This window comes from Salarias fasciatus, chromosome 12 (genome assembly GCF_902148845.1).
Source record: "Salarias fasciatus chromosome 12, fSalaFa1.1, whole genome shotgun sequence".
Classification (NCBI taxonomy): Eukaryota; Metazoa; Chordata; class Actinopteri; order Blenniiformes; family Blenniidae; genus Salarias; species Salarias fasciatus.
The window spans coordinates 11890243-12034421 of NC_043756.1; the positions used below are offsets into that span (position 1 = coordinate 11890243).

At 42.8% G+C, this 144179-nt stretch overlaps 4 protein-coding genes across 4 annotated transcripts; 2 read left to right on the forward strand and 2 right to left on the reverse strand.

Annotated features, from left to right (window-relative positions):
• The first annotated feature begins 26482 nt into the window (after positions 1-26482).
• On the forward strand, positions 26483-34005 carry hapln1a (hyaluronan and proteoglycan link protein 1a). Its single transcript, XM_030105440.1, has 4 exons — positions 26483-26769; positions 31395-31727; positions 31876-32178; positions 32278-34005. The coding sequence occupies exons 1-4, from the start codon at positions 26679-26681 to the stop codon at positions 32565-32567; spliced, it is 1017 nt and encodes a 338-aa protein (XP_029961300.1). The 5' UTR covers positions 26483-26678; the 3' UTR covers positions 32568-34005.
• Positions 34006-37674: 3669 nt separating this feature from the next.
• LOC115397725 (versican core protein-like) lies at positions 37675-96545 on the reverse strand. Its single transcript, XM_030104169.1, has 12 exons — positions 96542-96545; positions 96040-96423; positions 94993-95167; positions 94749-94876; positions 93328-93621; positions 44304-44417; positions 44056-44169; positions 42458-42616; positions 42159-42241; positions 39813-39957; positions 39533-39715; positions 37675-39444 (listed from the first exon to the last, which is right to left on the reverse strand). Exons 1-12 carry the CDS (start codon positions 96543-96545, stop codon positions 39287-39289), a joined length of 1941 nt encoding a protein of 646 aa, XP_029960029.1. The 3' UTR covers positions 37675-39286.
• Positions 96546-106206: 9661 nt separating this feature from the next.
• LOC115398198 (DNA repair protein XRCC4-like) lies at positions 106207-126672 on the reverse strand. Its single transcript, XM_030104869.1, has 8 exons — positions 126583-126672; positions 122235-122395; positions 121266-121444; positions 112714-112880; positions 112115-112279; positions 111577-111668; positions 108876-109009; positions 106207-107529 (listed from the first exon to the last, which is right to left on the reverse strand). Exons 2-7 carry the CDS (start codon positions 122371-122373, stop codon positions 108885-108887), a joined length of 867 nt encoding a protein of 288 aa, XP_029960729.1. The 5' UTR covers positions 122374-122395; positions 126583-126672; the 3' UTR covers positions 106207-107529; positions 108876-108884.
• Positions 126673-126729: 57 nt separating this feature from the next.
• On the forward strand, positions 126730-131314 carry tmem167a (transmembrane protein 167A). The gene is made up of 4 exons (XM_030105697.1): positions 126730-126810; positions 127949-128058; positions 129820-129854; positions 130640-131314. Exons 1-4 carry the CDS (start codon positions 126808-126810, stop codon positions 130708-130710), a joined length of 219 nt encoding a protein of 72 aa, XP_029961557.1. The 5' UTR covers positions 126730-126807; the 3' UTR covers positions 130711-131314.
• The last annotated feature ends 12865 nt before the right edge of the window (positions 131315-144179 follow it).

The window sequence follows — 144179 nt, forward strand, 5'->3', positions numbered from 1 at the left end:
AATGCATTTTCCTTTGCTTTAGAGAAAAACAAGTTCAATTCACCTGTCAAAAAAAAAAAAAAAGGCATAACCATAAGATAATCCTGATGAGAAATGAGCAACTCAAAAAATAAGTTGCTTCTCACTGTGGTGTCAGACTTACGTTGTGTATTCTGTCATCTCATGCTCCAACATTTGAATATTCTATCTGTAGAAAGAAGCTGAAGACCCAAGCAAACAGGTTAAAACAAGAGATGCATCCTTTACAGACTGTTTTTAAGCTGACGTGCTGGATGCACTTTCGGTCTGCGTTTGCCCGGAGAGTTCATTTCACCTTCTGAAGCTGTTTTACAGAAAACTCCAGACTTCTGTAATCCACGAAACTTCTCCAAAACCGGACCTATCATCAGGTACACACACATCAGGTACACACATGGGAAATCAAGTGCCACCATTCATTCTGCAGCTTCCTTCCTCCATTTGAAAAATGTGTGGAGGAGCCTCTCAGCAGTGTGAAATTACTCCCCTGGGTGGGCAGAGAAAAGGCAGTCAGCCACAGAATGTCACCTGGATTCCACTCAGTGTCCCCTCATTTGTCATGACTCTCCTGCACAGCAGAGACACAAGTTAAAGAAATGTCTCAGTTTTTTTGTTTTGTTTTTTTATTGTGGTGTGCTATAAACTGTTGTTGCCAACGCTGTTTTTGTTTCCACGGTGAGAAGTAAACTTGCAGCCTTGGAGCGTCTCTATCGCTCGTACTTCCACTCACAGTTCAGCAGTTCCAATCGACTTGAACATTTAGTTTTACATAACTTATACTGGCATGTTGTTCTGGTTAATCAAAGCAAATACCTGTTTATGGTTGCTTGGAGCTTCTTTGAAATTAGTGGAGGTAGTTTTTAACTGATTTTTTTTTAAAGTTACTTGATAAAGTATCAAATGCCTTTTTTTAATGCGTCAATGCAGAGGGAGTTGATTTATTAAAAAGGATAAACAGAAACCTCCTACAACTTTGGTAATTGAGACTGTATTACTGAATACTAAATAATTGTCAATCACAGTAATCAGTTAGTGCCCAGAGTAGTCATAAATTAAAGCGGAACTAACTATTATTGTAGTCTTATATCAGATTAAGACTAAATATAATTCAGCAATGGATTGCTGCAAAAGCCAAAGGAAGAGAGAAAGTGCGGTCGGCAGCAGGCTGTGTCTGATTGGTATGAATGTCACATTGTGCCTCAGGAGTGTGAAGGAAAGTCATTACATCCACAGAGGAAGTAGGGGAGGTTCTCTTTTTGAACTCTATGCATTTGTTTTGAAGTTTGCCTCCAATTATCATGACTGACTCATTTCCTCGGGGTAACATTTGGTATTTAATGTGAACATGTCACACACACACCCCCAAAGCCGGGGCTCATTTGTTGTACACTGCACTCCACTGTTTTGTTTTGTTTAGATCAATTTTTCAGAAAAAATACAGCTGCAGATGACGCTTTCACCTTTACATGTCCATAGTTCTTAGAAAACAGATTTACAGTCTCGAGAATCTTTTTCTCACTTCCGGACGCGGTGACTAAACTCGCATGCCATTTCTGCATGACAGGGTGTTACTCTTCACTCGAGTCCTCTCATCACTAATAAACTGCACCGCTTGTCTTCTGCCTTGAGCTGGGCGAGCAGCTGAATCCACAACAGTCTTTATGGGCTGAGCTTGCGTCATTGCTGCCGCTCACACGTTGCTCCGTGCATGCACTGTGTGTGTGTTGAAATGGTCGGACAAGTTTGGTTTTTACAGTAGAAAGAAAGAAAGATGAAGAAAAACAACCTATGTTTGCAGGTATGCATGTTCACAGCTGAAAAATATTTCAGGTTTCTATTCAGTAGCTTCATTTTTATTTCAGCTTTTTTGTCATCTCCCTTTTTTTTCTTTTTTTTTTTTTTTTTTTAATGATTTACTAGTCATTTGAGAATAGTCCGTGCAGCCTGTCTGTGCAGACATGGAGCCTTGCCGGGTTTTCTGTGGGTGTTTGGCTGGCTGTCGCTTCAGCGATCCATCTTGTCTCTTCATCCAGCTGCTGAGTTGCCACGAGCTATGAGAGGGAATTTGCTCAAGGAAGTGGGATTTGAGGCAGAATCTGACAAAAATATTCCATATGTATAATTTATTATATGCAACATGTAATGGCTATACGGTTATTTTTTGCAGTCATAACATTTTTTAAAAAAAAAAACTTGGAAAGGTTTTACAGTACATTATGGGTAGTTATGTTCAGAATGTGCATGATGTGGCTATGTACCATATGTAGAGTAAAGTTCAACATGTGCAGAGAGGTCTGTGCATTTGTCTTGGATGAAAGATGAGAACAGCGTTGTTAAAGCCCTTTTGCAGATCTTCACACTAAAATGTAAGGTTAATTTGGTGGTCAAAGCATGCAAATCCAAAAGGTACTTTAGCACTTGAAAGTGTGCAGGAAAACACTTTAGTCTTAAATAATGATGGACGCAGTCCCCAGTGACAGGAACGGCACATTACAAAGGAGGATTGATAAAAATAGCCCAGTGTTCCTCTCCTGTTTAACAGAGAAAAAGTAAGGTAGTCTTAACAAGTTGGTAATCAACAAATGCATCGTCATTTATGTTTTTATGCCTTTCAAGTCAAAACTGCACAAAAAGAGGGTATTTGAAGTTTTAGGTTTGCTACTCAGATGCTGTAAAAATGTCAGTACTGCAGTTTATTACCATGCAAAGGAAATAAAACTATCTAGTCTTTATGTCCCAGGATTATGTTTTATTCTTATGGATCCTCACATTCATTCCCGGGTATGCTTCACTTCTTATTCTACTTTATTACTATTCACCCAAAAACTCCAGTGGAGGAAAGCAATCAGCAATACATTAAAACAGGAGTTACACTGTTGGCATAATTGCAGGAGATATCAGCAAAAGAAAACCTTGCGACGGAGCACAGCTGCATGCATATAACTGCCAGTTCTCCTGTATGATGCTCATGTTCTGCTGGGGTATGCAATGCATCACACATGACAGCATATACTCTGGGACCACTGACCAGGAACATTATGTGCTGAACATTTCATTATTCTTCATTTGTCATGATTTCTCATTGTGTGGAGGGTCAGTAAGTTGACTCGTTGCGCTTCTGCTTTACATTTCATCACGTAACGTCATCTTGGTGATGTGCTCAACAAATTAAAGGTATCATGTCAGGGTGTGAGGACACCCTGTGGGTCATTATGCACAATGTCAGTGTATTGACACCCATCATTACTACTGTATCACATGGACATTTGAGCTACCAGAATGGATTAATGGCTTAGAGGCAATCCTCTTTGGGAGCCGTTGTGAAAATGTTTTAAAGGGGAATTGATGAACAGTGTTTGGTGCTGTGACCTGTCTGCTCAAAATTACACAGGACTTTAGAAATCTACAGCATATACATCAGTGGCACAAAATACATAATTTATGAAAAAAATCCCTCACAGAGACACTGTGATCTGAATGAAAAAAGCCAGAGAGAGGTTAGCTGAAGAAATTACAGTACAGCACGTTTGGAGCAGGTTAACATCCAGAAACCCAGTAAACATTATGTCATGGCAGCTTTTGTCAAAAACAATGTGATTTAAGCTGGTTCTAGTAAAAATTCTGAAATGATACTATTAATCAAGAAACTATTCATAAATACCTTTAACTTTATTCATTCAAGTTTTTTTTTTAGATTCCCCATTATGACAGTATTTTATTCATCTCCTGCTCTCAGACAGATGATGGAAACAGCTCAAGCATTTATCACCAGTTTCTCAACTGTCCGTAAATATGGCGTGTATGTCCCTGAGTGTGCATAAAATGTGTTTTGAAGTAGTGCTAATTTAGTTACAAAGAGCTCTGTTTTCATTTGCCTGGAATTTTGAAGCGTCCCAACATTTAAAAGGCTCTTTAATCGTTACGTCTGTGCTCAGGTGGGAGTCGCACTTCGGCAATGCCCAGTGTCAAGATACAGCCGAAGTGAAGAGGACATTGTGAGTGAAAGCACAGGGTGGTGTCTGCATTTTGCAGAAAGGCGCTGCCCTTTGAGCTGCATCACATGGCAACCATTTTGCAAGTTTGTGTGATTCACTTGCGAATTAGCCCCTTTAAACCACACACACTCAAAAAGACCCGCCCTCTTCCACTTTGTGCACCTTGAGTAGAGAAACTACTCTTGATGGAAGAACTTTAGTATCTGTATACCCAACAGCAGATCGTTCAGAGACTTGATGCCCGCTGGTGTTTCAGTGGCAAACACACTCTTCACCACAGGACCTGAAAAGGTCCTCCGTTTGCATTGTATCCACAGAGAAAGATAAAGCACTGCAGGGTGAACTCAGAAGTTATCATATCGAGTTTTCATATCTGCGTTCAGTCTCCAGTAAGTTGTGGATTAAGCAGTGGATTGATGGCTGCGTCCTTATTTTAGACACTTGGACCCAGTTATCGATCGACTGCTCAGAACTTTGCTAAAGTCCAACTCAACTAACTTGCCTTTCTGCCTACTTGCCTTCCCATACTGCCAGAAGCATGTGCAACCTTAAAGAGTGTTAACAGTGTGACAAAGTCAAGCTTGCTTTAAGTGAAAAAAAGGTTGCGACTGTCGGGTTCCTGCTTTTCCCTCAGGACGTTCAGTACATGCACGCTGCTCTGATGGTTCTCGTGTGACTCGGCTGATGGACTTTCCAGCTCTGCTACAGTTTTACTGCTTTCAGTACAGCTCATACATCCAAACTGCAGCACTTACACTGTAGACTACCAAATAAACCATGTGGGATCTGGACGAACACCAGCATCACGCTGATGGAGGACCTAATGCTTGCTAGTATCAGTACTGAGATTATAGTTAAGCCATTTCCACAGTTTTAGGCTGTTTGTGATGCGATAAAATTCTATTAGTGTTTTGTTTTGTTTTTGTGTCTTACATCCTATTTAATACAAATGTCAGAAAGCAGACTGTCAGGTAGGATTTATTGGCAACAATGTTATAGATTTTTTACAATTCTAAAATTTTTGTTGTTGCGTACTCAATAAAGCAGACTACAGAAGAATTCTTGTGAGTTTCACCTCAGGGTACCTTCCACACTCCTACACACGGAAAGGGAGGATGATGGAAAGAAATGTTCACTTGGTTGCAGTCTAGAAGCTCAACGCTTGATGCCAGCATAACACTTCACATTGGTCCTTCAAGGGAAAAAAATCTTTATTCACAGTTTTGTAACTTTCTTAGCTTTATTGTAAGCTCCGGCGAAATCCTCTCACATGAGTCAGTCAGTGGCCATACTTGATAATTCCCCCTGTGGACATTTTTTGGTTGTATAAGTTCACCACAGGACATGTCAATCTGTGATAAAATCCATAAGTCAATTCAGAGAACCAGTAGAAAATAAGATTTTATCTTTAGTCTGCCGGACTGTTTCTGTTGGAAACACCTTTTTCCTGGCAACCATCATCAACCGTATTCAGGGGCAAATAAATTTCAGTTATTTGTTCAGTCTGTATTTGGTTATGGAAATCTGACGTTCAGAGGGTTTTATTAATATTTTCGCCGTACTCGTGGATTTACAATTTCAGACATCATGAGTGACTTCAGATAAGTATTCAAGAGTCACTTCATATTTCTAGGAAAGCTTCATAAAGCTTTATTGCCTGGCATACAAATGATTGGGACATCGCTCGCTCTGTCAGAGCGAGAGAGAGAGAGAGAGAGAGAGAGAGAGTGAGACAGAGAATCAGACAACATGCTGCTATTACTACCAAATCAAACTGATATTCAAAGGTATCAGTGAACATCAATGACAGCATGATGACGGTTCTCCATGTAGTCATTTGCTGAGGACATCCTTTTACCGAGCAACCTAGTTAGCTCGGCTAAATGTTGTACATCTAGCAAGTATTCACAGTGGTTGTCTTAAATCATCCTGCCATTGTGTTTCAGAGAGACAGCGAGCTTTATTTGTACTCCGGCTGACTGTCTGATCTGTCAAGATCATCCTTTCCTTCCGAACCTTCGACGTTTGATTCACAATGTGGGTTTAATGTGGCTCCCTGCATGCTTTGCACATTCTTCTCATACTGCCCGAGGTTATTGCTCTTCTTTTGTCCAATTGTCCTCAGACATGAAGGTTATTTGAAATGGAAAATTAGCAGGAAGGTTCGCGTCTGAGTTCAAACGATTTTTTATGCATGTGCCTCTTCCCGTAAGCGAGGAGAAGCTCCAGCATCCTGTGACCCTGCACAGGATGAATGGGCTCAGATGATAGATCATATATTTATTATTTTTCTTGTACCTTATCAAGAAAAATCTTGAATTCTTTAATGTTTTATATCATGGAAGAAGGTTAAATGAGAAATACTTGGCAACCAGTCCAAGGTCTGGTATTCAGTAAATTCTGCAACAGTCTGCCTTTAATAAAAAATCCTGTAGCGCACTGTCTGCAGGCTGTCATTAAATGAGCATTACGTGGGCCAGCTCCTTGAAGATGAATGAATCACTAAAACCAAGAGCTCTCATCAGTTTAAACATTCAGTGTCTCCGTTGTGCAGAGTTGAGTCAAAATTTTAATTTTGTTGCAAGTCTAACATGCTGTTGGTGCATGACTAATGTGAGTGTGAGATACCCAGAATGACAGGAATTTCCTTGTCGAGAAATCCCACCACTCCCTGTCTAGTTATGCTTTCCGGCATGGGTCTCAGCAGCAAGTAAGCTCAAACAGAAGTCTCCAGAGGGACCGAATACGCACTGAGCAACCACAATTATAGTCAGCTACAGCAACAATACTTAGCCAGTCTGTCATCAATTTGCATTGCTTCCTCGCAGTGCATAGTTACCTTAGTGACTAAACAGAGAGCCAATGAGATGCCAATTGCAATTTATTTGCAAAACAGTGCGGAGATTAAACTCACTGAAGATTCTGTGTGCTTTGTGTAAAGGCATTAATTGTTCCAGAGCGCTGGTTTGCATTTCCACACCCGGCGGAGCGGTAAGCCCCCCGCAGCAGTGTCAGTTATAATCTTACATGTCCTTTTTTACAGCTTCTGAAGCCTAAAGAACGCATATGGGACCCCTGGAAAAAAATAAGTGCTACCAAATGTTTTTTCCTTAGTTTTTGTAACAATGGGTCAGTGTTGGGCTGAATCACTTGCAGGAGTGCAGCAGTGGTTGTTCCGAAAAGCTTTGGTTCAAGCCAACAAATCCAAAAGCTAAAAAGACCTCTACATCAGCAATTTGCTGCGATCAATGTACTTCTGAGACAAGTGGAAACACATGCAGAGAGAGGATATAATTTACTTCTCGGTCCATACGTTTTATTTTGTTCCATGATTGATACCGTTTCAGATCCGTAAACGGCTGAAACAAACCTAAAATCTTCAGACAATCGCGTCACTCTGGTTTATGCTTATATGTTCAGTCGCCAGCTTTAAGATTATTCTTAATGTAGTTTTTATATCAGATGTAAGAGGAGCCCGGTTCAGTCCCGGGTTGCAGAAGATGGCAGGACTACTTGGTTATGTAATCCCACTGAGGCCTGCCGAGATATACTGTTACTAAAAGCAAAGCCGGGCCTCCCTCGTGGTGGAGCAGCTCACGCTGAGAATGATTCAGAAGAAACTGACACAGTTATGACCCGACTCTGCTGAATCAGCTTATTCTGCTGATCGAGCACCATGGTCCAAGTTCTACTCCCCCCCGCTGTGTAGACATGTTTCCGTTCCCAGAGGGCATTACACAAGAAATCAATCAAAATCTCCACGTGTTCAGTGTATAGACGTTTATTTAAGCCAAGTTGAAGCACAATTTCTGTACATTTGTGGGAGGTATTATAATAACGGGGAAATAGTTTCAGATCAGAGATCTGCCAGCATTGTCAGCATTTCCACTGAGGGTCTATGGAGGGAAAACTTATACATTTCTTTATCCGGCTCCCGTTGCTTCATACTGCAGAGTAACAAATGCATGGATCTCACTGGCATACTTTATACAATATTACAAAAAAAATGTCTTGTGGTCAACCTACAGCAAAATGAAATAAGCAGAAAACCTTAGGGAAATAAAGCATGTGTTTTTTTCAATCATGCTCTCAGACAATTTAAATCTCATCAACTCAACAATGCCATTTTGTTAACATGTAACAATGGCTAAGAAAATGATTGTAATTGCAGCTATGAACTTACTAATATCTTCCATAATCATGCTGAATTCCATGTTCAGGCAAACCAATTGCATTTTCAGTTTGCATGTGTTTTGGGGATGGCTCACTAAGGTTCCATTTGCATGAAAAAGTTTCAAGTGAAACCACTTCACTCATGTGTTTTCTGTTTGAGAAAATCAAACTGAGTTTGAACAGCAGTGTTTAGAAACTGATGTCCATTAAAAAACAGCAGAAACAGCTGAGTACCTTAAAAGTCTCTGGATGTGCAGGGGACTGTTTTGGTTGACACATCTCTGTAACATTGCATGGTTTTCGTCCTGGTCGTGGAACACTGGACCAAGCTCTGTACCCTCCACAGGGTGCTCGAGGGCTCGTGGGAGTTCGCACAACCAGTCCACATGTGTTTTGAGGATTTGGAGAAGGCGTTCGATCACGTCTCTCCTGGTGTCTTGTGGTGGGGGGGCTTTGGGAGTCAGAGTCCAGGTCTCTTGTTAAGGGCCATCCGGTTTCTGTATGACTGAAGTCGGAGTTTGATCCTGAATTGTGGGAGCAGTCAGACCTGTTCCCTGTGCACACTGGACTCCTGCAGGGCTGCACTTTGTCCGAGTTCTGTTCGTCATTTTATGGACTGAATTTCAAGGCGCAGCCAGGGGCCAGAGGGGTCCAGTTTGGGGACCATAGGATTCATCTCTGCTGTTTGCAGATGATGCTGTCCTGTTTCTTCATCGAACCCCAAACCTACAGCATGCACTGGGGCCGCTTGCAGCCGAGTGTGAAATAATGGGGATGAGGTTCAGCACCTCCAAATTCAAGGCCATGGTCCTCGACCAGAAGAAGGTGGTCTGCCAGGTCGGCAGAGAGACCTTGCCCCAAGTGGAGGAGTTCAAGTATCTATGTCTCTCGGCTGGCCTGGGAACGCCTCGGGATCCTCCCGGAAGAGCTGGAGGAAGAGTCTGGAAACAGGGAACTCTGGGCATCCCTACCAGACTGCTGCCCCTGCGACACAGTCCCGGAAAACTGGTTGAAATGAATGATGGATGGATAAAAACCAGCAGAACATTGACAACTTTCTTTATTATTATTTTCATGTAGGGCGTCGTTTCTGTTTCGTAATGAAATCATTCACACATGCACGAAGTGAAACATTCACAATGGTGAGAACACTAACATGAAGAAGTGGTTGCTTCATGGGTCCCTCTCACCTAGGAGAATGTGTAAGTTGGAGTCATTGCCACTCTGGAGCCCTCCATTGTTGTTATTGTTCATCTATTTTTTGCATGTGCAGAAGAAACTTTTTACAGGACATGGTATGCAAGTGCAGAAAAAAAGTAGTTTTCTGTGTTTCAAAAGTAGCATTTTTTTTCCTGTTACACAGAGACGGAGTTGGACTGTTTTTGAAAGTTCCACTTCAAGAGCCATCTTCAAAAAGTTGTGCTTTTAGGAGCCCTGAGCATCTCTGGTATAGACATCTAAATTTCTCCATGAGTGACATCATGTGCAAACGATGAGCATTTAAATAAAAGTTTTTCATGCTTGAGAAAGATATATATGGTAACATATATGTTAATAATCTGCTGGAAATTGTATCACTTCCAAGTCGGTTTTCTGCAGTCACCATGGAGTGATCAATCGAGTGCTCTGCAGAACTTGAGGTACGACACAGATAATATCTTATGATAAAGTCACCAAACAAAATGGCGGTGAGCCAGGTGAGGAAATGACTCTCCCTACAACAACAGCAGCGTTGTCTTTAATGGCCGAGCTGGTTTTTTCCACTTTTTAGTCAATGGTAAAACATAGTTCATAACGAAAGAATATGAGCTGATTTTCAGAGGGAGTAAATACATACACACTTAACATTAATTTACTAGCAAATACTTCTGACAGTATTAAGAGGATATCTCGATATTCCATATTTATGAAGACAAACACTACATTCCAGTGACATTCCAGTATCTATTACTATTTACATTTGTGCTTCATGAATATGCCCGCTTTTAAACCTGGACATTTGTTTGCTGAGAGCATTTCAACAGAACTAATGTATCTTGAATGAGGCCTGTTTTTACCTGATAAACGGTCACTGGTATTTTCACTGTTTTCCACATTGCCTCAGATGATGTTTTTTTTTTTTTTTTTTTTTTTTCACAAACACTTCTGGAGCTGCAAATATTAAGTGTTAACATAAACAGGACAGATGACAATTCCAGGTTTTGATATCTCAACACTTCCTGTTTTTCTAAGATGCTTCTGCATACAGCACCAATAATGTGCTTAACATTCAGCCTGCAAAGATTTTCCACAACTATGTGCCTTTTATCATGTACTGATGGGAAAGGCTAGAGGAAAAGATTGGAAACAGATTGATGTTCGGTAGCCAATGAGTTTTATTTCCAGCAGGGAATATAGCATGCACGTGGTCCAGTTCAGGGAATTATGCTCTGTAAAGTGCAGACCCCCCTGAGAGGAGAATAATTATATAAACGTGACAGGTTTTTTGGGTTTTTTTTTTTTTTTTTGCTTTCTTTCTGGGGCCACTCTTCATCATCACACAAGAAGGATATCTTAATGAATTCCTTGAAGTAACTTCATCCTATAGCTAGCCAACTCTTTAACCACGCTTCATTATACAAGTGAGACAAAAGTTTGTTAATATGACCTCTGTGACCGCAAAACCGACCTCCTCCCATCAGCCTCTACACAAACCGTATGGCCTCACAGTGGTACTTTGAGGTCAACTAAAGAGCTTTTGCATACAGTAAACACCAGCAGCACTTCTCAAAGACTTCACTGTTCCTCACTTAGTTAAAAAAAAAAAAAAAGAAGAAGAAACAACCTGGTTTGGCTAAATGGGGCTTGAATCTCTGCTGTATTCAAATGTGTTTTCCCCAGGAAACACCGTGTGGAGAAGGTAAGCTGTATTGCAAGAAATTAAATATGCTTATAGCTGTGAATTGCTGTCTACTATGAGACTGTGGTTAGTTAGGATTTCTTTTCTTTTAAATTGAATTTTGTGCTGGAGAAATTTTTTAAATTATAAAGGAGGCTTTAGGATCCATTTATACGAAAACGGCAAACTCGTTCAGAGTGACAGACGGCAGAGCTTATTGAGTTGGTTTCCAAAATGCAACCTTTGAAAATGTTCCATCTCTGTGAAAACGGACTTTATTGAAATGTTGATACCGAACGACAAATTCATCAGGACATTTGAAGGATCGAGGTGCTGTTTGTTTGGTCACCCTGGATTTAACAGTCATTTCTCCCAAAAGTTTACATCTACGCATCATCATCTCTGGCTCACATCTGGAGACACTTCTTTTCTTCCTTTACATACAGGATATTGAGTGGACAAAAAAAAGATGAGGAAGACAGTTTAACGGCAGCTGTATGTTTATAGGTCCTGTTCTCTGTGGCTTACGTGAGTGGTTGTGTTACATAAGCAGAGCACATCATTTTCACATTTCTGGCATTTTGGAGTGAACGGCGATCACTTTCACAATGTTGGCATCCATAGGCTAAATGATAAAACTGCTTGTATTTTCAATCAATCATTGATCTGCTTCAGTCCAGACAGAAGCAGGAAATACGACTCAGGCTCTTCAACCTATAGTCCTTAAAGGAATAGTCCGAAGATTTTGGACCCATGCCCTTTCCCTATCATTGACTAAAGTAAGACAAGCTCATAAATACCTTTTTTTGTGTCTGTAGGTCCAGTGGCTGGATCCCAGCTGGTAGCATCGTAGTTAGCTTAGCTCAATTGCTGAGGTGAATAGGAGTCAGAACCGGACTGACGAAAGTGGACAAAATACCTCCTTACAGTGGTCCAGGGGACGTTGTATTAGCACGTGAAGTAAAGCCGAATGGTTATAAGCATTTTTAAAAGCGTGTTTCTTTTAATTCGTTAAATAGCGTTTTGATACACACAGATCTGCACAAGCATAGTGCTCTGCGGAAGGATATACGGCTCACAGCTGATGAGTCTATGGCTTCTACTGCTGTGCCAGTATATCCTTCCACGGAGCACTGCACATGCGCAGGTCTGTGTGTATCAAAATGCTATTTTAACGGATTGAAAGAAAACACATCTTTTAAAATGTTTAAAACCATTCGGATTTACTTCACGTGCTATACGCCATCCCCTGGACCACTGGAAGGAGGATTTTGTCCACTTTGTCAGTCCGGCTCTGACTCCTATTCACCTCCAGCAATTGAGCTAAGGTAACTACGATGCTAACAGCTGGGATCTAGCACTGGACCTACAGACACAAAAAAGGTATTATGAGCTTATCTCACTTTGTCAATGATAGGGAAAGGGCGTGGGTCCAAAATCTTTGGAGTATTCTTTAAGTGGAAATCTACTGATGACTTTGTGTTTCTCTGTGAATTTGCTGAGCTTTTATCCATGTTGTGAATGACTAAAGTTGATCAAGCAGTGCTTTTATCCTCAGAGATCGTGGATAACCTCAGCAGAAACAAAATGCAGGAGTAAGTCAACAAAATTTAGATATTCACTTACAGAATCTCTCCTTGAAAGACATTATTGGAAACGCTTGAACAAACATTCATTCTCGAGAGTTGTCATTGAAATGTTTCCATTGGAGTTATGTTCAACAAGTTCAACCTAAAGAAAGCCCAGGATCTCAGCATCACATGCATTAATCACAGGAAGTTTATTTCTTCAATAATAGTTTATTGTATTTCTGCTAAGGCACATATTCCATCTTGGTTCAGCTAATGGTTTGTACTTAATATTCTATTTTGTCTATGTTTCCTCCTTTTGCCGTGTTCCTCCAACCATTGTTCCTCTTTTCCCTCCAGAGTAAAGGACATGTGGAAGCTATTCCGTGTTGCTGTGTGGAGCTCAGAAGAGGGACGCTACGAGAAGCAGCTGCACATCATTGTTAAAATGGCAGCGCTGTCAGCCAAGCTGATTCAGAATAAAGATACACTGGCAGAAGTTGTGAAATGGTTTCAAGGGCAGAACAAGGCTGCATTAAAGTTAGTCAACTCTCGTGCTTTAATTTTTACGTGACCTGTGGGACACCGAGTCACATTTGCATTAATGATATGATTTTCTGTCGTGATGTTCATCAAATGGGAAAGGGAGGAGTAACACGAAGGGGAAATAGTGTGTGAGGAGAATGAAAGGAAATGCACATGAATAGGATGCGACACAGCCCGGCCGTAAAAGAGAACCGAGCTCACAGCAAACCAGCGTTGGAGAGCCGCACTTCAAATTTGCACTTTCCATGTGATTACTGAACAACTTCTCCATCAGGATTGTGCTTTGTAATCCACAAATCTTTACAAAAAAGTCCCCTTGCCTGTCAGAATAAGCACACATGAAACTTGGCCCAGAGGCAGTAACCTGCAGTTTCAAAGTAGACAAGAGTTGAATTCCAATGAAAGGTCATATTATTCATTTAAAGCATTTTATACAGAGAAAAAGGTACATCGTGCAGTGGACCGTCCCCCTGCTGTAGATCAGCAGAGGACAGATAAATGCAGCCCATTTAAAAGTCACCATTAAGGCCACATGTTGCCTCAGCTCATGTCCAGGGGGACCTCAGAGGAAAGTAGGAGCAGCTGGGCACTGTACTCCAACACCGTTCCTGAACCCACCGGGGATCCGTGGTGGCCTTCCTGTATACCAGTGTTTAAGAAATATAGGGTGGTCCTGAAGCCTCGATCCCCACAGTTCAACCTTGTTCCCAGGACTGCTTAAACACACTTAAAGCGTTGTTTATATTTCCGTTCAGGCAGGATGGAAGGTTTACACATACACGCAAAAACACCGAGGAAATTTATGGGACAGTACAAAAACAACAAGAAAACTTTCGTTTCCAAAACCTGTTTAGTCACTGGTCTGGGTGGGAGATGGATGGGCGGGGTGTGTATGAAACCCTGGCGGGACCGCAATGATTATTCCTCATGAACATTAATACTTGACAACGCTTACAGACACTTTACGGCGTTTTATCTCGTGCAACATACGTCAAAGGTTTGATGAATCATTGACCTTTAAACATTTAACTTAACCCCTGAGTGTGATCACAGCCAGCTGGGTTTGACAGGCAGCTACAACAAGCGAGAGTTTACCTCCCCAGCAACATCGCAATTAAAACAGGAGAAATTAGTTGGTGCTCTTACCAAACAACAGTCTTTGATTTTGGGACTTACTTTTGCTTGTCATTATCCAGTTTATTTTTTTTTTCTTTTTGTTTTGTGTGACTCATGATTCAATCACTGCACTTTATGTTTCATTCTAGTTTACCCCTGCAAGAACAAAGCAGCACAGAGCATGTGAGCAGTTTGAGATGCATGCAAATCAAAGTGTGTCTCAAAAAGACGGAGAGAGGCTGACAATTACTCCTGCAGCGCTCGGGGATTAAGAGTTTTACAAGCACCCTTCTGGCCAGGATTATTTACTGTCAAACAGGGGTCTGCTGTGCAGGAAAGAGAAGGGAAGAGAAGAAGATGGAACAAATTCATTCCTCTTCCACTTCTTCTCCCTTTTCACACGGCTTCTCCCCTTACACAAAGGGCCTTTGTGAGCGGAGGTGGCGAGGGGCAGGGTGGGGGTAGCAGGCGAGCCAGGGTGAAGTTAAGGTAGCTGCAGTGCGAGGCACAGCACATTGGGACTAACATGTAATCCATCAATAAAGGCGTTGAAGAGGCACCATTGGCTCAGTTAAGCTGTGGCTTGGAGACAGTGGCTTTTTAAAAGCTTTAAATGCTCTTTTTTATTTTATAAGGGAAGTACAAAAACACGAATTAACAATACAACTATTTTATTTATCTCTTGTTGAATGTTTCTAAAGGAGAAAAGATAGTTCACTTCGACTTTCGACCACTAATTCAAAACATGAGTACATTTGGGAGTGGACCATTAATAACTCATCATAACTTTATTCTACAATATAGCTTAACTCAGCACTCACATAATATAATAACAAAAAAAAAAATCCAACTTCATCGTGAAGCGTATAATCATATTCTAAATCATGACTTTTGCAGATGTATGCCACACGTGTGTGAAAGCCTCCAATACATTAACATATCGTATTGTACTCGCTGTTCTGGCTTCACTGTGAGCCTCTCACCAGAGCACGAACATTGTCTCTGCATAGACGTCTGTGGTTTTATCCTTCTTACCACCCCGAAAACAAACCTACTGACTCTGTATTCTGCAAAGTCATCTTCCTCCAGTGTTTCCATCATAAGCACCCATATAGAAGACACAAAGATTCTGGTTTGTGCAACTTGTGAGAAATGCGTTGAATAATCCATCCACATGCAGGAAGATTATCAAGTGTGCATCATATGTGAATGGAGAGAAGTCTGCTGTCAGTCTCCCTGCCATCTAAACCTACAGCAACTTCACTAGAAAATGGTCCAGGATGGCATCAAGCTATCCCAACTTAACCTTCATTCAATAGAAATGTTTTAAGTCCAATCTTAGAAAAAAGTAGAGACTGTGCCAGCCTCCCCCTTCCGTTCTACTTTTAGAAAACCCAGGAACCTCCAGTAAGCAGCACTGACTGGAGTTACATGGCACTAACAGCTCTTCAAGATATGATCAGGTCTGGCTGTAAAAGAGTAGGTTAAAAGAACTAATTTTAAATTCAAATTCTGAATTCAAGCTGGCGAAGAGAATTCATAGAAGCTAATTAGTGACCCCAAATTGCCCCTGGTGTGAATGAGTGTGTGTGATTGTTTGTGTGTTGGCCCTGTGACACACTGGCAAACTGTCCAGAGTGTACCCTGGGATTGGCTCCAGCACCACTTTTAAAAGGATAAGCAGATTAGAAGATGAATGAATGAATGAATAAGTGAATCTATGTGGAAATTGTCGTTGCATCAAAGCATTTTGCCAACCTGGTCAGTAATTTCACTGCGTATGAGAAAAAGATTTCAGAGGAATAGTTTCTCAAAGTAGAATTGTAAGTCATTGCCTTTTTATTTACTTTTCACACGTTAAACTTCTTTGGACGGAGTTTACATGAATGCTCATAAATCCAATTACACATTAATATTACCGTCATTTATTGACATTTACAGACGTTTCAAACATTTTTTCATCTTTCTTTGAATGTGGCTCCCACCTGCAGATGTTTAATATTATTTCACCAGCTGATATCACCTCATTGAAACACATTCGATTCGGCCAATTCTTTTTACAGTTTGTTGATCAAAGTATTTGCTTGCTGCAAGAATGCCTGATGGTTTGTGTATTTCGACAATTAGTTTGTTCCAAACGTTTTTACACAAGTGTGAGAATGATTTTTATTTTAAATTTTCTTTTAATTACTAGGCATTGCATTTGGCTCATTTAATTTATTTTAATGTTACATGAAAGTGTTGTTATGAAGTAAATTCTGGTCCTCTTTAAACTCCAACTAAGGGCCAAATCGTACAGTTTATCATGAGAGTGTTTTTCCCTCTGAGGCTGATGTTTCCTTGTATTTTTTCCTCTGGGAAATCTTTACATTGAGCCATTAGCTTCCCAGAAGTCTTCACCTTCAGCCTCAAACAACATGTGGCATCAATAACTTTACTATACTACTGGCTTGGGAGAGATTTAGGCTATTTTGCTGGAAGTCCGACTTGCCTGCCCGACTGTGCTGCATCGAGATTTGTGCAAAGATAAAGATTTACCTGATTAAATGCTAGTTTTCACTATGTGTTGACGCCTCAAGTTGATGGGGTTAAAATATATATCTATATATTTTTGAGATTTTAGGCGCTGCCTTTTCTGACATTCGACTTTTAATTCTCATCCTCCACATCGAGTTTGGACACAGCATCTGTTTCCAATCAAGAAATGGATGGTGAAACACCACTTCCCTCCCCAATTGGAACAGATGCTACAAAGGTCCACGCTGTACCGATTTAATCACTTTCACAAAGAAGTGTGATTGAAGCCGCCCGGTTTCCAGATAAACACCATAAACAGAGATCCGATTGAAGCTGATTGCGCCCATTTTCATTCGCTAAGCCAGGTGGCCAACTGACCGCACTGGTGTGTCCTTGGCTGGAGCTCCAGCTTGGGAGTCAGCCAGTCTTGTGGATTCTGTGACTTTTTATGACTCCTTAAATCAATCATGAATAAAACGCACATGTGGCTGTAGTGCTTCTGGGTTATTCATCAAATCACTCAGGGTGCAATATTTTGCTGTGAGTCCACCCAAACTGCTTCTCAATACCTCGGATTTGAATGTCTCAATTGTGATTTGACGCTAAGTCTTTCCTCTCAGCGAAAACAGTTTTGAGTCACACTTTGGCATTCGCACTTCCTCGTGGCTCAACACGGCATTTTTGACATTTATTGCATCTCTTTTTTTCTTAAATTCTACTTTAAATCTGTTTAACTGGAGTAAACCTGGTGAGAACAATATCAAAGTGATTTAAGGAAAACTGAGTTTGGAAGCTGAATTTTCTACAGGAAAACCCAGTGTTTTTCATTCAGAATCCCACGATGAAGCAGTCTCCTTTTATAATGCAGGAGATTTTTACTCTACCTTCTGACAATTTAATAGTTTCAGCATATAGTTCAGGGAGGGTTCAAGGTACATGAGTAATATAGAGGTGAGTAGCCTCCAACACCCAGTAAAGAGAGGGAAAACCCAGTAATCATTAAAGTGATGACACATATAGGTCACAGCTATACTGGTAACTTTTTTTATTTTCTTTTTTTCCCAGAAAAAAAAAAACAAAAAAAAACTAAAGACAGATTGCTTTCCCATAAATGATTACTACTGAACACACTCATTTCCCTGGGCAACTGTAAGTTCCCTTATGGTGCCAATGTGGTCTGTGAATGCCTCCCAGAAAATCTAAGGAGAAATCTTCGCTTTGACAAACGTACAGTAATTACATGCAGGTTTCCATGACGCCCCTGTGTTTATCCTCACCCAGCTCCATCAGTGTGGAACTTTACAGCTTTCCCATTCAAAATATTTAAAGGGACTTTTAAAGGACCATAGTAAGGGTTTTGATATTACAGCCTGTTTATTGCATCTGAATTTAAAACATTGCATACTCGTGTTTTTGCGACCTCTCTGGTGCTCATTGGGGTCCATTACAGTAGGAAAATGTACAGTGAAACTCTTTACTTACAAAGTCATATATCAGTCATTTTCATTTCTAATGAAGCTGTGATGGTTGTTGTAAAGAAATAACACAAGAAAGTTCCAACTCCTGGCAGAACAACAACAGAAAAAACATATTTTGGTGTATTTATAACAGTTTATAGACAGTTTTTAAATATCTTATGAAGAAAGTATTTGTCATTGCTATATGAGTTCAGATGATTTTCAGAGTTTATTAGAAGATCATTCATTACATTACTCATGAAATCAAGGTAGTAATGTCTCAGTAACGTCTGCCGTTGTTTGTAGACGTGAGGCATTGTGGTCCGCATGGATGTATGTCTTTTGGTGTTTTGTTCAGTTGAGCTGTCATCAGTGTGGGCTTGTCTCATGACTGATGACTTGTGGCTTTCAGGATATTTTAGGCAAGTTATTTTGAACAGAATGATATAATCTGGATGTTTGCAGCTCCCGAAGAAAACTATTGAAATGCAACATAAAAAATGGTGAACTTCCTGAACCTGGAAGTGTAACCGTCTGTCGGTAAACTTGCTTGTCATAAGCAAAAGTGTTAGAGTTTCATAAATGTGCGATGTGTTGTTCACACCACTGGTCATGTACATTGTAAAAGAGGTGCGAAGGAGGTGAGAAAGAGGTGGTTTCAGTCTGCTGAACAGATGAACGTCTGGATGAGTTTTTAAGGCAAGACAGCTTCATCTGTACAGCGAATATTGGTGACGATAAAATTCAAAGTGCTTTACATTGATGGATGTATATTTTGCAAGGTGAATGAAAACAAAGTGAATAAGACAAATTTATTAGAATAAAACAGGAAGAATTAAAGGTAGTTAAAAAAGAAAAAACATTAAAATCAAAGAGTTAAACATACAATACAACTTAGAACAAACTGTTGTGCTGAAAATGTAGCAGCAAACAGAAATGCGGTCAGCCTTGTTTAAAAGGAGCCACACTCGGAGCCCTCCTGCAGTTTGATGCCTAAAAACTTTAGTGCATGCCACATGAACGCAGCTTCTGCAGTTTTTGTTTTAACTCGATTGAAACAATCAGTGGGGTCGATCCAGATGACCCCAGAGGTCTTAAAATAACAGAGGTCTGAGATGTATTTCAACCTAAACCATTCAGGGCTTTGTAGACCCGTAGTGATGTTATGAAGTCTGTGACAGAAGCCAGTGTAAAGACCTGAGAGCTGGACTGATATGCTCCACATTCTTCATGTTGTGGGAACTGGGGCATTTGAACCGTTGAATCAGCTGCAGCTGAGACCACCCTTTGCTGTATTCTATAAACTACTATATTAACATCACAGACTGAAGAAGGACCCTTTAATCTCCCAGTTTCACTCCAAAAATCTCTACCTCAGGATTTAATCTGAAGAAACTTGTTCAATACTCTTAATCAGTGCTTGTATTGTATCATATTCTCCTGGTGAAAGAGTGAAGTAAATCTCTGTGTCATGATAACAGACTCTGTCATGGCCTAAAATCTGAGCCAGCATTAGTGTGCACATGGTAAACAAAGATGAGCCCAGGACAGTGCCGTGAAGAGATCAACGTGCATTTTTATTCAGTCCTGACATGAAATTATTGGTTTACACAAGATTGACCGTATGATCAGATGTAAACTGGTCTTGTGCGTTAGTAGACATGCCCACCCAGTGTTCCAGTTATACTCTACATAAAAAATCTGCACCTGTCCATTGGTTCAAGTGGTTGAGGGGTCCCAAAAAATCTTTGGGTATGTGCTAAACCATATTGCAGTTACTGTTCTTTATAGGTGAATTTGTGAATAAAGGCTGAATGAAAACACCGTGAACGTTTGAATGCTATAATACTGCAGCGTATTGTGATAATGATATGATTTGGTATACATAAAAACTTTTGAGGTTTTTCCTGGTGCTTTTGTGCCTGACATAATGTTGCAGCACTTGGGTGAATTACAATCCTTTTTTAACAAATACATTTTTCTGTTAAAAATGTACCTGATTCGCAATGCATTTATTGTGTGAGCTTCCTGTTTGGCTCAGTCCTGTAAGTGTAACAACCTGTGTCTGTGAACATTGTGAATATCCATGTAGAAACAGACTGTCCAGGGCGACCATGGATCAGAGTTCTAAAGCCATGCCAACGTCATTTAGGCCTCTTTAAATGTGAAGAAGGCCTGTTGAATTCACTTTGGAATCCACCATTTTTTACTGTTGTTGATCTATTTGCAGATTAACGTGCAGAAAAATCATTGACTGCAACCATAGCGCACAAGTGTCATTCCGTGTTTCTAAAAGCTCTCATTTTCCCTGCTCAGATGTACCCATATCAAAGAGGTTGCTGTGCAAGCGGTAATGACATTTATTTATTTATTTATTTTGCATTGGACAATCTACCTACAAACAAGGCTGTCTGGACTTTGTTCTGCTGGTGGTAACATGTAAACCAGTGCTAACTTGTTGATCTTTGGTTGGTGCGGGCACCCAGTAGGTATAAAAGCCAGATGTGTCACAGGCAGAAGAGCTTCAAGCGCCCACATCACGGAGAGGACATGGGATTTTCTTTGGCCACAGAAACACCAAACACCACAAAATGACAATGCTCTGTGACTGAATGTTTTTGAAATAAAATCTTGATTATTATACTTGCACTACATACGTCTTCTGATTCTGTGCCAATTTTCAGATTGTCCCCTTTTTCCCAGTCACTTCAAATGGCGGCGACAATGGGCCTGTAATCAAATCCACTTGTTTGGCGGCAGCAGGATAACCTCCCGTCTCCATGTATTACACAGTGAATCACTGCTCTCAAGCCAAGCTTTTATGGACTGGAAGTGAATCCTCAAAGGTAAATATGAAACAGAAAATCAAAAAGTAGCTTCACACCAACTATACTGCTTCTCTTGCTTTGAGCAGCAGCAGTGCGAAATAGGCATCATTTGAGCTTTGTGAAATAAACAAACATCAATGGATAAAGAACTCCTTTCTTCAGTGGCACTGGTATCATGTGCACAGAATCCAAAAACAAGGTGAGGACAAAGGTAAGGAAAGGGTGGCCGCTTGAAAGATGTACAATGCGTGAGTAAAAAGTTTAAATAGCCTGATGTTCCGTCTCCAGATGTTGCTCGCCATGTTATGGCAACCCAGACTCGATTAGCTCACCTCAAACACGGTTCACATGAGCACCAGGAGCGACTTCCAGTCATACCTCACCCTGCACTCAGGACCATGGGCCATTTGTTTTGCAAGGTATGACTCACGTTTTTACGCTGCTCTTAGTCACGTCCTAAAGAGCTGCGTCCAGCGTGAATTCTCTTTCACTTACAGTTTGTCTGCGTTGGTGTGTGCCAACAGTTTGGATCACAGGTTAGCGACACACACGCTCACATTTGAAGTTTTTACAACAGATGACGTGTTAAGAAAACTTCTTTTATCAAAGAAATGAAACTAATTAATTTCTCAGCCCATTTCTGCAGCTCCATAGATGTTCCATTTTCTAATGTTTTTTTTTTTTTTTTTTTTTTTTTTTTTTTTTACCGTGTTATGTGTTTTCTATATCGTCGTCCATATTGATACGATGAAATTATTTTATCGGCTCACTTGGAAGGACATAGCTGCATTTTCTGACTATAAAATCCAACTGCCAATATCCAAGCACCCAATGGTGAACGGCCACCAGTGACTGCATGATTTAATGTTGCGAGTTGACATAAGTGGCGTGATTGCTCAGATTGTGTTGCGAGAGCAGTTCTCCCACAGTCCTTTGCAGCTGCAGCTAATGTGAGGCCTCACACCCACGTGCCCCCCAGTGAGAGCTTGGCAGCTAAATGCAGAAACAAGGCCAGCCATCAGATGGAGACGGGAAAACAAGTGAATAGAAAATGAAGCAGAAACAAATGTCTGTTTGTGACAGCACGATGCGAACACGCAAACAATTTCCCCAGGATGCAAAACCATTTGAGATGTTCTGTAAGAGATATATTCATACATACCAGAGTATTTGTGTTTTGTATTGATGTAGCTGACACTTCGGTGGGTCTGGAGGCAGATATAATACGGAGACTGTGAGGTATAAACCTTAATGATTTCAAATGGAGAGTTGATTCAGCATTGAAGAGCATTAACAGCACATAGATCTTTTTTTTTTGACTAATTTGTTTTTTTCCCCTAATGAAGCCTGCTGCTGTGTTGCAGGTCAGATTCATGATCTTTTCTGCAGAGTTTTCTTTTTTTTTTCAGTGTAATTAACATTAATCTGAACCTAGACTGTAGTGTTTGGACTTGAAAGGGTGAAATAAATATAATCACTGAGTTGTGAAAAGTGATTCTTTACTGAATCTGTACTCTGATTTCTTTGGAGCATATTTACACACACAAGGTTAATTTGAGGTTGATGCAATTTTCCTGTTCATTTCACATTAGAGGTTGAATGTGATGTTAATACTGTGGGTTAAGGCATTTATTAACTCTGAAATATGTAAGCATCTAAGTGCAAAGCTATTTCTTTTTAATCTAAGTTAAAGTAAATTACAATTAAAAAGGTTATTCAAGTTACTTGATAAATGCCATATGCCAATATATCCTGTATATACCAAAAGAAAAAATCCAACAAAGCTGCAAATGTGTAAGTAAACTTATCTGTAGCCAAATAATTGGTAATAACCAGGTGTCTAATGAGATGCTGCAGACAAATTTGATAAACAGGCAGCCACAGTATTACAGACATTTGTGCATCTGTGAAAGCAGCAATTTGCCACCAGACATCCATCCTACATCAAATCAAATGAATGCCAAATGAAATTCAAGTAGCTTTTAATCATTCTATCCTCGCTTGGCTCTGAGGACTCATTTGAACCTCGTGGGTTACTTAACGGCGTCATCGCGTTTTTGTATGTTTTTGCACCGAAGCCAACTAATGAATGACATATCCCTGCATCCAGGCGCAGTTCTGCTGTGGGCCGGCCTCCACCAGCTTGGCCACTCTTGTATACAGATGGTTGCATGCAACAGCTGGAGAAACCGAGTGAAGGCCGCCGTGTGTGGCTGGAGCCCCCTTCTAATCAAGATCTGTTGACAGAAACCATCCATTACAAGACGCACAATGAAAAATACTGTTTCTGTTCCTCCCTGATCTTCCTTGATATGAAAGCGATGAGACTATGACACACCAGCTGTGTGGCGTCAAAGCAGCTCTGCTCGCGTATGTATCCATTCAGCACATTTGCTTTTCTCGTCCCACCCAGGTCTTTTAAAGTCCCAGCCCTTCTCTCTTCATTGTTTCTTTTCCAACAGCGAAGCTGTGCATCATCCCCACGTCACCTCTGGAAATGTTTCCAATCCTAATCACGTGTGGTACTGGTACAGATAATTACAACCACATGTTTGGCCGTGGTTTATGTGCACGTTTTACACGGGGTAGCCCGTTCTTGTTCATCTTCGACTTCATCCTATTCAGCGTTCTGGGACGGTTTACATAAGAAACTCCCAAGGGTCCTGACGGTCATCTTTTGGACGCTACACACCCCTCTGCTCTCTGATGCTTTTAGTGGCTTGAAACCATGGAGCTGCTATATGTTAACAAGGATTTTCTGAGGCCTGGCCAAAGGCTGGGAACGGAGCCTGCAGAGAGCCAGCTGTGAATGTGCTCATGGCCCTGAGACTTGATCTGACACAGCAGAGCCATGTAGAAGTCCCCGGCCAGGGCTCTAAATCCTCCCAGCGCTCAAATGAGCGCACACATACAGATGTAGATGTACATGTGAGAGCTTATGGGTCTGTCTGGGAGCAGCAGCAACATCACCTTTTTTCAAAGATATTTCTTGTCTCTGTCATGTTATATTTGACTAATGGCAACATTTTACAGTGCTGATTTCGAAATTAAACAGTTGTTTGGATTGAAAAGTGAAATAAATACAGAAAGAAGCGTTTATGACTGGACTTTGAGTTTCAGAGTCGGAGTTTGTCAACAGGTGTACTTCTGGGCAAATCATTAAATATGAACTTCTCCACTGCATAAATCTGCTGCAGTCCCATGATTCCTGTCAACGAGCCGGACGTGCAGATGTAAGCTGTGGTGCCTCCAGAGTAGAACATAAAAACAAGGCGGAGAAAAATACATCCATCTCTCCATCTTCCGATGTCTTTCTCAAATCTGTACCCGATCAGCTTCAACTGGGACTTTCTGTTCCGCCGATGATGAACAAGATGACATTTTATTATTCAATAATCATTCCTTCCCTGTGCAGTTGTACAGTATGCTTCTCTTCATGTGTCTGGCGATTACAGCAATTATGTAACTGCTCTTCTCACAGTTTCTTCAGAACGATTACACAGGAGTTTTGTGTTGAGCTAAAAGTCCCAGAGAGGCTGCGTTCCATACAGCTTCTCTAAATCCAGAGTCAAATCGTTGTTCTTACATGTACTGCCAAGCTCTTTCAAATGCAATCATGCTGACTAACCATGTTTCATAACAGCTACATGCTGATGGATCTTTAAAGAGTGTAGGGCTGAGTTACACTTCCTATTGATCTAACTGTATCCTGTATACATGCTCCCAGTTGTCCTGCTAAACATTCACCTTTTAATTCTTTTGTCAGGCCGGTCTGAGGGAGAAAGCTGTAACATTAGCCAGTTGAGTTTGCTCACACATGTTTTCCAGACTATTGTGTGCCTCTAAATGACTGGTCGCTGGGAGGAAGGGAAATGCTCACTTAAACAGTTATCTCTCCATCAGCGGTAAAGTCGCTGCAGCCTGCGCTGGCTTTGATATCCTCAGAGTGGCCTACATAACCTGGTAGGTGAAATAGGTGATTGCAGCTCCAGTCTGGAGCTCACAGCATGAAAACCGTTGCAGTGCCGCCGCATTGGGTTCATGTATGATTATAATTTCATCCAGTGTTCAGTGCCTGTGGCGATCTTATGTAACAGCACCTTATATGGGCCCCTGCTTTTTTTTTTGCCCCTAACTTGGATTGGAGGATCCAAATAAACCCGGACCTATAGATGACTGGAATATACAACAAAGGATTGCCTTGGACAGTCTGCTGTCATCTCTGCATGGCTGAAGGATTGACAGCTGGGGAAGAAAAAAAGAAAGGAAGAGGCGGAAAATGAAAACAGTTTGGATTGTCCCAGCTGTAATAACTCCAGTGATGGAGCGGTCCAGAGGAGCATCTGCCACATGTTGCTCGATTCCCAGCCTTGCCATCTTTCAAACATGATCGAAACGCCTGAGAAAACATTTTGGAGGGACCACACAGGTCCTCTCTGCTCCTCGCTGGTTGCAAATTCATGTTTTACTCGCCTCGGGCTTCTCGGCTTCGCCTCTCTGAACCTCCATTTCTTCCACAGCAGCATCAGAGGAGACCGAGGGAAGCATGCTCACACATTTTACAGCTGTGGGGAGGGTGGGGAGTCGCTGACTCGGGCTCTTACTTCCTTAATTACAGCTGTATATACCAAAAGAAGAATACATGCTACGGGGGGACAATAAAAGGAAAGAGAAGAGAACATCATGACTTTAAAACGGGAAGAAGCTCAAGACAAAAGAATGACTCTGAGGCAAATGTTTGGTGTGGATCACATTTTTACAACCTTTTTACATTTAATGGAATTACATCAAGTCCAAGTTTATTAGGTTTTCACAACTGTCTGTTTTCATCCAAATTAATTTGTAAAGCGCAGTGTACTTTCAAACAGTTCATTTACTTCAGGACGGTTTATTGAAGCATTCAGTTAATTTGAGCTTAAAGAAGAGAGAATCAAGTAAAAGCAGAATGTTTTAGGGCTGATGGTGTTGAAACACATCTCAGCTGTAAGTCATGTAATAGTAAAGATGGAAAGGAGTGCTTCTATTTTATTATCTAGGTTTTTATTTGTTTTTCACTATCAGCAATGAAGATTAAGATTTTTTTTTAAATTAATGATGTAATACCTTTTTTTCACTATAATAATATTGCATTTTACACATCATTAATAGTTTTTCACTTTTATCCATTTCGCCTTTCCCTTTGAATAATCATTTGCAAGTTTAACATGGTAGAGTTTGCTCATCCCCTTCTCCCAAAGGAGAGGAGGGATTTTTCATAATTCAAAGTGGCAAAGGGGTGCCGGTATAGAGCTATGCATGGTGATGGGCTGATGGGAGGAGGAGTGGTCTAAGCCATGCTTGGTTACAATAAAAGGCACTTGTCTGGACCTCTGAGGAGCCCAAACTTTCCAGTAGCACCACAGGCGGCTGCTACTCAAAGACAAACAGAAAGGGGGACAGCCAGCAAAATAAGAATAAAAGATAACTGTTCAGCTTACTTTAGCTATTTACCACCTAGATAGTTTAGTGCATTTGATTTTATTATTAAGTTATATATATTTCCTTTGAAAAGGGCCCTTTGAGTAAAAAAAAAGAGAGAAAAAATGGTGAGTCTGCTTTGCATTACAATAATCGCCCTGACACTGGCAGGCAGTTCCTACAGTCAAGTAACGCCCCCTCCAATGCAAGTTTCAGGTAAGACTGATCTCATATATAATTTCTTTCTGTATTTAAATATGTTGGTCAATGTTTGTGTTTGTTAATATCTCTTCAATGAATGGATTTGTATCAATGTGCATGTGAAGAGAAGAGCAGGAGGATGAGCTGTGATGGAGACCTGAGTGAAGCTGCACCACAGCACATGCTCGCGCAACAACAGGGTCATTGTAGCAGCGGGTAAAAGACTCGTCTCTGGGGTAACACACACAGGCACAGTGTGGCTCACCAGCAGCTCATTGACTTGCTGCATGCAGAGCACCACAGCATGGATTGGCCGGTAAATAAATGACCCTGTCATTGACAGAGGCGCTCTGAATGATGACCACACTACTAAAACCACTGGCCGGGCTCTTAAAATGGGTCACAAGTGACTTAGTGGCTGTCCCGTTTTTTTTAGAGGCAAATTTGTATTACAATGCGTTAACAGCCAGGAATTTCTCACTGTTTTATCCAATCTTTTTTTCCCTTTGCAATAATGCTTTCTGTCACTTCCTGCTGCAGACAGAGTGTGAAAACCTAGAAATATTGCTCATTGGAAAGGACATGGACTCCATCATGACACTGTTATAATTTGAAATTCACACCTGCCTGCAGGATGGCACGGTGAGATGGTTGAGTTGCTGCAACTCTGAGCCGAAGAATACTTGCTATAGTGGTGTCATAAAACAAAAGAGGGGAGTCCAAGAAGCTCTCATGTTATATGCATTGAGTGATATTTAATATGCTTTCAGCAGCCCTCCAAGCTGACTCAGTAGATTTCTAATTAGGGATGTCTGAGCTCCCTTTCTTCCAGCAGCAGAGGGATTGGCTCATCCACTGGGAGAGGTCCTGCTTTCTGGAAGGAGATTGTGCGGTTTTATCCAAACATTGACATCTCTGCCACAGACCGGTGAAGTCAGCGGTGTGAGAGCGCATGTGTCCGCATACTTCAGTGTTTATAAATGACCTCACTGTCTGCTTTATATAAAAGCTTTTTTCTCAGCTCCGGTCAGTTCAGTCATTGTTTCATATAGCGTATCATATTTATCATATGACCAGCGCGTTCTCTGTGTGGGCTTTGGGCGTCGCCTGTCCTTCTACCTACTGACTCACTCTGGCGCTGGAAGCTTGAGGAAATTGGCCATGGTAGCAGGCAGCCTGACAACAGCGAAGTTAAGATTAATGACCCACGGCCAAACGTATAGAGCCCCATGCTGAACAGAAGCCAAATGACTCTGTCTTTCCCTGTGAGGTAATAGTCTGTTAAGTGTAATGCTTACTGTGGTTGTTAGTTACTGAGGCTTGGCCCGCTTGCCAAGGCTGGGTGGGAAAAGGGGGCCTGGCTGGAAATGGACTGAGGCTCCGGGGCAGAGCGGCAAATGTGTTTAGGCTGGGAGACGAGACGCTGATGGAGACATGCCTGCTGCAATTGCATTCATGTGACGAAGCCTGAATTTTAACAACTATTTTACTGTATACCCTTGTGCTCACTCCCATGCACACACTCCCACATGCAAATCACATGCACGCTTTCAAGCTGGTTCTGCAGGGCGAAATGCAGGAAGGAGCTTATTGGGATTAGTGTGTAGGAGTTGGCCGGCTGTGTTTGTCCCAGCTGTGCTTGTTAAGTCTTCCTCCATATTGACACAAGTGGGCCATAAGCAAAGGAGAACAAAGCTGTGGGATGCTTTGGCTCCTCATCCTGCGCATCACTCCTCAGTCAGAGGGCGTGGCACTTGGTGCGTGCTCCAACATAAACATGCAGACTACCGATAAGAGATTTCCAGTTTCTGCCTGGAAGAGAGGATTTAGCCCAATGAATTTAGGAATTCAATTACTTAAAGAATAAATTAGGCTTCAAAGTGTTACAGCCTAATTAGACTCTTGTATTTTGAAAATATCTGTTGCACTGAGCAGACCTGGATTGCTGCAGTGTTGTTGTTAATTTACTGTTTGATGCTGCAAAGAAGCAGATGGTTCCAATCATTTGCAAATACAACCTTTTACAGAGTGAGAGAGAATTGTGCTTGGTAATAAAATGGCAGTAGGCCCTGGCTGCAGCTGCCAAGCTTTTTTTTTATTGTCATACACACATGTTCATTTAGTTCTTTGGTGTGTTTTCATTCCCAGCCACACTCTTGTCAACATTTTCAAATGGGAACCATTCAGTATTATTTGTCCTCCCATATTTCTGCTGAATGTGACAATTTGGCCCCATCTCTCACCTCAGAGGATCACATGTGTTTCGAGGTGTGTCAAAGGAAAGAAAGGCTTCCTTTTCTTCCTGAAAAAAAAAAAAAAAAAAGTTCACAAAACAGGCTGTTGCTTTATGAGTGCTGTGTGCCCCTCATGGCCGGGGCCACATTCTCCTGTGGGACATGTGCCTGCCGGTAACTGCAGGAGCAGGAAAGAGTGTGGAATTACTTACAACATGCCTGTCTGACTGTCTGCTGCTGCCGCTGTCTCTCAAGTCATTCTCTTCAAGGCCGCAGCAGACCATATACACCTGAGAGACAGAGATCTTTTGATTTAACCCTGCATGGTATTGTGTTAGTTTGTGCACAGTAAATTATTCTAAGCTCTTGTCACACATTGACACCGGAGCTGTGGCGTTTAATCAATCCCCTGCTTTCGTTTCACATTTCAGGATTACAGCCCACATATACAGAGCCTAGTGCTCATTTTTGTGCAGAACTTTATTTTCTTTTTTTAAAAAAAGGCTTTACAATCATCTCCTCAGTAAAATATATAAATGAGGAATTTTTTAGATGTTAGTGTTACCTTTGCCAGTGAGTCATTCAGGTTTCAGTCCCGCTTCATGGCAGCTGCAACACTTGCATCGAATTTACGAGGCGTGGAGAAGCTGTGAGTCACTTCTCAGTGACAAAATAAGCAAAGGGGATTCTTGTCCAGTCTGCGTTTAAGCTCCACCGATTATGGAAAGACATTAATAATTAGCCGCGGCTAGAGGGTGTTTCCCGGCGAATAAAACAGCTGGCGGCGAGCCGGTCACTTGAGTCAAACGTGAGTGACGTTGCTGGGTGTGGCGTCTTGCTGTTATGAGTTGCACAGCCTTACTGAAGAAGTGAAAAAGTTAAGTATGGAGTAGCATAAGGTGGGACTGAAGGGTAGATTAAGCCAGTTAGCAGTGCTTCGGCTAATTAAATTCTTGTGCAGGAGCAGTCAATACTAATGATCTGTGTGCCCGTGAAAGAGGTCCACCCACACAAACATGTACGCGCACGTGCACACGCTTATCGTGGTTGGACTGGAGGCTTGGAACAGTTTAGGTAATGGTTTGATTAGAAGTGAATTTGCTGTCACTCCTCTTTGCGTGCATGTGTGCGTGTGTGTGTGCGCGCGTGTCTTGTTAGAAAGATATGGGGTGATCACTGCAGAAGGCAGCCAGCCAGTAGCTCTTTTATTTCCTGTCTCATTCATGTGGGAATCGTTTGTCGAGGCCTATGACACAGTATTCCAGTAATGGCTCCAGTGTGCCTGCTCCGAGCGAGGCGCCTCAGCAAAAATGCGGCGTGCGCTGTCAGAAATCAGAGACGGACCGGTTTACACACAGATCATCTATACTGAGTAAGTGGGAAGAACATAAATAAAACGCAGAGCAGCTCAAAGGTTTTTTTTAGGGGAATACCAGACGCTCAGGGGACTCTCAAGCCCTAAACTTGGATTCGACCAGCTGATTTATTTCATTCAATCGTTTCCAGATTAAATAGTGTGTTGTGTGCACTGCCTCTCCACTCATCAAGGCTTGTTGAGGTTGGGGTGTTGGGAGAGGAGGGTGGGGCGCATGAGAGAGTTGGCTATAGAGCGGGGTCAGAGGTCCTGTACATCTATTCATCTGGTGCCTATTATTGCCTGGAAATGGCAGCCCCTTGCAGGGTGGGGTCTTCTTAACCAAGCAAGTCCTGTGGGGTCTTAACATAGAGGTCATGGAAATGATGAGAACCCGCGGTGAGAAGCTGAAACCTGCGGTTTTCAGCTGTCGAGTAGACAAGGAGTGCAAATACAAAAAAGCAAAAAACCCAGCATTTTTTTTTTTTTACTTTGTTTTCTGCTCCTTTTTTTCTCTGTTATTCCTTCGGTGCCTTAGTTATTAAATAAAATCAGATGCAGTGGATGAAAGAAAAAGTATTCCAAGGAACCAAGGGTTTATGAGTGGCTGGACTGGCAGCAGCAGGAAAAATGATTGGCGACTGGCTGGTGCCCAGTACTATATTTAATTAACCAAACAGTATTTTTTCTTTATGTAAGGAAATTCTCATGCATTATGTTGCATATACATATATAGCGTATGAGCTTAATATATACATTATGCACAAGCCAAAACATGACAAAAAGTGCAAAATGTCAAAGCTGATAAAGGTGTGGGGGACTTGGCAAGAGATCATCTGAGTCTTTTCTCCTTTTATAGTGTTTCTCCAATGGTTTTGCTGCAGCAGTTGGATGCCAAGCACAAAATACAGCAAGCAGTCCTGGATTCTTTAGTTAGTGTATAAAAGCAGATCTGTGTTATATAAGCACCGTAAAATGTTCCAAGTGTAAGTACCATAAGCGACAAAGCTGCAACGTTAGACTCATGTCATGTTTTTCTTTTTCTTTTTCAGTCCATGTCTTTGCTGAACCGGGTGCCAACGTCACCCTGCCCTGCAGGCTGCCACACTCCGATGGCATCGCTTTGGGCGTCCGGGTGAAATGGACCAAAGTGGCGGACGATGAAGACCTGAATGAAGATGTGCTGGTTTCAATGGGATTCCACAAGAAGACCTACGGAAGCTTTGAAAATCGGGTCTTTATGGAGAACGATGAGACCGAAGATGGCTCCATCCTCATCACTGATGTTTCTGAAAACGATAGCGGAAAATACCGCTGCGAGATTGTGAATGGAGTCGAAGACACGATTCAAGAAATCACCTTGGAAGTACAAAGTGCCAACAAAGGTAGCTCCTTTATTTCTTTATTTTGAATCAGAGTTTTGCAGAACTTGGCACTTCCCACAAATCCCTTTAATTTGATAACTGTCTCTACAGGAATTGGATCAGGTCTAAACAGATGTTTTTTAAATTTAATCTTGTCTGTTTCATCCAGGGGTTGTATTCCCGTACTCTCCCAGTACGGGCCGCTACAGACTGAACTACGATGAGGCCGTGCAGGCCTGCCAGGACCAGGGTTCCGTGGTCGCCACCTTCGATCAGCTCTTTGAGGCCTGGAAGGGGGGTCTGGACTGGTGCAATGCCGGGTGGCTCAATGATAGCACAGTGCAGTACCCCATCACCAAACCCCGGGAGCCCTGCGGTGGCACCAGCAGTGGACCCGGTGTGAGGACCTACGGACGCAGAGACAGGCAGAGAGGCAGCTACGACGTCTTCTGCTACACTGCTGAACTCAAGGGTGAGATTTTAAGATTCCTTCAAGTCGTGTTGAGCTCACTTGACGAATCTACCGCGAAGCTTTTATCCTGATCACCTGTCTGGTATTCTGCTCCGTCAGGACGTGTGTACTGGCTGGTCCAGCCTCTCAGCCTGACCTTCGACGAGGCCGTTCAGGCGTGTTTGGATGACGGTGCGGAGATCGCCAAGGTCGGCCAGATGTACGCTGCCTGGAAGCTCAACGGCTACGACCGCTGCGATGCCGGCTGGTTGGCCGACGGAAGCGTCCGCTACCCCATCACCAGGCCCCGCAAGAACTGCAGCCCCACGGAAGCCGCAGTGCGCTTCATCGGATTCCCGGACAAGCAGCAGAAATCTTACGGCGTCTACTGTTACAAAGCTGACCAGTGAGCGAGTAGATAGAAACCGTGAAGCCATAACCACCAAAGAGCATCAACAACGACCAGTAATAGCAACAATGAAGCAGATAAGCTTTGGATCTTACCTAGCATGAACTCAAAACTCTCCTAAAGCTGTGATAACGCTAAAACAAATACTGCACATCTTACACCCTTAAGCAATAAATGGCAAAATGTTTTGTAACCATTAAGTTTTCCTCCCGCTGTGCATTCTTTGATTTTACGTAGGCTGCTGGGTAAAGGGCAACAGTGTTATGTTAAGTTTGACCGATGTGACAGAGACAAGAACTTAATGGTCAACATCTAAGTTTGTTTTGTCTTCCACTAAATGAATAAATGTGTGAAGTTCAAGATTTAGAGCAATTCTGCTCATGTGCAGATGATATGTGCTGCTTTAAAATGTTTCTACAACAGAACAATGTGAGATTTTATTTTATCAAGTACGACATCAGTGACAGAAAATGATTACAGCATTACCACCACCGTCGAGCTATGCATTTCTACATGTTATCCTGCAGTAAGTCTTCAATTGGATCCTTCTCTAAGCAGAGTCGAATCTCTTTTTTGACCTCTGAAACTGCAGAAAGGTTCTTTAAATGCACGAGCTGTGATCAAATTAAGTGCCAAGAAAATTATTGTTAATGTTTTAGTCTGTGACCTTTTCTGCATCAAAAGCTCTTATTAGATTTACTCTCAATTACATTCTGAGAGACATTTTTACTATTATAACCTTAAAAGATGCTTTTTTTTTTTTTTTTTTTTTTTTTTTTTTACTATTGTAACAAAATATTTTTATTTTTTAATGATGGTTCAATGATATATTGTAATGTTTGCTGCATCCTTCAAAAATAAAAAGAGCATATTCTGCCCTATGCATGCAGTCCAACAAAAACTGGTTCATACCAGCAGGATCACAGTGAAGGAGTCCAGATATTCTCCTTAGCATGGGTAGAAAAAACTTACTGATTCTCTGACAGTTTTCTCAATTCCCTAAGAAAATAATCACAACACAACAATCTCACTCAACATTTTTTTTTTTTCTGTTTTGTTGGGTTTTGTTGACCTGGTTCATGCCGATGACCACTTTCACTCAGAAACAGATTAATTCTATATCATTTAATAGTAGCTGGACTGTGACTGCATGACCTGGCGAGCACATAGTTTAAAACTTTATGATTTTCAAGATTTTGCTTTTTTTTTCTGTTAACTGTATCTAACCCTGGGCACTGATGTGGTACTTACTGCAGAATACATGTGATAATACAGTGACGCATTACTCGTAAAAGCAAAACCTTTTTCAAAATTTGCCTTTCAAACTTGTGTATTTTCACACACTTGTGCATGAAAAAAGATGGAGGTATTTTTGTATCTTATCGTCATGTACCTTTAAAAAAAAGCAGTTTGGAATAAAGAACAAAACTTTAAAATCAGTCTTTTGTGTGAAAGTGTTCCTTTCTTTCTTTTTTCATCAGCATTCAATTTCCGCTGATGCAGGATCACTGTGCATCGTGAGGCGATCGGGAAGTTTAAACACAGATTTAGACAGCATTGTTGAAGCTGCCAAAGCAGGGGCCACGTATCTGGCGTAAACCCATGTCTGTAAGAGGACTTAGGATTACGCTCTTCATTTTTCATTCATTGCCAGGCTGCCAGCCCACCACTAAGTTAGACAAAGAGAACAGCATCACAACCTTTGAGAGGCTTGTGGGAATCCATGGGAATGGGGTCAGTTTTAGGTGGATACAGCTGGCGAATCCCACACAAATGTGAACGTATGCAATGGTTAAAAAAAAAAAAAAAAAAGGTCCAGACACAGCAGTTCAAAGAAACAAAAGATAAGAAGACAATTCCCCAGTCATGTGTAGAAAACAAGTGTACTCATTTATTTCAATAACCCTAGAGGTGAGACACTATTCAATAGGTTGTGTTATAGGCAGAAAATACTCGCAACATGCAACATGGCGTTTTGGTTGAGAGATAATGCTTAACATTTCAAGTGAAAAGACATTATTTTTGCATTTTTGTTTCAGAAAAGTTTTGCATTTACACTGCAATTTTTTGTAAATAACATCCTTTGATGTAAAAATGGCAGAAACTCTGAAAACAATGCTGCTATGCCAGGCCACAAGTTGGCGCTGTTGTTTGTTTTTGTAATGAAACCACACATAAACACACACACATGCACTGGGAACAATAACACTTTAAACATTTTAAATGGCGAGTACAGCGACGTTCATATGGACAGATGACAAAGTTGGATTATTATTACAGGTGATAAAGCTACCAGGCCCCAGGAGAATATGGACTCATGTGACTCTGGAGGCCGACGCTGGTATTGTCCATCTACTCATGCAGATGAAATACTAACTAAGACTGTGGTTCACAGAATTTCTAAGTGCAGCCAGGGGCCGGATGGGGTTCGGTTTGGGGACCACAGGATTTCATTTTTGCTTTTTGCAGATGATGGTGTCTTGTTGGCTCCATCGAACCTGGACCTACAGCATGCACTCGGGTGGTTTACAGCCAAGTGTGAAACGGCGAGGATGAGGATCAGCACCTCCAAATCCGAGGCCATGGTCCTCACAATGGCGGTCTGTCCTCTTCAGGTCGGTGGAGAGACTCTGGCTCAAGTGGAGGAGTTTAAGTATCTTGGGGTCTTGTTCACGAGTGGGGGACGGATGGATTGACAGGCGGATCGGTGCAGCGTCTGCAGTGATGCGGTCGCTGTATTGGTTCGTTGTGGTAAATAAGGAGCTGAGCCAGAAGGCGAAGCTCTCGATTTACTGGTCAATCTACATCCCCACCCTCACCTATGGTCATGAGCTTTGGGTCATGACCAAAAGAACAAGCCGGCCTGAATTTATGTCTATTTTTAGGATATTATTTTATTTTTGACTGAACTATATGTGTCAAGAGGAGGTATACTTTGAATACATTGAAATCTAACAATACTTTGAGTATCGTTTATTGATCTCGAGGCCTGGATCTGTGTTTGGTGAGTATCTTGTCTCTGTTTTACCCCTCATTTTACTGCAGGAGAAGCTCCTCATAAATCCTGAAATAACTCAGTCCTCCTGACAGCATTGTGGAAAATGTCTGAGTAAAAATTAACATGAGTCTGTATCCACAGCACCTGTGCTGCATCCGGCCTGATACCAATGCCCTGGTATCTTCATAAGAGCTGTCTGAATGCTGATGTATCTCAGCTGTTCCCTCGCTACTTCCTCTCGTTGTCATTCGTTTATATATGTTTCTTACGAGAAACAGGTGCTATGTCAAGTTCTGCATGACTGCTGAAATCTGCACGGCCCTTGCTGGAAGTATGTGCAGTGGATTTCTGTGGTTTCAGTTGAAAATATACCACACATTAATAATGAACGATAACATTAAAAAGAACAATACTCTATGTGAGCACAGGAGAAGTAACTACGTATAATAATAAAATAAAGATTGCAACAGGCTGGTTTATATGCTTTCACTGGCTCATATTAAATGCTTACTAGATAATGACAGACACTTTGAATGGGATTACACAGAGTCTTGTTGACCCCAAAATGCCAGTAGGAGCCAAGGTGCACTTCCTTTTTAAAACAAACCTAGAAATCCTGTAAAATCCCAGTGAGACTCGAACCAAAGGGGTCCAGGTTTTTCCACTGATCTGCCGTGAGACATCTGCACTTCATGAGGAAAGATTGCAGGTTTCCGACTCTTGCGGGGGCAAACAGGAGCAGCCTTTAATCACAAGCCAAGTCCTCTCTAATGACAGAGTGGGCAGTCGCGGTGAAAACCACAGAAACTTACACAATGATTACCGCTTGATGCCATTACCCAGGTAATGGTACTTCATACCGATTACGCAGTGTCAGTGTGAACTTTGAGTGACTGCTGCATGAGGAGCTACTCTGGGAATAGTACTGAAGGGTAATGTGCTGAAAAGGTTTGCATTTTTACACCGGGGGAATGCATCTGCTTCATTTATGCACACTCCATGTACACACAGGTGATGTGTGGCATTGAAGAGAAGCACCCCCAAGTCATGCAATTTACTGAGGAGATACAGTATAGAGCTGCATACTTATGCAAGTCCACAGTTATGTAGCATTAGTTCTAGTTAATCCAGTTTTTGCTCCATATGTTTGCTGCAATTCACACCACTTCCTATCTGTCTCCCCTGAATGTGTCTTGTTAGGCATGTCTGATTTTTTTTTTTTTTTTTTAGGGGTTTGGTGTACGTGCAAGTCATTGCAATACTTTGACATTGGCATGATGCTCTCCAGGGGGCGATTCTCACAAAGTGTTAATCCTTCACATTATGTTCCGCCTCTCTGAGTTTTGTGGGCGCTATACGGAAGGAAATAAACCAGCACACTTAGTTTTATGACTCAGTCTAACAGCACTGCCTGGTGGTGAAATCCCCTCACTGCTTAAATCACATCAAATTTGCATCAACATAAGACGAACAATAATTCTCAGTAATCTTTATATAATTCTTATTTGGGACCTGAAGGATTTTTTTTCCAAACATACAGTATATATTGAAAAAAATAAGAGAGACATTTCAACCCTCTCATATCCTCATGTCTTTGAAGTCTGAGAGGAAACCACAACATCTGGCACGAATTGACATAAACAGAGGAGAACTTGGCCAACCCTCAAACACTGAAGACATACAAGAGAAACTGTGTCAGTATATAATAATCATTTATTTCATTTTCTTTGGTGATTTGGTGAAACAAAGCAGAAAATTATTTCAGTCTATTTCTAGAAAATTCACAAACATCCCAGACATTCACATTGTAAAATTAAAAAAGAAAAAAAAAGAAAAAAAAAACTGTTATAAATATAAAATGGTATTATGTGCACAGTAAGGCTAAAACATATACAAACATTCACAGGCAGACATCATATTTCTCTATGAAAGAAATGCCAGAGAAACACAAACCCATCCACATGCTTTGATATTGTGTTAAAAAAAAACATTATTGCAGATTATTGCTGATGTGACTGTCTGTCTTCTTTTATTTCTCCCACCGTTGGCACTAAATATCCAAAAAGATGTGTAAATTGGCCATATTGCTCAGTGACTTCTATGTGATGTAATGTGTGTGTGTGTGTGTGTGTGTTTGTGTGTGTGTGTGTGTGTGTGTGTGTGTGTGTGTGTGTGTGTGTGTGGTGTGTGTGTGTGTTACGCACTGCTGGGCCAAGTGACAGCATCATGTTTCACATGCCTGTATGAAACAAGATCAAGAGCAGCGTGAAAATAAATTATACGCATCTGTGCCTCAACAGCTGTTCAGTTCAAGTTTTTTTCTGAGTGTTTCACAAAATACATTCTCTCAATGGCTGTTTTGAACTGACCACCACAACAGAAAAGTTCAGTAAGGAAAGGCATTTGTTCATACATGAAGCCAAAGATCGAGAAAAAGAGGTGAGAGCGAGACTCCTCGGTGTGTCATTAAAACCCAGCATTACAGATTTTGTAAACATGCTGTCACGTCTAACTGTGAAAGAAGCACTGAAAATACCAGAGCAGAAAATACAGACGGCTCGAGCCACACTTTCCTTCTTTCACTTTACAAAAGCTGATGGACATCCATTTCCATCAGTGGATAAATGCTTTGTCGATAAGTACTTAGAGAGCAACTTTTCATATTAAATTGTAGCATACAAAAATATCAATAACATTTTAAAGATCCCCTCTCCAGAAATCTCTCTATAAACATCATAATTGACACCGAGTACATCCATTGGAGGCGGGAAAGAATGAAAGGTGGTGATTTGGTAGTTTGAAAGCTGCCAGCACAAAGAAGGTATTCAACTGATTACTGAGCAATTTGCAGAATTAGGGGATTTGCTGATCTGTAATCCAAACAACTACTGCTGGAAGAACTGTGAAATCATGTCTCTGAGTGTGATTTGTGCTTCTGTTGACAGGGATTGAAGACTGGAGAGATATGTTTAACAAAGGTTTATGCCTCTGTTCAAAGTACAGTAAGGTACAATCTGTAAACTACAAAATGGCAAGATTACCTGTTTGTGTTCTGTCAAACCAAACTGAGATCAGAGACTAAACATGGTTAAAAAGAAGAAAGAGAGAAGATTGTTGTCATTTTACTCAATTTGGAAACTTAAAATTGTAAAAAAAAAATCTAGAATTTTATATATTCTATGACTGTCAGTACCTCAAAGACAAATAAAATAGGAGGAGATCAGATGAGGTCACGTGCCGGATAAAGGGTTGATGCACACTTTACACCAAATGACAAAATATTTAGGGAATTCCTTTCTAAAACATATAATCACTATATTTCACAACCGCTTTCACTTTATGAATGAGGAACACTGATTTCAAAAAGCACAGTCGGTGTAGAAAGGCATTAGAAAACAGTCATGAACACACGATTTGATAAAATGATAAAGTAAAAAGCTTTTGCAGTCTGAAAAATAAGAATGCTTTTGCTTTTCCAGTTTTATTGTTAAACAAAAATCAAAATAAAAAAATAAAGAAAAGATACCTCATGATGAGGATGGTCATGCATCAACATGTCATCTGCAAGGCACTTCATCAGATTCCACTGTCATCCAAAATGTAAGAACAACTGCAGGTTGTCCTCTTGTGATGTATTTTTAGTGAGCTTTTCCTCCTTATTCCACAGAAGTATTAATGCATCTGCGCTCGTGTCAGTAAAACTCTGCCGTATCGTTTGTCGATCACTGTCTTCTCCGCCTGTGTTCAGTCCTGTCTCTCCTTCCCCGATAACGCTGATGCTGAAAACGGAAGGCCTCGTCTGGCCATTTTCTGAAGTTGTTGATGCTGTAGAGACTATTGTGTTGATGCTTTCTGAAAAAAGTCCTCTGATAACTCGAAGCTGTCAGCAGAAAGAAAACAAAGATCAATCATGGCGAGCGACACAAAGAGTGGATGTTACACCTGAGAGCTTCACTCGCTGGACTTACGATTCATGCAGCTGATTTTCGGTACGTCCCATCGTCCGTCCCCACGGCAACGGATAGTTGGGATGTGCCGCTGAATGAAGCCCGTGCGGCACTGATATCTCACCAGGGAGTTGATCTCATACCTCTCACGCTTCACACCGAAGGTGCGGGCGTTTTCCACCAACGGAGGTTGATTGCAGGCCACTGAGGAACGGAAGAGACGAAACACCCAAATAAGAAATGCTTTGTTTTTTCACAGAATAAAGAGAGGAGAAATTGTGTGTGTTTTGTTTCTTTGTACCTGTGCCCTTCTTGCAGGTGTAGGTGAGGTGGTAGTTGCAGGGAACATCATTCCACTGGCCGTCCTCATGCCATATCATCACAACACAATCCTCACCAGAGGAAAAGAAACTGTCGGGCTGGTTTGGCCTCCAGTTTTCATATTGCTAAAAGTAGAGCAGAAGAAAAGGGGTAAGTTGTGAAGATGGTTTCTGCATTTTTAGAGGGATTTTCCTTTAACTGTTAATGCAATTTATTAAACTTGCCAACAATGTGAAATTCTATCCTCAAAGTTACTACATGGAGAACATTCTGTCTACTTACATTTTTGCTTCCCTAATAAGGCAGAAATGTATACCGTAGTTTATAGTGTAGCGTGCAAAGGCATGCACGAAAAAGAAAGATGAGGAATTGTCTATAAATCATTTTATGTGTCTCTTCCAAGTTAAGATTGAATCAGTCTCTGATGAGAGCTCAATCAGACAGTCTGTGCAAAAGTAAAACAGACGAGAACTGATGAGGCAGTGACTTCCTGGATGTTTTTTTTTTCTCCTTTCCATTCACACATTTTTATTTTTATTTTAAGGTGTGATGCTCCTACCTTCTCTTCTAGCTTAAATGAATATTACGTTTACTAATACGTTTATTAATATTGAGGTAGTAATGGAGCATTTTTCTTCAAACTTTTAAATTACTTTTTGAGGGATTTTTTTTTTTTAATTATGACATATTCCATGTAATACAATTTTTTTCTTTTTTTTCTTTTTCTTTTTTAAACCTCTTTAAGGGCATTTCGATAGTGTCCATGACGTGCCTGACAGAAACAGAGGGAGAAAACGCTTGAGAAAATAGTTTCATTGCTGTAGTTTTGCAGTATGTCCACTAGAGGGAGTAATAGCATCTTGCCAAGAGTAAACATCAACTCATATTAACTGCACCTTGGCAGACCTTGTAAAAAGAAGGGTAATGTACAGTTTCACATATAGTTAGAATTAGAACCAATGTTGCACATTTAGTGATTTAAGGACTAAATTGGTTTTGTGATCATTCAATCTGTAAATCTGTAATTACATTTTGCCTAATTGTGCACATGATACATTTGTACACGTGTGTATGCACTTACTTATTTGCAGTGTACACACAGCTGAAATGCTGTGGGGTATTTGGGTTTGAGCTGATGCTACCTGCCGCCTGTCAACACATTCTAGGTTCAAACAGTTTCTTCAAAGCTGTGCCCCCCCCCCCCCACCCCACCCCACCCCACCCCACCCCCACTCCTCCAGTCGTGCCCCACGGCTGAGCTCCTCTGTCATTATGGTTAACAAACATACACCAGCTTCCTGCTCTGCTCACTCCGCTTAACAAATGGCTGACCCATCAAATGCTCTGCAGGCCTGCATCCTCTTCAGAATAATCAAACAAACTTTGATCACCCACCTAAACACACATCCAAAGACATTACAACTCATGTATTTCTGCGCAATCCTGCTAATATATTTTTTTAAAAAATCATCCCACTTCTTCAAATTTTAATAGGTCTCAGCTGTTTAAAGGTAGTCTTATTTATTATATTGAAATCCCCTGGAGATGACCACCCACTCAGACCCCCTGGTCAGTTATTTTTTCTTCTTCTGCAGCTGAACACAGGTGCTGTCCATCTGTGTGGCTGCCTGTTTGGTGGCCCTGCCCCCGGGTGGCTGCTCGCCGCCTGCTGCCTGCTGCCAGGCTCTCCTCATGAGTGTGGGGGATAAACGGTGACCATACCTGTCTCCGGCTGCAAACTCTCCCCTTCCCCACTGCGTCACTGACACCCTCGTCACCTCCCCCCAATCTCTCAACTGAGCCAGGGTCCCACAGGAGGCCTGTGCTTATCTTTAATCCCCCAGGCCATCTTTATGTGTAATCCCTCTCTCACTTCCCAGAGAATCACCTTTGAAGTGAGGACGTCCTTCCATACGACACGGAAGCACTTTGGAATTAACCGCTTGTCTGTCAAGTGTGAAGCATCCTCAGCGCCTCTCCTGCATACACGTACCTCTATGCTGTTTCATCAACACAGCCTTTCCGTGCAGTATGGACTTTTCCCATATTGTTTTATACACTTTGGATTGTTGCTGCAGCTATAGGTTTCCAGTGGTGAGTCACAGTGTCTTCTACATCCTGTTATTAATTACCAGCGCCGTCACCAGGGTGTAGCGATATGAGGCCGAGGTGGGTACGTCATGAGAAAAAGTCATCACGCTTCCTTTAAAACAACAGCTCTCCCGAGATGACTGAATCTGTTTCCTACATCGCTTCCAAATATTTACACTCTCCTCTGTGCCATGTTAGTTGAGACAAAAATATGTGAGAAAGCAAGCGATCTTACCATAGTGCTGCCATCAGTCCAGCGGAAGTCACTGTCAAACATCTTATCATTCAGGCCGATCCACTGGTAGTCCTGTCCAAGACCTGCCATGCAGGGCAGAACGGTGCAGATAAAGGTTTGCAATATGACCTTTTAAGGACAATTCAGCCAAACAACGTTCAAGACAAACAGAGTGACATCAGTGGCCTGTTGAAGCTTTTCCTGACTTCATTGTGTGATTTTAATGTGGCTTTTTCAGATAACCACTTCAGGCTTATCATGTGCAATAAATTTCTTAGGACTAGCAAAGTTCAACTCACGGTTGACAAAGAGCTGCTCCTCGTGGGACAAGATGCTGGTGAGATGAGCTCCTTGAATGCGACACTCTCTCTCCGCTGTGTCCCAGTTTCTCCTCTGGGGGAAGTACTTGTAGCAGTGACCCTGGAACTTATGCCAGCCGTATTCACAAATTTCTGTATCTGATGGAAAATACAGAGAGATTTCAGTAAACACACATGTGAAGCACAAAAGCAACATGAAAATCTTTAATTATTTAATTTTGATTTCACCTAATAAAAATCCAAACTTGATCTTTAGTTGACATTCAGGCAACAGTCTGTCTCATCACCTTAACATATCTGGGCATCATCTGATCTAATGAATCTGCTGTACTGCTCGCACATATTCATCTCTGTTGTTCAAGTAAGATAAAAAAAATAATCAATGTGATGGATTGGTTTCCAGCAAGAACAAAAACAGTTTGACCTCAATAGTGAGTCAAAGGTTTGAATAACAGCTAAAGCAGGTGATACTTCACTCAGAATTTTAATAAAAACAAGTACTAGATTAAAATGACAAATTATAAACTAATATGTTAACTGTATAAAACTTGAGAAAGGACATTTTTTAGGGGGAGCCAGAAAAACAGAAACTTTTAAAATCTAGTCCAGCAATGTAGTCTGCTGTATTTGTGTTTTAGGTCAACTTGTCCCACCCTGCCATGCCTAAGTTCATGCTCAGATTCTTGAGGTTGTTCTCAGATATGCTCTCTCTCTCTCTCTCTCTCTCTCGTCTCCTCTCTCTCTCCTCTCTCTCTCTCTCTCTCTCTCTCTCCTCTCTCTCTCTCTCCTCTCTCTCTCTCTCTCTCCTCTCGTTTGGAAAAACCAGCTCAGATAGCAGCTGTGTCTGAGCACACATGATGGGTGGAATTCCCTGATGAGTGATCAGACAAAATTTAGGGTGTAGACACTGGTCAACAAAAATCAGCTAAAGATGTATGAATCCCTGGTTTAGTAAGACTGTGAAATCAATAACTTAGGAATAAATCCTTCCATATTATAAAAAAATTATATGTAAATACTCTTTAAATTTCAGAAGTAACTCAAGTAATGCAATTTATTATCTTTGCAAGTCTTTCCTAGAGGGAAATATCCATAAGTCCCATGAGGTCTGGCACACCGGCGGTGACCCCGGCTTGAAATGAAAGCAGTAATGTGGAAAATAAAGAGAGGAGACGATGTACCAGCTGCCTTTGTGTCTGAAGCTTGTGGAAACTCTAAAGGAGCTCAAGGGAGTTTGAATTATCCTGAGCACTATCAGACATGATGGACCTTCAGGCAGCACTAAAAAAGAAACTGTTCAAAGTAATTGCAGTGATGAGATGGGGTAGTGTTTATGACTCAGCTAATTCCTGTGAGAAACCTGAGACAATGCTCAGCTACACACAGACAGACTGGCTGAACCTCTGTCACATCATGTCACTGCAAATTTCAAAAATGTATCACGTCTTTGAATGAATTTGAATGAATAAGTCTTTGTGTTTTACTCCCAGGGGCTGGAGTTAGTGATTACATTCGACACCTAAATGAATCACATAAAAGAACAATTATGTTAAATATCATTAGCATATCATGAATACCTTCTTCACAATACAGCCCGGAGTAACTTGGGAGGCAAACACATTTGAAGGAGGCCAGCCCATCGACACATGTACCACCGTTGCGGCAAGGGTTTGACTGGCACTCGTCAATATCTTCAGAGAAAACAGAGAGAATCAACAACAGGGAATACAGCAACTTCTAATCATTGTTATATTAAGGAGTGTTCATAGAAATTTTTGAATTCTTCTAGTTTGTAAATTAGGGGACTGAGAGTATAGAGAAATACCTGTTTCACATCGGTGCCCTGTATAACCTGGAGCACAGTTACACGAATAGACGCTCCCACTCTTGTAGCAAGAACCTCCATTCTGACAAATGTTTTCTGTACATGAATGCAGTCCTTTAAAGAAAGAAGAATAAAGGGTAAATAGAAATGTTTATCATGCCGAAAAATTGAATTTAAATCAAAGATAGTGAAAGAAACTCACCAGGAATTTCCACAGTCTCGCCAACAACAGTGTGTCCCAGTTCACCACTTGGATTTGGTACGGTGGTCGTAGCCTCATTGACTGGTGGGTGTCCTTCGATGAGTGAAGACTGTACCGTTGAGTCAATGTCCAGTTTGTCATCATATTCAGGTAAAGATGACGGTGGGGTGGTTGCGGATGCAACTGAAGCTAGCTGGCTTTGCACATCAGCTGATGACTTTGTTGTGGATTTAAACGGCGTTTGAGTTTGATAAGAGACATCCGTATCGATTTTTACCTTGTTTCCAGAGGTGGTACCAATCCCAACAACCTCTCCTTCTGAAGTTGCTGTAGCATTCTCCTTGAATACAGTTTGGATTTCATCAAGGGACAAAGGGTGTTGAGCTGTACTGTCAGTCTTCGTAGTCAACTCTCTAGATGCCACGTCAGAGCTGACAGATGCGCTTTCATAACTGACAGCTTCAGCTTGAACTCTTGTGCTGGGGACAGCAGGTGATTTAGTTGTGGCGGGCAGAACCACGGCGACACTGCCCTCGTCATCGTCAGGAATGCTCGTGGTGATCATGCTCTCATCTGAGCTGCTGCTGCTCTCTGAATCCCTCTCAGAACTACTGGATGATTGTGCACTGATGGGAGTTGATGCAATGACAGTGATAGCTGCTGCTACTGCTGGCGAGCTGGTTACTTTTTCTCCTGAAATACTCACAGAGCTGCTCACTGGGTCAAGAGGTGAGCTCTCTGATGTTTGAGAAACAGCAAGTGTTGTAGTAATGAGTACTCCGTCTTCTCTTGCTGTTGTTTGTTCCCTGTTATAAGGAATGGATTCAACTCGGTTGGGATCTGATGAATCATAATCTGGTGTTGGATAATCTTGGTCTTTGTCTACATAGTCAGCTGAGGAAGGAGTTATTTGAACATCTGAATGGATGTTTATGTTTTTTTCTGTTGAGACAAAGATCTCTCCACTTCCTGAGGAGGATTTCTTTGTATTACTTGAATATTCAGTAGCTGTTGAGGTTTCAAATGACACTAAATGTTTTGCAACTGTCGTTTCAAACTCTGCAGGTACTCTCTCTGTAACAGTACTCATGTCTGCTGATGTCAATATAGGATAAGTAGATGTTTCATGGAGATCGCTGCCTTTGTCTGAGCCATGTAGAGCATCAGTTGAAACCTCTTTGGTTGTAGGTGGTTGGCTTGATGTGACATGTGATGTGACAATTGCTGCACTCTGGGGAGTCACATCACTGGGATTAAGCTTATTTCTTGTCTCCTCGCCAAACGAGACTGGGGTGGTTGTGGCCAGATTAATTTTCTCTGAAGAGATGTCAGCATGGGGTTGGTGTGTGAATGTGATCTCAGACCTTGCTTGTTGAAAGGTCACCTCAGTTTGTGTTGCATTTGGTTCTTGCACAGCAGTAGTAACAAACTGAACCATGACATTGGGTTTTGATGTGTTCTGCAGAGGGGACACTGTTGATGTAAAAGTCAACTCATTTTTGGATGGAGAGGTGGGTTCCTCTGTGCTGAAATGCGTGGATACAGAGGTGGGTACAGTCTTTTCACTCTCAGATGCCTCTGTTTCAGATGATGCAGCTGTGCTGTCAGTGATCTCATTCCCAGACCTCTCTACATATGGGATGTGAGATGTAGACATTCCTCTTATGGTTTGAGAAGGCAAATGGGAGTAAGAAGATGGAATCTCAGTTTTATTTTCCATGGCGTGTTCTACAAATTCATCTTCTGGTTTGTTCTCAACAGGAAAAGCTAAACTGGGTGTTGTTGAATCAAAGATTTCTTCAGAGGTTGAAATTATTGGAAGGGTAGTTGTGGGTATGGCTTTAGGTGACATTGTGTCTTTCTTTTCTTCACTGGATGTCTCTATTGGAGAAATGCTGACACCTGGTGATGACTGTGAAATTGCAAATGAATATTCAGAAAATGTTGACATTGACGAGTCAATGCCCGATGCATGAGTAGTTATTTCTGTAGTTCCTGAACCCTCTGGTTCTTCTGTCACCTCCATCTTTTGTGTCATTGTAATTGCTGTGGCACCTCCAGCTTCCTCTGTCCGGACAGTTGGGTAAAATGCAGAGGAAGGAACTATAGAAATAGTGTCTACATCAATGATAGTGTCATCTTTGGCGATTTGGCCAGGAGTTGAACTGCCTTCAGTCAGTCTTTCCGTAACTGCAGAGAACAAATCATCTTCATCTTTGGCATCCTCTGTGAATATGAGAGATGTGCTGGTTGATGGCTTAGATGCATGCAGGACCATGGTTGGTGTGTGTTCAGTAAGGTTAGTCTTGCTTTGGCTGCTGCTTGGAGTAATAATCACAACTTGTTGATCTGTGACACTGTGATAAACTATGCTGGGAATGGGGGTGGGCGATGCTGTGAAGTCATTTGGTTTAGATTCACTGCTGGAGCTTAGTGAGGTGAATTCCACAATTGTATGATCGCTAAAGGGAGATTCAGTGGAATGGACTGAAACACTTCTATTTGAAGGCTGTGTTATGTGCTCAGTCACAGTAGTTTGATCTTTCACACCACTTGAAACAGAGTGCTCTGCTGCTTCAGAAAAGATTGGGGTTTCTGTATGTGAAGTTATTCCAGCCTCCTGTGATGATGAGAGAACACCAGTAGTTGGTGTCATTGAAACAAAGGTTTGTGTTTCCCCTGCTGCTTCTCCGAATGTGAAGCTCTCCTTCACGGATGATTTTTCATATAGCGTTGTTGTTGTTTTAGGTTTTTCTGTGCTGAAGAGAGAAGAGGCAACACTCTTTGTGGTGTCAGAGGATGCACGTTCAGAAATTGAAGCTGAACTTGTTGGTGTCTTTGTGGTGTGTGCTGAATATAATGTAGCATTAAATTCAGGAAGCACATCAGTGGTTTGCTCACTGGAAGAAACCCCTGAGTATGTTGGGATTGTACTATCTGTGGGAGTGGTAATATTTGAAGATGGTTCCGATGATTTTGTGGAGAAAGGGTCCGCGTCATCAGGTAAGGGTTGTTCACTAATATCATTACTTGAAGTGAAGATGGGGGAACCAGTAGGTGACACCGAACTCCCCTGAACTGTTGATGCATCTGTTTGAGAAGACATTGCCGCTTGACTCTCAGTGCTGTATAGAGAAGAAGCTGTGGAGCCAGTAGGTTTGGGTAAATCCGTACCAACAGTAGATTGGATTTGCTTTGAAAGTGATACAGTTGGGGTTATTGGTACAAATGTAGTTGAACCACTGATGTCATCACCTGAAGTCTCATCTTCAACTCCAGAGCCATCTGTGAATGCCCCACTGCCTTGTTCATGATGGTCGAGCTCAGTGCGGGTCTTCTGAGATTGGGTTGATGACAACAACACTTTTGGAAACTGTGTACTGAATTGAGTTGATATTGCAGCATCAAATGTGACAGAAGCACTCTGACTTTCATCTATTTCAGTCTCATCGGTTGTCACAATAAATTCATGCCGCTGACTTGTGGTAGTTTCAATGGATGCCTCTGCACCAGATCCATCTGGAGATGACTCCAAATCATCCTCGTCAGGCAAACCACCAGAGCTTTCTGCATCAATGTCGGTAGAGGTTTCCATTGAAGTAAACACAGTAACACTAGGTAATACCATAGGTTGAGAAGTTTTAAGCGTACTGGAACTTACTGTGGTGGTCGTCATTTTCACTGAGGAATATGCTGTCCCCGTTTGTGTTTCTTGATGAGTATCATCCGTGGATACAGATATGTTATCCCCTGAATATTCTGCTCCAGTGAAGTCATCACTTTCTGAATCAGACACAGATGATACTGTTATCTCAGATGTGGTTTCAACAGTAGATTGTTGTGCCATGAACTCAGCTGGGGTTGATGATTCAAGACCAAGCTGTGTTATGGTGTGATCCAAAGCTTTCAAGCTTTCACTTCCTGGTGTGACTTTGACTTGAGATTGAGTGGAAATGGTAGTTGATAATGATTTGAACTCATCTGTACTAAAAAATGATGTTACCATTGTAACTTCAGATTTTGAAAGCTCAGTTCTTTGAGTTTCGGATGTTGGTTTCCATGTGCTGATCGTTTCAGAACGAGTAATTCCTGCACTTGAAATGGTTTCTCGAGACGTAACAAATGTTTGAAGAGTTGCAGTGGCCTTTGGTGATGTTGTGTGTGTCTCTGTCGTCATCATAGAGGAAACAGAACTATTGGCATTCACTGAGTCCAATTTTTCATTAAATGATGAAATAGAGGCTGTTGTACCAGGATTGCCAGTGGATTGTTGCAAAGGAGGTGAGGATTCAGTAAGCGGGAAATCGGTGCCAAAGCTGTAGTCAACCTCTTCAAATAGTTCGACAGAGGGTGTGACACTTGAATTATTTCTGTTGTCAAATGAGGAAGAACTCAAAACCGAACTTGTAGTGAACGAGTCCAACAACTGGGCCCCAGAGCCTTCTGGATTCATGGAAAAGGGTAAAACTGAAGATTGTTCAGTTTCATCAGTTATAGGAGGAACTGGGCTCTTGCTGGTCAGGTCTGTGCTGACACTGTCCAGAATTGGCACAACTGTTGGTTTCTTTGTGCGAAACAGTGATGAACCTGTAGGCGCTGATTTGGGGCTGCTGGAGATCTCAGATGGCACTTTGGCTGAGCTTTGATCATCGATTGCAGAGGAAGCAGAACTTAGTGCTGTTGTCCAAGAATCCTGTTCTAATTGACTGGTCGTAAAGGTTTCTTGTGTCTCAGAAGATACAGTTGGTAGTTTTTCGGTACTGAAATGAGATGGAGTTGGTGAAACACCTGTGTTGAAGACAGGAGCTGATTCAGATTTCTGAGAAGCTATAGTCGAAGCACTTTCTGTATTCAACAGACCAGAAACAGTGGTAGAAGTTGTGCTTGTATCGTTCTTCAGAAAGATTGTCGAATCTCCAGAACTCTCAGCATCAATAGAACTGAGGAAGGATGAAGTTTCACCTCGAGTGGTTGAGATTGAAGGAAGGGACTCAACTAAGGTAGAGTCAGTACTAATGCCATCATCATCAATATCAAGAACTGTGGAAGATATAATAGATGTGTTAACAGGAGAAACTGTTGATGAACTTGTCAATGCCTCATCTGTGATTGGAGAAATGGATGGTTCTTCACTGAGTGATGGTAGTTTTGTCTCATCTGTTGGAGCAGTTTCTGTTGTTTCACTTGTAAAAGTTGCCAATGCTTCAGTGGTGAATACCAATGAGGTTGTAAAAGTGTCAGATGAGCTTGGGAAGGATTTATCTGAGGTCGTTTCACCTGAACCATCTTCATCTATGCTGGTGATAACTGATGATTGTTGTGTCTCGTCAGTTACAGGAGAAACTGAGCTCTTGCCGGTCTGGTCTGTGCCCACACTGTCCTTGTCTAGCAACGGCACAGCTGTGGGTTTCTTTGTGCTAAACAGCGATGAACCTGTAGGAGATGCTTTGGGGCTGCTGGACATTTCAGATGGCAGTTTGGCTGAGCTTTGTTCATCTGTTGCCGGGGAAGCAGAACCTTGTTCTGGTGTCCAAGAATCCAATTTTGGTCGACTGGTCGTAATTGTTTCAGGTGAGGCTGTTGGTAGTTTTTCGATGCTGAAAAGAGATGATGATGTCGTCACACCTGCTGTTAACGTAGCAGCTGATTCAGATGACTGAGAAACTGATGCCAAAATCCTTTCTGTACTCAATAGACTAGAAAGCGTTGTTGATGTGGTAGATGTATCTTTGCTGAGAAAGCTTGCCCCATCTCCAGAACTCTCAGCATCAATAGCACTGAGGAAAGATGAAGTTTCACCTTGAGTGGTTGAGACACTGGTAGAAGGAAGGGACTCAACTAAGGTAGAGTCAGTACTAATGCCATCATCATCAATATCGAGAACGGTGGATGATATAATAGATGTGCTAACAGGAGAAACTCTTGATGAACTTGTCAATGCCTCATCTGTGATTGGAGAAATGGATGGTTCTTCACTGAGTGATGGTAGTTTTGTCTCATCTGTTGCAGCAGTTTCTGTTGTTTCACTATTAAAAGTTTCCAATGCTTCAGTGGTGAATACGAATGAGGTTGTAAAAGTGTCAGATGAGCTTGGGAAGGATTTATCTGAGGTCGTTTCACCTGAACCATCTTCATGTATGCTGGTGATAACTGATGATTGTTGTGTCTCATCAGTCACAGGAGAAACTGAGCTCTTGCCGGTCTGGTCTGTGCCCACACTGTCCTTGTCTAGCAACGGCACAGCTGTGGGTTTCTTTGTGCTAAACAGCGATGAACCTGTAGGAGATGCTTTGGGGCTGCTGGACATTTCAGATGGCAGTTTGGCTGAGCTTTGTTCATCTGTTGCAGGGGAAGCAGAACCTTGTTCTGGTGTCCAAGAATCCAATTTTGGTCGACTGGTCGTAATTGTTTCAGGTGAGGCTGTTGGTAGTTTTTCGGTGCTGAAAAGAGATGTTGATGTCGTCACACCTGCTGTTAACGTAGCAGCTGATTCAGACGCCTGAGAAACTGATGCCAAAATCCTTTCTGTACTCAATAGACTAGAAAGCGTTGTTGATGTGGTAGATGTATCTTTGCTGAGAAAGCTTGCCCCATCTCCAGAACTCTCAGCATCAATAGCACTGAGGAAAGATGAAGTTTCACCTCGAGTGGTTGAGACACTGATAGAAGGAAGGGACTCAACTAAGGTAGAGTCAGTACTAATGCCATCATCATCAATATCGAGAACGGTGGATGATATAATAGATGTGCTAACAGGAGAAACTCTTGATGAACTTGTCAATGCCTCATCTGTGATTGGAGAAATGGATGGTTCTTCACTGAGTGATGGTAGTTTTGTCTCATCTGTTGCAGCAGTTTCTGTTGTTTCACTTGTAAAAGTTGCCAATGCTTCAGTGGTGAATACCAATGAGGATGTAAAAGTGTCAGATGAGCTTGGGAAGGATTTATCTGAGGTCGTTTCACCTGAACCCTCTTCATCTATGCTGGTGATAACTGACGATTGATCTGTCTCGTCAGTTACAGGAGAAACTGAGCTCTTGCCGGTCTGGTCTGTGCCCACACTGTCCATGTCTAGCAAAGGCACAGCTGTGGGTTTCTTTGTGCTAAACAGTGATGAACCTGTAGGAGATGCTTTGGGGCTGCTGGACATTTCAGATGGCACTTTGACTGAGCTTTGTTCGTCTGTTGCCGAGGAAGCAGAACTTTGTTCTGGTGTCCAAGAATCCAGTTTTGGTTTGCTGGTCGTAATTGTTTCAGGTGAGGCTGTGGGTAGTTTTTCGGTGCTGAAAAGAGATACCGATTCTGTCACTCCTGCTTGTAATGTAGCAGCTGATTCAGACGTCTGAGAAACTATTGCTGAAGTCATTTCTGAACTCAACAGAGTGGAAGGGGTGGTTGATGGGGCACTTGAATCGTAGCTGAAAAAACTAGTCCCATCTCCAGAACTCTCAGCATCAATAGTACTGAGAAATGATGATGCTTTACTTGTCGCAGTTGGCCCACTGATAGAGGAAGTAGACTCCACTGCTGTAGTTTCACTACGAATGGAATCATCAATGTCAAGTACTGTGGTCGATGAAAATGTTGTGTCGCTTGGAGTTACGATTGGTGGGCTTGTTAAAGTCTCATTTTTCATTGAAGATATTTCTTGAATGAGTGATGTTGTTGTCTCATCTGTTGCAGCAATATCTGTTGTTCCAGTTGTAAGAGACGTCAATGCTTCAGTGGAGAATACAGGTGAGGATGGAAAACTGTCTGCTCGGCTTGAGAAGAACATATCTGTTGGTTTTTCAGCTGAACCCTCATCATCTATGGGTGTGATAACCGACGATTGTTCTGTCTCGTCAGTTACAGGAGAAACTGAGCTCTTGTCGGTCTGGTCTGTGCCCACACTGTCCTTGTCTAGCAACGGCACAGCTGTTGGTTTCTTTGTGCTAAACAGTGATGAACCTGTAGGAGATGCTTTGGGACTGCTGGACATTTCAGATGGCACTTTGGCTGAGCTTTGATCATCGATTGCAGAGGAAGCAGAACTTTGTGCTGTTGTCCATGAATCCTGATCTGATTTACTGGTTGTAACTGTTTCATGCGTTTCAGGTGAGGCTGTTGGTAGTTTTTCAGTACTGAAAAGAGATGTTGATGCCGTCACACCTGCTGTTAACGTCGCAGCTGATTCAGACGTCTGAGAAACTATTGCTGAAGTCATTTCTGTACTCAGTATACGAGAAAGAGTGGTTGACGTGGTAGCTGCAGCTTTGCTGAAAAAGCCAGTCCCATCTCCAGAACTCTCAGCATCAACAGTACTGATGAGTGATGATGTTTCACCTCTCGTGGGTGATGCACTGATAGAGGGAAAGGACTCTGCTACGGTAGAGGCCCTACTAATTCCATCATCATCAACGTCAAGAGCTTTGGATGGTATGACAGATGTGTTGACAGGTGAAACTGTTGATGAACTTGTCGATGTCTCACCTGTGATTGGATATATTGATTTCTGTTCACTGAGTGATGATATTTCTGTCTCATCTGTTGGAGCAGTTTCTGTTGTTCCATCTGTAAAAGTTGTCGATGTTTCTGTGGAGAATACAGATGAGGATAGAAAGATGTCAGACGAGCTTGGGAAGGATTTATCTGTGGCCGTTTCACCTGAACCCTCTTCATCTACGCCTGTGGTAACTGAAGATTGTTGTGTCTCGTCAGTCACAGGAGAAACTGAGCTCTTGTCGGTCTGGTCTGTGCCCACACTGTCCTTGTCTAGCAACGGCACAGCTGTGGGTTTCCTTGTGCTAAACAGTGATGAACCTGTAGGAGATGCTTTGGGGCTGCTGGACATTTCAGATGGCAGTTTGGCTGAGCTTTGTTCATCTGTTGCAGGGGAAGCAGAACCTTGTTCTGGTGTCCAAGAATCCAATTTTGGTCGACTGGTCGTAATTGTTTCAGGTGAGGCTGTTGGTAGTTTTTCGGTGCTGAAAAGAGATGTTGATGTCGTCACACCTGCTGTTAACGTAGCAGCTGATTCAGACGTCTGAGAAACTGATGCCAAAATCCTTTCTGTACTCAATAGACTAGAAAGCGTTGTTGATGTGGTAGATGTATCTTTGCTGAGAAAGCTTGCCCCATCTCCAGAACTCTCAGCATCAATAGCACTGAGGAAAGATGAAGTTTCACCTCGAGTAGTTGAGACACTGATAGAAGGAAGGGACTCAACTAAGGTAGAGTCAGTACTAATGCCATCATCATCAATATCGAGAACGGTGGATGATATAATAGATGTGCTAACAGGAGAAACTCTTGATGAACTTGTCAATGCCTCATCTGTGATTGGAGATATGGATGGTTCTTCACTGAGTGATGGTAGTTTTGTCTCATCTGTTGCAGCAGTTTCTGTTGTTTCACTTGTAAAAGTTGCCAATGCTTCAGTGGTGAATACCAATGAGGATGTAAAAGTGTCAGATGAGCTTGGGAAGGATTTATCTGAGGTCGTTTCACCTGAACCCTCTTCATCTATGCTGGTGATAACTGACGACTGTTCTGTCTCATCAGTTACAGGAGAAACTGAGCTCTTGCCGGTCTGGTCTGTGCCCACACTGTCCATGTCTAGCAACGGCACAGCTGTGGGTTTCTTTGTGCTAAACAGTGATGAACCTGTAGGAGATGCTTTGGGGCTGCTGGACATTTCAGATGGCACTTTGACTGAGCTTTGTTCGTCTGTTGCCGAGGAAGCAGAACTTTGTTCTGGTGTCCAAGAATCCAGTTTTGGTTTGTTGGTCGTAACTGTTTCAGGTGAGGCTGTGGGTAGTTTTTCGGTGCTGAAAAGAGATACCGATTCTGTCACTCCTGCTTGTAATGTAGCAGCTGATTCAGACGTCTGAGAAACTATTGCTGAAGTCATTTCTGAACTCAACAGAGTGGAAGGGGTGGTTGATGGGGCACTTGAATCGTAGCTGAAAAAACTAGTCCCATCTCCAGAACTCTCAGCATCAATAGTACTGAGAAATGATGATGCTTCACTTGTCGCAGTTGGCCCACTGATAGAGGAAGTAGACTCCACTGCTGTAGTTTCACTACGAATGGAATCATCAATGTCAAGTACTGTGGTCGATGAAAATGTTGTGTCGCTTGGAGTTACGATTGGTGGGCTTGTTAAAGTCTCATTTTTCATTGAAGATATTTCTTGAATGAGTGATGTTGTTGTCTCATCTGTTGCAGCAATATCTGTTGTTCCAGTTGTAAGAGACGTCAATGCTTCAGTGGAGAATACAGGTGAGGATGGAAAACTGTCTGCTCGGCTTGAGAAGAACATATCTGTTGGTTTTTCAGCTGAACCCTCATCATCTATGGGTGTGATAACCGACGATTGTTCTGTCTCGTCAGTTACAGGAGAAACTGAGCTCTTGTCGGTCTGGTCTGTGCCCACACTGTCCTTGTCTAGCAACGGCACAGCTGTTGGTTTCTTTGTGCTAAACAGTGATGAACCTGTAGGAGATGCTTTGGGACTGCTGGACATTTCAGATGGCACTTTGGCTGAGCTTTGATCATCGATTGCAGAGGAAGCAGAACTTTGTGCTGTTGTCCATGAATCCTGATCTGATTTACTGGTTGTAACTGTTTCATGCGTTTCAGGTGAGGCTGTTGGTAGTTTTTCAGTACTGAAAAGAGATGTTGATGCCGTCACACCTGCTGTTAACGTCGCAGCTGATTCAGACGTCTGAGAAACTATTGCTGAAGTCATTTCTGTACTCAGTATACGAGAAAGAGTGGTTGACGTGGTAGCTGCAGCTTTGCTGAAAAAGCCAGTCCCATCTCCAGAACTCTCAGCATCAACAGTACTGATGAGTGATGATGTTTCACCTCTCGTGGGTGATGCACTGATAGAGGGAAAGGACTCTGCTACGGTAGAGGCCCTACTAATTCCATCATCATCAACGTCAAGAGCTTTGGATGGTATGACAGATGTGTTGACAGGTGAAACTGTTGATGAACTTGTCGATGTCTCACCTGTGATTGGATATATTGATTTCTGTTCACTGAGTGATGATATTTCTGTCTCATCTGTTGGAGCAGTTTCTGTTGTTCCATCTGTAAAAGTTGTCGATGTTTCTGTGGAGAATACAGATGAGGATAGAAAGATGTCAGACGAGCTTGGGAAGGATTTATCTGTGGCCGTTTCACCTGAACCCTCTTCATCTACGCCTGTGGTAACTGAAGATTGTTGTGTCTCGTCAGTCACAGGAGAAACTGAGCTCTTGTCGGTCTGGTCTGTGCCCACACTGTCCTTGTCTAGCAACGGCACAGCTGTGGGTTTCCTTGTGCTAAACAGTGATGAACCTGTAGGAGATGCTTTGGGGCTGCTGGACATTTCAGATGGCAGTTTGGCTGAGCTTTGTTCATCTGTTGCAGGGGAAGCAGAACCTTGTTCTGGTGTCCAAGAATCCAATTTTGGTCGACTGGTCGTAATTGTTTCAGGTGAGGCTGTTGGTAGTTTTTCGGTGCTGAAAAGAGATGTTGATGTCGTCACACCTGCTGTTAACGTAGCAGCTGATTCAGACGTCTGAGAAACTGATGCCAAAATCCTTTCTGTACTCAATAGACTAGAAAGCGTTGTTGATGTGGTAGATGTATCTTTGCTGAGAAAGCTTGCCCCATCTCCAGAACTCTCAGCATCAATAGCACTGAGGAAAGATGAAGTTTCACCTCGAGTGGTTGAGACACTGATAGAAGGAAGGGACTCAACTAAGGTAGAGTCAGTACTAATGCCATCATCATCAATATCGAGAACGGTGGATGATATAATAGATGTGCTAACAGGAGAAACTCTTGATGAACTTGTCAATGCCTCATCTGTGATTGGAGATATGGATGGTTCTTCACTGAGTGATGGTAGTTTTGTCTCATCTGTCGGAGCAGTTTCTGTTGTTTCACTTGTAAAAGTTGCCAATGCTTCAGTGGTGAATACCAATGAGGATGTAAAAGTGTCAGATGAGCTTGGGAAGGATTTATCTGAGGTCGTTTCACCTGAACCCTCTTCATCTATGCTGGTGATAACTGACGACTGTTCTGTCTCATCAGTTACAGGAGAAACTGAGCTCTTGCCGGTCTGGTCTGTGCCCACACTGTCCATGTCTAGCAACGGCACAGCTGTTGGTTTCTTTGTGCTAAACAGTGATGAACCTGTAGGAGATGCTTTGGGGCTGCTGGACATTTCAGATGGCACTTTGACTGAGCTTTGTTCGTCTGTTGCCGAGGAAGCAGAACTTTGTTCTGGTGTCCAAGAATCCAGTTTTGGTTTGCTGGTCGTAACTGTTTCAGGTGAGGCTGTGGGTAGTTTTTCGGTGCTGAAAAGAGATACCGATTCTGTCACTCCTGCTTGTAATGTAGCAGCTGATTCAGACGTCTGAGAAACTATTGCTGAAGTCATTTCTGAACTCAACAGAGTGGAAGGGGTGGTTGATGGGGCACTTGAATCGTAGCTGAAAAAACTAGTCCCATCTCCAGAACTCTCAGCATCAATAGTACTGAGAAATGATGATGCTTCACTTGTCGCAGTTGGCCCACTGATAGAGGAAGTAGACTCCACTGCTGTAGTTTCACTACGAATGGAATCATCAATGTCAAGTACTGTGGTCGATGAAAATGTTGTGTCGCTTGGAGTTACGATTGGTGGGCTTGTTAAAGTCTCATTTTTCAGTGAAGATATTTCTTGAATGAGTGATGTTGTTGTCTCATCTGTTGCAGCAATATCTGTTGTTCCAGTTGTAAGAGACGTCAATGCTTCAGTGGAGAATACAGGTGAGGATGGAAAACTGTCTGCTCGGCTTGAGAAGAACATATCTGTTGGTTTTTCAGCTGAACCCTCATCATCTATGGGTGTGATAACCGACGATTGTTCTGTCTCGTCAGTTACAGGAGAAACTGAGCTCTTGTCGGTCTGGTCTGTGCCCACACTGTCCTTGTCTAGCAACGGCACAGCTGTTGGTTTCTTTGTGCTAAACAGTGATGAACCTGTAGGAGATGCTTTGGGACTGCTGGACATTTCAGATGGCACTTTGGCTGAGCTTTGATCATCGATTGCAGAGGAAGCAGAACTTTGTGCTGTTGTCCATGAATCCTGATCTGATTTACTGGTTGTAACTGTTTCATGCGTTTCAGGTGAGGCTGTTGGTAGTTTTTCAGTACTGAAAAGAGATGTTGATGCCGTCACACCTGCTGTTAACGTCGCAGCTGATTCAGACGTCTGAGAAACTATTGCTGAAGTCATTTCTGTACTCAGTATACGAGAAAGAGTGGTTGACGTGGTAGCTGCAGCTTTGCTGAAAAAGCCAGTCCCATCTCCAGAACTCTCAGCATCAACAGTACTGATGAGTGATGATGTTTCACCTCTCGTGGGTGATGCACTGATAGAGGGAAAGGACTCTGCTACGGTAGAGGCCCTACTAATTCCATCATCATCAACGTCAAGAGCTTTGGATGGTATGACAGATGTGTTGACAGGTGAAACTGTTGATGAACTTGTCGATGTCTCACCTGTGATTGGATATATTGATTTCTGTTCACTGAGTGATGATATTTCTGTCTCATCTGTTGGAGCAGTTTCTGTTGTTCCATCTGTAAAAGTTGTCGATGTTTCTGTGGAGAATACAGATGAGGATAGAAAGATGTCAGACGAGCTTGGGAAGGATTTATCTGTGGCCGTTTCACCTGAACCCTCTTCATCTACGCCTGTGGTAACTGAAGATTGTTGTGTCTCGTCAGTCACAGGAGAAACTGAGCTCTTGTCGGTCTGGTCTGTGCCCACACTGTCCTTGTCTAGCAACGGCACAGCTGTGGGTTTCCTTGTGCTAAACAGTGATGAACCTGTAGGAGATGCTTTGGGGCTGCTGGACATTTCAGATGGCAGTTTGGCTGAGCTTTGTTCATCTGTTGCAGGGGAAGCAGAACCTTGTTCTGGTGTCCAAGAATCCAATTTTGGTCGACTGGTCGTAATTGTTTCAGGTGAGGCTGTTGGTAGTTTTTCGGTGCTGAAAAGAGATGTTGATGTCGTCACACCTGCTGTTAACGTAGCAGCTGATTCAGACGTCTGAGAAACTGATGCCAAAATCCTTTCTGTACTCAATAGACTAGAAAGCGTTGTTGATGTGGTAGATGTATCTTTGCTGAGAAAGCTTGCCCCATCTCCAGAACTCTCAGCATCAATAGCACTGAGGAAAGATGAAGTTTCACCTCGAGTGGTTGAGACACTGGTAGAAGGAAGGGACTCAACTAAGGTAGAGTCAGTACTAATGCCATCATCATCAATATCGAGAACGGTGGATGATATAATAGATGTGCTAACAGGAGAAACTCTTGATGAACTTGTCAATGCCTCATCTGTGATTGGAGATATGGATGGTTCTTCACTGAGTGATGGTAGTTTTGTCTCATCTGTCGGAGCAGTTTCTGTTGTTTCACTTGTAAAAGTTGCCAATGCTTCAGTGGTGAATACCAATGAGGATGTAAAAGTGTCAGATGAGCTTGGGAAGGATTTATCTGAGGTCGTTTCACCTGAACCCTCTTCATCTATGCTGGTGATAACTGACGATTGTTCTGTCTCATCAGTTACAGGAGAAACTGAGCTCTTGCCGGTCTGGTCTGTGCCCACACTGTCCTTGTCTAGCAACGGCACAGCTGTGGGTTTCTTTGTGCTAAACAGTGATGAACCTGTAGGAGATGCTTTGGGGCTGCTGGACATTTCAGATGGCACTTTGACTGAGCTTTGTTCGTCTGTTGCCGAGGAAGCAGAACTTTGTTCTGGTGTCCAAGAATCCAGTTTTGGTTTGCTGGTCGTAACTGTTTCAGGTGAGGCTGTGGGTAGTTTTTCGGTGCTGAAAAGAGATACCGATTCTGTCACTCCTGCTTGTAATGTAGCAGCTGATTCAGACGTCTGAGAAACTATTGCTGAAGTCATTTCTGAACTCAACAGAGTGGAAGGGGTGGTTGATGGGGCACTTGAATCGTAGCTGAAAAAACTAGTCCCATCTCCAGAACTCTCAGCATCAATAGTACTGAGAAATGATGATGCTTCACTTGTCGCAGTTGGCCCACTGATAGAGGAAGTAGACTCCACTGCTGTAGTTTCACTACGAATGGAATCATCAATGTCAAGTACTGTGGTCGATGAAAATGTTGTGTCGCTTGGAGTTACGATTGGTGGGCTTGTTAAAGTCTCATTTTTCATCGAAGATATTTCTTGAATGAGTGATGTTGTTGTCTCATCTGTTGCAGCAATATCTGTTGTTCCAGTTGTAAGAGACGTCAATGCTTCAGTGGAGAATACAGGTGAGGATGGAAAACTGTCTGCTCGGCTTGAGAAGAACATATCTGTTGGTTTTTCAGCTGAACCCTCATCATCTATGGGTGTGATAACCGACGATTGTTCTGTCTCGTCAGTTACAGGAGAAACTGAGCTCTTGTCGGTCTGGTCTGTGCCCACACTGTCCTTGTCTAGCAACGGCACAGCTGTTGGTTTCTTTGTGCTAAACAGTGATGAACCTGTAGGAGATGCTTTGGGGCTGCTGGACATTTCAGATGGCACTTTGGCTGAGCTTTGATCATCGATTGCAGAGGAAGCAGAACTTTGTGCTGTTGTCCATGAATCCTGATCTGATTTACTGGTTGTAACTGTTTCATGCGTTTCAGGTGAGGCTGTTGGTAGTTTTTCAGTACTGAAAAGAGATGTTGATGCCGTCACACCTGCTGTTAACGTCGCAGCTGATTCAGACGTCTGAGAAACTATTGCTGAAGTCATTTCTGTACTCAGTATACGAGAAAGAGTGGTTGACGTGGTAGCTGCAGCTTTGCTGAAAAAGCCAGTCCCATCTCCAGAACTCTCAGCATCAACAGTACTGATGAGTGATGATGTTTCACCTCTCGTGGGTGATGCACTGATAGAGGGAAAGGACTCTGCTACGGTAGAGGCCCTACTAATGCCATCATCATCAACGTCAAGAGCTGTGGATGGTATGACAGATGTGTTGACAGGAGAAACTGTTGATGAACTTGTCGGTGTCTCACCTGTGATTGGATATATTGATTTCTGTTCGCTGAGTGATGATATTTCTGTCTCATCTGTTGGAGCAGTTTCTGTTGTTCCATCTGTAAAAGTTGTCGATGTTTCTGTGGAGAATACAGATGAGGATAGAAAGATGTCAGACGAGCTTGGGAAGGATTTATCTGTGGCCGTTTCACCTGAACCCTCTTCATCTATGCCTGTGGTAACTGAAGATTGTTGTGTCTCGTCAGTCACAGGAGAAACTGAGCTCTTGTCGGTCTGGTCTGTGCCCACACTGTCCTTGTCCTAGCAACGGCACAGCTGTGGGTTTCTTTGTGCTAAACAGTGATGAACCTGTAGGAGATGCTTTGGGGCTGCTGGACATTTCAGATGGCAGTTTGGCTGAGCTTTGTTCATCTGTTGCAGGGGAAGCAGAACCTTGTTCTGGTGTCCAAGAATCCAATTTTGGTCGACTGGTCGTAATTGTTTCAGGTGAGGCTGTTGGTAGTTTTTCGGTGCTGAAAAGAGATGTTGATGTCGTCACACCTGCTGTTAACGTAGTAGCTGATTCAGACGTCTGAGAAACTGATGCCAAAATCCTTTCTGTACTCAATAGACTAGAAAGAGTTGTTGATGTGGTAGATGTATCTTTGCTGAGAAAGCTTGCCCCATCTCCAGAACTCTCAGCATCAATAGCACTGAGGAAAGATGAAGTTTCACCTCGAGTGGTTGAGACACTGATAGAAGGAAGGGACTCAACTAAGGTAGAGTCAGTACTAATGCCATCATCATCAATATCGAGAACGGTGGATGATATAATAGATGTGCTAACAGGAGAAACTCTTGATGAACTTGTCAATGCCTCATCTGTGATTGGAGATATGGATGGTTCTTCACTGAGTGATGGTAGTTTTGTCTCATCTGTCGGAGCAGTTTCTGTTGTTTCACTTGTAAAAGTTGCCAATGCTTCAGTGGTGAATACCAATGAGGATGTAAAAGTGTCAGATGAGCTTGGGAAGGATTTGTCTGTGGCCGTTTCACCTGAACCCTCTTCATCTATGCCGGTGATAACTGACGATTGTACTGTCTCATCAGTTACAGGAGAAACTGAGCTCTTGCCGGTCTGGTCTGTGCCCACACTGTCCTTGTCTAGCAACGGCACAGCTGTTGGTTTCTTTGTGCTAAACAGTGATGAACCTGTAGGAGATGCTTTGGGGCTGCTGGACATTTCAGATGGCACTTTGACTGAGCTTTGTTCGTCTGTTGCCGAGGAAGCAGAACTTTGTTCTGGTGTCCAAGAATCCAGTTTTGGTTTGTTGGTCGTAACTGTTTCAGGTGAGGCTGTGGGTAGTTTTTCGGTGCTGAAAAGAGATACCGATTCTGTCACTCCTGCTTGTAATGTAGCAGCTGATTCAGACGTCTGAGAAACTATTGCTGAAGTCATTTCTGAACTCAACAGAGTGGAAGGGGTGGTTGATGGGGCACTTGAATCGTAGCTGAAAAAACTAGTCCCATCTCCAGAACTCTCAGCATCAATAGTACTGAGAAATGATGATGCTTCACTTGTCGCAGTTGGCCCACTGATAGAGGAAGTAGACTCCACTGCTGTAGTTTCACTACGAATGGAATCATCAATGTCAAGTACTGTGGTCGATGAAAATGTTGTGTCGCTTGGAGTTACGATTGGTGGGCTTGTTAAAGTCTCATTTTTCATTGAAGATATTTCTTGAATGAGTGATGTTGTTGTCTCATCTGTTGCAGCAATATCTGTTGTTCCAGTTGTAAGAGACGTCAATGCTTCAGTGGAGAATACAGGTGAGGATGGAAAACTGTCTGCTCGGCTTGAGAAGAACATATCTGTTGGTTTTTCAGCTGAACCCTCATCATCTATGGGTGTGATAACCGACGATTGTTCTGTCTCGTCAGTTACAGGAGAAACTGAGCTCTTGTCGGTCTGGTCTGTGCCCACACTGTCCTTGTCTAGCAACGGAACAGCTGTTGGTTTCTTTGTGCTAAAACAGTGATGAACCTGTAGGAGATGCTTTGGGGCTGCTGGACATTTCAGATGGCACTTTGGCTGAGCTTTGATCATCGATTGCAGAGGGGAAGCAGAACTTTGTGCTGTTGTCCATGAATCCTTGATCTGATTTACTGGTCTGTAAACTGTTTCATGCGTTTCAGGTGAGGCTTGTTGGTAGTTTTTCGTACTGAAAGAGATGTTGATGCCGTCACACCTGCTGTTAACGTCGCAGCTGATTCAGACGTCTGAGAAACTATGCTGAAGTCCTTCTGTACTCAATTATACTAGAAAGAGTGGTGAGTGGTAGCTTGCAGCTTTGCTGAAAAAGCCGTAGTCCCATCTCCAGAACTCTCAGCATTCAACAGTACTGATGAGTGATGATGTTTCACCTCTCGTGGGTGATGCACTGATAGAGGGAAAGGACTCTGCTACGGTAGAGGCCCTACTAATGCCATCATCATCAACGTCAAGAGCTGTGGATGGTATGACAGATGTGTTGACAGGAGAAACTGTTGATGAACTTGTCGGTGTCTCACCTGTGATTGGATATATTGATTTCTGTTCGCTGAGTGATGATATTTCTGTCTCATCTGTTGGAGCAGTTTCTGTTGTTCCATCTGTAAAAGTTGTCGATGTTTCTGTGGAGAATACAGATGAGGATAGAAAGATGTCAGACGAGCTTGGGAAGGATTTATCTGTGGCCGTTTCACCTGAACCCTCTTCATCTATGCCTGTGGTAACTGAAGATTGTTGTGTCTCGTCAGTCACAGGAGAAACTGAGCTCTTGTCGGTCTGGTCTGTGCCCACACTGTCCTTGTCCAGCAACGGCACAGCTGTGGGTTTCTTTGTGCTAAACAGTGATGAACCTGTAGGAGATGCTTTGGGGCTGCTGGACATTTCAGATGGCAGTTTGGCTGAGCTTTGATCATCGATTGCAGAGGAAGCAGAACTTTGTGCTGTTGTCCATGAATCCTGATCTGATTTACTGGTTGTAACTGTTTCATGCGTTTCAGGTGAGGCTGTTGGTAGTTTTTCAGTACTGAAAAGAGATGTTGATGCCGTCACACCTGCTGTTAACGTCGCAGCTGATTCAGACGTCTGAGAAACTATTGCTGAAGTCATTTCTGTACTCAGTATACGAGAAAGAGTGGTTGACGTGGTAGCTGCAGCTTTGCTGAAAAAGCCAGTCCCATCTCCAGAACTCTCAGCATCAACAGTACTGATGAGTGATGATGTTTCACCTCTCGTGGGTGATGCACTGATAGAGGGAAAGGACTCTGCTACGGTAGAGGCCCTACTAATTCCATCATCATCAACGTCAAGAGCTTTGGATGGTATGACAGATGTGTTGACAGGTGAAACTGTTGATGAACTTGTCGATGTCTCACCTGTGATTGGATATATTGATTTCTGTTCACTGAGTGATGGTAGTTTCTGTCTCATCTGTCGGAGCAGTTTCTGTTGTTCACTTGTAAAAGTTGCCAATGCTTTCAGTGGTGAATACCAGATGAGGATAGTAAAGATGTCAGATGAGCTTGGGAAGGATTTATCTGTGGCCGTTTCACCTGAACCCTCTTCATCTATGCCGGTGGATAACTGACGATTGTTCTGTCTCAGTCAGTTACAGGAGAAACTGAGCTCTTGTCGGTCTGGTCTGTGCCCACACTGTCCTTGTCTAGCAACGGCACAGCTGTGGTTTCCTTGTGCTAAACAGTGATGAACCTGTAGGAGATGCTTTGGGGCTGCTGGACATTTCAGATGGCAGTTTGGCTGAGCTTTGTTCATCTGTTGCAGGGGAAGCAGAACTTTGTTCTGGTGTCCAAGAATCCAGTTTTGGTTTGTTGGTCGTAACTGTTTCAGGTGAGGCTGTGGGTAGTTTTTCGGTGCTGAAAAGAGATACCGATTCTGTCACTCCTGCTTGTAATGTAGCAGCTGATTCAGACGTCTGAGAAACTATTGCTGAAGTCATTTCTGAACTCAACAGAGTGGAAGGGGTGGTTGATGGGGCACTTGAATCGTAGCTGAAAAAACTAGTCCCATCTCCAGAACTCTCAGCATCAATAGTACTGAGAAATGATGATGCTTTACTTGTCGCAGTTGGCCCACTGATAGAGGAAGTAGACTCCACTGCTGTAGTTTCACTACGAATGGAATCATCAATGTCAAGTACTGTGGTCGATGAAAATGTTGTGTCGCTTGGAGTTACGATTGGTGGGCTTGTTAAAGTCTCATTTTTCAGTGAAGATATTTCTTGAATGAGTGATGTTGTTGTCTCATCTGTTGCAGCAATATCTGTTGTTCCAGTTGTAAGAGACGTCAATGCTTCAGTGGAGAATACAGGTGAGGATGGAAAACTGTCTGCTCGGCTTGAGAAGAACATATCTGTTGGTTTTTCAGCTGAACCCTCATCATCTATGGGTGTGATAACCGACGATTGTTCTGTCTCGTCAGTTACAGGAGAAACTGAGCTCTTGTCGGTCTGGTCTGTGCCCACACTGTCCTTGTCTAGCAACGGCACAGCTGTTGGTTTCTTTGTGCTAAACAGTGATGAACCTGTAGGAGATGCTTTGGGGCTGCTGGACATTTCAGATGGCACTTTGGCTGAGCTTTGATCATCGATTGCAGAGGAAGCAGAACTTTGTGCTGTTGTCCATGAATCCTGATCTGATTTACTGGTTGTAACTGTTTCATGCGTTTCAGGTGAGGCTGTTGGTAGTTTTTCAGTACTGAAAAGAGATGTTGATGCCGTCACACCTGCTGTTAACGTCGCAGCTGATTCAGACGTCTGAGAAACTATTGCTGAAGTCATTCTGTACTCAATATACTAGAAAGAGTGGTTGACGTGGTAGCTGCAGCTTTGCTGAAAAAGCCAGTCCCATCTCCAGAACTCTCAGCATCAACAGTACTGATGATGATGATGTTTCACCTCTCGTGATGATGTTTCACCTCTCGTGGGTGATGCACTGATAGAGGGAAAGGACTCTGCTACGGTAGAGGCCCTACTAATGCCATCATCATCAACGTCAAGAGCTGTGGATGGTATGACAGATGTGTTGACAGGAGAAACTGTTGATGAACTTGTCGGTGTCTCACCTGTGATTGGATATATTGATTTCTGTTCGCTGAGTGATGATATTTCTGTCTCATCTGTTGGAGCAGTTTCTGTTGTTCCATCTGTAAAAGTTGTCGATGTTTCTGTGGAGAATACAGATGAGGATAGAAAGATGTCAGACGAGCTTGGGAAGGATTTATCTGTGGCCGTTTCACCTGAACCCTCTTCATCTATGCCTGTGGTAACTGAAGATTGTTGTGTCTCGTCAGTCACAGGAGAAACTGAGCTCTTGTCGGTCTGGTCTGTGCCCACACTGTCCTTGTCCAGCAACGGCACAGCTGTGGGTTTCTTTGTGCTAAACAGTGATGAACCTGTAGGAGATGCTTTGGGGCTGCTGGACATTTCAGATGGCAGTTTGGCTGAGCTTTGTTCATCTGTTGCAGGGGAAGCAGAACCTTGTTCTGGTGTCCAAGAATCCAATTTTGGTCGACTGGTCGTAATTGTTTCAGGTGAGGCTGTTGGTTGTTTTTCGGTGCTGAAAAGAGATGTTGATGTCGTCACACCTGCAGTTAACGTCGCAGCTGATTCAGACGTCTGAGAAACTATTGCCAAAATCCTTTCTGTACTCAATAGACTAGAAAGAGTTGTTGATGTGGTAGGTGTATCCTTGCTGAGAAAGCTTGCCCCATCTCCAGAACTCTCAGCATCAATAGCACTGAGGAAAGATGAAGTTTCACCTCGAGTGGTTGAGACACTGATAGAAGGAAGGGACTCAACTAAGGTAGAGTCAGTACTAATGCCATCATCATCAATATCGAGAACGGTGGATGATATAATAGATGTGCTAACAGGAGAAACTCTTGATGAACTTGTCAATGCCTCATCTGTGATTGGAGATATGGATGGTTCTTCACTGAGTGATGGTAGTTTTGTCTCATCTGTCGGAGCAGTTTCTGTTGTTTCACTTGTAAAAGTTGCCAATGCTTCAGTGGTGAATACCAATGAGGATGTAAAAGTGTCAGATGAGCTTGGGAAGGATTTATCTGTGGCCGTTTCACCTGAACCCTCTTCATCTATGCCTGTGGATAACTGAAGATTGTTCTGTCTCGTCAGTCACAGGAGAAACTGAGCTCTTGTCGGTCTGGTCTGTGCCCACACTGTCCTTGTCCAGCAACGGCACAGCTGTGGGTTTCTTTGTGCTAAACAGTGATGAACCTGTAGGAGATGCTTTGGGGCTGCTGGACATTTCAGATGGCAGTTTGGACTGAGCTTTGTTCAGTCTGTTGCAGGGGAAGCAGAACCTTGTTCTGGTGTCCAAGAATCCAGTTTTGGTCGCTGGTCGTAATTGTTTCAGGTGAGGCTGTGGGTAGTTTTTCGGTGCTGAAAAGAGATAGTTGATGTCGTCACACCTGCAGTTAACGTAGCAGCTGATTCAGACGTCTGAGAAACTATTGCCAAAATCCTTTCTGTACTCAATAGACTAGAAAGAGTTGTTGATGTGGTAGGTGTATCCTTGCTGAGAAAGCTTGCCCCATCTCCAGAACTCTCAGCATCAATAGCACTGAGGAAAGATGAAGTTTCACCTCGAGTGGTTGAGACACTGATAGAAGGAAGGGACTCAACTAAGGTAGAGTCAGTACTAATGCCATCATCATCAATATCGAGAACGGTGGATGATATAATAGATGTGCTAACAGGAGAAACTCTTGATGAACTTGTCAATGCCTCATCTGTGATTGGAGATATGGATGGTTCTTCACTGAGTGATGGTAGTTTTGTCTCATCTGTCGGAGCAGTTTCTGTTGTTTCACTTGTAAAAGTTGCCAATGCTTCAGTGGTGAATACCAATGAGGATGTAAAAGTGTCAGATGAGCTTGGGAAGGATTTATCTGTGGCCGTTTCACCTGAACCCTCTTCATCTATGCCGGTGATAACTGACGACTGTTCTGTCTCGTCAGTTACAGGAGAAACTGAGCTCTTGCCGGTCTGGTCTGTGCCCACACTGTCCTTGTCTAGCAACGGCACAGCTGTTGGTTTCTTTGTGCTAAACAGTGATGAACCTGTAGGAGATGCTTTGGGCTGCTGGACATTTCAGATGGCACTTTGGCTGAGCTTTGATCATCGATTGCAGAGGAAGCAGAACTTTGTGCTGTTGTCCATGAATCCTGATCTGATTTACTGGTTGTAACTGTTTCATGCGTTTCAGGTGAGGCTGTTGGTAGTTTTTCAGTACTGAAAAGAGATGTTGATGCCGTCACACCTGCTGTTAACGTCGCAGCTGATTCAGACGTCTGAGAAACTATTGCTGAAGTCATTCTGTACTCAGTATACGAGAAAGAGTGGTTGACGTGGTAGCTGCAGCTTTGCTGAAAAAGCCAGTCCCATCTCCAGAACTCTCAGCATCAACAGTACTGATGAGTGATGATGTTTCACCTCTCGTGGGTGATGCACTGATAGAGGGAAAGGACTCTGCTACGGTAGAGGCCCTACTAATTCCATCATCATCAACGTCAAGAGCTTTGGATGGTATGACAGATGTGTTGACAGGGAAACTGTTGATGAACTTGTCGATGTCTCACCTGTGATTGGATATATTGATTCTGTTCACTGAGTGATGATATTTCTGTCTCATCTGTTGGAGCAGTTTCTGTTGTTCCAGCTGTAAAAGTTGTCGATGTTTCTGTGGAGAATACAGATGAGGATAGAAATGATGTCAGACGAGCTTGGGAAGGATTTATCTGTGGCCAGTTTCACCTGAACCCTCTTCATCTAGCCTGTGGTAACTGAAGATTGTTGTGTCTCGTCAGTCACAGGAGAAACTGAGCTCTTGTCGGTCTGGTCTGTGCCCACACTGTCCTTGTCTAGCAACGGCACAGCTGTGGGTTTCCTTGTGCTAAACAGTGATGAACCTGTAGGAGATGCTTTGGGGCTGCTGGACATTTCAGATGGCAGTTTGGCTGAGCTTTGTTCATCGATTGCAGAGGAAGCAGAACTTTGTGCTGTTGTCCATGAATCCTGATCTGATTTACTGGTTGTAACTGTTTCATGCGTTTCAGGTGAGGCTGTTGGTAGTTTTTCAGTACTGAAAAGAGATGTTGATGCCGTCACACCTGCTGTTAACGTCGCAGCTGATTCAGACGTCTGAGAAACTATTGCTGAAGTCATTCCTGTACTCAATATACTAGAAAGAGTGGTTGACGTGGTAGCTGCAGCTTTGCTGAAAAAGCCAGTCCCATCTCCAGAACTCTCAGCATCAACAGTACTGATGAGTGATGATGTTTCACCTCTCGTGGGCGATGCACTGATAGAGGGAAAGGACTCTGCTACGGTAGAGGCCCTACTAATGCCATCATCATCAACGTCAAGAGCTGTGGATGGTATGACAGATGTGTTGACAGGAGAAACTGTTGATGAACTTGTCGGTGTCTCACCTGTGATTGGATATATTGATTTCTGTTCGCTGAGTGATGATATTTCTGTCTCATCTGTTGGAGCAGTTTCTGTTGTTCCATCTGTAAAAGTTGTCGATGTTTCTGTGGAGAATACAGATGAGGATAGAAAGATGTCAGACGAGCTTGGGAAGGATTTATCTGTGGCCGTTTCACCTGAACCCTCTTCATCTATGCCTGTGGTAACTGAAGATTGTTGTGTCTCGTCAGTCACAGGAGAAACTGAGCTCTTGTCGGTCTGGTCTGTGCCCACACTGTCCTTGTCCAGCAACGGCACAGCTGTGGGTTTCTTTGTGCTAAACAGTGATGAACCTGTAGGAGATGCTTTGGGGCTGCTGGACATTTCAGATGGCAGTTTGGCTGAGCTTTGTTCATCTGTTGCAGGGGAAGCAGAACCTTGTTCTGGTGTCCAAGAATCCAATTTTGGTCGACTGGTCGTAATTGTTTCAGGTGAGGCTGTTGGTTGTTTTTCGGTGCTGAAAAGAGATGTTGATGTCGTCACACCTGCAGTTAACGTCGCAGCTGATTCAGACGTCTGAGAAACTATTGCCAAAATCCTTTCTGTACTCAATAGACTAGAAAGAGTTGTTGATGTGGTAGGTGTATCTTTGCTGAGAAAGCTTGCCCCATCTCCAGAACTCTCAGCATCAATAGCACTGAGGAAAGATGAAGTTTCACCTCGAGTGGTTGAGACACTGATAGAAGGAAGGGACTCAACTAAGGTAGAGTCAGTACTAATGCCATCATCATCAATATCGAGAACGGTGGATGATATAATAGATGTGCTAACAGGAGAAACTCTTGATGAACTTGTCAATGCCTCATCTGTGATTGGAGATATGGATGGTTCTTCACTGAGTGATGGTAGTTTTGTCTCATCTGCCGGAGCAGTTTCTGTTGTTTCACTTGTAAAAGTTGCCAATGCTTCAGTGGTGAATACCAATGAGGATGTAAAAGTGTCAGATGAGCTTGGGAAGGATTTATCTGTGGCCGTTTCACCTGAACCCTCTTCATCTATGCCGGTGATAACCGACGATTGTTCTGTCTCGTCAGTTACAGGAGAAACTGAGCTCTTGTCGGTCTGGTCTGTGCCCACACTGTCCTTGTCTAGCAACGGCACAGCTGTTGGTTTCTTTGTGCTAAACAGTGATGAACCTGTAGGAGATGCTTTGGGACTGCTGGACATTTCAGATGGCACTTTGGCTGAGCTTTGATCATCGATTGCAGAGGAAGCAGAACTTTGTGCTGTTGTCCATGAATCCTGATCTGATTTACTGGTTGTAACTGTTTCATGCGTTTCAGGTGAGGCTGTTGGTAGTTTTTCAGTACTGAAAAGAGATGTTGATGCCGTCACACCTGCTGTTAACGTCGCAGCTGATTCAGACGTCTGAGAAACTATTGCTGAAGTCATTTCTGTACTCAGTATACGAGAAAGAGTGGTTGACGTGGTAGCTGCAGCTTTGCTGAAAAAGCCAGTCCCATCTCCAGAACTCTCAGCATCAACAGTACTGAGAAATGATGATGCTTCACTTGTCGCAGTTGGCCCACTGATAGAGGAAGTAGACTCCACTGCTGTAGTTTCACTACGAATGGAATCATCAATGTCAAGTACTGTGGTCGATGAAAATGTTGTGTCGCTTGGAGTTACGATTGGTGGGCTTGTTAAAGTCTCATTTTTCAGTGAAGATATTTCTTGAATGAGTGATGTTGTTGTCTCATCTGTTGCAGCAATATCTGTTGTTCCAGTTGTAAGAGACGTCAATGCTTCAGTGGAGAATACAGGTGAGGATGGAAAACTGTCTGCTCGGCTTGAGAAGAACATATCTGTTGGTTTTTCAGCTGAACCCTCATCATCTATGGGTGTGATAACCGACGATTGTTCTGTCTCGTCAGTTACAGGAGAAACTGAGCTCTTGTCGGTCTGGTCTGTGCCCACACTGTCCTTGTCCAGCAACGGCACAGCTGTTGGTTTCTTTGTGCTAAACAGTGATGAACCTGTAGGAGATGCTTTGGGGGCTGCTGGACATTTCAGATGGCACTTTGGCTGAGCTTTGATCATCGATTGCAGAGGAAGCAGAACTTTGTGCTGTTGTCCATGAATCCTGATCTGATTTACTGGTTGTAACTGTTTCATGCGTTTCAGGTGAGGCTGTTGGTAGTTTTTCAGTACTGAAAAGAGATGTTGATGCCGTCACACCTGCTGTTAACGTCGCAGCTGATTCAGACGTCTGAGAAACTATTGCTGAAGTCATTCCTGTACTCAATATACTAGAAAGAGTGGTTGACGTGGTAGCTGCAGCTTTGCTGAAAAAGCCAGTCCCATCTCCAGAACTCTCAGCATCAACAGTACTGATGAGTGATGATGTTTCACCTCTCGTGGGTGATGCACTGATAGAGGGAAAGGACTCTGCTACGGTAGAGGCCCTACTAATGCCATCATCATCAACGTCAAGAGCTGTGGATGGTATGACAGATGTGTTGACAGGAGAAACTGTTGATGAACTTGTCGGTGTCTCACCTGTGATTGGATATATGGATGGTTCTTCCTGAGTGATGGTAGTTTTGTCTCATCTGTCGGAGCAGTTTCTGTTGTTTCACTTGTAAAGTTGCCAATGCTTCAGTGGTGAATACCAATGAGGATGTAAAAGTGTCAGATGAGCTTGGGAAGGATTTATCTGAGGTCGTTTCACCTGAACCCTCTTCATCTATGCCTGTGGATAACTGAAGATTGTTGCTGTCTCGTCAGTCACAGGAGAAACTGAGCTCTTGTCCGGTCTGGTCTGTGCCCACACTGTCCTTGTCCAGCAACGGCACAGCTGTTGGTTTCTTTGTGCTAAACAGTGATGAACCTGTAGGAGATGCTTTGGGGCTGCTGGACATTTCAGATGGCAGTTTGGCTGAGCTTTGATTCATCGATTGCAGGGAAGCAGAACTTTGTTCTGGTGTCCATGAATCCTGATTGATTTACTGGTTCGACTGGTCGTAATTGTTTCAGGTGAGGCTGTTGGTAGTTTTTCAGTACTGAAAAGAGATGTTGATGTCGTCACACCTGCAGTTAACGTCGCAGCTGATTCAGACGTCTGAGAAACTATTGCCAAAATCCTTTCTGTACTCAATAGACTAGAAAGAGTTGTTGATGTGGTAGGTGTATCCTTGCTGGGAAAGCTTGCCCCATCTCCAGAACTCTCAGCATCAATAGCACTGAGGAAAGATGAAGTTTCACCTCGAGTGGTTGAGACACTGATAGAAGGAAGGGACTCAACTAAGGTAGAGTCAGTACTAATGCCATCATCATCAATATCGAGAACGGTGGATGATATAATAGATGTGCTAACAGGAGAAACTCTTGATGAACTTGTCAATGCCTCATCTGTGATTGGAGATATGGATGGTTCTTCACTGAGTGATGGTAGTTTTGTCTCATCTGTCGGAGCAGTTTCTGTTGTTTCACTTGTAAAAGTTGCCAATGCTTCAGTGGTGAATACCAATGAGGATGTAAAAGTGTCAGATGAGCTTGGGAAGGATTTATCTGTGGCCGTTTCACCTGAACCCTCTTCATCTATGCCTGTGGTAACTGAAGATTGTTGTGTCTCGTCAGTCACAGGAGAAACTGAGCTCTTGTCGGTCTGGTCTGTGCCCACACTGTCCTTGTCCAGCAACGGCACAGCTGTGGGTTTCTTTGTGCTAAACAGTGATGAACCTGTAGGAGATGCTTTGGGGCTGCTGGACATTTCAGATGGCAGTTTGGCTGAGCTTTGTTCATCTGTTGCAGGGGAAGCAGAACCTTGTTCTGGTGTCCAAGAATCCAATTTTGGTCGACTGGTCGTAATTGTTTCAGGTGAGGCTGTTGGTTGTTTTTCGGTGCTGAAAAGAGATGTTGATGTCGTCACACCTGCAGTTAACGTCGCAGCTGATTCAGACGTCTGAGAAACTATTGCCAAAATCCTTTCTGTACTCAATAGACTAGAAAGAGTTGTTGATGTGGTAGGTGTATCTTTGCTGAGAAAGCTTGCCCCATCTCCAGAACTCTCAGCATCAATAGCACTGAGGAAAGATGAAGTTTCACCTCGAGTGGTTGAGACACTGATAGAAGGAAGGGACTCAACTAAGGTAGAGTCAGTACTAATGCCATCATCATCAATATCGAGAACGGTGGATGATATAATAGATGTGCTAACAGGAGAAACTCTTGATGAACTTGTCAATGCCTCATCTGTGATTGGAGATATGGATGGTTCTTCACTGAGTGATGGTAGTTTTGTCTCATCTGTCGGAGCAGTTTCTGTTGTTTCACTTGTAAAAGTTGCCAATGCTTCAGTGGTGAATACCAATGAGGATGTAAAAGTGTCAGATGAGCTTGGGAAGGATTTATCTGTGGCCGTTTCACCTGAACCCTCTTCATCTATGCCGGTGATAACTGACGACTGTTCTGTCTCATCAGTTACAGGAGAAACTGAGCTCTTGCCGGTCTGGTCTGTGCCCACACTGTCCATGTCTAGCAACGGCACAGCTGTTGGTTTCTTTGTGCTAAACAGTGATGAACCTGTAGGAGATGCTTTGGGGCTGCTGGACATTTCAGATGGCACTTTGACTGAGCTTTGTTCGTCTGTTGCCGAGGAAGCAGAACTTTGTTCTGGTGTCCAAGAATCCAGTTTTGGTTTGTTGGTCGTAACTGTTTCAGGTGAGGCTGTGGGTAGTTTTTCGGTGCTGAAAAGAGATACCGATTCTGTCACTCCTGCTTGTAATGTAGCAGCTGATTCAGACGTCTGAGAAACTATTGCTGAAGTCATTTCTGAACTCAACAGAGTGGAAGGGGTGGTTGATGGGGCACTTGAATCGTAGCTGAAAAAACTAGTCCCATCTCCAGAACTCTCAGCATCAATAGTACTGAGAAATGATGATGCTTCACTTGTCGCAGTTGGCCCACTGATAGAGGAAGTAGACTCCACTGCTGTAGTTTCACTACGAATGGAATCATCAATGTCAAGTACTGTGGTCGATGAAAATGTTGTGTCGCTTGGAGTTACGATTGGTGGGCTTGTTAAAGTCTCATTTTTCAGTGAAGATATTTCTTGAATGAGTGATGTTGTTGTCTCATCTGTTGCAGCAATATCTGTTGTTCCAGTTGTAAGAGACGTCAATGCTTCAGTGGAGAATACAGGTGAGGATGGAAAACTGTCTGCTCGGCTTGAGAAGAACATATCTGTTGGTTTTTCAGCTGAACCCTCATCATCTATGGGTGTGATAACCGACGATTGTTCTGTCTCGTCAGTTACAGGAGAAACTGAGCTCTTGTCGGTCTGGTCTGTGCCCACACTGTCCTTGTCTAGCAACGGCACAGCTGTTGGTTTCTTTGTGCTAAACAGTGATGAACCTGTAGGAGATGCTTTGGGGCTGCTGGACATTTCAGATGGCACTTTGGCTGAGCTTTGATCATCGATTGCAGAGGAAGCAGAACTTTGTGCTGTTGTCCATGAATCCTGATCTGATTTACTGGTTGTAACTGTTTCATGCGTTTCAGGTGAGGCTGTTGGTAGTTTTTCAGTACTGAAAAGAGATGTTGATGCCGTCACACCTGCTGTTAACGTCGCAGCTGATTCAGACGTCTGAGAAACTATTGCTGAAGTCATTCCTGTACTCAATATACTAGAAAGAGTGGTTGACGTGGTAGCTGCAGCTTTGCTGAAAAAGCCAGTCCCATCTCCAGAACTCTCAGCATCAACAGTACTGATGAGTGATGATGTTTCACCTCTCGTGGGTGATGCACTGATAGAGGGAAAGGACTCTGCTACGGTAGAGGCCCTACTAATGCCATCATCATCAACGTCAAGAGCTGTGGATGGTATGACAGATGTGTTGACAGGAGAAACTGTTGATGAACTTGTCGGTGTCTCACCTGTGATTGGATATATTGATTTCTGTTCGCTGAGTGATGATATTTCTGTCTCATCTGTTGGAGCAGTTTCTGTTGTTCCATCTGTAAAAGTTGTCGATGTTTCTGTGGAGAATACAGATGAGGATAGAAAGATGTCAGACGAGCTTGGGAAGGATTTATCTGTGGCCGTTTCACCTGAACCCTCTTCATCTATGCCTGTGGTAACTGAAGATTGTTGTGTCTCGTCAGTCACAGGAGAAACTGAGCTCTTGCCGGTCTGGTCTGTGCCCACACTGTCCATGTCTAGCAACGGCACAGCTGTTGGTTTCTTTGTGCTAAACAGTGATGAACCTGTAGGAGATGCTTTGGGGCTGCTGGACATTTCAGATGGCACTTTGACTGAGCTTTGTTCGTCTGTTGCCGAGGAAGCAGAACTTTGTTCTGGTGTCCAAGAATCCAGTTTTGGTTTGTTGGTCGTAACTGTTTCAGGTGAGGCTGTGGGTAGTTTTTCGGTGCTGAAAAGAGATACCGATTCTGTCACTCCTGCTTGTAATGTAGCAGCTGATTCAGACGTCTGAGAAACTATTGCTGAAGTCATTTCTGAACTCAACAGAGTGGAAGGGGTGGTTGATGGGGCACTTGAATCGTAGCTGAAAAAACTAGTCCCATCTCCAGAACTCTCAGCATCAATAGTACTGAGAAATGATGATGCTTCACTTGTCGCAGTTGGCCCACTGATAGAGGAAGTAGACTCCACTGCTGTAGTTTCACTACGAATGGAATCATCAATGTCAAGTACTGTGGTCGATGAAAATGTTGTGTCGCTTGGAGTTACGATTGGTGGGCTTGTTAAAGTCTCATTTTTCAGTGAAGATATTTCTTGAATGAGTGATGTTGTTGTCTCATCTGTTGCAGCAATATCTGTTGTTCCAGTTGTAAGAGACGTCAATGCTTCAGTGGAGAATACAGGTGAGGATGGAAAACTGTCTGCTCGGCTTGAGAAGAACATATCTGTTGGTTTTTCAGCTGAACCCTCATCATCTATGGGTGTGATAACCGACGATTGTTCTGTCTCGTCAGTTACAGGAGAAACTGAGCTCTTGTCGGTCTGGTCTGTGCCCACACTGTCCTTGTCCAGCAACGGCACAGCTGTTGGTTTCTTTGTGCTAAACAGTGATGAACCTGTAGGAGATGCTTTGGGGCTGCTGGACATTTCAGATGGCACTTTGGCTGAGCTTTGATCATCGATTGCAGAGGAAGCAGAACTTTGTGCTGTTGTCCATGAATCCTGATCTGATTTACTGGTTGTAACTGTTTCATGCGTTTCAGGTGAGGCTGTTGGTAGTTTTTCAGTACTGAAAAGAGATGTTGATGCCGTCACACCTGCTGTTAACGTCGCAGCTGATTCAGACGTCTGAGAAACTATTGCTGAAGTCATTCCTGTACTCAATATACTAGAAAGAGTGGTTGACGTGGTAGCTGCAGCTTTGCTGAAAAAGCCAGTCCCATCTCCAGAACTCTCAGCATCAACAGTACTGATGAGTGATGATGTTTCACCTCTCGTGGGTGATGCACTGATAGAGGGAAAGGACTCTGCTACGGTAGAGGCCCTACTAATGCCATCATCATCAACGTCAAGAGCTGTGGATGGTATGACAGATGTGTTGACAGGAGAAACTGTTGATGAACTTGTCGGTGTCTCACCTGTGATTGGATATATTGATTTCTGTTCGCTGAGTGATGATATTTCTGTCTCATCTGTTGGAGCAGTTTCTGTTGTTCCATCTGTAAAAGTTGTCGATGTTTCTGTGGAGAATACAGATGAGGATAGAAAGATGTCAGACGAGCTTGGGAAGGATTTATCTGTGGCCGTTTCACCTGAACCCTCTTCATCTATGCCTGTGGTAACTGAAGATTGTTGTGTCTCGTCAGTCACAGGAGAAACTGAGCTCTTGTCGGTCTGGTCTGTGCCCACACTGTCCTTGTCCAGCAACGGCACAGCTGTTGGTTTCTTTGTGCTAAACAGTGATGAACCTGTAGGAGATGCTTTGGGGCTGCTGGACATTTCAGATGGCAGTTTGGCTGAGCTTTGTTCATCTGTTGCAGGGGAAGCAGAACCTTGTTCTGGTGTCCAAGAATCCAATTTTGGTCGACTGGTCGTAATTGTTTCAGGTGAGGCTGTTGGTTGTTTTTCGGTGCTGAAAAGAGATGTTGATGTCGTCACACCTGCAGTTAACGTCGCAGCTGATTCAGACGTCTGAGAAACTATTGCCAAAATCCTTTCTGTACTCAATAGACTAGAAAGAGTTGTTGATGTGGTAGGTGTATCCTTGCTGGGAAAGCTTGCCCCATCTCCAGAACTCTCAGCATCAATAGCACTGAGGAAAGATGAAGTTTCACCTCGAGTGGTTGAGACACTGATAGAAGGAAGGGACTCAACTAAGGTAGAGTCAGTACTAATGCCATCATCATCAATATCGAGAACGGTGGATGATATAATAGATGTGCTAACAGGAGAAACTCTTGATGAACTTGTCAATGCCTCATCTGTGATTGGAGATATGGATGGTTCTTCACTGAGTGATGGTAGTTTTGTCTCATCTGTCGGAGCAGTTTCTGTTGTTTCACTTGTAAAAGTTGCCAATGCTTCAGTGGTGAATACCAATGAGGATGTAAAGTGTCAGATGAGCTTGGGAAGGATTTATCTGTGGCCGTTTCACCTGAACCCTCTTCATCTATGCCTGTGGTAACTGAAGATTGTTGTGTCTCGTCAGTCACAGGAGAAACTGAGCTCTTGTCGGTCTGGTCTGTGCCCACACTGTCCTTGTCCAGCAACGGCACAGCTGTGGGTTTCTTTGTGCTAAACAGTGATGAACCTGTAGGAGATGCTTTGGGGCTGCTGGACATTTCAGATGGCAGTTTGGCTGAGCTTTGTTCATCTGTTGCAGGGGAAGCAGAACCTTGTTCTGGTGTCCAAGAATCCAATTTTGGTCGACTGGTCGTAATTGTTTCAGGTGAGGCTGTTGGTTGTTTTTCGGTGCTGAAAAGAGATGTTGATGTCGTCACACCTGCAGTTAACGTCGCAGCTGATTCAGACGTCTGAGAAACTATTGCCAAAATCCTTTCTGTACTCAATAGACTAGAAAGAGTTGTTGATGTGGTAGGTGTATCTTTGCTGAGAAAGCTTGCCCCATCTCCAGAACTCTCAGCATCAATAGCACTGAGGAAAGATGAAGTTTCACCTCGAGTGGTTGAGACACTGATAGAAGGAAGGGACTCAACTAAGGTAGAGTCAGTACTAATGCCATCATCATCAATATCGAGAACGGTGGATGATATAATAGATGTGCTAACAGGAGAAACTCTTGATGAACTTGTCAATGCCTCATCTGTGATTGGAGATATGGATGGTTCTTCACTGAGTGATGGTAGTTTTGTCTCATCTGTCGGAGCAGTTTCTGTTGTTTCACTTGTAAAAGTTGCCAATGCTTCAGTGGTGAATACCAATGAGGATGTAAAAGTGTCAGATGAGCTTGGGAAGGATTTATCTGTGGCCGTTTCACCTGAACCCTCTTCATCTATGCCGGTGATAACTGACGACTGTTCTGTCTCATCAGTTACAGGAGAAACTGAGCTCTTGCCGGTCTGGTCTGTGCCCACACTGTCCATGTCTAGCAACGGCACAGCTGTTGGTTTCTTTGTGCTAAACAGTGATGAACCTGTAGGAGATGCTTTGGGGCTGCTGGACATTTCAGATGGCACTTTGACTGAGCTTTGTTCGTCTGTTGCCGAGGAAGCAGAACTTTGTTCTGGTGTCCAAGAATCCAGTTTTGGTTTGTTGGTCGTAACTGTTTCAGGTGAGGCTGTGGGTAGTTTTTCGGTGCTGAAAAGAGATACCGATTCTGTCACTCCTGCTTGTAATGTAGCAGCTGATTCAGACGTCTGAGAAACTATTGCTGAAGTCATTTCTGAACTCAACAGAGTGGAAGGGGTGGTTGATGGGGCACTTGAATCGTAGCTGAAAAAACTAGTCCCATCTCCAGAACTCTCAGCATCAATAGTACTGAGAAATGATGATGCTTCACTTGTCGCAGTTGGCCCACTGATAGAGGAAGTAGACTCCACTGCTGTAGTTTCACTACGAATGGAATCATCAATGTCAAGTACTGTGGTCGATGAAAATGTTGTGTCGCTTGGAGTTACGATTGGTGGGCTTGTTAAAGTCTCATTTTTCAGTGAAGATATTTCTTGAATGAGTGATGTTGTTGTCTCATCTGTTGCAGCAATATCTGTTGTTCCAGTTGTAAGAGACGTCAATGCTTCAGTGGAGAATACAGGTGAGGATGGAAAACTGTCTGCTCGGCTTGAGAAGAACATATCTGTTGGTTTTTCAGCTGAACCCTCATCATCTATGGGTGTGATAACCGACGATTGTTCTGTCTCGTCAGTTACAGGAGAAACTGAGCTCTTGTCGGTCTGGTCTGTGCCCACACTGTCCTTGTCTAGCAACGGCACAGCTGTTGGTTTCTTTGTGCTAAACAGTGATGAACCTGTAGGAGATGCTTTGGGGCTGCTGGACATTTCAGATGGCACTTTGGCTGAGCTTTGATCATCGATTGCAGAGGAAGCAGAACTTTGTGCTGTTGTCCATGAATCCTGATCTGATTTACTGGTTGTAACTGTTTCATGCGTTTCAGGTGAGGCTGTTGGTAGTTTTTCAGTACTGAAAAGAGATGTTGATGCCGTCACACCTGCTGTTAACGTCGCAGCTGATTCAGACGTCTGAGAAACTATTGCTGAAGTCATTCCTGTACTCAATATACTAGAAAGAGTGGTTGACGTGGTAGCTGCAGCTTTGCTGAAAAAGCCAGTCCCATCTCCAGAACTCTCAGCATCAACAGTACTGATGAGTGATGATGTTTCACCTCTCGTGGGTGATGCACTGATAGAGGGAAAGGACTCTGCTACGGTAGAGGCCCTACTAATGCCATCATCATCAACGTCAAGAGCTGTGGATGGTATGACAGATGTGTTGACAGGAGAAACTGTTGATGAACTTGTCGGTGTCTCACCTGTGATTGGATATATTGATTTCTGTTCGCTGAGTGATGATATTTCTGTCTCATCTGTTGGAGCAGTTTCTGTTGTTCCATCTGTAAAAGTTGTCGATGTTTCTGTGGAGAATACAGATGAGGATAGAAAGATGTCAGACGAGCTTGGGAAGGATTTATCTGTGGCCGTTTCACCTGAACCCTCTTCATCTATGCCTGTGGTAACTGAAGATTGTTGTGTCTCGTCAGTCACAGGAGAAACTGAGCTCTTGTCGGTCTGGTCTGTGCCCACACTGTCCTTGTCCAGCAACGGCACAGCTGTGGGTTTCTTTGTGCTAAACAGTGATGAACCTGTAGGAGATGCTTTGGGGCTGCTGGACATTTCAGATGGCAGTTTGGCTGAGCTTTGTTCATCTGTTGCAGGGGAAGCAGAACCTTGTTCTGGTGTCCAAGAATCCAATTTTGGTCGACTGGTCGTAATTGTTTCAGGTGAGGCTGTTGGTTGTTTTTCGGTGCTGAAAAGAGATGTTGATGTCGTCACACCTGCAGTTAACGTCGCAGCTGATTCAGACGTCTGAGAAACTATTGCCAAAATCCTTTCTGTACTCAATAGACTAGAAAGAGTTGTTGATGTGGTAGGTGTATCCTTGCTGGGAAAGCTTGCCCCATCTCCAGAACTCTCAGCATCAATAGCACTGAGGAAAGATGAAGTTTCACCTCGAGTGGTTGAGACACTGATAGAAGGAAGGGACTCAACTAAGGTAGAGTCAGTACTAATGCCATCATCATCAATATCGAGAACGGTGGATGATATAATAGATGTGCTAACAGGAGAAACTCTTGATGAACTTGTCAATGCCTCATCTGTGATTGGAGATATGGATGGTTCTTCACTGAGTGATGGTAGTTTTGTCTCATCTGTCGGAGCAGTTTCTGTTGTTTCACTTGTAAAAGTTGCCAATGCTTCAGTGGTGAATACCAATGAGGATGTAAAAGTGTCAGATGAGCTTGGGAAGGATTTATCTGTGGCCGTTTCACCTGAACCCTCTTCATCTATGCCTGTGGTAACTGAAGATTGTTGTGTCTCGTCAGTCACAGGAGAAACTGAGCTCTTGTCGGTCTGGTCTGTGCCCACACTGTCCTTGTCCAGCAACGGCACAGCTGTGGGTTTCTTTGTGCTAAACAGTGATGAACCTGTAGGAGATGCTTTGGGGCTGCTGGACATTTCAGATGGCAGTTTGGCTGAGCTTTGTTCATCTGTTGCAGGGGAAGCAGAACCTTGTTCTGGTGTCCAAGAATCCAATTTTGGTCGACTGGTCGTAATTGTTTCAGGTGAGGCTGTTGGTTGTTTTTCGGTGCTGAAAAGAGATGTTGATGTCGTCACACCTGCAGTTAACGTCGCAGCTGATTCAGACGTCTGAGAAACTATTGCCAAAATCCTTTCTGTACTCAATAGACTAGAAAGAGTTGTTGATGTGGTAGGTGTATCTTTGCTGAGAAAGCTTGCCCCATCTCCAGAACTCTCAGCATCAATAGCACTGAGGAAAGATGAAGTTTCACCTCGAGTGGTTGAGACACTGGTAGAAGGAAGGGACTCAACTAAGGTAGAGTCAGTACTAATGCCATCATCATCAATATCGAGAACGGTGGATGATATAATAGATGTGCTAACAGGAGAAACTCTTGATGAACTTGTCAATGCCTCATCTGTGATTGGAGATATGGATGGTTCTTCACTGAGTGATGGTAGTTTTGTCTCATCTGTCGGAGCAGTTTCTGTTGTTTCACTTGTAAAAGTTGCCAATGCTTCAGTGGTGAATACCAATGAGGATGTAAAAGTGTCAGATGAGCTTGGGAAGGATTTATCTGAGGTCGTTTCACCTGAACCCTCTTCATCTATGCCGGTGATAACTGACGATTGTTCTGTCTCATCAGTTACAGGAGAAACTGAGCTCTTGCCGGTCTGGTCTGTGCCCACACTGTCCTTGTCTAGCAACGGCACAGCTGTTGGTTTCTTTGTGCTAAACAGTGATGAACCTGTAGGAGATGCTTTGGGGCTGCTGGACATTTCAGATGGCACTTTGACTGAGCTTTGTTCGTCTGTTGCCGAGGAAGCAGAACTTTGTTCTGGTGTCCAAGAATCCAGTTTTGGTTTGCTGGTCGTAACTGTTTCAGGTGAGGCTGTGGGTAGTTTTTCGGTGCTGAAAAGAGATACCGATTCTGTCACTCCTGCTTGTAATGTAGCAGCTGATTCAGACGTCTGAGAAACTATTGCTGAAGTCATTTCTGAACTCAACAGAGTGGAAGGGGTGGTTGATGGCGAACTTTGTTCTGGTGTCCAATAATGCAATTTTGGTTTGCTGGTTGTGATTGTTTCATGTGTTGCAGGTGAGTCTGTTGGTATCTTTTTGGTAACAACAACAGATGATGTTACTGTTGCATTTTTTTCTAAGTTAAATTCCTGAGACGTAATTGATGAAGTAATTTCTGTACTTGACAGACTAGAAAGAGTGGTTGACGTGATATTTGATTCTTCATGCAAAAAGCCAATACCATCTCCAGAAATCTCAGCATTAATTGTACTGAGCAATGGTGATGTTTCGATTTCAGTAGTTGATGGTTTAGATGCAAATGGTCTTTGGGTAAGTTGTGATGTTTTGGTTTCATCTATTTCTCTGCTTCTGTCTGTTCCAGGTGACAGTTCATTGAATGAAGGTGACATTGTCATGGAGGAGCTTCCAGTCAAGTCATTGGAGCTTTTTTCTTTTACTGTTGTAATAACTGAGGACTTTTCCCTGTAATCTGAAGCAGTCATTACTGAGCTCTTTTCCGTATAGCCAGTGAGAGAACCATCATGGGCTACAGCTGACGCTGCTGTTTTTATCTCTGTGGTATTTGTGTCAAACTTGATATTTGCAGTAATTTCTTGTGTTGTTGAGGACTCTGATGTTAGTTTCCCACTACTGGTAACTGAGGGTGTTGCAATAGTTTTGTTTGTTACAATACTAGATGTTTGTCCATCTCCAGTGTCTGAACCAGTGCTTGAACCCGTCCCTTTGAAATCACCAACAGTTTTTGTTTGACTCATGTCTTCAGTTACACTTGTTTCTGTTGAAACTGCAGTTGAAGTAGAATCCTCTCCTTTTTCAGTCAAAATAGGAATAACAGACAAAGAAGTTTGATTTTCTGATGTAGTATTGTCAGTGAATGCTTGTTCACTCTTAAGCAGTGTTTTGTTTGTCAGTTCAGAAATGGCTGGTGTACTCTGTGTCGAGTATTGGATGAAAATGCCCGTGAACGTGGTCATTGTTGATCTGATCATTTCAAAAGCAGTATATAAAGGGGAATCAGTGGTTACAACGGATTTATGAAGGGGGGTCGGTATTGTCTCGGCTTGTTTAGTGTCCTCGTGTGTTGGAGTGCTCATTGCTGTCACATGACCGGTTTTATCTGTGTGTGTTGTTTGAGTTGTTTGCGATATTACTTCAGTGTCTGTTGAATGTTCCTGCTTGATTTGTGTGAGGGTAGAACCTGAAAGTGATGTAGCAGTCTCTGCAGGTTGTGGGCTGGGTGTAAACATATTTTCTGTTTGAATCGCTGAACCCTCCTCCTCTGGGGTAGACATTGCATCACTGCTGACTGTCTCTGTTGGTGACGGAGGTGGGGAAGGTGTTTGGCTTGCAGTGTCCCCTTCCCAGCTGACTACACTCACATTAGTATTAGACAATGTTTGTGTTTGAACTGCTGATGACTCAGTGCTGCCTATATCTATAGCTGGTGTCATTTCAGTCTGGGCTGCAGCAGACGATGCTGAAGGAGTAAATGGAGAAAAAACTGTGCTGAAGGCAAATTCTTTTGAGGTTTCACTCTCTGTTCCTCCCTTCACATCTTGAGTGGAGTCCTGTGAGTCACTACTTGACGCCAGTGTTTTCCCATCAGCGTCATCAGAGGAGGGAGTCGACACAGTTCGCAACATGAACTGAGTGATGTCTGTCACAGCTGGAGCGGCAGATGTGCTCGTTCCTTCCTCTGTGATTTCAGTTTTATCTGTAGCCGCGTGAGGTTTGGTTGAAGAAGATTCATTCTCAGCCGTCTTTCTATGAGTCACATTTGAGTCACTTTTCACGTAAGTGGGAGTCGTTCCTGACTCGTTCACCTCTCCTTCAACAGAGGTGGTGCTGACAGGAGAGGTTTTCATACGAGCCGAGGTTGTTTGGGTTTCCTCAGTTGCTTTAGTGACTTGTGGCTCTGCTGGTGTTACTGTAGGAACAAAGCCGGTGGTATCTGTTGCAGCTGGGCCCGGTTTGGGTTCCTGTGTAGTTTTTGACAGAGCTTTGTCCTCGGCTGTCGAGACCAAAGTAGAGGTTAAATCTTTGTGTGTGGGCCCTTCTGTGACCAGCTTATTCTCAAGTTGAGTAGGTGTTGAATCAACTGTTGGAATCTCATCAAGGTCAGGGTCAACAACATCTGAAACCTCTGTAGAGGACGGTATTGCTGTTGGTTCATCTGTGTACTCAGTGAAGCTATAATCAGATGCTGTAGTTATGTCTTCGATAGCCCCCAGTGTTGTCACGTTCGTCATAGTTTGGGTACCTTTCACCGCGTCGTCCTCGGGGCTCTGTGTCTCGAATGTGAGCTCCTGCTTCCCGTTTATAATGCTGGCCACTGGAGTGACGTTCACGGCAGCTTGGGGGAAAACGTCTGGCTCTCCACTCAGGATCGGCTCACCATCAGCAATGGAGGGGACGGGATGGTCAGGTACAACTGGTATGAGAGGAGACTGAGTGTCCTGCGGCGGCTGAGTGTGGTCAACTGCAAAAACAATAAAAGAAGACAGATCTACATAAACAATGCACGTAGAGATCTGACAGCTAGAAGCACCAAACTAAAGTTCCTGTGATATTGGCAAAACTATCGTGTGCAACAAGCAGAGTGAGCACAAGTTTTGAATTCCTTCATCGGTGTGTCACAGACTGGAGGACTCACACACAAGAAACTATCCAAGTTGGAGTAATTACCCTCTTTAAATAGAACAAGCAATAGAAGCACCCAAAAGGAAACTGGAAATATACTGAACTGAGATCAAATCTAGTCAAACCACAGAGGAACTTACTGGTCCGGGTAAAATATAACAGCCCAGATGAGAGGCCAAACTAATTAGATACGTCAACAAGGAAACATATTTTCTTTATGACGAGCAGTGATAAACAAATACAAATGAAGTTGCGTGATTTGCTCCATGACCGGTGTGTCTGGTGGCTAAATGAGTTAGAATCTACGTCCCTGTGTGTGCTGACCGCATTTTGAAGGCTGATTTATTTCAGAGAAAAGTAAAAATAATCTATGCATCAATTGAAAAAGCATTTCATTTGCAAATTAATTCCAATAGGTCGCTCTAAACAGGGCTATTTCTAAAGTCATAAGCCACTAAAAACAACAGAAAAGAACAGTAATTGAAATGTAACACGTATAAGATGTCATATAGTGAACACATTTATGATGCACCAGTCATTTTCAACATTGAAAACCTGTGATCATTTTCTTGGTTTGAGGTTATAAAAAATGTAGTGGAACAACTAAGAATAAACTATATATGAAGGTGGCACACAAAAGACTTCAAAATGTCTCATTTGCACAATTGTAGTGACTGTTAACTCTCTTTCTCTAACTTTCTATATCTGTTATTCGATCCATTCATAAGAGCAACTCAATAGAGCATCATCATAGTAACAATGAATCTTTAGTTCAATTATGAGTATGAAAGAGAAAAAAAACTGCAAAAGCATGCAAACAAAACCTTCTCCTGCATACTTACAGACCAAGCTGACTGACTGAATTTGATGCATCCAAGTTAATAAAATCAACCTTAAATGATTTATAAAAGGAACAAATATTATTTCTTAAATCAACAACATGGTGCATTGTTATGCTCTTTGTTACTAAAAAGACATATCTGAGAAATATAGATTATTGAATATTTGGAAATCAAGATGGCCTATGTACAGGAAATATCATATATGGACATGAATATTTACTCTGTGTATCATTATACAGCCGACAGGTTTGCGTTGTACCGTCCACTCCCTGCATATGATGTAAACAGAAGCTTCCTGGAGGGAATTCACTCGTGAGCTGTCTGCGTGTAATTTCACGTTGAACCCAGAAGCAGCAGTTGCATCTCTCTGTTATCATCGTCCTCCCACCCCGCGCTGCTTGACAGAGGTCCAGGTATCCATATACACAAACAAGATGCTGTCTGACTCAAAGCATTCCGCCTACTGGAAAACACTCCTGCTCAAATCCTGCTGAGAAATGAAGCTGCCAACTGCATCCTGAGAACCTAAGCAAGAGTTTTGTTACAATGTTGAGGTCATGAAGACAGAGAAAAAAAAAAAAAAGATTGTGGAAAAAACCCTTCATGACTCTTTATGGATATTTACTAAAAGAGCCTGTATAAAGCAGCGTGAAATGAAATGTTAAAATTCTCCCACTAACATTATCTGTCTGTTTCATGTGTCTACACACCCAGCAACAGCATTTTATCACCTGCTGTCACGGTGTAATGATTTTCAGAAATTGACGAGATGGATCGATAACTGATTTTCACCAAAAATATCTGCGTCAGTACAGTTTGAGACAAACGACACCTGTTAGAAATCCAGGTCAGGAATGAGAGCAAACCGATCGGCCCACACATAAACACATGTGCAGCTCTTGCTTTTGATTTCCCTCCTTCAAATAACAGATTCAGCAAACTGAGCAGAAGCTTCAAAAGAAGCTGACCTACTCAACACCTAAAGAAGACAAGTATTCCTCATGCATGTTCAGAGGCGACCAAAAATTGTTATATTCAGATCTGACATTGTAAAAATGATCGCTAATGGAGGAAATATGGCTTTACTGGTCATAAATCCTGGCTGATCAGTGGATTTCCAGTAATCTCAGTGTATTCCTACGGGATGAGTTCAGTAGGCTGAGTGTTAAGTTGATTGACATGTAAACAGTCATTAAGTATTTATTTAACACCCTAATATCGTCACGCGCTCTATTACCAAGTGGCGGGACGACACACCTCTCCCACATGACACAAAAGTTTCCATAAACTTTTCCCACAGACAAACTGGGAGGGCCGAAAAGAGACGCAGAGTGTCTCAACTGAGCCGCATCACGTGACGCAGCAGTAAAAGTCAGTATAATCACCCGCTGTGGTCGGGCTGCCTCCAGCTGTCCTGACGGAGCGGGGAGACTGTGAGTTAACCGTGACATCACCACTCGGGGTGGTGTCCAGTCTGAGGCTGAAACGGGCATCTGTGCTCGCTCAGGTGGACTGCCAACACACCTCTCTTACTGCCAGGCTGGCTGTCAGAAAGCTGGGACACCCACACACGAGGTGAGGAAGACTGACAACACGTACAAATATGCAAGAAATAGAGTTTTCTGCACAAATACACACGTAACATATTGTGTACGTTTGGGAAGTAACATGCCCATACTGCATTTTCACACTGCTGATTAACACACCAGCACTTCGACTGTGTATAATTTGGAGGACAGATCACTCCTCTCTTCGGCTGCCTCGGCACCAACCGCAAAGTTACTCTCAACATTCAAACTCGACCAAAGAGACCAGTTCATTCACTTCTATCCTTTCTCCTTCAGCAGATCTCTTCCCTCCAGCATGAGCTGGTGCTCAGAGTCAAGAAATTAGTCATCCTGAAAATATTTGCTGCTCAGATGCAGATGAATTTCTAAAAAGTCAAAACTGATGCAGCTGCTGTTTGCATACGAGCTCGCTTGACCAATAAAGCATCTGCTCAAATGATTTGATGTGCAATGTCACCGGCGGCCACTAGATGCTGGCTCCAAGAGGCTTTTGGCTCTTGTTGACTCAGACTGACACACATCCACCTCTTTCTATGAACAGTAAGTCTCTCTCATAAGTGGTCATTTCGGAGGTAAGTGGCAGCTTAATGGTGAGTGCAATACTCATTCTGATACTCCTCCAAACATCTAGCTTGTTTTTATTTGTTGAAGGACTGTCAAATTACAGTCAAATGAGACCGGCATGCATTATTTTCAGAATACTTTGCTTCACTGAAAAGCACAGCACAAGCAGAGTAACTTGTGCGGCACAATCAATTGAGGTAAGGCCAATTTATTTGTTTTCAAGACTTGATAAGCAAATTCTGCTCTCCTCATTTTGAAAGCTCAGCTTTGAAATGGAAAAGAAACGCTAAATGAGGAACAATGAATCAAATGAAAATTAGAGCTCATGCAATAGAAGTGATTTGTTTGTTTTGCAGAGGGCAGCTTTTCATCTTAACTGCGTTAAATCATCATTATTGGAAAAAACAAAACACATGCACGCATGTGGATAAACACACACACAACCAAAAAGTGATACATGAACTTCACTAAAGCATAAACAATTTAATTGCCCCCTCCTTTTCTGCAGCCAGAAATTGCCCAAAAACTGTGTTAGTATAAACTAATAGCAGTTGATCATATTTTCTGACTGCAGAACTTGAATGCAAGCAAAGCCTTAGAAAAATTATTCAAGCTTTAGTGCTCTATAGACCTTTTTTTTAACACGATATGATCAAAATCACATTTTCACTAAGGGTGTAATTTTGTTGCACGGCTGTATTTGTGGTTTGTAACAGCTGTGATTTTCATGGTTTCCAAGTGAAACTGCAAACACTTTTTCACATTTTGGATATTAAAGCTGTCTGTACTTGCATCAAGATCTTTCTGCATATTTCCCATCTTTTCTCACTTGTCCGTGTTAAATAAATTATCAGGACAGTTTATAGCTAATGCAGTGCAAAATACAGGCCAGGGGGAAAACTCTGTGCAAATATTATAATTCACTGAACAGGCTTGTGATTGTTTGGGAATCGCTGCAGTGAACTGTTCATTTGTTCATTTACATATAATCCATTAATCAAAGAAGAATCCTTACCATTTTTATCACTTTACATAACACACTACATTCTCAGCCGCACTTGAAATCAGCACCCTGGACAGCACAGTGACTCCTAATTTCCAGCTACTGTTCAACAACATTAATATAAACCACCATGCAACAAAGCTCACAAACAAACATCATTGCTACATCTGTAATTTTCTCACTTTTTGATCTTTGCATCCGAAGTAATGCCCCTCCTCATTCGCACAAGTAAGTCTGCCTTCTAAAAGAATCCAAATAAGATGCAACATTTTAACAGAAGCTGAATCTTACCTGATACGTTCTGATTCTGCAGGCCGGTAGTCTCATGGACACGCTGCTCCTCTGTCGCCACTGTGGTTGCAGAGGTGATTCTGCTGGACTCGGTTGAAGCGTCTTTGGAAGTTGTGAAGAACTCGGTGCCAATCTCTGAAGCTGTGTCCTCCTCAGTCAGACTGTCGCCGCTGTGCTCTGGCACTCGAGTGGAGGACTCGTCAAAAACCTTCACGGTCGTCGCTGAAGTGACGTCCTCAGCCGAGGTTTCAGCGTCAATCAGGACGGCGGCAGCCGATGGAGCTACGGATGCGACAGGAGTTTCAGCATCTGGTGATGCGGTTTGTGTTTCGGTGCTGGAAGTCTCTGCTGGCCCTGTGGGGCTTCCCACTTCACCACTGCTGCGCTCAGTTGCCGTGGTTTCCTGGGTTCCAGCAGATCTGGAGCCGTCTGGTGGGCTGGGAGAGGACTCCTGCTGGGGGGGTTTAGTGGGAGGCAGACCCTCAACAGCAAAATGAGTCTCAAGCTCATCAATGTTGGAATAATAGTCCGGAAACACTGTGGTTGAATGAGGATCAACAGGTGAGCTTGATGGTATTGATTCTGAGGAGGTGAACACTTCTTCACTGATCACTTCTGTTGAGTCTGTCGGTGTTTCGGCGAGGTCAGAGGTCACCGCCGTGGCGAAGCCCGAGTCCAGGACGGTCTCCTCCGTCTTTCCCTCTGCAAACATGGATTCAGTGCCGAGTGAATCATCTGGTATCCGGACATCGGGCTGGATCGTGCTGATCTCAATCACCGAGTGATCGTCCGGCTCCTCGGCAGAGACCGTGGCCTCGGTGCTTTCTGTTGTGATTGGAGGTTCTGGGATTATGTCGCCACGCAGGGGAGCAACGTCCTCAATGGTAACATTAAAGTCATCAATATCAAACTCTGGAGCAGATGAAACATCTTCGGTGTCCTCATGCTCCTCTTTGATGGTGGGGGCCACTGTTGTGAGTAAGTCTTCGTCATGTCCTGCTGGAGTGGGGCGAGGAGGAGCCATGCTGGTGGAGAACATAGAGGGAGGCTCCGAATCCGCCCCTGCCTCTGATATGCTTTCAGATGACGCGGCTGCCTTTTCCATTCTGCTGTCCAGTAATGGGATGGAGGAGCTGGAACTGATGGGAGCAGTGGTGGAGAAATCGACCAAGGACACATCCACGATGGAAGTCTGGTTGATCACGGTTTTCCTTCCTAAACAACACAAATGATTCTGAATTAGTACAGAAATATGACTTATTTACATGATTTTTTTTATGTTGCTACATTTCAAATCAGTGTGGTTTTCAGTTGGCTTGTGTGACAAACTTTACTAAACTGATCCAAGGACTCACTCAGTGCCGTACTATTTACTAATGTGAAGAAACATGGCAAGATTACAGCAATGATTCAAGAGTTATAAAATGAACGACTCTTGTTTCTGGCATGTAAAAATTGAACAAATGTGTGTCATTTACCTCGCAGATATGTGCAATTACAATTTGTAATATAATTCTGGTGAGCCTGTTACTCCACAGCTTCAATCACTAAACTCACTATCATGCTTTGAGTGAAAAGTTTCCCAGAAGCCTCAATATAAAGACCCTCCTTTCTTAAGTTGTCTTTTTGTTTAAATGTAGCCATGTCATTAAATATCACAGCGAGCAATTTAATCAAATGAGTGTCATTGTTAGATAAATGAAATATAGTCAAAATCATCTCAGTCAATGAGACCAAAGTTGGACTCTTGGTCCAATCATCGTTCTCCCTGATTGGATGAGTTGGACAGTTTGTCATCGGAGTAAAATGAGGTAATCTTCAAAGTGCTTTATTTTCTGTGAAAAAGTGCACTTTGACTGTTCCTGTAAACACTCCCTGCTCTGCCTAAAAGGGTTCCCATGACTGGAGCAGAAGAATCAAACAGTGTGTATACTTCGAGGAAGTCAGTGTTGTGGTTTTGTTAGACTCGCGCTGAGTATTTTTATCTTTTATTGAAACCAACAGTCGGTTTGTGTGTTTTCCTGCAATTGGTTTTGTCACCAAAACAAATTGCAGCCTCCAATCTGATCTATTCATCTTGCCATAAAGGTAACCAAATGTTCACCTAAATACCTTTTAGCTATAAATACTCTGGTTTCATTAATGAGCAGGTCCTTATATGTACGCCTCAGCCTCCTGGCCTCTCCGTCCTCTTGTGCACTCTCTTTTACTCATTCCCATAAAAAGCAGCATAACAACCTTCGAAAGCTTTCCTAGGTGGCCCAGACGGAGTGTGTGAAGGCAGCTGTTGACCACTGGCCCCGGCTTCATGAAACTATCTCTGATGTAAGGTGTGAGGCACATTTTCCCCGAGCAGGCAAAACAGGACCTGAACTCAGAGGGAGGGTATTATCTCATCCATGCATTTGAGCTGCTGCCTTTACTGAAGACTCCGCTTTCTTCAGGCCAATCCAAAGACCAATCGAAGATCAATTATTCCCTATTTCCAGCTCCTCTCCCCGTGCCATTCTGAACCATCTGAAGTTTGTCAGCTTACATATTTATTTTCTGACAGATTGGGAAATCAGGAAGTGATTGAGGGAGTGCCTTTAAACAAGGGTACTTGAAAAGCACTTACTCTGGGGTGTAAATACAACAAGCCTGCAAGGGCTGACATGAAGCACACAGAGCAGGAGGCCAGGCCGGCCTGTTTGTGTGCCCTCTGAACTCCCCAGGGACTTATCACCGTAAGAGTTCGCACGGCCCAGTGCGGTAAATGGCCAGGCAACGCAAGGCTTATCTATCCAACCTCTCATTTGTAAAGATGGAAAGGTCAGGTCGGAGGTCACCTGGGATGACTGAATTTAGAAGTCCAGCAAAGGCTTTGTCCATTATCCCAATGTCTGCTCTGATAAGTACAAGTGAGGATGACGGGGGGCAAACTGACAGCGGAAATGAGAGGTGAAAGGCGGAAAGCGGGTGAGATAGTGAGACTAAAAAGGCTGACAGGTGTGGTATTACTCACTTCTGCTGCTTTTCTAAATGAGAAACCATCGCCTCTCGTTTGTTGCGGCCCTGAGGAACAGTGTAATTCTGCAAACATGTAGTGAAGCATGAAGCCTGGCTATCTGTCGATACTCATGCCTATACCCCCTTTTCCCTCGCACAGTCATTAATCCCTATAATGTGAAACAAGAGGTTGAAGAAATCGCTTTAAGCATTCTTTTACCAGGAACAGATGACAAAGGTTTAAAAAAAAACAGTAACTTAGTTGATGATTTCTTATACCTGGATCACTTTTGTTAACCAGGATATCATCATCATTATCATTATTATTATTATTATTATTATTATTATTATTGTTGTTGTTGTTGTTGTTGAGGTTTGTAGGCATACTGCATGACTTAAGAGTATTTAGATGATTAGAAACTCAAGTACATAAACATGAAAAATTGTGAGGTTGTCTAAGGATAAGGCCAAAGGCGGCTTGATTACTCCAGATGGAAGTAATAAGGTTAAAAAGACAAACACACACACATACACACACACTGGCAGCTCTCGAACTCTTGAGAAAACTTATGGCCATCAAGTCTCAATTACAAAAAAACTGTTCTATCCACTGCTTTCAAAGTAAACAGAAGACACTGCGATAACTTTACTCTCCTTCTTGCTAATTTTGTTGGATGAGAAAAGAGTGGGAAGCAGAAAACGTGCGACAGTGACGTCAGCCGGACACGGCAGTTTGGCACAAAACAGGAAAATGATGATTCTGTTTTCCTTTTGTTGTCACTAAAACTATACAATTACAATGCATGACCCCGGGAAAGAGACCGGAGTGAGAAACCGATGAAGACTCTGGAGGAAATGGCAGCGTGGTTCAAATGAGGGAAAGTACAGTGGTGCAAGAAAGCAGAAAATCAAAGGGTGGAGAAGCAGAAGCAAATAAATGTAGGAGATGAGATCATCGCTCCTCAGTCAGGCCTGGTTCTGTCAGGGAATAGTCTGTGCCTTCAATCACTGTCTTTTATAGAGCAGATTATAATATATTTGCATCACATAACCCCAGAAACGTTACCATCTTGTTCCATGACATACTGTAACAACAAAACATTTACAGTCACTGCTCACCTCTGAAACAGTAGGCTCCGAGCTTCTTGGTGGACTCTGGGAAGCCGGTCTGGTTTCTGTAGCGATACATGGTCCTGACACCGAGCAGGCCGCCCCCGCACTGAATCCTGGGTACTGCGACAGGATGTCGCACGCTGCCATCGGAGAGCCAGCCGTAGTCACATCTGTCCAGGCCCTGCCGCCAGGCGGCGTGCAGCTGGCCGGGGCTCGCCAGGACGGCGCTGCTCTTCTCACACTCTTCACGGGCTTCTTCAAAGGTCATCTTGCGGATCACGGGAGCAAAGAAGACTTCACCTGAGTGAAAGAGGCCAAAGGTAAAAAGCAGGAAGTGGAGACAAGTTAGATTTCACCTTTAATTTGTAATTATTCAACCCAAAATTCAAAACTGAATCACATTCATTTAGGCTGACCTCATAATGCAGAACTTATCCCATTTTGACCTTTCAGAATAGCTCAGGGCAGAGACCCAAAACGTCACCCACCGATCACATTTAGGACAGTAGTTTATTCATAGTCTTAGTCTGAGGTGGGATAACAATGTAGACAATGTTGCTGTGTGAGCCGGATGACACGAGGTCAAAATATTGCTCCTGCTGCCACAGCTCAACAAGGCCGCTGTCTCGTTTTTTTGTGTTCCACGTCCATCATGCTCTTTCAGCTTGCTTGGTTTTTGCATCGCGAGCCGCCGGCTGTGCAGTGCAGTGAGCCGACCGCTGTAGAGCTTCTGCAGTAACACATCCCCGACATCAGCCGTCTGCAAACCTGTCTCACTGTACTTATACCTTTAACATTCGTAACATTCCCAAACCGTTTTACTGGTCTGGTTAACACTAATGGTCAAATTTTCCCATCAGAGTAATAATGCGAATGCCACAATATTGACAGATGCTTTAAATAATCTGGCAGGCTTGTTAAATTGTGTGAGATTAATAAAAAAAAAACAAACAGATTTGCATCGTATTGAATCAGAGTGAGTACAGATGGGCATCTGGAAATCCGACGTCACAGGAGGGATGCTAACGCTGTGGAGGTCAAGCTGAATGAAGAGTCAAACAGTGTTGGCTGTGAAGTGAAGGCCTCGGTGCCAAAGTCTTTTTTCAATGCCCATTAACACGTTTTTGTTGGTCACATTAAAAAAAATAAATAATAAAACCCACCAGAGCAGAAAATAAATTGAAATTTTCAAATCAGAGTTAATCCAATTTTATTTTTACAACTTGTGCAATTGTTTGGCGCGACTCAAAGGTCAGCCACTGTCACCACCGAAACATTCAAAGAAAGCAATTAAGCATTTTTCCACAGGTTTCTAAGCACTGTTAAAGTGATTTGCCTTTTTAGTGAGATAATTTGGAGTTTTTTCAAACTGAAACTCAGCTGAATTGTGTGTAAGTTGTCGTACACGACGCTTGTTTGTTGCTTACCGTCAAGTTTGTCTACGTAGCAGTACACATCATATCTCTCTGAGGGTTTTCTGGCTCCATATGACCTGACACCAGACTTCATCTGGAGGTTGCCGTAACAACCTGCTCTCGGCTTTGTGATTGGATATCTACACAAATGGAAGAACAAAACCAGGGAGGGTGCGATGCCCAGGTCACATCATTTGTGGAAACAAATACAGGGGAATGCATAATTTTTTCAGATGAAGATTGAAATGCAGCTAACCTCACTGTCTGGTCAGCAATCCAACCAGCATCACACTGATCGAAGCCGTCCTCGTGGGCTGCTTTCAGCTGCTCAGACGTCGCAATGGTGGCATCGATGTCTTTGCACGCTTGCACAGCCTTCTGGTAGTCCAAAGTGTACCTGCTGGTGCTCGCTCGGTAGTGGAAAACAACACCTGGTCATAAATAGTAAGAAAAGAGAGAAAATTAGAGAAGGAAAACAGAGCATTTCACACACTGAATTGTTGTCGGAAAGGTTTAACGCAGTAATTTGGTATTCATTTGCAAAATTCTAGTGCTGTGAATTATAGAGAAGACTCCATGAGGGAAATAATCGGGTGTCTCAATTTACAAGGAGAGAACTTTGTAATAAGCTGCGAGTATGAAAGTGAAATACAACATAGTTTACCACAAACGCACAAGATGACAGTGGATAATGGCGAAGCCCTGAAATCTCCATATTTGCGGACAGTAAGCAGAGAGATTACTGGTAACCATAGTACTTCTGCCACTTTCTTCAGCCTCAATAAGAAAGTGGGTTGTGTTGTTTTCCAAAAATATTTAAGAATACTCGGTGTAGACAGAGACTCTGGCTGGGCGCTCAGTCAGCGGTGCCCCCTGGGTGCTCCACCAAGGGAAAAATCCCAGCTAACAAGGTGGCAGAGAGGTGTGTGAGTGGAGAGCCAGTCATAGTTGCTTTAATGCTAGCCTGCCTCGGTGTGTGAGTGGGTGACACGGACGGACACTGAATCACTGCAGTAGTTGGTATAAACCAAAGACCAAACGTCTCACATGACTCTCTGCACGAGTGCATCACCTCTAAAATAACAAAAACTGAGCGTGTGGTTAGTCTGTAAGTACTGGGTAGCTGCCACTATCAAAGCAAGCGGAGGGGCGCACAGAGTTCCCTCAGGAGGTTTACATTTCTATCATCACTAGTCTTCCACTTCACTATTATTTAGATCATGGACCATCATCCATCTACAATTTGCATGTTTTTTTCTTTTCATTCCAACATGACATGGGAAAGATACGTCAAATTTCTTACCGCTGACGTCAAGGTTGACCGTATCCTGCGTGTCTTCGATGCCGTACATGACCTCACAGCGGTAAGTACCGGCGTCGCTGGCCCGGAGCTTCACCATCGTCAGCGAGGCATCGCCGACGTCCTCAGGGTGACTGGGCACCGAGACGCGGTTCCTGTAGATGGATCCGATCTTGATGACCCCGTTCTGCGCCACCAGCACGGTGGATTCGTCTTCGCCGTTTATCTTGGTCCATTTTATCCGCAGGTAGTCCCTGTTATAAATGGCTGTTCCATTGGGACTGATGACTGGTGCTGATGTTGGGACTCTGAAGAAGAAGCAGGGAAGATTTACCTTCCCTGACAGGGACCCAGTGACAGGTCTGATTATCGATAATGCATTGGAGGCTGAAAAGAAAGGGGGAAAAAGAAAAAAGTTAAATGCAAATTACGGTAAGTTCACAATGACTTTAATGTGGGTGAGGCCGCCTCTGCGGAGAGTTACTCTATCAGGTCAAAGTCCAACCCATAATCCCCACGTCTTCCCCTCTGACTGGGAGTGACAGCTACAGCCAGCCTCATAAAGTAACAGGCATCACGGCATGCTGCTGGAAAATCAACCTCATCCCTGCAATGACGGGCGTACGAGCACATGTACCACCAAGCGCAGTGTGTGTGCATCATGCCTTAATGAAGGGTGGGGGATGGTGGTGTCCTTCATGTTAATCTGCTGCTTATTTGTGCGCATGTGGGGTTTCCTCTTCACCTACAGGAGGATCAGCTGCTGGGTCTGAGATTCGCTGCGAGCGATACAGGCTCAAACTGCTTCCAAACCACACTTGCAATGCTTAATAATGAAGAACAGGGTGCCAGACGGGGTACGAGACACATGTGAGTGACCACTGCTTGACTCACACTCCAGCAGAGCGGAGGGGGGTTGGGGAGCCTTTCTCAAAGAACAATGTGGAGAATGCTGTGGAAACAGTGGTGGGACAGCCCCACAGGCATGTGTGCTTTTACAGAAGGTCTTATTAGAATGAGGGATGAAACCAGCTGTTCAACTTCCAGACTGGGAGCAGAGTCTAATTGAAAGGTGTTCATCCAGAGACAGAGCCAGAGACCAGGGGCCATCACAGCCACGAGGGCCAAATCCTGTGCGCATTAGAGTCCGAGTCCTTTCACAAGGTTCACAGTGCAGAGAGTGTGAATGGAGGATCTCTAAGTCCACTTGTTTAAAACAAGACCATGATGGGGGACCGGACCTATCAGTCAGTGCTGCAGATAAGCTGCGGGGAATCAACGTCAGGTGAAAGTGACTATGTCAAAAAAACACAAGGCGGTGGGAGAGGAGAGGAGACTGGTCAGAGGAGAGATGGGGGAGGTTACAGTTGAAGGGGGGGGGGGGGGGGGGGGCAGAGGGAGGAACGGAGGAGGAACTCACAGAAAAGCACAGAGAACTCATTCAGAACTTACCTGTTGCGGTTGCAGCTTCACACAGACAATATAACCACAGGATATGCTTTATATTTAGAATCATCTGTCAGGGAGAAAAGAGAAATATGCATTAGGACAGTTGACAAAAAGGTATTTACACCTTTGATGTTTCTGAAAGAAGCACATCTACTTTTTCCCCACTTTTCTAGTTAGAATGACTTTTTTTGGGTTTTCCTTTATTCGGGTATTAATTACAGAGTAACAATGTCCAACTTGCTCTCAAGCATAAAGTATAACTTTTTTTAAAGCTTTTGAAATGGGTTTAAGCATTATAACATTATCTTAGAAATTACCACTTAAAAAAAAAAAACTTTAACACCTTCTCAATAAAACAGACCATGATTATTATTCTTACCTCAACATTCTCTTTGATGCAAATGCCTGGCAATTACCTGATAAGAGCCATGTATTGATTTGTTTTGATAACAAATTGGATTTTAAAGCACAAATAGATGTTTATTGACTCAGGCTTTTTTTTTTTTTTTTGGCCCCCAAATGATTTTGTGGGTGGCGGGGTTGAGAGGTAAAGCCTCCTGTGGGGTCGGGGTCCAGAGGTTCTGGAGACAGGAGGACCACAGCAGTGAGCCCCCTCCTCGCCCTCATTTGCACCCTGCTGTGCAAACACAAGCGACGGGTCACAGTGGGACCTGCAAACTGTTTTTGTGTTTGTAATTCTATATGCAGAGACGCTCGGAAGTGAGAAAAGAAAACCCTTCATGTCAGCTCCACGAGTCTATAATGATTAATGTTCTTATCCTGATAAAATTACAAAAAAAAAAAAAAAAAAAAAATTAGATGAAGACTCAAAAGAGTGATATCACTGATTTCACTGTCTGCATTAATACTTTCTGCAGAAATGTTTTATTGCTGAGCAGAAAACAATGCGCATAAAGCGAATCCAGTTGCACAAGGATTTCTAGGAATATCACACTCGCGTCATAATCGTTTTCAGATTTCTGGAGTCGCTGGATCCTCATGAGCAACTCAGAGATGCTCCCTCAGTGAGACAGCTGGCAGCACGAACTTTACCCTCATTAAATAAATCACAATTCACGAATTTTGGGCTGTAGAGATGCGTTTAAGATTTTTCTCTTATTTTCCAGAAACACCTGTTGCTTCTAGATGCCCAGTTGGAATCAGGACACGCATTTCCTGAAGTTCTCAATGTAAAGTTGCACTTTCAAAAGTGAAGTCTGAAGTCTGTTTCACTTACTTCACTCATCATCGGGAAACAGTATAGCTATAGGTTATTTGAGGACAGCGACATCACTGAGTGTGTTTCTCTTCATCCATTCAAGAAATATTGAGAGGCTCAGTTTTTTTTATTCGTCTAACATTTTTAATATCACAAGAGATACATATTGAGAAATGCGCTTGCAAATTGAAAATTAGCACCTTTAAAACATTTATTATGACCCCTGTTGTATTTTAAAGACAAATAAAAGACAAGTACTTACTTTTCTTTCTGTTTTATTCCATAAAATGTGCAGACATCAATGCAGCTCCTTATTTCCAGTTAGTCCCAGTGCGCAACATGCGTGCGTAAAAAGTGCCAAAATAGGTCCACTCCAAATTGGCGCAACAGTACTTCTGCTCCCCGAGCGCCACTGATCTCCTCCGTATTTCTCCCTCAGCTGCAGTGTCCCGCTTCAAGACGATCCCGGGTCCGACCAGAGCCTCAGAAACCGTGAAGTGCTGGCAAGCAACAAGTTCAATTTTGCCTAACTTAGGCTGTTATTTCGTCAGTGTCGGGAGAGGAGGGGCCCCATCCAAAAAGTGGCTGAGACACCTTTTTGGAGGAGGAGAGAATCCAGATAATTTGACCATGTGCCAAAGAGGTGCATCCTTATCCAGTCACGTGACAAACTCATCACGGGTGTCTTTTTTTTTTTTTTTTTTTTTTTTTTTTTTCATGCAGGGTTAGGGTCCATCCTGTACTAGTGAGAGTCTACATTTTCTTCGTATCACTGAATAGAAATGTAATAAAATATGAGACCACATAATATCAAGGGGTAAGTCTGATTTAAAGATGTGATAAAAGTTGTGATATTAAGGCTGTATCAGCTCAATGACTCCTGATAAAGGTCCCACATTGTTGCCATCTGGATCGTGCGCCAGCCAGCCGCGTCCAGGGGTGCGCAATGGAAACAGGGTGGTGCAGACATGTCTCTGGTCGACTTTGACTCACAACACACTGTTTGTTCCAGCAACACATTTCTGTCAATATTGTGAGGGAGTTTCCCTCATCCCACTGAACCTCAGATGCTTCAGTTTCATCTGTGCGCACAAGAAATGAATTTTGATATAATTTATTTTACTGTAGAGACAGCATTACTAGCAGTGATTTGTGCATGTGTGTGCATGTAATTGTGAAGGGCCTTGAGAGAAATTGATCCACTGAAAACGGCTGTGGTCTGACCAGCAGGAATGACAGATGTGGGAGAAATCAGCAGAAAGTGGTTAACTTGAATCCTCTTTTCCACATGGGGGAGAGACGATCCACTTTATCACCTCTTGTCTAATAATCACAGTGATTGCCCGCTGCTGGACAGGTGGGAGGGCCTAGCTGAGTGAAGTCTGCATGTTTGTTTATGTGTGTGTGTTTGTGTGTGCCTGTGTGTGTGCTGAATCTGCAGTCACTGCAGAATCTGAGATTAAAACACACACACACACATACTGATTCAATTTGTTTGGGTCCAGTGGTTCTTAAAATCAAAAAGCTGTTTGGAGTAAACACGCTTGTGTATCTTTATTTTATTCTGAATTTGAACAATGTGTATTTAGTAGAGTCATTACGATTAGATGACAGCATCTCAGGATCACAGCTTGAACAGGGACAAACTGAAATACAGTCTATTTGGAGATTACTTTCTTCATTTTACATTTCAGAGTTGCGCAGATGTTTCTTAGAAGGTGTGATTAGTAATAATTGTTTTATGTTAATTTATTATAATCTTAAATAAGCAAAATAAGATAAAACAATAGTTTTGTTGTCATCACAGCTCATTTAGTCTCGCAGTACCCCTTTGCAACACAAGGTGGTGCATTGAGTCACACACAAGCAGCAGCAGCAACAATATTGAACAATTGCTGATTCAATGCACATGACAAACCAACAGCATCAGCAGACATAATCTAAACTACTGCAACTAGAAACTATATTTACAATAGAAAGGCAAAGATCCAAACCTCTAAAAATGACAGACTGGTGATAAAGTGACTCAACGTCGCCATCCGATGTACAACTGAGGCATGATTTCAGTTTAACTCGCAGCTTCTTCATGTTTCTTGGCTGCTATTTTGCTATCAGTGTTTTCTGATGATAAGAAATAGTAGTACAGCAACACCAAGCCGTAAACGTAATGGCCTACATGCCTAATGACACCACTGAAATTGGAAAGTCTGGGATAATGATTCAAACTGAGTGGACTGTTAGTGTGCTGCAAGAAGCCTGCAGAAAGTCAACGAGGTGAAACGCCACTGAGAGAAAAGGCCGGCCTTTGGCCCGAGGGCCTTGTAAAGAGTCATAGGTGTCTTTTCCTGTGTGCATTGTAATCATCTCAGGACAGAGCAGCACTTACCCACAATACATTTCTCCCATGCAAGGCTGGACTGGCCTGGACGGCCAGACTCTGAGAAAGAGAGATTGTAAATGAAGTGAAAGGGGTGATCGTGGAAAGTCTGCTAATTTTCAATCCCCATTTGCGACATTTTAGAAGAATTAATATTGTCAAAATAGAGCATGCAAAGGAAACAAACATGTACACATCACAGTTAATCAATATCAGACTCACAGTGTGATTCATCTCTTTTAAACAACATCCCACAGAGCTCAAGATGACCTGATTTCAGGTGGAATTTACCACCTGACCCTGGCATAATTTACAGGAATCATTTAATGATTTTACTGCTTTGCATTCTAAACTGAGTCATCGTTAAGTTTAAAGCTGAAAGTCACTTAAAGCCATGTAAAATGTCCCTACTGTATGAGTAACCGTAGAAGTCCTGTTGCCTTTCAGAACCTATAAATTGATGAGTAAAAAAAGCCAGTCAAAAAGTGTTTGATCCTGGCGATCCGCTGTGCGGGCCCCAAGATGACCCACATATCACATGACCAATAAACGGGGACTACCTCCGGCCCCATGCCACCTCAGACTACATAAAACCGGCATTAAATGGCTTCAACCTCAAGAGATCTCGCCTTCAGGAACACAGTAACATTATTTTCCGTTTCTTTTATTGATTTCTCTGCAAATCAGGATTTAAAAATAAAGATAAAAATCATAAATGTGTTTAAATATATATATATATATATATATATATATATATATATATATATATATATATATATATATATATATATATATGTATGTATGTATGTATTAATAAAATACAGAAAGGCACTGGCACAATTGTGCTTCAAACAACAGTCAAAGCAGCGACATAGAAAAAGAAACAACTTTCAGTGGAGGTTAATAAGCCTGTGGTGTGTGTGTGTGTGTGTGTGTGTGTGTGTGTGTGTGTGTGTGTGTGTGTGTGTCTGAGAGCAGAAAAAGAGACCAAATGAATTTGCCTCTGGACAGACGTGAACCTTGATCCTTTGGAGGCCCTGAGCAGCTGATCCCTTCAGCTTGTGTAAGCGGCCATGAGAGGTGAGAAAAAACTTTAATCAGTTCTGTTTTTCTGACCAAAATTCAATTTCTGTACTTAATTTGAAATAGTAAGACTTTCTTGGGTCAAGTTTTCAATATTCACCTGAGTTTAAGTGGTGAAACCCAGAATGGCTTGTATGACGTTACGTCTCGTGTGGAGCTCCAGGAGAGTGAGCTGGAAGCTGGACGAGTGCAGCCAGTGAAAGCAAGGAAATACAGAAGCATGAGACGGGCACCGAGTTTATGTCAAGTAGCCAAAGTGTCTTACTGATTCTTGCTGTTTTTAGTGAGAAAATCGCTTTAAAGTTTAGTTTTACTTCACACGCACACACACACATATATATATATACACACACACACGCACACACACACACACAGCAGCCACACGAGATACTTGACCTCCAGTAGGAGCAATACAGGGTTCAGTGTCCTGCTCAAGGACACTTGGGAGATTGAAGAGGGTCAGATCAGGCCATTGAATCCTCAGCCTTGCAATGAGGTGATTAACCACTCCAGCGAGTGAGCTGAAGCTGCTGAAAGTCATAGACAAGAAATAGAAAACCCTAAATTCATTTAATATAAAAAAAAAAAAAACAACAAAAAACATCATCATAAAATATTTGTGCTCACACACTCAATATTGATGCACATTTATGGATCAGAGTGTTCAATGGAATTATCGTAGTGATCACTGAACCTTTAAAACCAGTTTTCAAAAGACAAAGCATTCTACAAGGTCATACTAACTTATTCTTACGTCTGTGACGTGACAGTCCCATTAGTTCAAAACAAAACTGACTTAAGTTTACTTTTATGTTCCAACATCAATGTATTTTGGAAATGTCCCACAAGAATTTCTATTTACCAATCAGTCGTAGACACAGGCTATCACAGTAAATTGACTTTTTTTTATATAACTGTTGAATGCATCAGCATTATTCTGCACAAAAAGGACTGTAACCAATCAGCACTTATAACACTTGAATAAAATATTACACAGGTGTAGGAAAAGTAGTGAAAGTAATCGTGTATTTTTTTGGAGGACAGCAGCAATAATCTCTGGACCAGATTGAAAGGAAACCAAAGTGTTAACATTACTTGTCTCAGTCAGTAGGTCCTCTTATTACCATGCATATTTCTGTGTTAATGTGTTGTTGTGTCCTGGTGAACACAATAAAGGTAATCTGCTCCTCATTCATTCACTCATCTGGTGCCTGATCTTATTTAAAACATCTCTCACACCTTCATGCCTGAACCGATTGTTGAAAAGCTTCAGTGATGTGAATCCAGTTTGTGGCTGAACTGAAGATCTGTCTTCCTCCACCGGAACACAGTGCAGCAGGTCCAAGCAGGGAGCAGTTTCTTATCAGAAGACGAGGAAGTGAGTCACTGCTTCAAGGTAGCGGATGAAACATGTAGAGCTTTTAAAACTATCCTAATCAGAAGTGATAGCTAAAATATGAATGAATCACTCTGTAATAGGTTTGTTTATTATCTAAACACAACACACATGAGCATACTTGACATGGGAAAAAAACTGAATATTTTGAGTGAATAGGAACTCAGCAGATGTTGTTTCAGTTGTCAAAGTAAAGAGACACAACAGGATCAAGTCCGATGGGAGATTTTATAACTCACTGCATTTGCAACCTGCTTGCAAACCACTTTATTCTGAAAGGAGGCAAAGGAACAAAGTCAGAGCGTGGGTTGATAACTTAATGCGGGGCATTCCCACATCACAGATCTTTATGCACATTGCACCTAAGGTGATGTAGCAACTGTGGAAATCACTTTAATTCTTACTGTAAGCAGCCCATGCATGAATGACCTCAGGAGGCTCAAATATTAATTGATGTTCGGGCGTCAGAGCGGACAGCTCAGCAGAGAGGTATTAAAAAGTCTGTGATTTACAACATTTCACGCAGAACATGCGAACAGTCATCGACTCCCCATGATGAAATCCTCAGGAGACTCCTGTTCTCACTGCGCTCCGGCCTCAGAAGAAACGGGTGTGTGAGGCAGTCCGGTACGAAGCCAGGCAGCAATCAGGCCTACAGGATGGAGGGCGATGTGGACAGCTCAGTGATCCTCTGGTCTCTGACCAAGAGGAACTCAAGATAACAGCATGATGCATTCTCAGCCATGATGGGAAAAAAAATCAAAAGCGGAGCAAGTCATTTTGGGTTTTTTGGTTTCTATGACCAATTTGAGGGATGTTTTGGGAAAAATACAATTAAAAAAAAAAACCTTTTTTGGGCATCCAGTAAAATGCTGGGGTGGTTTATACGCCATTCAGAATAGCTCAGTAGTTACTGTACATAAACTCACGCAAAACAACTAGTTAATGACACGAGAGATTAGCAAACATTCTGGTTCTCTTTAACAGGGGACTCATTACTGTTTTCTCAACAGCTGTGACGTAAATGATCTTTTTATAACTAAGTGAAGCTTATCTGGGGTAACATCACTGAACTCCTAACGATCAATAAAAATCCTCTTCAGACTTGTTGAACATTTGGTTTCATCCAAATAATCATCAGTTCACACCAGAATCTGAAACCGCAGGTTCGTAGAGATGATAAAACCTTTTTTTTATGTCTAGTTTGAAACAAAGGCGCTGCTCTTTTCCACTGGACCACTGCAGAGGAGGCTCTGTGACTTAAAAAAAAGCAAGTTCTGTCTGAAGAAATTTCAAATCAACAGTCAGCACTGGTGTCTATGTCTAACTGCAGTAGATGCAGAGGTTGTTTCCCACATTTTTCAGCGACATCCTTCCATTTATTATACTGCTTTAACCAGCTTGGGGTTGCAGAGACCTGGAGCAGATCCCAGGAAGGAGGTCCAAACTGAGGTCACCTTTCAACAATGTTTCTTTTCCTCCAAAATATACTGGTCACAAGTAGAGGTACCTTCAGCAACACACTCATCCTCCAGGCTCCGATGAGGTTTGAAAGAAAAGTACAATTAAAATAATAATTCTTCTGAGTAAAGGGCTGAAAGTGTGATAACAGAAAGGGTTAACCTTGCTCAGGAAGAACAGCGTGTTTTCGGTGTGAATAAACCATCAGCATTACTCACTGCTCAGTATATTATCCTCCCATTTAGCCCCCGAGATGTCATCCTCAGCTTTCAGATGTTGTTTATGCACAGTCAACTTGCTTCAGACATTACAGTGTGAGGTGGGAGCGCTACAAAGACCACTCTGTCTCGCCGCTGCGCCGTGGCGGGAAAGCAGGAAGCCTCCTGCCATTTCCCCGGACGATGGGAATTTTACAGGTGCACTCGGTAAGTGAAGGACGATGATAAGCCGATGAGTGAGCGTTTAATTTTTTCAGCTGCACGAGCACGTGCGCTTCTTTTGATCTGGATTCTGTCACAGGTTTATCTCTTTTGCAGTGAAATCATCACACAAAACGCACAATACTGCCAATAATGAAGTTATTAGGCCGCTAAAGATGACATAAAGACAAGGAGGAAAACCACGTCTTAAAAATAACTGCGGACTGGTCGAAGTGTAAATGCGACGCAGATGAAGGTCATCGTAGGAAATCCATTTGTGCCTTGAATAATTGCAGATTAAGGCACAGTTATTTATGTCTTTGGTACAGCGAGACGTCGTACTGCTCTGCAGTCAGCTGCTTTTTCTCATCAATATGCAAATGAAGGTGGTTCATGAAGACTAATTAGACCATCTTCTTTAACACATACACTAATTTCACTGTGAACGACTGTAAATCCTCATTCTGTTCTTCACTTAACACATATTTGGCCTGTAATAAGGCTGGAGTTAGATGTTTGCCCAGTTCATAATTTGCATATTTGGTCTAAATTATACAACTCAAATGTGATTGTTTATGTCTAAGAGAGACGCTAGATTCCGAATATTTCAAAAAGACGGGAGAAAAATGACAAGTTTCATGTTTATTCAGGTCAGATTCACTTTTACGAACCTTTCTTACTGAAATATTCAGCAAATTGTGAAGACATTTTAAAAAAAAAACCACAATAATTATTGATTTAACACCAGTTTTGAAAACAAAAACAGACATTTTTATATCAACTGATTGAAAATGTGACCATACACAAATGTATTTATGAGAATAAAATTGAAGAAAAGCAAACATTTTGTTTTAAAATGAACAAGAATTAAACAAACATTTTAAAGAAACCAGTGGAATACTGAATGCAGTCTCTTCCATCGCATGTTGCCAAGCAGTCACGTGTAAATCATCATTTGATTCCCGTCTTTACCTCAGGAAGACGTTATTGACGGGATGTACAGGGAGGAGAGAGTGTGACATTCTTGTGGGGATTACCACGTGTTGTGGGATTATCGTGGCGGCCACCCGCCGACTCCGGCAGACATGACGGTATCATCAAAACCATAAAAGAGCGCGAGAAGGTCCAGAAGTCAGAGATGGTCCAGAAGAAGGACTGGCGAGCATCTCTCTATAGGTTCATTACTGTCAGTGTGAAGACGTACTGCGATGACCTCCTGACCTCTAGCTGGTAGCAGAGGCAAAACCAAGAGGTGAGGAAGTGAGCACAACATGACCCTATTAACCCCGCAGGTAGACGAAGAGGAAGACGAGAACAAGAAAAAAAATAAAGGGGGGGAGGCTGAGTTATCTTTGGCAAAACGCTAATTAAGGAGGAGGAAATGAAAGAGATGGAATAAAGTTTATTTTCATAATGAGAAGCGGGAGGAAAACATCAGTGAGAGAGGATGAATAAGCAGCTTCGGCTCCTGGCTGACGACACCCTGTTCTCTGGGCGTAGCGCGTCGTCCCTCGGTGGTTGTTTCTCGCTCTTCAGTCGCACACGGAGCTCCGTCTGAGGGCTTGGCAGAGAAAAACCAAGCTCAGGATGAAGTCAAGCTCCTCAGAAATTGCTTCCATACTCCTGCCGCAGTTCCTGTCCGGGTTCCTCAGGAAGCGCCGGAGGGCGTTGAGCGCCTGTTATCTGTCGCACGGCGACGCAAAGTATTTACGGCGGCGACACAATGAAGCGCGCCGCCTGGAGAGTTTTGGGAGAAGACGGCGTCGCTAATTTACTCGTCTTCTGATTTACTGAAGACGGGAAGGCGAGCGGCGGGCCGAGGCAAGATGATCGTCACTGCTAAGGCGAACCAGATGGCGGCAGCGCCGCGCACCAGCGGCGTGCACCAGCTCCGTGACGTCTGCCGCCGTAATCCGGGACGGAATCTGGCATCGAGGCCGGCGACACCGTTGCCTGGTTGTCAGTGTTTGGGTTGTGTGTGTGTATCTGTGAGGCTGGATTGAAACGACCGTTCGATAGGGACGAAGAAAACCCGTTTCAGCCTCTAATCATGTTCCTGATTAAAGCTGGATGTTGTCAGTTCCTTGAACTGAAGGGTGGGGAAAGACGAGAGGAAACAAAACCAGAAGAGGAGAGAAAGAGAGAGAGAAACAAAGTTAGAGCTACAATGTGACGTGCACTGATCAAACCAACATCCCATTTAAATTTAATATTTTAGTCCTTAATATGGAGCCGTACCCCAGGAAATACAATTCAATATATTCAAGACTGAATTACAATATTGTGCATTCAGAACGTGAAGCGCAGGTTATTTGTTTAGAGAGTGAGTGCCAGGGAGAGAAAACAACTGATAAAATACAAAAGCGCGAATGCAAATGAATAACTTCATGCATAAAGTTATTTTCATTGCTCAGGGAACGGTGCGCGCCGCGGTAATCTTCCGTGTTATTTATTCTGGAGCTCGCACCTAGACGGCGGTGGACGGCGCGGACGGATGTTATATCACCGGATCTGAAGAAGTGCTGAAAAAATGCAGCAGAGGTGACCGAGTTGTGAATGAACCATGAAAAAACGTTGATATACATGATAGTCAAAGCAATATCAACGCGCTAATGAAACCAAACTGACCAATTGAAAGCTACTGCAGAAGGCTGCGTAGGTTTCAGCCTTTTCAACGCCGGGAAAAGTAGCTGTTGAATGTAGACGGAGCTCATGGCTTATATCGGAGGCCAATGTTTAGAAAGCAGCTCAGAAAGCAGCAAAGTCTTCCAAACTTCACAGTGCAGAATGAAAAAAATGAGGCAATTTCAGAAAATGGCATTGAAAATGAGCTTTTTTGCTGAGAAAAACGCATTATTTACTCCACAGCAATCAGCTATTGTTTAGCAACTGTGGTCGAGTGCTAAAATCAGTTGTTAAGAGACTGAGGGGATACGTCTCGAAAACGTTACAACTGTTACTATAAAAAGAAAGAAAGAAAGAAAAAAGGTCGGATTATCATTCAATCATTCAGGGCTCAGTAAACACAGTTGGATACCAATGAGTGTACAAGTGGAGTTATTCTCTTTCGTCAAAACAGTGACAGGAAAATGACGAGTAAATCTCCCTAATGGGGAAAACGGACAGAGTGGGGGGTGAAAACTCAGTGGAGAACCCCACATCTTCAACCGCGGTGGTTTCTCAGAACATCGTCAGAGGAGATTCGAATGAGAAAAGCCATGTATGACATTTAGAGAGAAAAGAAAAACAAAAAGTTTCATGGGGCCATAAAAGCTTAAGCTTGAATTGATTTCGACACAATACTGCAAAACTCACATGGAACAGTTTAATCTTCAACTGAGGAAAAACATCGGCAAAGGCCGTGTGTAATGTTGACACACCGTTAATATGAGTTACGAGTTACTCACATTCGCACATTTCAGTTATTAGACTAACCTGAAAACATTATAGCTCTTCAGAGGATCCTGAGCTCGGGCTGCGGGGATTTCTGCGTTTCACCCTCGGCTGCTCGTCTTCATCATCAGAGAACGTCCTGTCGATGGCGACGCCCTGAGACACCAAACTCCGGCCTGCATGCAGCATAGAAGATTCACACACACAGAACATTTACTTAAAACGCCAGATTTCTTTTACATTTGCCAACATCTTAACACGATAATTTAATCTCTTGCTCTGTTTCAGATTCCTGTTTTTGTGCATCGTGTCAAGCCCCTTGTGTTTCCCACCAAAGCTTCATGTAAAGAGATGACCTGAGATCTCTATGGACTGCAGGGATCCACATCAATCACATCTCATCTACCTGGTTCTGACTTTAATTCCTGTATAAAGCAGTCTTTCAATTGCAGCTGTAAAAAACGACCCCAGCTTCAAAGCAGATGCCTGCATTTTCTCCATCACATGGTAGATTCGGTCGTCATTCCTCGCCGGGTGAAGGAACCCCCCCCCCCCGTCTGTGTTATTTGCGGCGGCTGCAGGACACGGAGCAGATAGCCTTCATTAGCCTTGGACGACACCAGTCTTGTGACATTTTATCAGCGGTGGAGATCTGGCATTCCTCTCGGGCATGGCCGTACCCGGAAACACAGACACACCTGTGTGTCCTTTAACACTCAACGAGCAGCGGGGCGAGCAGATGTGCGAGATCAAAGAAAGACGTCGGATGCATTGATGGGGGAGATAAAAGTTATAGAAGAAATGCAGCTTTGCTCACGACTATTAGAATGAATGAATGAATGCGATTAGAGGTTTTTCTCTGTCACTTCCCATCATTGTTTCCCCCCAGAATGACAGTCCCTTAAGTGGCACTGCCTTTCTTTTCCCCCCCTTGTTGTGCAGGATGCTTCTTATGCTGCCACAATCAGATGTTAAACCTGGATGAAGCAGGTCAAAGAAAGCCTCCAGCTCTGCTTAGCATGAAAACACAGCCCGGGGCCGCAGAGGTCACCGGGGGTCGGGCATGTCAAAGGGGACCGGTGCAGCCCCGCTCCCGAGCAGAGCCCGGCTGCAGTTTAGAATAAATTCAGATAAAATAACGGTCGGCTCCGATGCCGTGCGCCTGGTCTGAGTCAGGCTCTGCAGCAGCCAAACGGGTGGGGATTAATCCTGCATGCAGCGGAGTCGGGGTGGTGTTAAATGAGCTGGATGTTTACTGAATCCAGAAACAGGCTGGTTAAATGCACGCCGCGACTTTTCGCATCCGTCATTGTTGAAGCGGCTATAAATCAACCGGTTGTTGATTGTGACACTGGGGTTGCACAACATAAACAAGAAGGAGCAACACTGCATTAGCTTATTAGCCGTCACCAACATGGAGATATTTCCAACACAGCGACTGAAGCCAAGTGAGAAACACCCTGATTTGTTGGACGGCTGACTTTGTGTAAATACTCGGACAATTTGGAAAACACACCATCATGTAAGGAAGCTCATTTGGTGTTGGGGTGCGCAGGAGGGTTCACCGACGAGCAGAAAACACAGGGAGCCATTGTCAAACTGCTCTGGGCTGCAAACAACCGAGTGTGTGAGTCAAGGGCCATTCGGGGTAATCTCCGACCTCAATCCATGTCCTCCGCCGCAGCCAGAAAGAGAGGGTGTGTGTCCGTGTGTGTGTGTGTGTGTGTGTGTGTGTGTGTGTGTGTGTGAGAGGAAAGGGAGAAAACGCGAGCCAAACAACACAACCAGATGAAATCACTGTAGCGTCGCCGCTTTACGCTCGCCGGCTGCGTTATTCTCACACAGCTTGGCCCCCGGCGCGAAGCCGTCACTGAGAGACTGATCAGACGGCGGTCCCATTAGATCGCGGCGGCGGAGGGGGTCTGACTCAGCCGATGCGACACCGCGCCTGCTCCGCTTGACGCAGGAAGGGGGAGACCACCTCGCAGCCGGGGCCGCGTTGAAGCAATCACTGCAAAACTCGGCCAGGCCGGTTTACTGGACCCACTGTGACAAGAGCTTCCCAGAATCCGGCTACCCGAAGGCGTGTTCTCTGCCGAGGTGTGCTTTCAAGTTTACGTTCAAGCCCCCCTGCTTACATATTCAATTACGTTCAACTGTCAGGTTTACTGCTGAGTAAAACCGGTCAGAGGAAAAACTAAAAGTCAGGCGTTTGACTTGAAAAGCGGCATCATGGCGAAATCGCACCGTGACCTATGACTTCAGAGAAAACGTTACCATGTTGAAGAGCTGCACGCCCTGCTCCACCAAGACATGATGCAAGTGTATGAAAGGGGTCATTAGAGCCCGGTGTGTTGTTGTAGCAGTAACTTTTACTAAGCGGCGGCCCATAAGAAAGTTTAGAATGAGGGGAAAATCTCCGAGGATCAAAACACCGTCGAGAGCAGAAACTGAAACCAGACACATCAGGAGTGGAGCGTTTTGCTGATCAGGCACTATTCTCCAGGGTCTGTCTGTCGTAATGGAAGAAGAAACTAACTTTTTCATTGTTTCCTATAATAAGGACTCTTAATAATTACTCTTAAGGAAATATTTTTATAATGTGGGTGCAGCAAAGAGACGTTTCATTTTCCTGTCTTCTGCATCCTACTGTGATAAAGATTAAACTTTATTTTTGTTTTGTATGATTTGATAAACTGAGTTCTCGTTGTGCGCTGACAGACAAAATGGTTTACACACAAACCTGTGATGAGGATAGTTGGTTCCTGAGATAAACGGACGCTCCGAGCTGTCTTGTCTTTTCTCTCATCTTCATGCTGTGAGGCCTCAGCGCCACTGAGAGAGGAAGAGTCGAAATATATAATAACATAAAAACACTGCAAAATACAGCTCGTTTTGAATTAAGACATGAGTATAGAATTTGAGTAAAATATTCCATCTGTAGAACTTTTTTTTTATTTAATAAAAAAAAAAAGCTATGAAACATGTTTCAAAATAAATATTTTCTCTCTGAATTTGCAAACGTGAAGCTGTGGTTAAAACACAGGCACATCCAAAAACACTGTGTTAACCTCCAGACAAACAAAAGTGTTTAGTTCAATCAAAAAACTGGATAAATTGATGCATTATGTGTTTGCCTGAAAAAATGAAAACAATAACCACATAACGATGTGTGCATTTCATAAAGCATTAATCACTGAATCACATCCATTGTTAAGGTAAAAACAGCCATTCATCTTGTCAGCAGTGATATTTCCAGTATGGGCCAAAGAGTGATTTACCTCTGCGCCCCCTCCTCATCACTTGTCTGGCCGTCGGTCCGGCGATGTTGGCGGATGGTTTCCTGCAGGCCTCTGATCCTGGCCTTCTTCTCGTTCAACAGCATAACAAAACGTGAGTACAGCTCCTTCTCCAACGCCTCTTTTTCATCAACCTGCTGCTGCAGTCTGAAGAGGAAAAATACACATATGTGTACATAAACAATCCATGATTCAAAAGCAGGACAATTCTTCGATTGTGTTCTGACAAAGGGCAGCGCTGGTGAAGACCTTGTGCAACTTCAGTGACTGAATCTTTTCAGGATGAGCTGACAAGGGCAACGACAAGATGCAAAACAGGCAGGCATTCATTCAGACATGCATGGAAATCATCTGAAGCTATTCCTGGAAATCATACACCCACAGCTCGCAGGACTGGGTGGAACCCTGAAGCTCTTTCAAAAAGGGGGACCAGTAATGACGTCGCACTAAGCTGCTGTTGTGAAAAAGAAACAATGCAGCTTGAAAATCTCATGGATCTTGCATGCAAACAAGACAATCAACAGAGGCCACTGCTGAACGCCATAAGGACATTATCGGGGTTTTTCTTTTCTCATCCTTACTCTCTCAGGATTCGCTGGTGAGCCTGTTTGAGTCGACGGTTCTCTTCCGCCAGCTGCAAGTTGTCCGTCTCCAGATCTGTGCTGTGCTTCAGGGACTGGCCGATCATCTCCTGCATCAGCTGCAGAGGGTCCGGAGAAGGCTGGAGCTCCACGGAGCCTAAGGTCACCTGAGGTCAGGAACGAGGAAGAAAGAAACGGGTACAGAAAACTGGAATAATCAATAAAAATAGAGAAAACCAGGTTTGCTTTGAGTGTTTGGTTGGATTCCTTGTTCATGAAGAAGCGAGGCTCGCAGTGATCGTAGCCCCGGGAGGTTTTCTTTGAGCGGCTCTCCTGACAGCAGGGCAGATTTAGGACTTCATCGTTAAAGCTGCTGCTGGATTACTTGTGGATCACTTAGGGCCAGAGGTCTGTAACCTTTACCACCAAAGGAGCCATGTTCTCCTCCTCCCACTAATTAAAATTTGTCTCCAGTCACAAAACACATTCAATCTTCAAAACGAAGACAACAAAGCTTCTGGAATTCGGCTTAACTCTAGTATTTGAACCAAAACTGAGTTCTGTCCCATCACGGCAGGATGTGACACACATGTCAGGAAATAGAAAACGGTAAATGATTTTTTTTACGTGTATTACAATCATTATTTCAAACTGCAAAAAAAAGGGACTGCTTTCTGTGAAAAAAAATCATAGAATTGACAGACAAAACACATTTAAAATCAGCTTACAGTGAAAAATGAGTAAGAATTTGCACCCTTCTGCCATCACGACGGCTTCAGCAGTACAGAGGTGCAACAGACACGATCAAACATCTTCTTAGGTGGGGAACTATTTATAGGAAGGCAAGGTGTTTTCTTCAGTCTGGGAGGAACACAGGATTAATTCATGGGTCAGCGGCGAACTATGCAGGTGGGAACAGAGTTCGGTTCTTGTTGCTGGCTCTTTGAAATCACAGGCGGGCTTGAGAGGTAACGAAACATTCCTCATTTGGTTTGCATCTTGGCATGGAGACACAGAGCCGGGCTGTTGCAGCTGGCTACACGAAAATACAATATTCTGTAGCGTACTGTTGATCTGCATGTTTTTTCCCCAATTAAATCTAAAGTTAATTAAAAACACACTTTTTTTTCATGAATCCATGACCAAAGAAGGGCTAACCCGGCGCGAGTCGAGTCTTTGCCCGTTGCCATGGAGACTCTTCCCCTGTCCAGTACACAGAGCCGGCGCTTATGATGCACTGAAAAACCAGAAGGTGATACGGCGCTAAATCTTCGCTGGGCTGTGCCGAGGTCGCAGACCCACTGTAATAAAGCCGCCACCTTCAAAAGCGCCCATAAAATGCTTGTCATTTTTGTCCCGAGCCGACGCTGTCCCGGCAGGCCACACAGCTGTTTCCCCTCTGCCGGTGAACTTGAACGTGTTTCGGCGAACGGACGCCGGCTTCGTGCGGCTCCTACACATTCGCGTGGTCAGTGGTTTTTAGTTTCTTGCTGCAAACTTCAAACTGAGTGTTGGATTTTTTTATGACTGTATAACGAGCGATGACCACTTCTGTGAGCAATAGTTAAGACAACATGGGAGTGAAGAGATGAATATTCTAACTAACATTCACCAATCAACAGGAGAAAAGGGATCGAGGGAGAGAGAGGATAAGAGGAGATGAGAACAGTCACCAGGACTTTAGGGAGCTCCACAAGAGAATGCAATCAAGAATACAGAAAAGTAAAATATCAGAAACCCAAGAAATGTAGAAGAATGGATCATCTCTCTTCGGTGGAATGCGGATGTTCTTTTAAATTGTTCCAGTAGAAACAATCCAGACAGGTGAAGCTTTAGTGGTGACCACGAAAAACTAACAAACAAATTTAAGATCCGAGATACTTGGTCTTATTGATCTAAACTGAACTGTTCATTTTCAGTTTATTTGCTTTCATCTCCTTTCCCAGAAACTACCTCCTTTGCTACGATGCTGAAGCAGATGGATATCTTCGAGCATGGTTCTGCAAGTTTCTTCCAGGAAAACAGGAGTTTTTCTTCTTCGTTGCCACTCATTCTTGCTGATGTGCGACCTGTACTTAAGTCGGCGTTCTCAACCCAGTTTTCTACATTTAGTTTTACAGACTGAACCTTAATATGCTTGGTGCTTTGAACCATGTTATAAGTGAAGCGATATAAACAAAACAAGGCTGTATTGAACTCTGCCAGTGTTCAGACTAATCGCAATGAGGAAATCGCTTATTTAACAAAGGCCGGCGTAATGGGATCAGGATAGAGGAGACCACCCGGGATCGAGGAAGAAGAAGGTTCCCGAGAACTCATAAAATTCAGAGAAACATCGGGCTGCCTCAACGAACCGGTCCAGGCTTCTCTCACAAGGCAGAACTGTGTCAGTCACTTCCTCCAGACGACGAATCACATCTGAACAGTGAAACAAGTGGAGGTAAAGGTCTATTAGGAGCGTGTGTCCCAGCTCTAAAATACATCCATCTTCAAGATGCATGTAGAAATACACACACACGATGTGCAGTGGAGTGATCCGTGTGGCACCTTTGATCTTTCCTCAAACCTCACATCCATCTTTTCTTCAAACCCCCACCTTCACTCCCGACTATCTGGACCGAAATCTGCACTCCAGAGGAAAGTCCTCCAGCAATAAATCAGCCAGATAAGAGTGGTTAACGCCGAGGCTTTGAACTCTCTGACACGCCGGGTACACTAACATTTACACACTTTAAAGAAGGTAATGTCCCACGTTTACTGTACAAGTCTAAATTCATAATAATGACTGGGATTTTGTCAGTTTTTCATCAAGGCTTTTAACGAACCAACACCATAAATCTTCTCGACCGGTATCTTAACATGGAATTATCAGTTCGATACCAGATACAGACATCTAAACTGCAGAGAGCACAACCTTTATTTAGGGGATTAGCACTGGAAATGGAACTCAGCTGCTGTTTGTTTACTCTGCAGCCTCTTCTTTTAAGATGCCAGAGGTTCTGTTTCACTGTTTTCACATGCAGTTTCTGAGAACACCAATTGTGATAAACACTTGAACTCTACACCACTGAAAGTTTACTTTTATTACATGGAGAGAGGAAGGATTACACTAAACAAAGTATAAATCTCACAACGTAGGAAAGTGGCATTCTAACGTCTATAGTGCTGAGGATAATGACAGAAGACGACCAAAACAGCTTCCTTCAGTTCGCTGAGCTTCGCCCTTTCCCCGGAGACACAGAGATAAAGCTAAAGGTCAGTCTGCACAGCGTTGCCAACCTCTGCCAAGGTGTGGGAGGTCAGACTGTTTGTCTGTAATGCCCAACCCACAGCCACATTTTTCTACTTAGTCAACTCAAGCAACTACAGCAGAATTCAATTATTCCTCTTAAAAAGAAAAAAAACACTCTAACAGCATATGCTTCATGACCCATACTCAAGAAGGACTAATAATCTCCTGTAACAAACTACAGTGTGGTCCTGATTGTGTGGTCCAACTGTTTGTTTGTGTGTGTGTGTGTGTGTGTGTGTGTGTGTGTGTGTGTCCAGACAGCTCCCGAGACCAGAAGGTCAACTGTTGATGTAGGTGTGGAGGACAAAGCAGAGAGAAGACAGTCCCAGTGAAAGTGAGAGCCTACAGCACCCTGTGGGCACAGAGACACAAAGTGTCCCTTATTTCACAGCCAACAAACGGCACGAGACCCGAACCACCGTTTAGTCCTGGCGAGAAGAAAAAAAAAAACAAAAAAAAACAGGCACCTGATTTCAATCCAGAAGCAAACGAATGGTTCGGACTTCATGACGGAGCTGCTGAGGTCTGACAGTGATATGATTTGACATAAATACACAGATTTAAGTGTATGATTTTATTGTATTTGTGCTTTGAAATGTGTTCTTCAAAATAACAGTGCTTCTTCTAATCGACACCGTCAGTGAGTGGGTGGTGTTCAGTTTAGTTTCTCCCCATCGCACTGTGCCTGCAGTGTTGATGAAGCAAAGCACCATCATTTTTTATGTTTCTGCTTTTTGGTGGCCAACAGGTATGTACTGATGATCAGTTGGTCATTTGGTACCACACCGCCAACTGAAGGCAGGTGGCAGATACTTTCATGCTGATTTAATAAACTTTATTTAGAGACATTAGTCTCATTTTTTTATTAAACAGGTGGCTTCGTTTCTCATATTTTATAGTGGAAGCAGAGCTTGGTCACAGTTTGACGCTTTTCAAGAGAGGATAAAATATTGCAGGTTCTCATAATAATCCAAACAGGTGATCCGAGATATAAACTATTGTGAAAACAGGTTTAAATTTTTCAAGGCGAAAAATCCTTTCTTCAAATTTCCTACCTCACAATAACGGCTTTTTGTCGAGGAGCCGGGAAGTGAGTGGGGCGGACGACAAAGAGACAGTGTGTTTGAGGATGGGCATCGGGTGTTCGGCGCCCACACCGAGTTCATCTTGTCCCGTACGCTTCCTGATCCACGGTGCAGAGGCGTGAGACGGATAGCGCACAGGAAGTGGCGAGAGACAGCGGCCTGATTACACAAACTTTAACAAAAGCAGCAGCCACTCTGAACTTACTTCTATTTGTTCTGACATTTCAATCCTGAAATGTCGATTTGTTAAAGTTAGCTTGAGCTGCACGGCAGCCTTCACCAAGGTGTGTGATCGTGTGTAAACATTGGCGATTGTGATGCTGAAGAACAACAGGAGATCAGTGGGTCAGATCCTTCAGATTAGTTCACACATCTGGCTTCCAGTTGTGACCCCAAACAAAAACAAAAGCTAATTACCCAGAAGCACCAAGGAAAATTTAACATGCAGCCAAGCTGCCTTCATTTTACTGTTGTCATCATATAAACTGCTGATTATCTTATCTTTAGTCACACCGGGGGACTAAAAGGGAATTAACAATAGAACTGCAAACAACCAATTTAAACAAAAGGTATTTACTTTTATCCAAACATGATTACTGTGAACATAACAATTCATGCTTCATGCAATTCCTGTAACGTTCCAAATCATTCTGCTTTAGAGGCAGATTTGATGTTCTGGGATTATCAGACTAACTTCTTACAGTCGGTGGTGACGGAGGCCAGAGGGTTTTAAATGAGTCGAAGTGGATGAATGTGGCACTGATTCTTCTGCTCAAATCAAACAGTATCTGTGTCTCGCTGTGCAGCGGTTCACAAAATCTCACTTGAGACGGCTTCTTTTTCCCCTCCTCGGACTAAATCATCCTAAATTCTGAGTGTGAAACTATAAGAGTTTTACAATGTTTGACTGTTTTAGAAAGTTTGATCACTGTTGAGATTATTTTAAATTTGAATACTGATCATTTTTTAAAAGTGCTGTTTCACTATCATATAGCAAGAATCAAACTCTGATGGAAACAAGTTTCTTTGGCTTAAAAATGAAAGAAAACTGCACTTTGCAAAATAAAAATTGTGCAATCCACTCTTGGGGGAAAAAAAAAATGACAGATCGACCCAAATGACAGGAAACGGCTCCTATTGCAGAGAATAAATCCGTAAGCACAAAGACGTATCCATCATTTACTTAGTGTTGGCATTTGTCATGAATCATATTTTATTATCACCTACATTTGTTAATCTGATTTCATGCAGGCCGAGCAGGGACCACCGTGCAAACTGCTCACACACTGTCGAGGTTTTACGCAAAGACACTTCTACCCACATGGTCAGGATTAAAAGATAAGCCACCAGCAGAGCTACCCCATGTTTATAAGGAAAACAGAGTGTTACTTCCATCACCCTGCAAAGCTTTTATTTGTGTTTCACACCTTTCACTCAACATTATCTTGAATTGTAAAGATCAACATAAAAAGTAGAAAAATAGATTAAAAAAAAAAAACAAATGAAGGAAATCACAAAGACCCATTTAGACTGATAGAAAAAGAAAAAAAATTGAATCCTGTTTCTTCCCAACAATCTAACAAAACCCACTGAACAAACGCGTCAGACCATATGAGGTAAAACATGTGGTTAAGCTTCCCCTGTGAACACAGTAAAGCTTTTAATTGCAATAAAATAAAAGGCTCTCCTCTGGCGACCGATTCCCCCCCCCCACCAATGACAGATTGCTACTTAACTCCACATTAAGGAGGAGATAATGCCCGACTTACTCATGTAAAACACCTGTTTAGTAGTAGTTTAGCCAAAAACCGCTCAATTACATTCATCATTACAGCTTTTGGGGTCATATTCATAAAATATTAATGTCAGGTTAAGTACACCACCTGTTTTGTCTCTAACGTCTTTTTTTTTTTCCCCCTATTCCCAGAGGAAACTCACCTAATCTTCGGCCACTTCTGCACCCTCAAATTATCTGTCTAGGAAAATATGCTCCACTTTTTAACCTCTGACATGCTCAAAAAAGCAAACAAGGGACAGGAGAAGAAAAAAAACCAAGAGAAGAAGAAGCAGGTGTTCGGTGTTTGCAGCAAAGTATAGATACTGAGACGTTTTCCTGCCACACACATCCTGACGGTTACACTGCCTGCAACGAAGGAGTGTGTGGTACAATTTCAAAGTAAAATCACTCATGTGTAAAGAAACAAAATAAAACTGCAGCAATTATTGTTTTATAGTGAAACAATAAAGAAAACCTTAACCTTCTCAAATATTTTTTTAGAAAGAAGAAAGCCAACATGGGAATTATGATATATGTTTGGAAAATATTTTATAGATCTGACGATTTTGTAATGATCACAGCAACACTATGGATCTCTAAGCTACTTTCCACTCTTCATTGTTTCTGTCATAATCTTCGGGCCACTAGGGGTCACCTTCTGACACACTACAACTGAACGGTCGATGTACCGAGATGTCGATGAACGAAGATGCAACTCTCTCTCTAGACTACTAGCGCTGTGGCATTAAGTTCATCCCTCATTCATTTGCCACTGATTTAGAAGCGAAGGTGATTTTGGGGAGTTGAGCCGATTTAAAGCTGATATCGGTCGAAAGGAAAGACTCAAACTGGACAGGTGAGTCTCCGATCCATGCCCAGGCAGACACAGGGACAAAAACAGTCCATTACAGGCACGTTTGCGTCACATTCAGCCCATTTTTCCATAGTGGAAAAAACAACAGAGAATGAACGTGTAAACTCCTCTCTCCAGCCAGACCATCTACCTCTATCTCACCCTGTTACTTCTACCGTCTCCACATCCAGACATCATCTCCAAGCCTGGCAGCTGCTTCTCCAACAACACAACTAAACCATAAACTGCCCAACCTGATCTTTCCCTCCCGGCTTCTACTCATGTTCAATGATCTCTCTGCTCTCCAGCATGCACACACACCACTCTCAGTATCAATAAATTGTTATGTTTTTGTTGCAGCTCCAGATTTAAAGTGGCTCTGATCGCAGTAGGTCTTGAGGAACTACCTGAAGACCTGAACATTCTCGATATAAAATAATGATCAGTAAATGATTCCAATTGATCCCATCTCTTCTTTTCTAAATCACATCTAGAGCGTGTTCAGACACAAACCCGGGCACACTTCCACACACAGGGCCACACTCTGAAGAGACACAGAAAGCAAAGGGGAGTCAGGAAAAGAAAACTGGCCTAATCAACCGTTGTTTGACATCGTTAGATGGGGACAACCCGTTCCATAAATCAGGATTTTACGGTCTCTGTGGTGTTCCTAACCTCCTGGCCTTCTTCCTCTGGCCTCCTGTATTAATGCAACGTCCCTGGTCCAGCAGTGACCTGGAGGCAACAAAACCCCTTCAGTGCAACATCAAAAGCTCCAGAAAACACTGTGACCTGCGTCTCATCAACTCACTGTGAGCAGCCTCAGCACAGCAAATAACACATCTCTGAGCACTTTCCACATTTGTCACCAAGAAATTAAACAATGAACTTTGGTCAACAAAGAGTTTTTTTGTTTTCTTGTTTACGAGCCGCGGCAATAAGACCTCCTCTACCTCTTAGGGGACGACTGGTAACAGACTGGATGATTCCTATCTGAGGCTTTTCCTCCAGGCAGCCCAGGCTTTCTAATTCAGCTATAATTTGGGGACCCAGTAAAGTTTATTTTTCAAACGGCCCCCTGTAAAGAAAAAGACTTCCCTTGTATTTAGCTGTATGTCGTTAGATGTACTTATCCTCGGGGAACGAGGCAGAAGGAGGCTCAAGATGTGGACCGGAGCTGAAGCGCCTGAAGATTTCTATTGGCGATAACGTCTGAGGCAAATGCTGCAATCGCTGTCAGACCGCTCGATTCTTCTGACAATAATCCATATAAAGAAAGAAACTGGATGTGATTGTTGCTGATGCAGTCTTGAGTGCCAAGGTTCAAAATATCAAGGTTTTTGTGATACCATTCAGTTCTCTGAACGCTGACTCCCAGCTGCTGTTTTCTTTCTTTCTTTTTTGTTTTTTGTTCTGTGACACCATAAAAAAATTACAGGGTTGGCAGGAAGACTTCGTGGTGTTTTGGTTTTGATGGCTGGCAAGAAAAAAACGTTAATGACTATTACTGGAAAGAACAAGAACCCCTCAAGAGCGTTTGCTCACCGAAATGTCATCGCAGGCCTTCTGATATGAGAGACGACAGTGATCTGGGCTGAGGAGGAAGGAATAGACCTCCCTGTGACCTCCTCCTCTTTCCGTCAGTGCTTGAAGGAGATCCTCAACATATCTCTCTCTGGCGACTCCCATGTCATCGGCTCCCTTTGTCACCTCGTCCTCTGAAACTGACAAAACAGAGAGCTGATCAAACAACAAATTTTCTCCTAGAGGCATTTTTCTCATGTTTGCCTAATTTCAAAGCTCTACAGTAAAGAGAGAAACCGGACGGGGAGCAAGGAGACGGCGTCCGAACACAACTGTAAACATTAATTATGCAGCAGCACATGAGCGCATGTGAAAGCGGATTTTGGGAAAAGCAACCGAGGGGAATGTCGTCAGCTGTTGCACAGCTGCTCATGGAGCCTTCAAGGTCTCAATTAACACATCAAACACAGAAGCACTGACGACCCAGAAGCCCGCACATAGCTGTCACAACCCCATCTCTACCTGTCAGCTCTGCAGATGGACGGCAATAGAAAACCAAGGAGCGGTTATGTTCCAGGTGTCCTTCCAGTTATACATAGTCATGTACGTATGTAACCACAGATGCACACACACACACACACACACACACATATACAAATAGGGGCTCAGCAATGGCTTGCATATACAAAGACAAGCCTTGTAGAATTTAATCTATTTTATACACCTGTAGCTGCAGCTGAGGAGCGAAGAGGGACGATGGAACAAGGTCATTGCTGTCCTTCTGGCTAACGGACCAACAGTTACCACAGTGAGTAGGGGGTCGGCCAGGTGGCTGCACACTCCGGACGGCCTAATGAAGGACAGACCTGGTGACAACCGGGCCTATTCAATGGTCAAAAGACTTCGGTCTCTTCAGTGTAAGCCTAAGATTGTGGATCAGCTACATTTAACGTGAGGCCGTGAATAATTTGAAAAAAAACGTGTCTTTACCTTCTCCGATCCACGCCGAGCAGCCATCAGTGAGAGCGACGGTGAAGCCGGCACCCAGGTCCAGCACCCAGTCCACCCGCAGGAAATAAGGGGTTCCGGGATCAGTAGTGAGAGTGATTTCTCGAACCGTACCACTCATGCTTCCTTTATGGCCTTTAAACCTGCAGGAAATCAAAGAAACTCTTAACAAGGTAACTATTACCACACTAACCATGTTTCCAGTAACAGGCCTCCTGCAACGCGTCAGCCTCCTTCAAAGAGGGTCCTTCCAATCGGACCATTCTGATCTTATTAAGATATTGCTGATCTTCCTATTGCATGAACGGTTTCATTGTTTGGCTGCTTGGATTTGGTAATAAAAGCTGGTGTGTGTGTGTGGGTGAGTGTGTGTGTGTGTGTGGCTTCAGCGGGGGTCTCTCTGAGTCAGTGGGACCACACGGGGATTAGCAGGTTTTGGCAGGTTCTTGTGTGGGAGTGTGGGGTTTTGCTACCACCAGCATGGTAATTACACGCTCTAAAACATAAATGGAGCAACACTATGAAAAAAGCCCTGTTTTCTTGAATATTTTCAATGCCGTATGTACATTTATCCAAAAATATACACATTTCCTTTAAAAAAAATTTGTCTTTTAAAGGCTAATTTCAGCAGATAAAGTTGATCTCTTTGAGTTTTTACTAAAAGACTTTAACCTGGAGAAAACTCACAAACTTGTGTGAGTTTTCACACCCAATTTAAATGGATAAAATTGAGCGTTGTGTGTTACAACACATGTATACTACAGATAATACCTCAAAGAAATACAATATTGTTGCAGTCCAGATTGCAGTTGTGTCACAATTGTTCACTCGTGTTGCCATCATGTCAAAAAAACTAATAAAAACATTCGAAATCTACTTTATGATGAGACAGTAAATCTTTATTTGCCAAAATTACAGTATTTTATGAAGAATCTGGGTAAAAAAAACAAAAAACAAAAAACAAATGAAGATTCTGAATGAAATGCTATCAGAGCGACTGTTCCTGAAAAGCTCATCAGTTTATCAGCGATCTTGTCGCTCTTTCCTGAGAAACTTTTACTTGATTATGGCCGTGCAGGGCAGAACGTGTGATTACGGCTTCCACGTGAAGGGAGAGGTGAGCCGGACAGCTTCCCTACTTAAATACAGGGCAAACCAAGTGGAGATGGAGAGAAAAGGACAGCTAAATTGGCAGTTAGCCAAGCTGGACATGTCTGGAAAAATGAAAATGAACGCCTTCGGACACTGCGCTGTAAGTTTTCATGTGACAGGATCCTTTTTTCTTTTTTTTTGGAACTCTTTCTATGCATCCCCTGCCATACATACACTAACAGAGCAGGTGGTCAAGGTTATTTAAAATGAGACGTGACACTCAATGCTTTCGTACTCCGTACACACACACACACACACGTCCACGTCCACATAAACCGCACAACAAATTAAAGTTGACCCTTTGTGCTTCAGAAAGGGGCGTGGCTGGATGAAGGGGGCCGAGCGAGATGAGGGAGCTGAAGGCATCAACTTTAACCTCATAAAGTGCGCCCGGCTACTCATTAGCTACTGTAACATCTGTTGTGCCGGGACGATGACCCTGTGGTAATGACAGAAGGACACTTCCATTAAACAAACAGCACTGTCTGTCAGGAATGGCGGAGCTGTGCTAAAGCATCAAAGCCCGTCCTGAAAGTCTTACTCTTACTGTTAGCATCTGTTCAGGTCCACGACCAGAAGACAGAATCTCTGAAACACCTAAATCAAAATCTCCTCTGCAGTTTTGACACACGGCTTTAATCCTCTTTGCTTATTACTTCTGTATTTTTTTCATTGACATTTATTCCAAGATTCAAGATCCTGCATCGAGGAAGCATCCGGTAAATGAGCCTCTAATTAGGCATCTTGCGCCCAAAATGGATGAGTTCACAGAGTATAAAGAACAGGAAAGTGAAGTGTCTCCAGGAAGGCCCCTGACCAATTAGACCAGTCCTTTCTCCGTCCCGTCGCTGGACTTTTCTACAACATTACAGCTTTGAGCTGAAAAGGAAAACTCTTGGCGTTTGGAGAGTTCGAGGCCTTGACTTAGCAGTAGATTGGGCCAAAATTTATAATTAATTATTCTTTCATTAACTGGCATTTCTAACCAGTTTGGTAAAGAATAAACCAGGGTTAACAATTTTATCTGTATGGCACATCAGAACATTTAATTCTTACTTTATGACACAAAAACACTGGCCATTTTAAATTGTTATACATTCTTTCATATTACGAAACTACTCTTTCTACACTTTTCATAAAAGATCTTGTATCATCAGTGCCAAGACGAAGACAGACCAACAGGATTTTATGACATCCAGACCTCAACTTCTAAAATATAATGAAAAATAACCTGAAGTGTGTTCTCTGCGGTGCTTTTCTGCTAATACCAAGATGTAAGGTCCTAAAAAAACTATTGATTCTCTTGCTTCTGCTTTTCAACCAATGGGCACAAAACTGGAGATAACTAAGCTGAAAGACAAAAGCAGGACTGCTTGAAGCAAAATTTTGTGAAACAAATTCTAACATCCAGCCAGATGCGTGTGCATGTTGTGCCAAAAACATTCAACATTTAAAAACAATTGAAGTCACACAAAGACAGGCCAGAATTACACTGCATTAATCACACAGATTGTTTTAAGAGAAGATTTCAGCAGTGTAATAAGACTGAAGCCTTGAAACAACACGGGAAACAAAGCCAATAAACAAAGCCATGTAGTGTTTTTTTTCTGTTATTGTTGTTAATATTTAGATGCATAAAGATTTAGATGGAATTTTGCCCCAATATTATCTCTCACTGGAACAAAAAAAGCCTGTCTGAGACTACATTAAGCCTCGATCCGAGAACAGTCATGAGGTGTTCATTTACTGTAACACAACCAACATTGGTCAGTGTGCTGTGAACCACAAACATGAATCACATTAAAAGGAATGTGAATCTAATTAAAGTCTTCCTTTGTCTGTCTGCTACTCTTAGAAAGTCGTCTTCGCATTAAAGAGAAGACATTTTTAACCAGTTTACAATGTTATTTCCTCTATACCCATAATTAATACATGCAAAATATTGTTTATGCTGTTTGCAATGTTACAGATTTCTTCTGAAAGGCTTTGTAAGAGGGAAGCAAGGTCAAGAGGATTTATGAAACATTATTTGAATGCAATCAAGATGCTGCTGAGGCTGTTTGCAGGGAGGGGACGTCATTGTGAAAACAGAGAGAAATGCGGGGAGCAAGTATTTCAGTCCTACGTCACCAAGAGACAACAGGATCGGTCAAGTTATGACTTTTTCCCCCTCAAGAAATAAAGCTGAGAAGTACTTGGACAACTGAAATATGTTGCAATTAAAAAGCAGACAACAGACAGGCACAAATTCAAGAAGATACAATATCATGCCAAGAAACAAATAGTGTCTTCAATCAGAGGAAATTCTCAGTGAGAATGATGTGAATACAACTGCTAAGTTTAAAACAACGGATACAAATTGCACAAATCACTCAATAAAAGAGAAACAAAATGTGATGCTAATGTTCAAAAGAGATGGGAATGTTTTTTTTTTTTTTTAAAAAAAAAAAAAGCAAAAGCAGACAGGCCCTTTTATAAATTGATTTGTTTTTTCACTTTTATTTCAAAAAAAGATTAACTTTTTGTGTCATTCGTCAATCAATAATAGCTCAATGTTGCCGATATGATAAGAAACTCAATGATTTGTTTTTCGGGAGTGTGACTGCTAAAGGAAATCCAGTTTAGATGTTTACTAAATGGTTTCAGGTTGAAGCTCTCATTTCACGAAGAATTTTGGCATCTTTTTAGTATGAGAACATTAACTAACATTCATTCATTCATTTGCTGTCCTTCCATTTATGATTTTATTCCATAAAAGCCTTCATGTACATACTTCAGTAGATTAGGGTTTTGTTCTTCTAAAGATCTGTTACATTAATAATAATGTCTTGCTGAATGTACTAAATAAAACATGATGCTGTGATTAGTAGATATATATGATTTGTTGGCACTGTATGTTAGTTCCAATAAAATGCCAAAAACAATTACGAGTCTTAGTTTTCTTGGTTTTCCAAATAGTTTATGCATAAAATTAAGAAAGCACTGTTGAATCTCAGATCAATGTATTGTATTAATGTTTTATTGCTGCAGAACAGGCTGCAGGAAGGCGCGATGTCATCAAACGTGCAGCAGACAGCTCGTGTTTCTTCAGTGATTTTTTCCCATTTCGACTCAACTTAATGCAGACCTGAGGTGGACAAAGAACTTGACTCACAAATCTTCCTCTAAAAACACTTACTGGTGTGTCTGTGATCGTTACTGCGACGTCCAAGCGAAGCATTTCTGGCATTGAAGCGCTCCCACTGACAGCTTCCACTGAGGATTCAACTTTCAACTTCTGTGTTTTCAACCAATCAGCACACGAGTTTAAGACATGCGTCGTTACGTCACACCAGACGTCCCGGGACACCTTACGTAAGTTCCGTAGAGCAGGAAGTGTGATGTGGCTTTGAATCTCACCAAAATGGTAAGTTGGATGTAATAATACAGAAGCTTCTGCTCTTTCTCATCCATTCTGAAGCACGATTGTTTAAATATACCCTTTTCTTGCGCTCTATGTTAGGAGTTTGCTGTCGAAGCGTATATTTGATGCTAAACTAGCAAGATGCTATCAGCTAGCTAAGTTAGGCTAAAAGTTTAGCACACCTAGGCATCATTCTTTGTTTTCACTCTCGGAATTAATCCTACGGAATGTCCTAATCATTCAAATTGGCATTATGCATCCGTGCAAACTGTTTGATGACAAAGTCAAAACGCATTACGATGAATGAATAGAAAGCGTGAAAAGACCGTAATGTTTTGAGGCGTGTGCCACGTAGCTGCAGCTCTGCTGGCTGTGTGTGTCTAGTAAGGAAGATTTTTTTTATAGTAAGGAAGATTTTTTTATATCAGGTTGTGCTTCATATTATTTTTCATATCAAAATCATAAGAAAACAAGCGAGTAAGAAAGCAGGTTGTTTAGCAAGGTTTGTTTCCGTCTCCAATTTAACAGTAAACACCATAATGGAATTACATTTCTCTGACCTTATAAATGTTTAAGTCATTTATTTATGTATTCATTGCTCGGTTAAATGACTATCTGTTGGTACATGATTTAAACACATTTATCAGGCTGTGTTCCACGTCTATCATCTTTATAACTAGCAGTCATCACTACAGATCAGGGTGATACTAAATGACTCAAACAGCCATGTCAACAAAAACTATTGCATAAACGTCTTGGTGACTTGGTGCTCTCTTACAAGTGACACAACAGTTGACAGTGTGATAAGAAGAAGCTGATTTAGATTTGCTAGGGGCCATCTTTTTCTGCAACCTGTTTCAGTATTGTTGGCTGACCAAGGTGTGCTGCTGCGTAACTTTGATTTTCCTTAAAAATGACCTTCCAAAGACTGTATGCTATTATTGAGTGATTTGTGGAAAGTGTATTCTGTTTTTCTTTGGTGTTCATTACACTCAACAACACAGAATCCACAGCTGGTGGAACAACATTCCTCACTACAGACAGCTAAACATCCACGTTACTTTAAAATATGACACTATGGTGACAAGCTGAAGTGATTGTCCTCCTGCTTAACATTTTTTTTTGTTTTTTGTTTTTACAGTCAGCCATCTTCAACTTCCAGTCCCTCCTAACAGTGATCCTCCTCCTGATCTGCACATGTGCCTACATCAGAGCGCTGGCGCCCAGCCTGCTAGACAAGAACAAGACCGGGTAAGAACAGCTACTGTGTCTGATGGAAAGCCAACAAATGAGCTGCAACACAGATAATTATTCAGCTTCCAAAATAGGTTATTGAATGAAACGCAATACCATCTACAACTGCTTTTTCCAAGCTCCTCCATGCTAATGCCAGAAAAATAGATTGCACTTTCAGTTTTGCGTCCGATCCCCTGCGAATAACAGCCCGAGTGACTTCATGCACATACAGGACTATTCATTGTGGGTTTTGTGGAGGATTTGTTCCTGTTTCTACTAACTGTACAGTTTCTGTTGGCTGTTGCTTGTATAAAGTATGAAGTGATTGGATGGAGCACTGAGCACCTGGAGTCTGATTTGTTAGTAAAGAGGAAAGTCTAAAATGATAACATCAGCATCTCGGTTCAAGGCTGAGACAGGTGGTCTTCCCCCCCAAAAAACGTTAACAATTGCACACACAAACGATACAAACATTGTCAGAGGTATTAAATCTCATTGCGTGATTTACAATAATCTGTTACTTTAATCAATTCTCGGTCTCTTGTGTAATTTTCAAGACATGCTCTGTATTCCATAATCAGAAACATGACGAACAGAGCGTGTTATTTTGCACATCAGACACAATAGCCAGTGTGCCAAGTTTATAGATCAGCTTCTCCATGTTGCCCAATGTATCTATCGGTTTATAATGTCTGCATCTGTTTATATCCTCCTTACAAATCTGTAGTCAATCAGGTCCCAATTTGAGTGCTTTGGACCAGTTAACTCACAACCAGAAATGCTCAGTGAAAATTTTCCCTTTGCTTCATGTAGCAGGGAGGTGGAAATATAAGTATAATAAATGTAATGAAAAAAAAAATCCTCATCCTGGTTTTTTATTGGCTTTCTGCGAAAAAAAAAATCCTTTTTAAGTAACACAAGGCCAAATTCTCATCATTACAGAGTTTGTTATATTGTGGGATCTATGAAATCTGTGATTCATTTCATATAAATGTAGCACATCCCAGAAACTAACACACACACACACACACACACACACACACACACACACACACACACACACACACACACACACACAGAAACGCCATTAAATGAGGGAGGGATGTCCTCTTCTCTTCAGACATGCACACGAGACCCAGAGCGGCAGATGGAGATGATTTAATAGTTTTCCCTCTTGATTGAGTTTGACGAAGGCATGAGCCATTATTTGTGTTGATTTGATGCCACGAATTATGCAAATGATTCTGAGGCGAACGCGAACTCCCGCCAATAGCATGCACGTGAAGAAGAATTTATTTTACAAAATGTAACTTTTACGCAGCTGCTCTGAGGGTCCTGTTAAAGAAAGACAAATATCTGCTGAATGCTTCCGTTTCCCCGGAATCAGAAAAAAAAAAAAAAGGCTTCGCTGCGTGTGAACACACTCACAGACTCACACACTCGTCAGAAAAGTGAAGGCCTGGTATGCCACATTTGCCTCAGCTGTCACTGGAGATAATAAGACGTCCTGCTGTCCCGCTTCACTCTGCAGTCCTTACATGGCAGTGGGCATGTGACGGCTGTCTGGTGGTGGTGGGGGGTGGGGGTTGGTGGTGGGGGGTGAAGGGGGGCTCACAGTCTGAAGCTGTGGCAGTGGACGAATAAACACTGTCAGTCACACATCAGAATCAGTTACATTTTACCATTAAATTACGTTTCTCGTAATATGTTAAATGATTGATTAGACTGATACAAAAACATTTCTGCTTGTAACTTGTATATTGTTTTCATTTTTAGGCTCCTAGGAATCTTCTGGAAGTGTGCCAGGATAGGTAAGATCACATTTTCCTTTTTTTTTTATTTCTATAAGGTTGTTACAGCAACATTTAATTTCATCATGACTTCTTTTTTCCCCATCATGAAAAGCTGCAGCATAAATGACCTCAATAACATAATGCACATATGCCCATAATGCACTGCTGTTTGTGTACCTGCCCCCTAAAACATCGAAACTCAAACTTCAGTTCTGTAGCACTTTAAAAAGCAGATTTGAAACTAAGTTCTGTAATTCAACAATAAAAGCACTGTAAAGAAAAAGAAGAGGAGGTCTCAAACTGTTCAGATTACTTCCTGAAACTTAGCCTGAAGTGTCTGCGCTGAAGCTTTGCTAAAGTCCTTTAGGTGGGATGACGTTTTAATGGAAAACAAGAATATCATGAATTGATTTAAATTTACCATTTGGTTTATTTTTCCAATTTCTAACCATTTATTGAAATTTTATTCTCAAAGAAATTGCATCATCTCCTCTATAATTCTGTTTAATGTGAAACATTTGCTTCCAGGTTTTTCATAATTTAATATTCTTTTATTTTTGATTTTTTTTCCATCACTGTGAAAGTGTCAAAGTCGTTTTAGTTCAGGGGCCGCATGTGTCTTCATGTGATCTCTGGTTAGAATAAGAAGAAATGAGTAACGACGGCTTCAGATGTTTTCCTTCACTGTTGTGTGAAGAAGTGTGGGTCTTTAAAACAGTGGGGGGAAAAGTTGAGCGGCGGAGTCTTATTATCAATGCAGTGTTGCTGAACAAACTCTACGTTTCTGACTTGTCTTTCTCCAGGTGAGCGGAAGAGTCCCTGGGTGGCGTGCTGCTGCGTCGTCATGGCGTTCAGTATACTCTTTCTTCAGTAGCAGTTCTAAAAACGAAAAAGAAAGACCTCAAATGGAAACCATGGACAAAATGAACAGACGACGAGACGCGGACAGTCGGATCCCGGAAGCACAACAGGACGTCCCCCGGGCTGTCGCTCTGGAGACCGGTCATCGAGTACCGTAGCCCCAGGGAGACACAGTGTGTGTGTGTGTGTGTGTGTGTGTGTGTGTGTGTGTGTGTGTGTGTGTGTGAGTGGGTGGAGGGGTGAGCTGATAGCCCCAAAGTGTGTGTGAATCCCTGCGCAGACTTCCAGGTCCGTTGTGTTTGATTGTGTGTAGTGTTTACTGTGGATATGCGTGTGTGTGCGGGGGTCGGCGCTTTTCTGTTATCTATTTGTGGGATCAAAATGATACAACGGATCGTCAAAACATTTCAACCCGACGCCTCTCCTTCTCTTTTTCTTTTTTTTGAGTTTGTCGCGATCTCATCAACGTAATTAAGGTTATACATCCCGAGGATCAAATGCTCCAAGCCGTTGAGGGATTTCCATTCATTTTTAACCTGTTTGTTGTATCTAAAAAAAAAAAAAGTAATCGTATTCTGCAGCAAACAAAATGGTATCGTAGCTCCTCAGGTGTCCACTTGTCTTACATGTTTGCTTCGAAGAGCTACTATTGTTTTTGAAGTCACTCAGTTTGCCGCTATTTATTAAAAAAAAATTTTTGAACATCTGTTTTCAGCTTGATTTTTGTATTTAAATTCAACTTTGACCGTGTCAGTAGTTAATTCATAAATGTAAAATACATATAAATGAAAATTCTGTGACTATTTTCTTGATATGAAGTCAACTCTGCATGTAAATTTGCAGGTTTGGGGAGTGCTGGGTTAAGGTTTGAGTGTCGCCCTCAGAAGCAGGATAGATGGTGAAGAGTTTGTGATAACCTTGCACTCAGCACTCATCGTTACTAGATTTCCAGCTAAAGGCTGTCCTCCCACTTGCATTCTATCAGGCAGGATGAATTTCTGGAAGTCTCATGATGTGTAGACGTTCATCCACTTCCATATCTGTCGTCTGTATGAGTCCCTGCAGCGGTATGGAGACCAAAGAATTCCCGACATCTGTCCAGTCAGTTTAATTCTTTGTAAACTGTTCTCTAACCAAAGCTAAAGATTATTTATTTAACATGTTTCAGAGTGTGAATGTGGACAGCAACAATCCCACACATCCCTCCTCCTCCTCCTGTGTGGCTCAGAGAAGGCGATTAAACAAGGATGCTTGTTGACACGCTCACCTTTGATACTCTGGTCGCTGGTGAGTGTCCGGATCCCGACACCCACGCACACACACACACAGACCGGCTGTCGGGGAGAGCACATCCCATAATGGTGAGCATCCGCTTTGGCAGTGCCTGGCTGAGATAAAGCGTCAAGCGCAGTCTGCCGGTAAACTTGTGATTATCAGACGGTGACGCAGATACAGGAGCAGGAAGCTCTCAGTCCTCCGCTTCTATCTTAGGGAGCAGAGATACTGCCGTGACCGCCGAGTCCGTGGGCTGAGTCAGTGTCCGAGATGATGAAGATGAGAGGTACTGGTTATTAAATCCGTCCATTCTCCATCTCTAGGCCCGCTGTAGTAGTTATTATGTGGTAGTTATGTTATTGGAGGCCATATCAGCAGGACTGTGGGTGAAAACACCCTGAACACACCAACACACACACAAACACAGGCAGTCAAATGTTCATACTAACTACTGAACTCATGTTTTTGTCGAAAACTAGTCAGATTTTCATTTATGTTCAGTGATCATGATGATTCCAGTAAGAATTTCTACTGTATCATTATACTGTATGATTTTATTCATAACTATCAGATCAAGAATATAGGAGCTGCCCATCATTAACCACAAGAATATTGAAAGTGCATTGCTCTAATTTCCTCGCCTCGCTCCTCCTTTGAACATATCTGAGTTCCTTGTGGTCGTTCTGACTTCAAAGGCAATCAGGCTATTAAAGTCTCCACCATCTCCTGATGAGCAGGCCGGGGGTGTCCGAACAGACCCCGACCCTTAAAGCCCCTCCAGCGGAGCCTGTTTGAATCGCTGCACTAACGCTGCTGTTGAAGGGAATTAAAGATGAACGGGTGGAAGGAAAAGTGCAGCGGAGATGCCTGAAGAGTGAGAACGTGAGCGGGATAACGACAGGGAGGAATACATGAGCCCAGCAGATTAGAGCTTATTACACTATCGGCGCATGTGAGCAAACCAACCTCCCCATGACCCCATCCCGTCCTCCCCTTTTATTATTTAAAAACTCGGAGCCTCTTTGTTTTCCTGCTGTTTTTAACATCTTGATGCACATAGAGGATCACAAAGGTAGATTTAAAAAAAAAAAAAAGAAAAAAACTGGCATCCCATCTGAACCATATAGCCTTTGTTCTGTCCTCACTTCTTCATTAGAAACATGCAAACTTTGCTTTTTGTCCCTTTGGGAACAAATGTTTGAAAGAGCCAATATCCTCCCTGTAGGGCAGGTCCAGGTCAGTGTGTGTGAGATCGGTGCCATGACAGGAGCAGGTAGGGACCTGGTGCATGTTCTGATGTTGGAACATCTCCAGACTTCTAGGTCACCCTAACTCATTCCACATGGAATCTTTTACCACAGGTTTTATGGTAACGAGAGAAATTTTTAAACCCGCTCCTGCCAGCTCCCTGTGGCCGCAGTAACTGGGGCACCGCAGGCCTCCTTTGAAGGTGGCATTCACTGTTTCTTCTGAGGACATCGCAGTCCGGCTCGTTACCCCGAGGCGGGAGGAGTTTCTGAGAAAGTGAAGGAGCTCCACGGAGCTGGAGAGCCCTGGTTCGGCGCCCATGGAAGGCACTGTGTTTATGACAACATGTACTGGAACATATACATGAAAACACTGCTAACAGGATAAAGTGGTCTGTAGTCTATTGCAGAGCGGATCTTGGCCACACCCAAATGATTGATCACACAAACCCGGAGCAGCGTGACGATCGGTCAGGTTGGTCGGGGGAGTTTCCTCTGAGATCGGAAAAGAAAAGGCTCAGTCAGAAACTATGAGTCAAGCGATTGTGGACCAAACACCGAGGGGCTCATGAATGCTGCATTGTTCTGCCAGCTTTCTTCGCATCTTTGATAGAAAATCTCATGTTCGAGCCAGTTTTGTCAGTCGTGTTGCTGCAGTCTTTCTACAAAGCTTTAAATCCTAGAAGCTTCTTTATAAACATCTTTGATTTAAAATAACTCTCCCACATGACCACTTTTCTGGTCTGTGATCAACCGGCAGGACTATTTACTTCTATATTCTTCTGGTGTGGCTTTACATGACTTGTCCGATTTCATCTGTTTAATAGGTTTTCCTAAAAACAGAGCGTACAGTAACTAACGTGGGAGTAGTGTGTGGTGTGGACATCACCAGGCGTATCCTGGCACCGTCGCAGTCATGACAGCAGAGCAACTCACACCGCCGTGGTGAATCACATCTGGCCAGATTACGTTGGCCAACTGGCTCCAAAACACTCGCTTGAGAAGTGTGTCAGATGCCCATCTCGGACTGGGACTCGGACCGGTGGGTGTAACCTCAAGCTGAAAAATAACCACGTCAACAATATCCAGCTGTATCGGAGTCTGAGCCCAGTGCAGCCGGTCTGCAGGGATTCAGAACATAAGCAGGTCCGTAAGGAAGATGAGAGCTAACAGAGGAGGAGTGTTTTTAATTAGCAGACAAGTGCATCGTTTGTTTTATTTATTGGCCCGCCACGTTTTGGCACTCTGGTTAAAAATTACAGTAAACGGACTTTGGCATAACAATGGAAGCAGCAGAGATCCAACTGAACAAGGATGCTCCGCGAGCGTCGTTTTCACACTCCGATGGCCGCATGATTAGGTGTTGTGCAATGAAAATAACACGTTTGGGTGTTGAGAAACAACAGACCTGCTGCGTCGAGGTTCTGTTCTTTCTCTGGAGGAACAAGAAAAATAGAGATTGACCTTATAGACTGTCACCTTTTATGTGTCTCTTCTATGCAATCATACATTTGTATCGTGTTTATTTGTTGCAGTTCCCGATGTGACCAGTGTGAAGCCACTAAAACGATCATTTTTCATTTAACTGTATTGATTTTTAAGTAAAAACTTGCTGCTCATCCTAGAAACAAGAAGAAGTTCCTGCTAAACTTCTTCAAGTTTAGCAGAGCCTCATTCTGTGATGAATTGAAACTGCTGGAGCAAATTTGGAAGGAATGAATAAGTTGTTTTTAACGTGCTTGACTTTTATTGCGCCAATTACAACATACACATCTCAAGACATTTATATGACACTTATTAAATGTATGGAAAAAAATCCGCCATCCCTCATGAGCGAGCACGTGCATCAGTGGCAAGGAAAAGGAAATCTTCCAGGAGAATCAGACTGGAAGATCGTGGCCGTGATTTGGGCAGCTGGTGTTCAGGAATTGTAAAGACAGAAAATATTACAACAGTTCATTTTCATGTTGTTTTATTTGATAAGTTAAGAATAATGAGTATAATGAAACTGGAATCTTAATATGTTGAAAAAGGAGTAATATGATTAGTATAGCTTAATAAATTCAATGCGCTTCGAATCAGTTTGCATCCTGAGATTGTTTTCTCAACCAATCACGTGCTCAGAAACTTTCTCAAACTTAAATAAATGTAAAACAATGAAAAGAAAAAAAAATTGACTCTAAACAGTTAAATTAAAAATGAAAATTGGAAGAAAAAAAAAACCACCAAGTGCATATTCCAACTTTTAAAAACGACTGGCGACTGGAGCAAGAGCTGCAGATCAGAGGCTTTTCATTTCACAACCTGCAGGATGATATAGAGAGAAGAGAGAGAACAGACTGAAGGTCTGCACAACTCAGTGAAGTCTTTTGGCACACACAAAGAAATGGCTTGGTTCGTTGGGTTAACTTAATTATAATATCAAATGTCAATAACGTTTATGCCAAAAACAAGAAAACTTAGTGTGTTGAATAAGTTTTTTTTTCTCCTTTTTTTAAGTTTTAGCAGTGTAGTCAAAAAGTCTTCAAGGGTGTGGTGAGCCAGAGTTAACAAAAAGAGCAATTATTTGGAAAGTTTTTGGCTGAAACCTTGAAGTGGAGATGGTGTTCGCTTTAAAAGAATCGGGGAAGACAGAAGTAGAAGATGAATCAGCTGTGGAGATTGGATGGGAGGCTTCACAAACCACTGTCTGTCCTCCTTTTGAGTTATATGGAGAAAGCAGGCTTGGCAGAGTTCAATTCCTCTTCATTACAATCACTCTGCGTTACACTGCCAATCACACAAACAGACAATGTCAGAGGAAATGTATAAACTGGCAGATCCTCTGTTAGGAAGCTTCTGCTCATCCATCAATAAGAGTTTCACATACATGCATATGAGGAATTAACTTGCATTACCTAAATCTTAAGAGATGATTTTTATTTATTTATTTCATATCATGCAAGTATAATCATCAAGAAAGTGACCAATTACTTTTTATCAGTATCAGCAAGTGTTTATCAATCTCACCAAAGTCTCTCTGAACATTGAATAGAAGCAAATGAAAAGAAACTGGATGGATTACATGGAGCAGCTTGGGGACGGAGGGATTTACAATAGAAAAATATTGAATCTCGGGTTGACTTTCATCTTTAGAGGTTGTGAAATGGTCATGACTGCAGTGATTCTGGTTACATGTTTCTTTGGAAACACATTCTGACACCACTTCTCTGGGGAGAGACACTTTACATTTAGATTTAATTTATCTGGTCAGGTGGAGGAACTACAATCAGGATTTCTCATGTAACAGATATATGAGTCGAAAAATGAAATAAAATTCAAAGAACCATTTTCTTTTCCTATTGTGCTTTAAAGGGATAATGGAGACTGAAATTATTCTAAGATTGAAGCTGTCATGAGCGCCGTGTACACACGTCCAGAAATTTGGAAGTTAAAATAACTTTGAGAATCCAGATTAGACGTTACGGATTTGACCGTCGAGTCTGTTCAGGATGTACATGCAGCCAAATTTGATTTTAAATGCGGTGGAGTTGTAAGATGACAGCATAATAACCCTTAAAATAACACATCTCCAAGAATTTAACATGGTTTTAGTGCACAGAGATATGATTGCATGATGGAAAGAGTCTTCAATTACTGCAAGCTGAGTTGTTTTAAAGAAAAAAAAAAAGGTGCAATGTCAATATTGTGTCATTTTTAATGACTTCTACAGCAAAACTGTGAAACATCCAAAAATGTTCTCCTTATAGTGGCTTATATTTTAGCTTTGAATTTCCTTGCATCCAACATAATGACAAATTTAGTGACTTGGTGCTTTATTATAGCCGTTCTAAATCTGCAGACAGATCCACATCCGGCCTGCAGCTTTGACTTGTTCTTCAAATGTCTCATGGAACCCTATTTCTGCAGGATTCAGCGAGCATGTTTCACCAAATCCTCCCTCACAGTATGGCTTTGATGATAAAGCTACTCTCAGCGCAGCGTCACTGATCTCTCGGCTGGAGTCCCAGTGTGAGCAAATGTTACCAAAGCCGTGCGATCCCCGGTGAACGAAGCACTTACGGCTCTTTTTTTAAAGGAGAAAATGAAAACGATGTTTTTCTCTGTGCTTTTAACACTTTGCAGAGTGATCATGGATCGGCTCTCTGGTGGGATGGTTTGAGCTGGACGATTGACACCCTTGGGCCGGTCTCTGTTTTGAGGCCTTCTGATGGGAAACATGTTGAAGGACTGTTTTTGTTGCCTGTTCAAATGTATTAGTTTAAATGATGGATCTTTATCTTTGTTATTATTGTATATGTTTTACTGGTTGTGACCAGAATGCGATCTAATGAAACAAATGGAGAATCGGCTACAGACAAGAAGCTGAAAGCCTTGACAGGTTGTCAAATGAGGGACAGTTTGTTTGTCTATAGCGCTGCTAATATAAGGGAATATCATAAAGCTAAAATAGGAACTAGAAAAACTGTTTTTGCCCAGATAAGAAACGTTTTGACATGTGGGAACTGAGAGTGTTACAAAGGCTCCTCTGTGCCCTCAGACATGACTCAGGCTGGGAGAGGGAGAGGAGAGAGAGAGAGAGGCCTCCCGACTCGCAGCCATGACTTCATAACAGCAAGCAAGCAAAACAGGCCCAAGGTTAAGGCAGATAAAACACATCTCATCTCTATGTCTAGTTATAGATTCTATTTTATTAATTAATTAATTAAGTTAATAGATGATGTCTATCAATATCACTTATTCACTTATTTCCAGGATATTCATATTGTGATGCAAGTTTTTATATCGTATTAGATCTTTTTGTATTTACCAATTTTCTGCATCCATCTCATCCATTCATCTGTCTCCTGTAGGAAATTGAAGCTTGGCTGTTTAAAACTGTGCCACATACTCACCGATCCTTTTATCTAGTCTGACTTCAAACCTTTGCACTCTGCTGAAATTATTAATCACCTACGGTTTAGCTTCTGGAAGGGAGGGAAAAAGACGAGGGAAATTAAAAAGGGTTTTTCCCTCACATTCATGCACTCAAACAAAAAAGAAAAAGAATTAATTGCAATGACTAAACACAAGTGGGAGGGCATCCACAACTCACAAGTAAAATAATAAATGCAAACCTGTAACTGCCACACCCCAAACCAAAACAAAGGTCAGTGGAAAATAACAAAGAATGAACACACAATTAAATAAAGAAACAATAACCAAAAAAACAACAAAATATACCAACACCTAACCCAAATATACTTAATCAAAAGAAAGATGATAAAGTAAGCGGATCGCTTCGTGTATTTCCTGGCGTCCCACAAGCGTGTAATCAGGCTCGTCAGGAAGCCATCAGGTCGACAGAGGTGCAGCAACCTGCGGACGCGAGCTTCCAAGGAGCAGAGGCAGTCCAGGCGTATTTATGGGTGCCCACACTGGACTTCGAAGACACCCGGAAAGACAAAACAGCTGGCGGCTCCACGCAGATTAGCCGCTCCTAATAAGCAATAAAAAGGGCAGTCATACACCTGCACGAACCAGCTAAGAATATGAGGGTGTCTAGACTGCGTACCTGGCAAACAAACATTTAACTGACCGCCCAGTAGGAGAGGTGGGGAGTCTGCGACCTCCCTACAGCCACCTAAACACAAACAGCTGATTACTGCCAGCTGATCATGACAGTCGGGGCTTGTGCCTCCAGAGGGAGAGCTGTACTCACTCATCTAGCAGCAGTTGACACCCAGATGAAGGGGGAATTGATCCCCAAACGCAGCCCAACAGGGTAAGCACAACTCGCACGGCTCACACGGTTCACACCAGGAAGTGAGAAAGCCCAGGGGCGGGGTCTACTCCAGACTCAGCGGCAGAGGCTGGCACCAGTGAGAATGGCCCTCTTTTATACACAGCTCCCAATGGCGGGATTGGTTAATTATTACAAGCCAGTTCGAGAGGGCCTCCTCCTGCTACAGAAAGGAAGGGAAAGAGTTTGTGTTCAACCTAAACACAAGCGGAGGGCTGTGAGGACCTTTCCTTTTGTGTTTGCCCAAGTAGTGAGAACGTTTACATTCAGATCCACAAATCGATCATTCACTTGTCTTTCCCTGTTAAGAAATTAGAACTTCATTCATGCCCACCACAGGTGGAAAAAGGCCATTTTTTTTAAAAGAAGAATACTCTTAATACTTTTATCTGAACATCAAAGAGTCAAACTGGAAATCGAGCAATAGAGATCAGCATTTACTGTGGTTAAGACTTCAAATGAGAAGCTGTGGTTATGCAGCAGGATGAAAGACATTTGTTGACTTTAGAGTGTCCCTTTATCTCTCTCTCTCTCTCTCTCTCTCTCTCTCTCTCTCTCTCTCTCTCTCTCTCTCTCTCTCTCACACACACACACACACACACACACACACTCACACACACTCACACACACACGTGGATCACCCCACGCACCCCCTTGTAGTGTGACCTGAAGTGCGCATCAAGGGCTGGTAACAAGCTCCATATGTGGCGACTTCCTCCCTTTGCTGCCCTAATGTGAGGATGTTGCATTAACAAGACTGCAGAATCCATTGATTAACTCTCCAGAGGAAGAAGAAAGACAAACAGAAGAAAAAAGGGAAGAAAAAAAAAAAACCTCTTACAAGCTTCCTTGTGCAATAACTTTCTTTGACATTGAAATGTGCCGAAATAACAGGCCTGAAAGCGTTTGGCTTCCCGTCATAGATCATGTGACTCTTCACTGGCTCCTAATCAAGTCTGGAAAACGGAGTAAAGCAGCGATCAATTTAATCTGCACAATATGTGAGCTGATTTTACAGAATCTGGAAAAACACTATTGTTTTTAGGTGTAATTTGTGGTTTGATGAAGGCTGTGATGTACGAGTGTTGGCTAAAAACATGTAATTGATTATAATTACCTGCTTTACAGTGAGTGTAAGAGATCTGATATTCAGTCTCATGTCAGATCCAGTCATTCAGTTCAGCTCAGTCTTATATGTTGTTTGTCGACATCTGGACAAAAAGAAATAAGTGGGAAACAAAACTGATGAATATTTCATTAAAACATACATTTTCAGAGTGGATGTTTTTGTCATTGTGGAAGAAATCAGTTGAAATGATGAACTAAATTTCATGTCTGTAACAGTTTGGGCTGTTTCAGCTGTCTGTGAGCTGTGGGTGTGAAATAAAGTTCAAGCTCAGTAACGTGGGGTTTTGTCCTTTCACCCCTTGAGAACTTTTCTGTATGGAAACATATTTACAGTGAAATTGAACAGGAAAATGACACATTTTCATGATATCATTTTCACTCTCGATCGGCCTTAAATCGGTGAACGCTGATTGCTGTTGACACATACACCCAATGAGAAAAGCCTTTCCATCCTGCCGGGGATATAAAATCCAAACCGTGGATCTGAATGTGAATTCACAGCATTTGGAGTGGGAGTGAATCGGCTGGGTTCTGGCAGAGCGCTGCTTCATCTTGCTATCTGTGAGTAAACCTAATACAAATGGGGGAAGGGATGAGCTGAAAAAATGACAGGTAAGAAACTACAGATTGGTGTCATTATCACTGTGTACAGTTATATATTCTTAAACGTCATTCATCTATGAAAAAAAAAAACATGTTTTCTCTTCAAAAAGCATTAAATCACACATGAAACCAAACTGAATGTGAATTTTCTGAATTATGTGTGGGTGTGGATCAGCTTGTTCCTGGCAGCGCAGCGCAGTGCTTCACCTGGCTTGGAGGAAACAAGCACTGTAAAGTTCTTTTAAATCAAGGAATGAGATCTGAGACCTTATCTTGTGCAACATATTGATTGCGCCACATTGATCCAACAGGAAAAATGGATTTGTTACAGTGGAAATATGCTGCTTTTTCAAGCTCAAAGGAAATATTTCCCCCCAAAGATCCTCAATGTCAAGTTGGCAGGGTTGTGTACTGTCCACCGTCTGTCTATTGGGAACTATTTGTCTTCATTTAAAATTTTGGATTACAAAAACAGTGCAAGAAGAACATGAAAATGATGCTTTGATGGAGAAAGATGTTCTGAAGAGATTGGACAGATATTTATTCACTTGGAGTAGTTTTAACAGATGCCAATGAAATAAGTTTCCAAACATCTGAGAGTGAGATAAATACATGTTTGTTGCTTACAGTATTAAAAAGAAATGTGCACAAAACCCACCAACCATGTGTTGACATGGTCCCCAGTCAGCTCATTTGGATCCAATTAAACCAAGATGAAAAAATGCTCTATTAATCAGGATGACTCCAACCCAAAATGATGATTTACTGCTAATAATATAATGCCTGCAGCTGATTAAACTGATAACAGCAGGCCGGCCTGAATCAAACGCAGTAAAATGAATTACTCTGCAGACCATTAGCAACGTTCAGTTTCCCACAGATGTGAACAAACAGCAACATGGATTATTGACATATGGTGGTGGATTAAAGATCCATTCCTCTAAAGAATTGCATCTTGTTTTGTTTATTACTGTACAGTTTGTTTTCCAGACACTCTCCACACGTAGCACACACAACGCTTTTGCACAATCCCTCATTGTGCCATGTTTAGTGGCCTCTGGTTCGTCACTGTGGGACTCTGTCAAGGTTATTGTGTTTCATGACGTCAGTCGAAGCTCGATATGCTGCGTCAGAGGTTTGTGGCAACGTGGGTTTCCTCGCCACATCATAACTCTTCTTTAAGCTTCTTAGAATGCAGTTTCTTATCTTGAAAGGTAACAAGAAACCATATTTGATGTCAGAATTCTGATTGAACAGTTTTCATCAGAACATCTGCGAACGGTTCATTTTCTCTTTAGGAATAAGACAAGACAGAGACAGAGCGTGGCAGGATTATTAAGCAGGCTGTGTCACTGAGCAGAATCTTCAAACAGGTCTGTAGGAGTTTGCATGTTCTCTTTTTGCTTCCTGGAGGGACTCTGGTGTCCCAGGTGAACAGGTACTGCATGTATGGATGTCCTGAAGCTGGGATAAGCTTCAGGACCCACACTCTCAATTACAGTGATATGAGGATGGATAGTGAAAACAATAATCATGACACAAATTTCAGAATTTCATAGTCAGTGAAACATACAAATTTGTTCTGGATCATTTTTCTGTGAATCTGTCATAATTTTAAATTAATGTATATGTCTTAACAATGTAATCGTTCCTCTTGTAACCTGAGTGCAGCCTTGAAGAACATGTGGTCTGAAAGCCAAGCTCTTCTCCTGTATTTCAGAAACCAAGACATTTTTGTTATATTGCATGTCTGAGGAAAGTTTGAATATCCAGAAAGCATCAAGAAGCTTCTTTCTCATCCTTTGGTGTTCTGTATTCTTCCTCCATCTAGTGGTCACATTGAAGAATAAGCATCTTTCCAGCTTAAATTCCCTCATAGAAACCTGTTGCCAGCATAAAAAACAAATGTGCTCATCTCTCACGCGTTCAGGTAATGATTTGATTATTGTTATATGTATGTATCTATTGTGCATTATCACCTCGCTGAATATGAACAAACTCAAACAGTCAAACATTTTAATACACACTGGTCTCTATAACCAGTCAGTGCACTGGTCATATATAACAAAATCATAATACTGTAGTTACCGTAAATAAACACAAACATTTATGACCATACCCGAATCTCATTTCACAGGAAATGTACTTATTCAAATATATGACAGCTCTTTTTTGTGATCTAAATGCTGCAAACTTTAACATAAAAAATATAAAGTGTCTGATTCTTTAGCTGTGAAGATTAATTTGAAAAAATTAGACTTTTTGAAACTTTTTGCTTTTTTGTTGAGAAGTTACTTCTCTCCCGTCACCACAAGAGGGCAGTGTGTCCCCACCGCCTGAAGGAAGGTTGCAATCAGGTGAGTGTTTCTCAAGGTCAGTGTTTCACATCATGTTGACTGTTAGGGCAAGTAGTAGGTCTCAGTGAATGTGCAGCTACTCAGCACCGAGCAGTTTATGGAAGGGACAGAGAATCTGAAGCAGAGTTGACCAAAAAAAAAAAAAAAAATGGTTCTGAGACTTCTGCTTTTCAGCTGCTGCCACTGGCGTGCCAGTTTACTCAGATATCTCTACAGCAAATGACTCACTCCAGATCTGTCAAGGATCACCTCATTAAATAAGGCGATGATTTACTCACTAACTGATCTAACACGCTGCTTATGATGTGCTTACTTAATTCTAATCACAGCTGAGACTGAAGGTGCCGTTGGCAGTAGAAGGACACATCATTATTAATAAGCACCTCACTGATACACACACACACACACACATACACACAAACACACACATCAGGGAATGGGAATGGCATAAAGAAGACTTGGATCTGCCTTCAGCAGAGGCTGCAGTGGTTGCACCATTGCTTCTTTGCACTTGCAGATGTGCGTGCACGCGCAGGCACGCACACAGAAGCCGCCTCTGAACTCAGCCGCAAGAAGAGGATCTGAGCTGTGGAGGAGCTGAGTTAGCCGCACAGACGCACACACACACACACACACACACACACACACACCAACGCACACACACTGAACGCCTGAGCCCCCATTGGTCGGCGTCTCTCCACCCCACCGCTGGAGTCTCTGAGGGGTCTGCTGCAGCACTCTGCTCCAGGGGCCTGGAAACGCTGGAGTGTGGAGGGTTTTTCTTTTTTTTTTCTTTTTTTCCTTCCCTTACTTCTATTTTTGGGCTGAATATCGAAGGTCCACAGTCTCCCTCATTCTCCACTGTTTCTCTCCACACTGGTTCCCAGTGTGCGCCGCGTGTAGAGCTTCGGTCTGCTCTGCAGATAGGAGCAGCAGCGAGGCCTGCAGCTCGGAGGCAATATGATACCACCGAGACAACAAGGATCTGTGCAATAAGCTTGTGAGGAACGACGCATAAATCGTGCCTCCGCCGCAGGGCCCGGGGGCAGCAACCCAGTGCTCAGTGAGCCATGCAGACTCAGGCCGCGGC

Bases quoted from the DNA above. Each gene is read 5' to 3' on its own strand.
- hapln1a (XM_030105440.1), top strand. From the start codon at position 26,679: ATGGTGAGTCTGCTTTGCATTACAATAATCGCCCTGACACTGGCAGGC. The intron at 26,770-31,394 runs GTAAGACTGATC...TTTCTTTTTCAG, and splicing joins CCCTCCAATGCAAGTTTCAG to TCCATGTCTTTGCTGAACCG. The intron at 32,179-32,277 runs GTGAGATTTTAA...CTGCTCCGTCAG, and splicing joins CTACACTGCTGAACTCAAGG to GACGTGTGTACTGGCTGGTC.
- LOC115397725 (XM_030104169.1), bottom strand. The intron at 44,418-93,327 runs GTGAGCAGTGAC...CTTTCTTTAAAG, and splicing joins CGGAGCCTACTGTTTCAGAG to GACTGCATTCATGTACAGAA. The intron at 39,445-39,532 runs GTAAGTCCAGCG...TTCTGCTGACAG, and splicing joins GAAAATCAGCTGCATGAATC to CTTCGAGTTATCAGAGGACT.
- LOC115398198 (XM_030104869.1), bottom strand. From the start codon at position 122,373: ATGAGTGGTACGGTTCGAGAAATCACTCTCACTACTGATCCCGGAACC. The intron at 111,669-112,114 runs GTAAATCACTCT...TTCCTCTCTCAG, and splicing joins GATGAGGAGGGGGCGCAGAG to TGGCGCTGAGGCCTCACAGC. The intron at 109,010-111,576 runs GTTTGTGTGTAA...TGCTGCATGCAG, and splicing joins ACCAACTATCCTCATCACAG to GCCGGAGTTTGGTGTCTCAG.
- tmem167a (XM_030105697.1), top strand. The intron at 128,059-129,819 runs GTAAGAACAGCT...TTTCATTTTTAG, and splicing joins CTAGACAAGAACAAGACCGG to GCTCCTAGGAATCTTCTGGA. The intron at 129,855-130,639 runs GTAAGATCACAT...GTCTTTCTCCAG, and splicing joins CTGGAAGTGTGCCAGGATAG to GTGAGCGGAAGAGTCCCTGG.